Source organism: Hesperophylax consimilis, chromosome 9 (assembly GCF_061612785.1).
Source record: "Hesperophylax consimilis isolate HC1 chromosome 9, BYU_Hcon_1.0, whole genome shotgun sequence".
In the NCBI taxonomy this organism is placed as follows: domain Eukaryota; kingdom Metazoa; phylum Arthropoda; class Insecta; order Trichoptera; family Limnephilidae; genus Hesperophylax; species Hesperophylax consimilis.
Window position 1 is genome coordinate 16,516,464 of NC_142844.1, and position 144,179 is coordinate 16,660,642.

At 33.7% G+C, this 144,179-nt stretch overlaps 2 protein-coding genes and 1 long non-coding RNA gene across 7 annotated transcripts in view; 2 read left to right on the forward strand and 1 right to left on the reverse strand.

The window, feature by feature from the left end:
- Positions 1–1,116: 1,116 nt before the first annotated feature.
- Positions 1,117–8,653, forward strand: LOC149420989 (uncharacterized). Of its 4 annotated transcripts, XM_089635664.1 has the most exons (8): positions 1,117–1,400; positions 1,911–2,083; positions 3,309–4,217; positions 4,346–4,499; positions 6,175–6,442; positions 7,950–8,073; positions 8,192–8,352; positions 8,438–8,653. In XM_089635664.1, exons 3-8 carry the CDS (start codon positions 3,317–3,319, stop codon positions 8,651–8,653), a joined length of 1,824 nt encoding a protein of 607 aa, XP_089491790.1. In that variant the 5' UTR covers positions 1,117–1,400; positions 1,911–2,083; positions 3,309–3,316. The 4 variants fall into 4 exon arrangements, 3 of the variants coding, with proteins under 3 accessions (XP_089491790.1, XP_089491791.1, XP_089491788.1); XR_016302629.1 differs by lacking the exon at positions 6,175–6,442 and having other exon boundaries at positions 4,346–4,423; positions 8,438–8,560; XM_089635665.1 differs by lacking the exon at positions 1,117–1,400 and having other exon boundaries at positions 1,785–2,083.
- Positions 8,654–8,725: 72 nt separating this feature from the next.
- LOC149420990 (UDP-glycosyltransferase UGT5-like) lies at positions 8,726–64,241 on the reverse strand. 2 transcript variants are annotated; one of them, XM_089635667.1, is made up of 4 exons: positions 63,327–64,241; positions 24,627–24,849; positions 11,466–11,682; positions 8,726–9,562 (listed from the first exon to the last, which is right to left on the reverse strand). In XM_089635667.1, the coding sequence occupies exons 1-4, from the start codon at positions 64,158–64,160 to the stop codon at positions 9,253–9,255; spliced, it is 1,584 nt and encodes a 527-aa protein (XP_089491793.1). In that variant the 5' UTR covers positions 64,161–64,241; the 3' UTR covers positions 8,726–9,252. The 2 variants fall into 2 exon arrangements, with proteins under 2 accessions (XP_089491793.1, XP_089491792.1); XM_089635666.1 differs by lacking the exon at positions 63,327–64,241 and adding an exon at positions 28,011–29,196 and having other exon boundaries at positions 8,757–9,562.
- A 79,680-nt stretch (positions 64,242–143,921) lies between these two features.
- Positions 143,922–144,179, forward strand: part of LOC149420991 (uncharacterized) — a 3,848-nt gene continuing 3,590 nt past the window's right edge. The window contains exon 1 of the long non-coding RNA XR_016302605.1: positions 143,922–144,179. This exon is cut by the window's right edge and continues 1,711 nt beyond it. This is a non-coding gene — a long non-coding RNA (uncharacterized LOC149420991).

Below are 144,179 nucleotides of genomic sequence, written 5' to 3' on the forward strand. Positions count from 1 at the left end.
CAACCTACCTACGTAAGTTCAAGTTTAAAGTGAATTGACAGTTTTAAGGTTATTCGTTCGGTTTTTTGAACAATGCTAAGAACGTATAAATGTTATTTATTATATCGATAAACTTATTCATGTTATTGATTAGTGTTATCCTGTATTATCTTAATGTTTTGGTGAAATTAAAGATTTTTAAACATATGTAACCATGAGTTCATGAGGCTGAAAAATGTCGGAATTCTTCGTCGTACTGTCGGACAATCATGTTTTGGAAATTTTCTTCAGTGTTTTTGCAAATTTCTTGTCATTTTGGGTTTCTTCTTCTCAGATTAACGAGTTTCATCTTAAGGAAATTCACTGTAAAAGTTTATTTTCTTAGTCAGATGAACCTTGCCCTTGGAAAACATTTCGACATTTTTCTGCTTCCAGGACATTTTTATTTTTATAATAGTTTTTTTGGGCTAGTGAATGAATAGGGTAGACTGAGAACAATTATGTTGTCTATGGTCGCATATTTTTTTAATTGGCTTGAGTTTCCTCTACCTTGTCTACTGCTCTGCTCCGCACGGTAGGTACTGATTGTATATCTGTGGTTAAGTACTGTATAATTCCGTTACATACAAAAAACCCGAAGATATCGATCTAGAGCAGTGATACTCGACCTTTTTCTTCTGCGGGCCACATTCATATGTTTGTAAAGTTACGCGGGCCGCAACACTATACTGGTCAGTGTTACCAATGGTGTGAGCTTGATTCCCCCTTTTATTATTCGAAATCCATGGGGGGGGGGGGTAGCTACGGAATTTCCATTTTCGAAAATTTCCGGCCGCAAAAAATATTATATCAAATAGATATATAAAGATAAGTTCAAGAGGTTTTTGTTATGTTTAGTAGCCTAAATGGCGATACATTCGTTGGCCTTCGTTGGTAGTAACACTGGTAACCATTTAACTTTGGAACTGTCAAAAATTTATGTGTTGCCACGAGCAAAATTATTTGCGCGCATATTTGTGTATCAAATCTTTGTTTTTTAAAGATAGATCTAGCGTGTGCAGTAGCAACACTCTTATACCGTATTATATTATATAGATAGTATATTATACTTATACTATCCTCTTCGGGTTTCAATGTCTGTACGTCAAAGACGCAATTAATCTCAAATTAACGTGATATGGAATGCCAGATTTTGTAAATCATGTTCCTGATATTAAATGTATTGAGGGCCGCACAAAATAGCTCGGCGGGCCGCAGGTTGAGTATGACTGATCTAGAGAGTGGTATATTTATGTGCGAAACTATCGCTGTGCGGTAAACACGTGTTGTGTGACATTTGAAAATGACGATTTGCGCTATAACAGTGTGCAGAAATAATACAAAGGACGATTGAAAATAACTAAAAATGTTACCTATCATAGGTAAGTTACTTTTTCAAAGCCATATAATAACCATTTAGTTAAAGAAACAATTCAGTTTTAATAGTGTAATTTAGTCTTACCGTGGTCTTGACAACGCCATATTTTCATATTTTGACGCATTGTTTACAGGGTTGCCTGTTCTTCAAATTAAAATACCCACATAAGGTAAAAATTGCAAGGCGCAAATGACGCCGTTCTATTTATAAAGAACATTAACTTTAAATTCAGTAAATTTAAATGATTCATCTCTTTAAGAAATATAAGAATCTAGTAAATAAAAAAAATTTCCCATGAGTGCGTTGTTAATTTTAAAATAGGTTTTAATAATTACCCAAAGTACACTATATATAATAATATTGTAAATGTTTGTAAATTCTTCGCGTTGACACTATATTTAAAAAAGTTATGAATTCGAAATTTGTTTATCTATTAAAATTACAAAAAAATGTGACAGGTTTGTTTGGTGAAGTATCAAGTAAACTTTTAATTTTATTCATGCATATTTTACAGAATACCTAATGATCCTATATTAAGAAGTAAGTGGATAGAAATAATAAGAAAAAGCCGCGGAGAGGATGTCTGGCAACCAGCTAAAACATCTGTTATTTGCTCTGTTTCCTTGCCAAAGACCTGTCAACAATCAAAAGCTTCGAAGGTTGAAAAAGGAAGCGATCCCGTGTAAGGTAATTTTTTAAATTAGTAATTTTGTTTTTAGCGGCCCGTACCAAAAGGTGCCAAATATCGTGTTCATGTATTTTTCTTCTATAATTTACGGGCCACCTTCTTTAATTGATGATGATAAAAATTTAAATTTAGACACAGCGATACCTGCCGGCCATTTGGCAGCGTCTAGGAATGTATCTTTCTTATTTTCCGTATTTCTTGTTTATTTGTTAAAAATAATCAAATAAAAATAAATCTCTTTTAACAATGATTTTCTTTTCATTTATATCATTATATTTATGTAGAAAACTATCTTACTTAAATGAATTCAAAATTAAACGAATTATAGGTCCCGCAAAATCGAAACATATTTTTTCCCAACTTTTTTGGGAAATACTAGGGACACGCACACAAGTATTTCAAATCTGGCCTGTTCTTTCTGTCGGAATAACAGTGCGACACTCTATCTAGACATTTATATAATCAAAGCATGATGAACACTGTAATGATGTCCCAATATCACTTATAAGTTTGTTTCAAATGAATTTTAATATGAGCGGCAAAATGCTCCTCAAGCGACTTCTCACGTTTCACGGAAAGGCGAGACTGGGCGAGACCATGGCGCGACTACACTTGGGTTAAGTATATGTCATACAAACCATAAATAAACCACCTACATACCTTGGGGTGGATCATGGACATATTCTAAAGCTTTTTAAGTCCATCGATTGTTCCATGATTGATCCACTTCAACAGTTTTTTAAACTAACCATAGATTCCCATAGAAAAGATCAAGATCAGGAATAGAGGTATATGAATAATATTTTCTGTCATTACATTGAAGTACCTACCCCACAAAAAAACTGTGTGTGCATTATTTCTTAACGTGGCAACATCATATTATTATGTTTTCCAAATTTGAATCGATTGTCCTATTTTGCAATTTGGTATTATTCTTCTGGTTTTATGTAGTAAATTGTTCTTTTATTATTTGTTTCGCTAAATAAACTAAAATAAGTAACTCGCTTTTTCTAAATCTAACTAACCAAAATGACAGCTAAAACTAAGGGAATTTTATTTGACATAAACCAATTTTTACCATTTGATTTAGGTAATAGTAATATAATTTATTTAGACACACGTAATATATAACAGAATGCATTGCAATGGTACTTTCTATCAAAGCTTTATTGGACTGTGAAATAACAATGGTTATTCTAAAAAACAAGTTTATTTTCTGTTTAGATGAGGAAATGAAGAAAAAAATATGTTTTTCCGAGACTCTCTTAGTTAGTTGCATGCTTAATAAAAAAGTTCGACCACCTGTGAACAAAAACATTGAAAGTTCAGCAGAATTTGAACCAGAGGAGATTGATGGAGAATCTTCGGAAGAAGAAGAACAACAAAAAACTGCAACACCCGTTCCCTCTGATGATGATTTCTTTTTTTATTTTTACGATAAAAAACTTCCCGACAAAGATAAGCCGACAGAGTACGACACTCTTATGAATGTCAATGGAATTCCGGCATTAAATCCTAACAGGAAAAAAATAAGATGCACATGTTCAAAAGATAATTGGAAAGCAGTTTGTACTTGTGGTGCTCCGAGTGAGGATGAATTGCTCCCCGTGCCCGAAGTATTGTCCACGAGCAGTGAATCAGAACTATCGGAAGAAGTAGACATATATGATAGAAAAAAAGCAAAACAATGCAGATGTTCATCCACAGGAACAATCATGGATGAATGCAAGTGTGGCACTGAACTAGACAAGTTAAAACGAAAGAGCCTACCTAAAATCAAACGGATTACTATTGATGTTCCTGAAGCCAGTTCAACTAAAGAAGGGTCATTGCAAAAAGGGACATATTCTTTATCAGGGGAAAAAACATATTCTTCAGGAGAAAAAACACTTTCTCTGACCACCCAATCTTCTTTATCCGTTGTTACTTCTTCAGAAATGAGTGAGGAAAACAGTTCACTTGTAAAGACATTATCTTTTACCACTGAATCATCATTGTCTATCTTAACCCCGGATGAGACCAGCGCAGAAACAGAATCACTGGTTAAAATGTCTGAAATTTCCTTCACATTGGATGATTTTGGAGAGTGTCTGAAAACATTGATAACGCCAGAGAATTGCACAACATCTGGAGGTAAATGAATAATCTACTCTTCAACAATTTTTTATGCAATGTAAATATGTTGTCATATTGAATATTAAAGTTTATGTGAAGTTTGGTGGATTGGCAGAGTTCTTTTAAAAAAATAAATCTATTTTTAGGTTTAACAATGTCTGTTGAAACTATTGGAATTAGCCATGATAAGTTCTTGGTACACACAACATCACAATACATTACTGGTGGGTATGATTCAGGAACAGAGTTATTGAGCAAAGTGGATTTAAATCTTCACACAATGGAAGAAAATAAGGCCGAGTAAGACTAGTTCTTACACAATATTTTTTTATTTACATCTATCACAGCAGGCTTGAAAATTGTAATGATAGATTATTTCATTGTACATTATAATTTTCATCGGGGCGATCTGAATATAGGCTTAATAATAATGGTTGGATTATTTATATAGCGCCGTTTTCGTGAGAAAATCACCTCAAGGGGCTTAATATCTATATATCTTATATTTGTATTCTCCACTACATCTTTCATCAAATTAGCCTTGGATCATTTTGTATTCGCATCTACACTTTCAATATCTCATCAATTTCCCCCTGATTATCTTGTATTTGTGTTCTCTACTAAACCTTCTATCAATTTCCCTGTGAATTATACGTATTGTATTTTTATATTCTCTATTTTATCTCCCATCAATTTTACCCTAGATTTTCTTGTATTTGTATTCTCTGCTACACTTTTCAATTTGCCCCTAGATCATTTTCATAATTTTTTACCCTGGATTATCCCAAAATATTTCCGAAACCTTCTAAAAGTGGAAAATAGTTGAATTCGTTACGAATAAAAGCAATTAATATAAGCACAAATATAATACAAAAAATTATTTTGGATTATTTTCAAGCTCAAAATTAGAATAATTCCTATGCATGAACTGATTTCCGCCCTACAACCTTCCTTGTAGTGTACTAACGCAAACGCACGCACAAAACAGTACTTAAACTGGAAGCGCTGAAGCTGCTGAGCAAAGGCTACGCAGTGCGCACAGACAGGGGACGTCACCGAGCTTTTTCACTTGAAATCTGTTTTTTTAAGTGTATTTGGATATATCCCAGGAATTATTCTCTACTGCAAATGCGCACCTGTATGTGAATCTCACAGAATTCTGAGAGAGACTTTTAAATCCCATTATGTTTTTCCCTTCACTTAGCTGGAATTTCTTCTATTCTGGGTGCTATTAATTTTATCTCTACTACTTTAAACATACGAAATAATAGATGGTTTGGGCATATAGAGCGAATGAGCGAAGAAAGGAGTGTAAGGAGAATATACGATGCAAATGTGAATGGTAGCAGAAGTCGGGGACGCCCGAGGAAGACATGGCACGACCAAGTGAATCAGATACTTGAGTCGGGCCATGTCAAGAGTCAGAACTATAGAAGAGTATGTATGAGACGATGTATGAATGTGAATGAGGCAGGGATGTGTGCCAAGACCGAGTTGTTTGGCGGTCCGTTCTCTCTGCCTACCCCTGAGGGGAAACGGCGTGATGGTTAGTTAGTTAGTTAGTTAGTTAGTTAGTTAGTTAGTTAGTTAGTTAGTTAGTTAGTTAGTTAGTTAGTTAGTTGCAACGGTTTGCTAGTTTCGGGCGGGAATCGATAGCGTTCAAATTAAGTTCAATGATAATCTTGCATTAATTTTATTATTCTATTTTATAAATTGGTAGGTAAATACCCATAGAGATATTAATTTATTTTGTGCTTACACATCTGATTATGTGCATGACTTGTCGGTGAACATTTTTGTTTGAGAAATTTTATATTTTCTTGCTGTAGCGAGATTTTAGTACACGGTTCCCACTATCGAAGAGGTGCTCGAGCCGCCAGAGACTAGTATAAACTATTTTATACTAAACTCTGATTACACCCATATTTGTATTTTATAAAATCACCAACATAATGAATTGGGTTTAACATTCCAGGTACAAGAAAAGGAAAATAACTCGTGAATTCTTTGAAAATGAATTATTTATGGCAATATGTGAAGGGGGCTATTTCTGTAGCACCACCACCAGAGAAGGCGATTCCAAGAAAAATGAGAGCAAATATATTTCATATGATGATGCATATACCTTCGTCTTGGACGGGTCTAACATAATTCTGCTTCGCTATCTAGCGCTGACACAGTTTGAAGGAAAAATAACGACAACTTATATGGATATGAGTGGAAATATTGGCGAAAGTTCTTATGTAAGTCCGTTGAACCACCCATTTTTATATATGGGGCTGTTTCAATTCAGAGTAACAAGAGATTTAAGAAAGGTTTTTTTTTTTTTTTTTTTACATTAACTCCACACAGGAGGCCCTGAAGAAAATAATTTCCCTCAGGGCCTATGTCATCTTTGGGGATGCTGTGTGGAGGGTCTTTTTGTGGAGAGGAAGGAGTGAACATGGGTCTTGAAGAGTCCCATGTTGTAGGAGGGAGGAAACACAGAGACCGGCAGTTCGTTCCACAGCCGAGCTGTTGAACTTAAGAACGAATCGTAGAAGCGACCCGTTCTCATGTGACAAATGTCAACCGTGTACAAATGTTGGGCGCGCGTTTGGCGTGTATCCCGACTACGCACTAGTTCCTCAGAGCATCTTCCATTGTAAAACCGATAGAACAAGGACAGCATACCTACCTGACGCCTGTGCTCTAAAGATTGCAGTCCGTTTGTTAAGATTGGGGAATCTATCAAACGGACCGCCCGTTTTTGCACAGAGTCGAGGGTTTTTTTCAGGTATTTAGGGGCTCCGGACCAGAGATGGCTGCCAAATTCGACAGTAGGGCGCACTTGCGATTTGTACAGGGTCAGCAGTTGTGTACTAAGTATCTGCGGGCCCTGTACAGTACGCCCAGCTTCTGAGAGGCCAGCTTTACTCTGACTTCGATGGAGCCCCATACCTGAGCTGGTCACTTATAGTTACACAAAGCATATCAATGGAAGGCCTGTTCGGAAGATTGCTTCCGTTGAAGGAGACTAGGTTATCATTTAGATCCCTTTTAGACGTAATCAGACAGGATTGGGTCTTTGAAACATTAAATTCGACGAGATTATTTTTACCCCAGGAGGAAATACTCTCGAGATAACCGTCCATTCTCTGCTTCAAAGCCTTCCGAGCCGTTGGAGTTTGTGTGCCCTTTGGGGGCTTGTCAAACAAAAAGCTATCATGAACTGTACTGTCATCCGCGTTAACAGTTATCAGGTTAACAGTTGTCTAGTGATTAGGAGGTAAAGGGAACTAAAAATTGGCTACAGTTTGCAAAATATGTACGTCTCAAAAATGGAAAATACATATTTCTTAAATGAATAACTACTACACTATTACTCATTGAGGATAGAAATATTCTTGGTCATGATTTGGCCATCTAAAATAAATATGGACAATCTTAGATATGGTCAGGGCCGGCCTATGCAATTGGAACATCCCCCTCTGGGCGCCGAATTGTCAAGGCGCCAAAGCGCTGATAATACCCAACACCTAACAGTCCTAACACATAGCCCTTGAGATTATTTTTTACAAAAACGGCGCTACACAAAAATACAAATCATCTGAATATTATTGATTACAGTGGTTACCTACCTAGGCGTCTGCTGGTTTTGACAATGGACTTTAAAATGTAACTCGGTGCCAAGCGCTGTTTGGCTCATGGCCGGTCCTGGATATGGATTTGACTTGTGTTGTCATATGGTAAAACCTAGTTTATTTTCAGGTTTCCAAAATTGTTCCCAATGCGATGGTGAATAATCAAGAGATGCCCGTCTTACAAGTAGGCCGAGTTAACCTTAGTGGCTTAGGGTATGAAACATCAGAGTGTTATGTATTCACTTTACTAGGTAAGCGTTATTGCCCTCCACCAGATCCTTGCATTAATACATATGTACATCACGGTAATTTAATATTGTAATGGTTTTATACAACTAACTTTGGTAGTTACTTGATTTCTCAATGAAGGTTACCTAGTTCAACACCAGTGGAGTGATAGCAACATTGTGGTGCACATAAATCCCTTATTACCAGTCGATCCAGTTACGAATCAGATTTGCAGACAAATTCCACTGAGAAACAATTGGAAGGATGATATGCAGATACTCTCCAACTATTTTGATTTCAAAGTAAGAACAGATTTTCACAAACGCGATTTTGATCTAATCATAAAGTTTTTTTAAAGAAAAACCTAAAAATTATTTTTTTTTGCAGGACAGACGTTTGATGGAGAATGAATCATACCTTGCGGGAAAGGTTCAATTGCAGTCAATTTTGACAGATTATTTTCAGACTATCCTTCTGATGAAGCCGAGAGACGTGGTGCCTTTTACGATAAGCTTTTTTGCCAGTTTTGATAAAAGCATCACGCTCCCTCACAATAGTTACTTCGATAAAAATTGCCAGCGAGTGCGGTATTCATCTCTTTGAGTTATGTAAACAAATCATTTAAATAACCCAACTAAAAATGGATAAAGTGAAGAAAACGAAAAGGTTGTACAATTATCTTATTTATTGAATTTATTTATTTAATACCTATCTAAACAGTTTTATATTATTTTAATATCTGTGCAAGTATCAATTAGCACGCTAATTAATAAAATTTATTTGGTAATTCAACTCTTCGAATCTCCAGGCTCCTGCATAATAACACATCTATGTATATATTTAAATTATAATATATTATAAGCCACCGCAACCACTAAAAGTGAACATGAATTGCAAAATTGAGCTATTAGGGTGATAACAATTTTAATAAAATATAATAACATCATCCAATAAAACATTTCATAATGAATTGTTGATTATTTAAAAGGAAAGTTACCGATGATGCGGTAGTCTGGTATTTTCCATAATTTTTGAAACTGCAAAGTCCAAATTTATGTATTCTTTATAAATGAATGAAACCTATTAATAGATAAAATATTAATGTTTATTATGAAAAGAGTGAAGGAATGTCCAAGTTGCACAATATATTGCTTCTTCACAACAATAATAATTATCCTCCACTGAAAAATCAGTTTTTTCTTTTAGCTTTGCTTGTATTTATTATTGTTTTTACTATGCAAGTCTGTCGTCTTTGGAACACTTTTCCCGAAGCATAGCCTCAGAGCAGATCTCACCAGCAACAGGATGGAACCGAACAATACAATTAGTATGACGAGGAAGAAGGCCATGACGTCGAGGTTAAGAGCCTGGTAGGTGTACAGGTCGAGAGCTGGGGAGCGGAGGTGTCTCCCCTTGTACTTGGCCACGTACTCCACTGTCTCGGTGGCCAACTGGAGCGGTGGTGTACGATCATGCCATTGCATTGATAGAATCTTGGCTGATTGACGCATTCTGCAACATAATAATAACATTTTTTTATTGCACACCTTAAAAAGGCAACAGAAATAGATAGCTTGACTACTAAATATGTAGTGAGCAGAGATGTGCTTTATTTCAAATAAATCCATTTCAAATGGAAATGCAAAATGGGTATTTTTCATTTTGCATTTTAAATGCTTTTCTAAAAACCATTTTGCATTTTGCATTTTAAATGCTTTTCTCAATGCATTTTCCATTTTAAATGCTTTTTTGCAACATTCTTCCTACTTTCTCCACTCATCTTTTTTTCATAAGCCCCAAATATCAGTCGGTCCTCAACCTCGCTATGAGAGATAATTTACATTTGTCAAGTTGCTCCCTGGTAGGAGCCCTGGCAATTGAGTGATACCATTACAAAAAATACTGATTCAAATACTGAACATGGCCATGACGCTGTAATATTAAATGTTAGATAGCAGTTTCTATGTTTTTACGTTTGCAACATTACTCCCGCGCAAATTTTTTGTGATTTCATAATCTGTAGTCGTGGTGTTTTTGGATTTACCATCATGTGTTTACTTACATATGTTTGTTCTACATTGATGTCCATTATTAAATGACAGAATTGTTTAAAAATTCTATAATTATTTTAATTGTTTGACCTGAGAAACTATTTTGCATTTTCAATGCATTTTGAAAATAGGTATTTTACATTTTGGATTTGAAATGCTTTTCTAAAAACCATTTTGCATTTTGCATTTTCAAATGGAAAAGTTTTGACCCATTTCCATTTTGCATTTCAAATGGTTTTGGGTACCCATTTTGCACATCTCTGGTAGTGAGTGATCATATTAATTGTGCAGAGTTTATTTTGTGAGTCATAGATTATTCGTGATGCACATTTGTTGTTGTTATATGATATCAAACTTAAAGCCCTACAGTAGCAATCGGCACAGGGAGCCCGCTCACAGGGTAAAAAAGATTATCTCTTTATTTATCCACAGTTGACACAAGACGAGGGAGAAATGTTCCCTGGCACAGTATACAAATGATACAATACGAAATAATTTGATATCAAACATCAAGAAAATTTGAAAACAAAATAATTACCATCAATTAAATATAAATGGTTTGTTATTTTTTTTACATTAACACCACACAGGAGGTCATAAGGAAAATAATTTCGTTTAGGGCCCATTCGTCTTGTGGGATGCTGTGTGAGGGTCTTTTTAAGGAAAGGAAGGAGAGGAATTTCTGGGAAGGAAAAGGGTGGGTAGGAATCTGGGGGTCAGTATGTCCAGGAGTGACGGACGTATGAATTGACCCCTCCAACTGTTGTCTAAGGCGATGGGATGAGAGAGTCCGGCTGGAGATGTCAAAAGGCCTCTCTTGATCCGGCCTGCCTTGCAGTTGGTGGGCAGACGCAGCCACCGCCAAGATCTAGACAAAACTCACCCCTTTGAACTTGGGCACCCCTGCTAAGTCACCAAACGTAGCGAACCATTCGGGGTGACCTATGACAGAGGTGTTGGTTATCCAATAAATGTTTCCCGGGGAGGCGGTACCCATACACGCCTCCCAAATTGAAAGCAGTATTCGAACGCAGTTGCATCCTAACTATGCTCATTATTTGCAACCATTGGGTTAACCAAAACCGCCCTTTTTTCATTTTGGTTTGTTCTTTTCATTGTTGTTTATTTCAAGGAATTTCCACAGCTAGTTCTTGCATGTCATGATATTTACTTAAATTGTCATCCAAGGATAATTAATTTTGGAGGAATCATGATGGATGGGTATTGATTACAAAATATTTGAATTTTTGTAAGATACCTACCTAGAATTAGGTACTTCCTACAAATTATGCATTTATACGTGTTTTAAATCCTATTTGACTTCAAAAGGCTATCAGTCAGTTAAAAAAATATATTAAACTTACTCTGGAGTAAGAACTTGGGTCAGCGCTTCATAGACAGTCTCCTTAGTGACAGCTCCATAGAGCACTCTCTTGCCCAGTCCAGCCTCCACCGCTGCTGCGGAGTTGGTCCCCTGGTCTGCAAACACCGGGATGAAGAGCATGGGGACTCCGCAGTGGATGGCCTCAGTGGTTCCCAGCAATCCCCCGTGGGATATGAAGGCAACGGTCTTTGGGTGATCTGTAATTAAATTATAATACATGGTCAAAAATATATTAAAGAGGAAATCTTTGTTGTTTGGAAAAAAAACCTTATTTTTCAAACCTTAGCCTTAAACAAGCTTTTATTTTTATGATGGTACCAATAATATTATTTAGAGGGTGTAAGTGTGATTTTAAAACCATAAAAAAATATCGTTGACCTAGCGCACACATGTATTAAGTGCAATTTGAAAATTTAATTTATAGAATACTCCAGGTTAATTATGAAATTAATATGAATATATCCTTTTTATACATTCTAAATGAAAAAAGTAATGTAAATTATCCATAAAACATCTGTTTTCAAAGCGAGTAATCTTGATAAATGCTTTACAAAGCATGTAATTGTTTTTACTTAAAACTGGACTTAACAAGATGTTTGATAATGTTTGTAAGGATGGGTTGTTTCGGAGAATTTGAACAATTCATAAAATTTCAACGTTCATTTCTGGGTACTGTGAAAAGTCTTATTCAAGTTCTGTTATTATATCATCATAGGCTAGTTGCATGCCAGAACTGAAATAATAACAGAACTTGAAAAAATCTTTCACATAACTGGAAAATTAACTTTGAAATTTGAAGAATTGTTCAAATTCTCCGAAACAACCCGTCCTAAGAGTCACAGACATATGAATATATAGACTAGAAATTAAAGGTGAGGGGTAAAATCAACTGTTGAAGAACGAAGGGGGTAAAGCTGACTGTGATTCGTCAATAAATCAATCTGACAGTATATAGGCATCTCGCATTATAATATCACCATTTAGTTCTAAAAAGTAAAATCTGCTTTTGAATGAATAGACATTTTTACATGGGAGCGCAAATTACTCGCCACGTTATGAACAAATTTGCGAAGTCCAAATTCGGCAAAAAAAAATTCTTCTATTTTCAGAGTCGAATATTTTGTTTACGTATTTAGTTAAGACACTTTTATAAGTGTTCATAATTTACTTCCCAGTAACAACGATGCGCACACTTGGGAATCGCTACATTCGACCAATGTTGGAGGGTTGTCACAACCGCTATGTTCCTATTAATAATAAAATATTGAAATCTTTAAGAAAGAAAAGTAAAACAACTAAAATGAAATTATATACACACAGTTTTTACCAGCGATTCCTAGGAGTATTTGGAGTAAAAATTTGGACATCATTTTGCCTTCCGATGACACTTTTTCAATTAAAAACAAAAAACATGATTTTCTATCACACATCGCCACTCGGTATAACCTAGCGCATTACGTGATATGCACTCCTTCTCGTTCCAGCAGTACTGTACATACGAAACAAGCGCGTACCCATAGACATATGAATATTAGTAGACCTGCCCTAAGTGATTAAAAGCGTATTATCCCCACTCCCCATACCGGTTCCATTGGAGCCGGCTGTGCTCGCGTATGGCCTCAAGTGAAAGTTGAAAACGTGACGTCATCATTCTTGTGCGAACTATGGTCGAGGCGTCATCGGTTCATTTTACGAAATAACACGGCAAAATGTTGACTTGTACTATGAAAACTTGTAAAAATAGATGTGAAAAAGAGAATAAACCCAATTGTCGTATTACATTCCATATATAAGCATTATTTTACTTTATTTTAAGCATATTCACATCGTATAATATGAATCAGTTGTTACTATCACATCGAGAAACGTCTGGACGCGAAACACAAAGCTGGTTGGTTGCTGGGAAGTAAATTATGAACATTTATAAAAGTGTCTTAACTAAATACTTAAACGAAATATTCGACTCTGAAAATAGAACCGAATTTTTTTGCCGAATTTGGACTTCGCAAATTTGTTCATAACGTGGCGAGTAATTTGCGCTCCCATGTAAAAATGTCTATTCATTCAAAAGCAGATTTTACTTTTAAGAAGTAAATGGTGATATTATAATGCGAGATGCCTATTTACTGTCAGATTGATTTATTGACGAATCACAGTCAGCTTCACTCCCTTCGTTCTTCAACAGTTGATTTTACCCCTCGCCATTATCTTCTTGTCTATTAATTCCTATGTCTGTGCGCGTACATAACACGTGGTACCTAAAGCGCAAAAGGCGAAGGCACATCCCTGATTCTTATGCACACGGCTTTGTATTTTGCGTCCAGATGTATCTCGATGTGATAGTATATGTTTCTACAACTGATCCATATTATACGATGTGAATAAGCTTAAAATAATGCTTACATATGGAATGTAATACGACAATTGGGTTTATTCTCTTTTTCACATCTATTTTTACAAGTTTTCATAGCGCAAGCCAACATTTTGCCGTGTTATTTCGTAAAATGCCTCGACCATAGCTCGACGCTAGTTCGAACAAGAATGAATACGTCACATTCTCAAGATTCACGGGAAGCCATACGCGAGCCCAGCCGGCTCCAATGGAACCGGTATGGGGAGTGGGGAATAATACGCTTTTAATCACTTAGGGCAGGTCTACTAATATTCATACATGTCTATGGTAAGAGTCTAATAATGATACAATTTTTTATGTGGTTGGGGATCATGAGATATTTATTAATATATTTTTAAAGATAAAATTGTAAAATCTAAACCCGTCATCCCACGGTTGGTACGCACTCAACATAAACCGAACCCTGCAAGATCCTGCGCACAAAATTAAGTTATATAGAAAGGTAACGGTTTGCAGCGTAGTTCAGTGTGGAACTTTACTGCGCAGGGTCTTGCAGCATTCGGTTTATGTCAATTGCTTACCGACCCATGGGACGACTGACTAAGTAATACGGCTAATAAAAAAATCTTTTCCAATGTATTTAATAAATTTTTTCTTTACGTTTTGAATATTTTATTGTAATTGTGGGAATGGAAAAAAGCATTGGCTGAGTGAGAAAGCGCATGAATCCCCGTCACAGTGGACAAGATATAAAGGCTCCTGTTCGTTTAATCCCTTTAGAAGGCTTCCCTTTTTAAGAGACTGCTAAAAAGTGTACAATAAAAGTGTTTTACATAGTGCTTACCTTTTCAAGTAGCGATGTGTGCGTAAATATTATCGTTTAGCCGGAATTTGCAATTGTCATACTATTTTAAACCGATAAAATTTGTAAGTGAAGCTAACACGAACAAAGACTCTCAATGCAGCCGGAGATTGAATACATGGGTCCTCAAGTCTCAAGCAGTGTAATTAGTTCGGGACTTATGGGACCTCTTCAGCGAGCTGTCTTTGAAGGATATCTGCATATGAAATAGAAGAGCCATATTTTGTTTAAAATTTGTTTTTATTTCAGATGACATATAAAAAGATAATATAGACTTTGTTGGTTGGATATTTTTTTTTGTTTTGTTATATTCAAACCCTCTTGGTCTGAGATAGAGGTATGAAATCGTTGGACCACGAGACATAGTATGAGGTGTCACGGTGTATTATTGCAAAATAATTTGTTTGTTTACTTTGGTTTTTTTTTTTTAAATCTTAATATCAGAGTATTACTCGTATTATTATTTATTTATTTATTCAAAGTGATCGTACACGAAGTTTGTGAAAAGAAGAGATTTTATTTTTTACTTTCTTGGTTAGGCTCTAATTGTATTCAGGTATTTTACGCATACTAGAAGAGGCAAGAAGAACCATTAAGAAGTCGCCTAGAAGAGATAGGAATAGACTAGAAGGGTCGGTAAAAAGTAAGAATATACAATAAGAGCCAGGAAGAGACAATAAGCGGCGATAAGAGGGAAGGAGAAGAGGGAAGGAGAAGAAGAAAATCTAAGAAGAGACTAAAGGGGCCAAGAAGGGACTAGAGGGGCCAAGAAGAGACTAGAAAAGACAAAAAAAAGACAAGACAAACCTAAAAAGATCGATAAGACGCAATAACTGGCATGAACAACTAAAAAGAGACGATAAAGGCCGTGAGAAGTAAGAAGAAGACAAGACTAGCCAAGAAGGGGCGAGGAGATTCAATAAGAGATGTGAAGAGCTAAGAAGTGACTAAAAAAGTTCAGAAGAGACGAGAAGCGGCGGTAAGAAAATTGAAGAAGAGACAAGACTAACCAAGTAGGGGCGAGAAGATGCAAGAGGAGGCAAGAAGAAGCAAAGAGAGTCAAGAGGAGCCAATAAGGAGCTAGAGGATGCAAAAAGAGGCAAGAAAAGACTAGAAGGTGCGGTAAGACGTAAAAATATGCAAGAAGAGACGAGAAGATACAAAAATATTCAAGAAGAGGTAAAAGGAGCCAATACAAACTAGAAGAAACAAGAAGAGACAACAAGATACAAAAAGAGACAACAAGATACAAGAAGAGACAAAAAGAGACAAGAGGAGACAAGAAGAGACAAGATGAACCAGGAAGATCCAAAAAGAGGCCAGGAAATGTAAGAAGAAGTCATAAAGAAGAAACAACGCTCAATCAATTCCTTTATTCCTGCCCATTCTAAATTCCAATATTGGCTTATTGGGTTGCTTGTATACCGGTCGATTAAACTCCAACCTGCTTCCAATCCTCAGAGCACGTGTTCCAAGTCCTAACAAATCAGTGCCCCCTGGTGTACCGGTCGCACCGGAATAGTAGTGCTCCTGGCTGGGGAGGTACAATCGTATCATATCGTATCGAAATTGTAAGAATGGGAAAAATATGAAAAATGTCATAAAAAGTTAGTGCAGAGACGCTGTAGGAGTTACTCTGCTCGGGGGACCGTGTGTAACCAAAGTATCGTTCGGTTTTGATGGCCGAGTAATCAAATATAAAATGGTTCAGGAAGTGATTAATTTATCAAGGAATGTTTGTATCTTTGTGTAGGTAGAATCTCTACAAAGAAGCATTCGATATTAGCAGAGATGTGCAAAATGGGTACCCAAAACCATTTGAAATGCAAAATGGAAATGGGTCAAAACTTTTCCATTTGAAAATGCAAAATGCAAAATGGTTTTTAGAAAAGCATTTAAAATGCAAAATGCAAAATACCTATTTTCAAAATGCATTGAAAATGCAAAATGGTTTCTCAGGTCAAACAATTAAAATAATTATAGAATTTTTAAACAGTTTTGTCATTTAATAATGGACATCAATGTAGAACAAACATATTACATGATGGTAAATCAAAAAATGCCACGACTATAGATTATGAACCACAAAAATTTGCGCGGGACAAATGTTGCCAACGTAAAAACATAGAAACTGCTATCTAACATTTAATATTATAGCATCATGGCCCCATGTTCAGTATTTGAATCAGTATTTTTTGTAATGGTATCACTCGATTGCCAGGGCTTCTACCAGGGAGCAACTTGAAAAATGTAAATTATCTCTCATAGTGAGGTTGAGGACCGACCAAAGATATTAGAAGAACGAGATATGCTATGTTGGCCGCCGGACCGTAGGCGGAGTACTACCTAATTAGGGTACTTTGAACGGTATCGGGACGTGTACGCATAGAAATCTGTTCTATGTATTAGTGCGGATACCTTAGCGCAAGCGAAGGTGTGCAGTAGTATTGGTGAACAAAACCGGCGACACTCGTCAAAACAATTCCACTCAGTACGAACTGCGCATAGCACATCTCGTTCTTCTAATATCTTTGGGACCGACTGATATTTGGGGCTTATGAAAAAAAGATGAGTGGAGATAGTAGGAAGAATGTTGCAAAAAAGCATTTAAAATGGAAAATGCATTGAGAAAAGCATTTAAAATGCAAAATGCAAAATGGTTTTTAGAAAAGCATTTAAAATGCAAAATGGAAAATACCCATTTTGCATTTCCATTTGAAATGGATTTATTTGAAATAAAGCACATCTCTGGATATTAGTCGAATTACCTTGTTTTGCAGGGTTTGATGTTTATTTTCGCCGCGTTATCCCCAAAATTTAAAATGCAGCGTGCGAAAAAATAATGGGATTTTTTTTATTGTATGTAGATAATTAAACACTCTTACCAAGCATTGGAAAGAGTGCTCTTCGGATTGTTAACTGGCTTATATACCTGAGTTGAAATAATAATGCTTTTTAAGAGGAAGCTATAAGCCAAACATATGTATATTCTTGGTAAGCCTTATATCGTGACGAATATATGTAGATAATAATCGCTCGGCAAACGGAGTTAAGAAACCCTCGATTTAAAGCGCAAAAGTGGTTTTTATTTATTTTGTAAACAATTTTATAAGAGCACAAAAAAGTTAATCAAGGGAAACTGTCACAGATAATCTTAGCCATAATATTGTATTTTTTAAGTTGTTTTTTATGTGTTCATACATTTCTATTGAATAAAAACATTTTTAGTAGTTTACATTTATATTTTATATTGAATAAATGCATTTTTTATTTGAATTATACTCGAAAACGATATGAAAAGCATCAATTTATCTAAAGCATATTTTTTGGTTTTCATAATGGAAACCAATTCGTTACAAAGATTAATGGAAAATCACTATTTAGCATTAAGTTTCGCCTTAACGCTCTTCATAATTTGTGAGCTGACTGCTAAAAACATCGTGCAAAAAATTAATGTACTGTTATACTTTTGCGGTTTCTAACGGGTAGTTGGTTAGTGATTACTGTTTAATAATACATACTTGAGTTTAATGCATGATATCTTGCGATAATAAGTAGGTACTTAATTATGTTAGATACGCTCACGAAAATATAAAATTATTCTCATATTAATAATGAATGATTTTAAATTTTCCACTTGTTTGCCTATTTTAAGGTTTTTATTAATCATAAATAAATATATTAAATTAGAATTCCATCACGAATAACGGTTACAAAATTGGAAAATTATTCTGGGCTTTATTTCATTTTACTGCGAATAGATTAACATCGAATTGGTAGCTTTGTTAGATAAGTCGTAAAAACAGATTTGAATTATTCATTATTAATTTTTATTTAGTTATGGAGGCGAATTAATATTTGGCTCTTAAAAAATGATGTGCAAAAATTGCGCTTCGAAGTATATGTACCAAACGAGCGAAAGAAAATATTCATAAGAAGCACTAAACTTGCATTTTTTTATTTGTTCTTTTTTCTTCATTTTTGTGTTAGTATCTTTGTATTAAAAAGTTGGACTTTGTCAGAAGAATAATCTTTTTAGGCTAGCATTACACTTGTAAGTTTTTTCGTAAATTTACGACTTCTAGCCAATGGGCATCTTGCATTTTGAAAATCCAATGCGCCCATTGGCTAAAAGTCGTAAATTTACGAAAAAACTTACAAGTGTAATGCTAGCCTAAGAAATTAAAAACACCAAGAAAATTTATTTAAAAACTAAGAAAAGTCAAACACGCCATAAAAAAGTATGTCAACATGAAACCCCCTACGGACCACTAAATTTGGTTAGTTCAACCCAAGGTTCGTAGAAAACGTATTTAAAAAGGTTAGCTCATTCAGGGAGTAAATCGGTGATTGGCTACAAAGTCGTGACGTAGCTAGAAGCCCATTTTCCACAGGGAGATTCGAATTTACTGCAATACAAGTAGCGTCAAGTGACTCGTAATGCATTTGCAATGATTTATTTACAATGAGTTTGAAATATTATACGAAAAATAACACCAATAATAGCATATATAATGAATACTAATATAATGGTGAATTGATCAAAAGAATAGAAATTATCAACAAAACCGTGATTTGAATCACACATCACAAATCAAAACTGCAATTTTTCCGGGAAACTGACGAGCATGGCGCATGCGTAAGTCTGGCAAAATTTCATGTTTCAGGTCTTTCGTACTAAAGACGGTTTTATGAGTAATAATCCGAAATAGAAATAGTACAGTCATTATAGAATGTGTAACAAAAACACGGTCGGGAAGTGTTTTTTTTATTAGTAAGGCTGTAAATCTTCATACTATAAACAATCAAAGAAATGTTTTCTTGTGTTCTGTTGTTCTTAATTTTAGTGCGAATTAGTTAGACTAATGTTAGACTTATAGTAATAAGTCGTGCTGTGCTTCCTCCTTGAACCAGCGTTTAGGAAAGTAGTTTCCAGTAGTACCCATCAGAGGAAATATATATATCAAGCGTAAAAAATGTTTCTTTACTACTATCAAGGTGCTATTGTTGCACGGTAATTCTCTTTGATGAAATCTAAACTAGTTCTACAGTCTAGAGCGGGCTACAATCACCAAACATACTAATTTGAGATTGACTGCACGTGGTTTTTTGTCTCCGTAAAATATTTCTGCGTAAAATCTTGTCCAATGAACTCAAATTTCCTTTGAATTTAGGCGTCATTTTCAAAACAGGAACTGCTTGTGTGAAGAATAATTCAGACAAGCGATAAAGTGGGTAATAATTTTACATTTGAACAGAAAATTATTTTGACTGTCCTTTTCAAAATTGGATTTATAATATCCCGTGATTTTCACGGGTTGGCGCAACTGTAATAATATAATTGGCCGACACGGCCGTGAGAATCTAAGGAAAAGCTTGTTTTATGATTTGAATGCAAAATGCATTTCTTACGTGCGTAGGCTTGTTATAAAGATAAATGTAATTATACATTAGATCAGGTTGGATTCCACTAGGTATCTAATTATTCAACCTGTGATCGTGAATATAGCATTTTCTGGCCTTGATTATTTATACGTATTCAACATAGTTCCTGCAAGCCCATTTTCTTATTTAGAATTCAACATAGAATTGACATTGCCAATAATTAATAACTTTAATACAAAGATCTTAATATTATTGGTATATGGTAAACAAATTATAAAATATTATCAAAACAATGCTTTTATTTTACTGAATTCAATAATTGGTTTCAGAAATTCATAAAATTATTTTTTTTATTTCATTTTGACAGAACGACGCCTGGCCCGAGTAAAGTTTTGGCGCCCCTTGTCAAAACCAGTAAACCACAAAGATAGATTATTACTGTAATCAATAATTTTCTGATGATAGGTACTTTTGTGTAGCACAGTTCTTATAAAAATAATCTCAAGGGCGATGTGTTAGACTGTTAGGTGTAAGGTATTACCAGCGCCTTGGCATTTCGGCGCCCGGAGCGGACTGCTCCAATTGTGCCTGCATAGGGCCGGCCCTGGTCTTACACAACGAAAGCGAATTTTCATTTTACAAATGCAGTCAGTTTCCGTTTATAGTAATTAAGGTGAGTAAAAAGTTTTTTTTGTTTAAAAATAAATCGTATTAAGCATGGCCAGGCCAGCGATCTCGAATATTTACCACAAAAATTAGAAACCTATATTTATAAAAATTACTTTCAGAATTTTGAAAGATGTTGTAACGTGAAGTTCGTACGTTTCTTTGGCTTCCGACTTCTGACTTAGCGGCTTAGAATTTTTTTTAAATTTGATATTTGGCTGTTTTTTTCGCATCCATAAAAATAACGCCCGGTTAGATTTCGGTAATTTTCAATAAATCACTATGGTTGCAAAATACGATTAAAAAAAATCGAAATGTCTTATCTCTTTTGCCTGAATCAAAAAAACTGATGCAAGAAGTTACCGATTCTACAATCTACATGTTGTGTACAACATGTAGATTGTGTGGAGCTTGTCAAAAAAATTTCATCTCCAGAGAAGAGTGAAGTAAAAAAAGTGTTAAGTATGTCCAATGATAATTTCATGTGAAATTTGTCACATTCACTGAAGACATCCTACACTTATTACATTATGGTCACATCTATATGTACACAATGTAGGTACATATTGTATAATGTTCTGAGATGAAAAAGAAAAAAAATGGCAAGGTTTTAATCTGGGAAGTATTTTACTTGTAGTTTTGTAGGACGTAAAAAACGTTTATCTTTATTTAATTCTTTAGATTTAGAATTTCTTTTAGATTTTTAATTTTTATTTTTTATTTTCTTTATTTATTTTCATTTCTTTACATATATTATACATAATAATAGACAGTAAATAATAACATAATATATATTATCAAAATTGTACACACAAGAAATGAAAACCCACTAAGGCACTGCCTGAGTGTGGGTAATATAAAACCATTACTATATTTCAAGTACCTACCTAAGTATAATATATATAAGTAGAAAAAGTTTTTTTTTTTGTTTATAGTTATTATAAAAGTAAAGAGAAACCATTATGTACAATAGTTTATAAAGTTTCAGCAAGTGAGTTGTAGAAAGGATCAATAAATTTATATAAAAAGCGTTTCAATATCTGCGTCATTCAGCCATAATTTTACCTCCTTAACATATTCTATTGTTTTATTTATCATTTGAGTTTGTAGTGGTAGAAGGTTGAATGTGCGAGGACCGATGAAACTGCTATGTGTCTGCATTAATTTAGTATTTGTTTGGGGGGTGTAAAATATATTATTTGTTCTTTTGCTCATTCTGTTTTCATTTATTTTGAAATTATTTTTGTTTTTAAATAAATATTTCATTGTTTGTAATATAAATAATTTACGAATGCTAAATAATTTAGATTCTTTGTATAATAGGTTGGTCGAGAATGTTTTGTTTTTGTTATATATGACTTTAATTACGTGTTTTTGAATTATTTGTAGGGGCTTAATAAAGGTATCAGGTGCACCACCCCATCCTATTATGCCATAAGTGATTGCAGATTGCACCAGGGAGAAGTAGATCATTTTCAATTTTTCAGTGTTTAAAATTTCCTTGAGTCTATAAAATATGTAGGTAAGATATCTTAGTTTAGAAGTGGTTTGATTAATATGTGATTTCCAATTTAGATTAATATCTATTGTTACTCCTAAATATTTTATATTTTTGACATTAGCGAGTTCGTTGCATAGGAAGCACATTTCTTGATTGCAAGTTGTATTATGGATTCTAATTTTAAGGTTGTCTTTGGTTTGTTATTTATGTTTTTGTAAAAAGGTAAGTGGTAAGTAAAATGTTTTGCTGTAGTTTAAGACAAGTTTGTTGTATTTTAACCATTTTGAAACAAGTGAAATACATTCAGTTGCTTTCGAAAAAGTTTCTGTCCAATTATTACCATCCACTATTATTGCCGTGTCATCGGCGTAAGAAACAATTTTACCAGGGATGACAAAATTACATAAATCATTTATATAAATTAAGAATAAAATCGGGCCAAGCACAGTTCCCTGCGGAACTCCGTTTTTTATCTGTGTCTCTGAACTATAATTATTCCCAATTTTTGTTTTTTAGATTACTATTTTGTTTATTTTAGATTACTTGTGCTTCTCGCAGACCTAACAATTTGATTTATATGTAGGAACTATCACTTCAAACGCGCAAACGGGAACTAGAATAATATTATGTCGTAGTAAAATGGTAATCATTCGAGTTAAAGAATTAAATTTAACTATCATAATCTATCTTCTATACAAATAAAAATATATTAATGTTCGTTTATTCAAAATCCTTCATTGATTGCTTTAAAATTTTGACACAACGTTGCATTCGAATACGCGTGTGTTTTTTAAATAAATATATACATTTACATAGATGTCACCTGTGACAGGAAAAAACATGCTTTTTGAAAAAACAGCGCCCTCTGTTGGACATAAAACCAAGACGCACTATTGTTTCTCTATTTGCACAGACAGAAGAGGCACAGCAACGCGCGGCGGGGTACAGCTGGTTTAAAATGAAATCAAAGTTGTCTGAGATGAGTAAGTACACATAGCTTACAAAGTAATTACCCCAAATAATGTAAAAATAAAACATTTTATACGTTAGGAATGTTATTAACCTTTCCATTGATAATACAGTATATTAATTTCGTGAAAAATAACTAGGACAACTAAACACACCAGTTTTGTTTGATTAAACATTATTAGATAAGATATTATCATGTTGTGGATGTTAGAATTTATTGGATTAAATACATTAGCTTATTTAATATGCACATGCGCTTATGGATCCTTATTTCAGTACCCAATAGTACTTTAAGCTTTAACACATTACGCTATATTGTGCGCGCATAATTTGGGCTTGACATATACGTATTATATCTATGTTGGGGTGATACATTAAGCTAATAATCTTCCTCATGAGAGGGGGTCATATCAATTGGGGAACTGCCACCGAATATCATTTCTTTGTATAGGATCTGTCACTTTGACAGATGACAGCCGCGTAATTACGGCGCTCCGTAAATTGTTCTAACCCCCTCTCCTGCTATAGGCATAATTCTTAAATATAGCCTGGCTAGCATATCACGGCGCATATATTCGCCACGCCCACACTTATAATACATCATCTTTTTAGGTGTGACAGGTCCGTATGGGATTGTATGGCGAGCAATATGGAGTTATATAAAGAGGCTTTGAACCTATAACGTAATCTGTCACCCCCGTAAATCCCAACACTTGTAGGTACTTTATAATATCACTAGTTTATTTCGGCGTGAACTCCATTTAGTCTAACGGCGTACGACGCCAATAATAATGCACATAGGTGTTGCTTTTTTAGATATCCAACTATCGGAGGTCGCCCAATGAAACAGAATTATAGTGACGCGTTACAATAAAGCTCTATTCTGCTCACAACGGAGCTATTTATAGATAAGCTTTACTAAAGATGGTAACTTGGAAACAAATAATTTTTTGGTCTTTTCGGTTCATAATATTATATTTAATGTAGAAATTTAAATTTATATTTTATTATTACGTGATTACTTCAATTCAACTACCCATAGCTAATTAAACTTTGGCATCCCCGTATTGTGTTGGGAGGCTGAACAAAGTGTGAAGGGAAGGTGTCAGGAAAGTTAAAATAATTTTATATAAAACACTAGTACCTGACCGGCAGTCAAAAGGCTGCGGGTTCAATTCCCGTCAGCAGCATGTATTTTGTTCGGAAGTTTTTGTCAATTTATCTGTGTGTTACATGCTAATAATAATTATTGCTTAAAAATAATCTGTAATCATTAATTGTTTTTATTTTTATTAAAGTCTAAACGCAACATGCTTTATGTGAGTTATGCATCTTTGTGAGTACCTACTGAAATGAAGTCAAATAAGTTTGATGCGCTATACTAGATGATGTTCAAAATGCTTACGCAGTAGTTCCAGCTGAGGAAGCCACTTCTTAAGGAAAACGTTCTTGGGCAGGTTCGGGATGGGTTCCCCCTCCCACTTCCAGATGACTTCGTAATCGATTTTGGAGAAGGCGTCCACGAAGGCATCCCTCTTGTGCAAGGGCATGGTGGAGGTTCTCAACATGGAGCCCATGCTAAACACGACCACCCCGTTCTTGGATGCGTTCATGAACTGTTGTAATTCCTGAAAAAAACAGTATATTTTAATTATTTTGAATGTGTCTGACACGTTACCTTTGACAATTAGAAACTGAGAAAACAATCTTTATGCGTTATGTCTTGAGACTTAACGTTGTACCAAAAATAAGGCAGGCACCTACATGTATTTGGGTACATGTATCTTTACTTTAAAGTGGAGAATTGTTAATTGAGGAGAGTTTTGCTGTCTAGAATTTCTAGATCAAGCTAATATTTTCGGAAAACAAATTAATTACCGTAATGAGATTTAAAATATCCGCTTATCTGCCAAAATGTTTTATTCATATTTTGCAGGATATATTATACATTTATAAAATGTTTTGACTATCCAACTACAAGGAATTCCCGTTTTAGGACAGTCAAATTTTGATGAATTAGCATAGGTACCCTTTTTGTACCAAAATAAAAAAAATGAAGAGAAAGAATAAAAAAAAAAAATAGACTAAGCATAGGTTTAGCAAACTTAATACAATAATAATAATACCCATTTGATCTCTGGTGATTTGACTTGTTGTTCTTGTATTGTTTTGTATTTATTATGCTTATATAATACACTTGCATAATGTGGATTTACTAGATGTTCATTTGTGCAAAAGTGTTTGGAAGGGTGTAGTTTTTCCTTTGAGGAAGATTTAACCCGGACATAAAGTCGGAAAAGAAAAATAAAGGTACTTATACTTAATAATAAAGAATTAGATGCATTGATTAAAGGATTAGCAAAAACCATGTACACATAAAGGTAGGTAACTGGTGTTTGCATTGTACATTATAGTCTTACATACATAATTTGGAAAAAAATGAAGATAATTTTTTTACACTTAAAAATATGTGAAACCATATATCATTTGGTTTAATTTTTTTAGTAAAAATGTATGTTCGTTCATAAATACTGTTATGAGATAATAACAGTTGTACGTCAAAATTTATTTAAATTTTTTTTATCCTCCGTTGAAATACCCATTTCTTTGTAATTGATTCAAAGTATGACAAACTTCAGACATATGCCTTGATAACCTGTTGTATGGGTCACATAGTTTAATAAATTAAATTAACCCAAGCAAATATTCTCAACCAACGACACAACATCATCACCGATGTAATATGTGTAATGCAATGCAATGAATATAGAAAATTATTAACGCATTTATCACAGGTACAAGGAAATGGACATTATTAATTCAAGCCACGCAGCTCGTGTAACAGATAAACGACGCGACGAGTCATAATATCTTCAAGTTTCATGAATTAAAAAAAATCACCTCTCAAGAATTTCACACGTTTCAATGGGAAAAGGTATACGAATTGGCGATGTGTTAGCAATGAGGCGAAAATAAACGAGGCAAGGAAATACTTAGCCATTCTTCTTACTAAACACGGTCAAACTATTTAAAGCTAAGTTCTATATTATATTAGATAGTTCTGTATAGTGGTCTCCCACCGCGGCACCTCACCGCGCGGCACAGGGCAATATCTGGGATATAATTTGTAAGAGTGTAATTGTATCAAATAATTAAGTCTATTGTGTAATGCGATTCGTTGGATCAACGCATTGGGCTAATGTGCCAGCCCAACGTGTACAGGATCACTTGGGGATGCCAACATTGGCCGGCCAACCTAATTATTGTCGGTTTTCTGATTTTTGCGTATTAATATTTTTTGTTTACGAATTACGACGTTTAATATTTTTTGTTTATTTAGATAAAGTTTTTAACAGTAGGTACTACCGACTTCAGTTGTGAAATCTATTTTCGTGTTAAACGTTCTGTATAAATAAGTGCCGTGGCTGCAATACTTTCCACATCCTTCTTCAATCTAGATCAAATGGCCAACAGGGTATTTTTGTTGTTTTTTTATAATCGAAAAAAATGAGGAAAACATTACGATAGTGAAGGTATTTAGTTTTTTTGTTATTAATAATAAAAAAAAATAAATGTTAATATTTAAAATGTGCCATTTTCGATTTGCCGCCTAAGTGACACGATCGTTTTGATTCGTGAATTGGCTAAGAGCATTAGCACCAACGTTGGCCCAATGCGTTGGGCCAGCGTGTACTAGAGGCGTTAGAAATTAACACGAGTTAGAGATTAAGCAACACGAGGGAGATTAGAATAGGTAAACATCGCGCCTCTTGGCCAACGTAGGCCAGTGAAGTTTACAATCGAGACTTTATTTTATGGGTCAGTTGTGTCACTAAACTGAAATAATGACAGAACTTGAGTAGAACCTTCACAGAACTTGAAAATATATTTTTAAATTTGATGAATTGTTCAAATTTTGTGAAACAACCCATCCCTACGCAAAAGTATGCAGTTCTGTTTACGTTCTAGCGATTATTTAGAAACCATATTCGATAATAACAGTTTCAAATACACACATCGCTAATACAGGCTACTGAGTTATTATTAGACTTTTTACTGCTCTGTTTTGTTTCGTGCCTGGAATGAATTGAGCTCATTTACCGGAGTGTCTGATAAAAATATATCATGTGAACGTGATCGTTTAAATAATTTTTGATTGATAAAATAGTATTTTCGTTATCAAAATAATTGACATTTATCTAATATAATTTTAAATCAATCCCAGAGACAGTAATAAACATAACATAATTATAACCTTGTAATCATAGACTAAATTATACGTAACGTATCTTTGTTAATATCTCATAAATCATCGAGGAAGAATTATTGTACAGGAGAATAATAATATTTTATCGTAGGGAGAGCAGACAGTGAAGATTAATTAAAATTATTCATTACAAGCTGTTGAAAGATTCTTTTAAAATTTAAACGATCTCATTTACATGACAATTAAGATTACAATTGCATTGTTTTGAAAATGTAAAAACTCATTCCTAGGATGTTTATTGGTTTAAAATCCATGAAACATATGTACCTATTTCTATTTATTTACACTTGGAAGAAGAGATGGTATCCGCTTGCATTACTAAGTACACAGTAAATAAAGATACGTTATTGCAAGCCTCTCGGATTGTGAATTTGCAATATTATGATGGTATATTTGCACTGTAGTTATTTAAATAGGAAATAGTTCATCGATACTATATATTATATATATGTAAATCTATAATGTATATAATAGTAATTTATTAAGCAATTATGAGATTTTAAAATAATATGTTAAAATTACCAAATCTAACGGCTTCAAATCTTTCCTAACGTGCATCCCGCTGGCCTCCACAATGCTCGGCAACAGGGGTTTGGCTCCGTGGAGAGTGAAGTGTGTGTTAGACAGCAGAGCGCTGGATGTTCGCCCAATATCAAATAACGGAGGAACAGTCCGATTTAGGTTCCTCTGAAGAATTTCCCTTTCTGGATTAAACACCAGTTGATTGAATAAAACCGTATAAAAATATTCGAAAAATTGGTTTTCCACTCGTTCCAGGAAGGTCATATGGGGTCCAAATGAAAGTAAAATTTGTGGCACGTAAGCCGAGAAACTTGGCTGGGCGAAGTAAGATAGAGTCCAGGGCATGAAGGGATGAGATTGCAACCCAATGATCGGCGCATCAATAAAATGGGCAATGCCCAAAGCACACTCACTGTTAAAGAATTCCACGAGGATGACATCAAATTTTTCTTTGTTATTGAGTATATCGTGCACCTCGGGTAACTTTGTCAACTGGTCGCACATTTTCTTCGCTATTTCTATAATTACGAACGTTTCTCTCATGTGCACGAATTTTTCAAGAAAGGGATAATCAGTCTCGAAAATTTTAAAATCTAACGTTTCTCGAGTTAGGTTCGTGAATACTCCCATGTTAATTTGCGTCCATCCTTTGATTGGCGTCGGGGGTTGGAAATGTGATATAATTGTAAGTTCGTGACCCCTCGCGGCGAGTTCTTTCAGGAGAGGATTAAATACATCGTGGTGGCTTCTTCCTGGGTGGGGGAAAAGTCCTAGAATTTTCAACCCGTCTACCCGCAACAAAATAAATCCGAGGAGAAATAAAATCTTCATCATTTTGAGCACTTCACTGACCACTTAACTTCCGCGTTGAAATATACCAAATTATAGAATGGAATTTTCACGATAACATTCACTGAAGCTTCATGCTTCTATTTCAGGCGACACGGGTCTTCCGAATGAAGAATGATTCCGTCGCGAGGTTAAAGCGACGCGACACTGGCTGTGACTTACTGATAAACAGTCATCGAGTTTATTGAGATTTGCGTATCACCGATGTTCAGAGCGTTATCTGTCGCGGATATGTCGGATCGTCAGGGCTAATTTCATGCGAAGAAGCCGTGACAAGTGGCAATCGTCCACTGCCCGATGCTCAGTTATCAGAGCAGTGGGGAACTCGACTACAAAAAAATTGCTTAGAATTAACTAGTATTATTATTGGTTTCTGGTACCACGGCGGAACGTGTCTGTATTCTTTCGGTGTCATCGGTTCTTAATTGTAGATAATGTCAACTAAAAACATGTTGACGGTTTCAAACCGCGACATTGATTAAATAATAATTAGATTATTTTGTTTGTGATTTATTTTTTTGTTGTTCTTTCTTCAAATTAAATAGGCATACAACTTAAGAAAAGATTTATGTGACTTTTTAAGTTCATCGTAAATCTTTCAGTTGTTGTAAAAGCCTTAGTTAATAGTTAGAAATATAAAAAAAAAAATAGATGATCTCCAGATGTGTGATCTTTAAGTATTTTAAAGAAATATAGATGTCGCTAATTAACATAAGATCTTTCGACTCCTAGGCCCCAAATAGACCAATTAAATTTATTACCCAAACGAGAAAGAATTTCGTGTTCCAACTTTCTTACAAAGCTTACTAAAATTTGACTTGCCCAAAATCCGTTTCTTTCGGTTTATATCTTCAGTGATTGTAATACTTACTAATGAAACTTACATTATTTTGATAGACACCTTAGCTAGGTTTCATGTTTGGTCGGTTATATTGTGAGTAAGTAGAAAACATTATGGAACATCTAGTATTATTTGAAACGATTAGATTTCGAATATCTGGAAAATTAATCGCAATTTAGGAAACGTCGTTGAGACATATCTTAAGATATCAGGCAAATAATGCCCCTTGACGGACCTGCAGTCGAGTTGCATTGTTTGGATTTAGCGCTTTAGTCTTATGTCGGACTTGGTATGTTGTTTGTGCGACAGTAATAGATTCACCTCTTTAAATACCCCGCATTAGATTCATACAGTAAGTTGTTTTCCGTTGCTGATTTTAATCTATTTGAAAACGATAACTGTACAAAAAAATAAAAATAAAGATCGGCAGAGAATTTTGGATTTTTTTACAAACCTCTTACTTTTGCTACTATTTTGTCAGAAAAATATTTGCTTTTTTTGTCCACCAAGGAATTGGCACAACGTTTATCGTCTCAGTTAAAAACCGTTTCTTTATAAATTAAAATACGGTAAAAGAAGTAACAGTCTGAAATTCACGAGTTTCGCTTTCAGAAAAAAATCACTTGTACTTTTTACAACACTCAATGTACCCAATTGATATAACTTTTACTGTCTCGATAGGAGAGTAAATATTTGTTTATCGAAAATATAACTTTCTTAAACATTTCATTCTGCATTCGAATATATTTATTAGTTACTAAGATACACGCATGACATATTCAGGTGTTTATTACTTTCTGACTACACTGTATTTTTAAACAGAATCGATTCGATTGAAGTGAGTTATTACGTATGCGCATCGTGTTACATCAATTTATTTAGAATCACTGACCCTTGTACCTTGGTTTTAAATTCGTTCGGAAAGGTGTCGTATTGAATTCGGCTGATATTTTTTATCACTCCTTTGTTTTCAAAGTTTTGTTTGTATTATGAAATCTGTTTAAATATTACCATATATTTAAAAAAACATTATAGATATATCTATTGTCAGCCTTACTAAAAAAACGAGGTGTAAGGTAAGAACAGTGAAAACTAGACCATGGCAGTTGTTTTTTAAAACGGTACTAAATCAGGCTCGTAGCTTGAAGAAAACATTTCTTGGAGGTGTGATCGACGAAATTAAGCATTACTTAAACTTTATGGTAGGCACTATAATGTACTGGAAAATGAATGTAAATTACCTTCATATCTTAATACTATAAAATGATGCAATAACATAAAAAATGACATCAAAATATCCGGATTTTTTGAAGAAACTTGTTCCCAAATGAACATTTCGATTTCGAGTAATGTTCAGCATTTATTTTGTATAATATCTATTAAAAACTTGGTGTTTGCTTTGCACGGCGTAAACATTTTAATATATTCTATAACACCGTGTTAAACTGCATTAAGCCGATAAAAACCAAATTATGATAAACTCAGATTCAATTTTTACATACATATATATATATATTTTTTAAATACATACATTTCTTTTGGAACAAATATAATATGTGATTTACCCGCCTCGGAACAGACTTTGTCTAGTGAGGCGGGTAAAATAAAAGAAAACAATGTAAACAACCATGAAATTAAATAAACGCCCGGGTTGCCGGCACTGAAACTGAACTGAAAAAATTTAGTGTTGAGTGCATCATACAAGATGCATTACAAATGTCCCATACAAAAAAATCAAAATATCCCCCCACCTCACAAAATGCATTTTTTCTCACCACCAGGATAGGAGGGGGGAGGGGTGAATTGGAGAAGGTGGGGAGGGGGATTGAGGGATAGTTGGATAGAGGGTATGGTCAGATAGATCAATATTATGGATATCGATGATTTTTTATGATTTAAAAATAACTTGTGTTTTAGATGGTTCAAGCTGGTCGCTTGGAAACATGCGAATTTCATGTGTACAATTTTTTTTTTGGGTAACGGTAATTTAAGTATAGCGGTTGTGAGAATGGCAATTATATATACTACCCACAAATAAATTTGTTTGCCGTCGGTTAGATCCTAGTGTAGGTAGTAGATACCTCTCCAAAAGTAAAAAATCCTAGATCCTAGTAGTCACAATTAGATTGCAGATTAAAATGGTATGAAATACAAATTTGGAGCTTAAGACTAGGTACTTGTATTATATTTTTTTGAAACTGGATCATTCAATGAAATAAGAAATTTGTTAATTGAATTAGGTTCATTGCTGTCAACGATACCCGAAAATTTACTGAAGTTTTACAAAATAATATACATTATACTCGATAAGGAAAGGTTATGTTAGCATTAAACATAATACAACCTCGATAAAGAGAGGTTATGTCATCATTAAACATAATACAATCTCGATAAAGAGAGGTTATGTCATCATTAAACATAATACAATCTCGATAAAGAGAGGTTATGTCATCATTAAACATAATACAATCTCGATAAAGAGAGGTTATGTCATCATTAAACATAATACAATCTCGATAAAGAGAGGTTATGTCATCATTAAACATAATACAACCTCGATAAAGAGAGGTTATGTCATCATTAAACATAATACAATCTCGATAAGGAAAGTGACTGAAACTGGAGGTATAATCGTATTGGTTTTTAAACGTGTCAATTACGATTGTGTCGAAGTTAATAATAATAATATTACAATACAAAAATAATCTTGAAATGCCTGAGGTGATGTCATGCGGAAATGTTATTGTTTTTTAATGGAGTTTTATGCATTTCGAGAATAACGTAACGTTATGTTAGCAAATGTTTATCACCAGTTGTATTTGAAAAAGTTAAGTTTGTTGTTTAAAATCAAATTATGTCTGAAAAACTCGCACAAAGTGATATATTTCAATTTTTGTTTCAAAACTGAAAAAAGATGACTCAAATAATGTTAGTGGTAATATGACAGTTGTGACATGTGCGGTATTAAAAAAAACACAAAATATTCAGGACCATAATTATAAATCCTAACTTTTTGAAATTGGCTTGTTCAAACGTAAGTACCTAAGTATCTGTAAAACGATGTCTGTGGTAAAACCTATGTTTGTGAGTTTTATTGAAAAAAAATGATTAAGCACCCTAATTATAAATCCTGGGTACGCCACTGAACTACACAATCAATATAAATTGAAATTTATCTAGGTTATCGGGGGCGCCGCAGTAAATGATGCGATTGCATAAAATCGACGAATTCAACATGTTTGTTTGTTTCTCCTCTGGCCGCCTGCACGAAGGACCGTTTAAATCTGTGTTAGGAGTAGTGATGTATAAATTCCCGGGAATTTATTTCTGGGGAATTTTGGGAATTTTGATTTTAACAACATAATACCTCAAAAAGAATAATATTTATTAAATAAAAAATAAAATATATCCACATATGGTACATATAGAGCAGGATAGATCCATAAAAACTATTCCCATATATAAAGGAATAGGATCCAAGAGAAAAATAACAAAAAAACACCGATCAAAATTATTTTAAAGTGAGTAGTATCTCTATATAATTGTATACTGTACAGTATTAGTAGCCTATATACACTTTATGCTAGTAAACGGTACATATAAAAAATCAATCGTAAAACTGTAAAAATGACACAACTTCACAGATCGTTACTGTTCATCTGATGATTCCGATTGGACACTGACACTATCAACTTCGCTTCCACTTTCACATTTTTTTTTTATTTTTTTATTTTTATTATTTTAATATAGATCATAGTTACATTAATACATACATTTTTTTGCAAATATAATATTTAGGTACATAATTGGTCATGTATACCTTATCAGAAAAGAGGAGCTCTTGTGCCTGATAAGGGAGCCACGATTCTTACTTCAGTGATTCAATGTTATGTGTAAAATATAAATATAATATATCCATATATTTTTTTAATATAAGTTTTTTTTGAAAAAAAGTTTGATTTTATTGATTTGTTCTTGTTGGTTCGTAATACAGCGCAATTCGGAAGGGAGATTATTGTAGTTTTTTATGGCTTGGTAAATATAATGGTTTTGCATTTGAGTTGTTTTAAAGATTGGCGTAATAAATTGATTTCCATTTCTCATCAGTTTGTAAAATTCTTGATATTCTGTGTTATTTTTTTCTTTACACATTTTTATAATTGAAGTTTGCTTAAATATATCATCAATATTTGGTACTGGAAACATTTTAAAAAGCAATTTTGTTGGGAAAGTAGAGTTTTTTTTAAGTATTACCTTTATAATAATTTTTTGCGAGACTTTTACTGAGTTTAGGTTGTTTTTATAAGATCCTCCCCAACCTATGATTCCGTAAATAAGCAGGGAGTGGACAAGAGCATAATATACATTTTTTAGTATTTTCACATTTAAAATATTTCTTAACCTAACAAATATATATATACATTTCCTTATTCTCTTTACTAACTCCGTAATATGGCTTTTCCATTTCAAATTTTCATCGATGATCACACCAAGATATTTAATTTCAGAAGAAGAGTTGATTACAGTACAAATAGGATTAAGTAGTTTACAGTTGACATTGTCACAATTTTCATCATGGATTATGATATTTACTTTGTGTTTAGGTATTTTTTGTAGTGAAAATAATACATATGTTGTTTTTTTGGCATTAAGTGTGAGTAGGTTATTATCAAACCATGATTTTAAGATATTAATACATTCATTTGCAAGTTTGTTAACTAGTTCCCATGTTTGACCTTTTATTAATAAAACAGTATCATCAGCATAAGAGATTAATTCACCTTTGATTTTCTGTTGGAAAATGTCATTTACATACATTAGAAATAGTAATGGTCCGAGGACCGTGCCTTGAGGAATGCCAAATGTACTTGTTAGTGGTGTACTAAAGGTTTGGTTTAATTTTACAATTTGAGGTCTCTCTGTTAAGTAGCTTTCTATCCATTTAAGAGCTAAGTGGTCAATGCCATTTTCTTTTAATTTTAATATAAGTCTTTCATGGGAAATGCTGTCAAATGCTTTCTTTAAGTCAATAAAAATTCCTATACATTTATTTGATTTGTCCAGGGCACTCTGAATACTAGATGAAATTTTTGCAATGGCATCTTGGGTACTTTTTCCCTCTGTGAAACCGAATTGATTTTCATTTATAATCGAGTTTTTTTTTAAGAATGCAGTTAGTCTTTTTTTAACAATTTTTTCAAAAATTTTCGATATATTAGATAAGAGTGAAATGGGTCTATAATTAGAAATGTCCTCCGGGCTACCGGACTTAAATATTGGAGAGATTATGGTTTTTTTATACGTGCTCGGGAAAACTCCTGTCTTAAAGCTATTGTTTATAATATGAGAGATTGGTGTAGAAATATAATTTTTAATGATTTTTAGTGTTTTACAGCGAGACCGTCAAATCCCGGAGCAGAACCACCTCGCATTTTTGATATAATTTGTACAATTTCAGACGGATTGGTTGGTTCGAAGAGTTCGAGTTTAGTTTCTATATTTGGAATATTTTCAATATACATCTTATTTATTTTTTTCACGGTAATTTTTTCTGCTAGACTCTTTCCGATATTTGCAAAGAATTCGTTAAAAGCGTTTGCTCCTTTTTTAGGTTCTTCAATACAGTTAATTATGTTATTGTTTTGTATAACACTCTTAATAGTATTACTTTTGGTATTTTGTTTATTTTCCACGATTTCATTGATTATATTCCAAACTTTCTTACTGTCATTTTCAGAATCATCAAGTTTATTTTTATAGTAATTTTCTTTCGTGTTTTTTATGAGCGTGGTTATTTTATTTTTGTATTCTCTAAAATGAACATTTAATTTAATGTCTAGTGGTTTTTTTTTTGTTTCTTTATAAAGCCATTCTTTGTGTCTTATGGACACAACAAGCCCATGTGTTATCCACGGTTTGATTTTACGAAATTTTGCTGTATTTCCTTTTGGAATAATTTTTTTTGAATCATTTATAAAGTTCGTTAATCTATTTTCAAATATTTTACAGCACTCGTTGACGTTATCACTTCGGAGAATATCTAACCATAATTCAGATGACAATTTATTTTTCAAAGATTCGATATTAACAACAGATATTTCTTTTTTATTATTAGCAGTTTGTCCGCAATGTTGGTTTATCGCCTGAGGTATTATTGAATTGTAATGTAGCGAAGTCATGTAATGGTCGGTAATTGAGGTTTTTATAATTCCCGAGTTTAAATTATTTATATCTTTGATATTTGTGAAAATGTGATCAATGCATGATGGACGTTGCCCATTGACGTTTCTGGTGTAAAAGTTTATACACGACACATAATTCAATTCCGCCATCATATTTAAGTAATTATCTTTATCGTTCGATGTATAATCGTGCGATATATTTAAATTAATGTCACCTACAACTATAGTATTCGCGTTTCTGTAGTTTAATAACACATGTCTTAATTCTTCTATAAACAAACAGACAGTAGACGAGTGTGTTCTGTATAGAGAGATAATATCAATTTTTTTGTTATAACACTTCATTTGTACATGTAAGCAGTTTGTTCCATTCACATTAATTTCTTCCTCGCACAATATGTCACAATTATGTTGTACGAACATAACGATTCCACTGTTTTTGTTAATTCGGTTTGTAGTAGATACACAGGTATATCCCGGTATATAGTACGCCACTTCGCCACTTGAATGTGTTTCCGTTAACACAATGCAAGCGGGCTTCCTGAGATCATTATTTACTGTTGTCAAAAATTCATCCATGTTTCGTTCCAAACTTCTTATATTCATGTGTAGAATTAAAGGACTGAGATTGAGGTCGTTTTGGTGGGTACGATATTCTTGATAGCTGTTATATGTTTTTTCGTCAATATTATTTTTTTCGTCTAGTACGTTATATAAAAAATCTGTCATTTTTATTCGAAATCTATTCTGTCTCTTGCTACTTTGAGCATTTTATTTTTGTATTGACATAAGTTGCTGAAAGCTGTGTGGTCTGTTTTATTTTTCTCGCCATATTTCTTATTTTGCGATGTGCAATTTGCACAAACCGGTGTTTTTTCTCTTTCAGGGCATTTAGCAAAAGTATGATCACCCGTGCAATGCGGGCACACCGATGGATTCATTCGATTTAGGCATCTGGAGGCTGTGTGCATGAATTTGCAACAGTGGTAGCACTGGGTTAAAGGATCACAATCCACTATGTTAGCCCTTTGGTACTGGATATTTATCTTTTCTAATGATAGCAAATTTTTTCGTGTTGTACCGCTGGTTTCCACGATATAGTTCGAGAATTTGTTTTGTTCTTCATCTTCTTGATCCCGAGTACCACGTTGGTATTTCTTAGAATGTTTGTATTTTATTTCAGTAATCAAATTTATTTTATTTTCTTCGTTTTTCGCTACAATGTCTTGAATCCCTTCGTTTTGTGTGAGTATCCCATTTACTATTTCCTCTTCCGTCAAGTTCGATTTGAGTCCTTTCAAAATTAATTTGGGTTTTTTCTTTTTTATTTCATTTATTTCCAGGTTATAGTTGAGTTTTTTAATTTCCTCCGTAAGAGTGTTGGTATATTCTTTTTTTGGGCAGGATATGATTACTTGCTCTTTATTTGTTTTTCTTAGTCCATTTATTCCAATTTTAAGTTGGTCTAGTTTGATGTTTTTCTGTATCTTATCACATATTTCTGCAGCTTTTGTTGTTTTTTTAGTTGATGATATTATTATAGAGAACCTCTCTTCTTTTGAAATTTCTTTTTTATTTGCTGCTAGAACTTGCGCGTAAGATGGAATTTTATTGTTTTTTTCTACGACTTCTTCTATTTTCTTCGTGAGTTCTTCGTAATTTTCAATAATTTTTTTTTGTAGTTTGATTATTTCATTTTGGTGTTTAATTTTTTCAGTTTTCCAAAGCTCTTCTAATATATAAACATTTTGTTCTAGGTTCGTTTTTGCTTTCGAATCTTTCACTGTTGTAATTTTTTGTATTTCAGTTTTTATATTATCAATGGCCGTGTCCATAATGTGTTAGCTCGCTGCGCTCGGCGCAAATCGCTCGGCGAAATCGCTCGGTGCTCGGCAGCGCTTGCAATTTTTGCGACAATACTTTACTTCGCTGCGCGCGACCGTTCACGTTGATTATAGAACTGATACATATTCTTCTTCTTCTTCTTCATCCGACCCGGATGAAGTTGTTGCCGACTCAGGATTATCTACGTTTTCTTCATCCTCAGCACAGTCAATTGGATGTTTGCGTTTGCGAGTACCTGATAGGTTTGAAACGTTATTATGCGAAGTAATCTGCTCATCCGTGGAAGAAAGGGTTTTCTTGGGAGCAACTTGAGAGCCTCTTTCAGAGGAAAGAAGTGAAGTGTGTTCCAATTGTGTGCCACAAATGTTATTTTCCCTGCTCTTTGAGTTGTTAGACGATTCCTCTGTGTTGTATGAATGCGACTAAACGTGCTAAAAGATCTCTCAGTGGCTGCTGAAGTAATGGGAGCAGTCAATATTCTTATGGCAACCTGTGACAAATCAGAAAATCCGCACATCCCCTTCCACCAGGTCACTGGCGTGATTTTATCGACACACTTCCATAGGAATGCCTTGCTCCGTGATTCTTCTTTAGCCCTATAATTGGCTAAATCAACAGTCTCCATATGACTTGCTACTTGGTCAATGAATTCAAGTGCTTCAAGTTGCTGTGCGTGGCTTAGCAGATGTCCTTGGGAACCTGGATCTAGTAGGGCAGCAGCCAGATGTATCGGAGCAATAGCAAATTCTTTGCGCTGCGCCGCCTTTTCCAGTATTTGCTTCTCTTCGGCATGTGACAGTAGAGACGCTGGAAGAGTTTTACTTAGACTGCTCTCAATATCCTCAAAAGCATACAATGCTTTGTGTGTTAGTGGATCGTCTCCTTCTAGCTGTGTAATCTAGGAAACAATCGGTCGCAAAACATAGGCTAATGATGTCACTCTTGTCCAGTAAACATCATCGTCCAACAGGCTGTTCTTCATATCACGAGGTAAAGATGAGGCAGCTTCGTTTATTGCAAATGTTTGCAGGCTTATTTTACATGCTAACACTCAATAAAGCATCCAAGAGAAGTGTAGAAACCATTTTATTAAAAATAAAATAAATTCCCCGTTTTCGGGAATTTATTTCAGGTCGGGGAATATTCCCGGGTCTACATCACTAGTTAGGAGTCTAGAAATTTATTTCAAAATAATGTATTCTCTTCACATTTCGATAGTGTTTTTATAAAATTTAAATATGTATATATGCATAAGCATACCTATATGCTTTTCGACATTGTTCCTTCACCTTGAACAAAGTGTATTTTTTTTGCTTAAATATGTTTCCATTTTAATTTGGACTTTTTTAATCTCCAAAAGAAAAAAAAATGTCAAGAGAAAAAAATTATTATTTTTAACCTCTTCTGATAATGAAATCAGCAGATTTGAATAAAATCAACACCAATACATTAGCCGGGACGAGTCAGTGGTACTGGAAATCGGAAAACACTCTCGTCCGTCGCCCAGTGGTAAAGCGCTCATACACCATACATGGAGAATTTCTCCCAAACCACTGTAGTACGAGTGCATTTTTTTTGTATATATATATCGCTCAAAGAGTCACCCCAAACCAGCCTCTCCATATCTGGCATGCCACGCAGCTGGTGGGCAGTCGCATTCTGAAAGCACCTCAGCTGATGAACCCGGGCGGTGGCACCCCTGCTCAATCACCAAATGTAGCGAACTACTTGGGGTGACCTATGGAAGAGGTCTTGGTTATCCAATAAATGGTTCCCGGGGCGGTGGTACCCAAACTCGCCTCCCAAATTGCAAACAAAAACTAAAATATTAAGTATTTTATTTTATTTATCCTATGTTCAATGTTATATCATGTAATTAATTTACATATATATGCTTTTACATGACAGACAGAATATTGCACTCACCGCTGTGTTCTAGTGTTGGGTAGGACACGATACCTGAATGAGTTTTTATTCCCCCCCTCAAATCCCTCCTTCCCCCGCACCTCTTCCACCTCATTTCCCTCGCCCCCCCCTATCCCCAATATTCTCAACTCTCCATCAACGCCCTCCCCTTTATGAGCAGTTGGCACTCTTGCGTGGTGTTCAGATAATAATAAAATAAAAATTTCCCCGTTCTCCTCCCAATTTCTAGATGTATCTTCCAGAATGCGACTATTACATATTGCTCAGTAAAATTTAACCTTCAAGCCAGTTCCCACAGATCGTATTTTCAAGTTTAGTGTAGTTTCCCACATTTGCAGATTCGACCCTACAATAAAACAATTCATTGGCCTGGTATTTTTATAAAGATATTGTCTTGTTTGTGTATCATTTATGATTTAAGAATTAGTGACATTTTACTGCAGCGGGGGGATATATTCATTCGTCTGTCACTCCTGGACACACTGATCCCTAGATTCCTACCTACCCCTTACACTCTTTTTCTTCCCAGTTGGGACTCTTGTGCGGTTAAATCAAATGAGGAAGATCCTTGCTTTTCAGACCTGATATCCGAATACGGCTAAAGCCATTTCAAGCAACGTTTTGATTTTGAATAATAGTGATAAACGTACTATTTTTAAGCCAATGTGTTGCACCATTATAATTTATAAATATAAGTTAATAGACTAGCTCCTCAAGTAGACCCGAGAATATTTCTCTAATAATTGTATAATTAAATTATTTAATGTATAATGTTATGTAACACAATACTAATTGATATATTTTCTTTATAATTTCAATAAAAAAAGTATTTGATACCGAACCATAAGAAGTAGAGGCATCTTAAAGAGGCCTCATTTCAGCCTTAACCACTGGAGTGATCGGTGACTTATTTACACATATTATATTATTTAATTAATACCATTTCTCAAAATATAAATACCAAAACATATGCAACTACGTACTTCGGTTTAAAGCCAATGGAGATTCTAGATTTCGAGAGCCTCCTAGATTTCGCCGCTTATTTTATATTTTTAGAATATACAAATATGGCACAACAAGACGTTTTTGCAAAATGGTAAAATATGCCAAAAAATCAATCCAGTAATTTTAAATAGGCAGAATCAAATGCTAATAAAGAATTGAGGTGTGCTAAAGCAAAAAAAAAATTACCGCAAAGTTTTTCTCCGTCCAACAGACAAAGGGCAGCTTTATTTTTATAAAGTTGCGATATTCATTTCATTAGGACTTGAAAAAATATTGCGGAAAATCGAGGAAACCTTTATTCATTTGCTTGCTTTACCTAACATCGTAAATTAAAATTCCGCATTGTTCAATGAACAAAAAAAACATAATTAGTAATTCCTTAAAACTGTGCTACTCAAACTCCACGAACCCCCACGGCTCCAACACAGGAATGAGAATTATAAGAATAGAGGAAACTAGACCTTTATTTCTTTCAGTTTAAGTTTTAGCAGAGGAAAATAAGATCCTCTGCAAATATATTGTGAATTAATAAATTTATATGTCAAAAAGAAGAAGTGTTTTCCTGCATTCCATCTGACGGCGTGTTCTCGTACCACGATAGCAGAAACACTAGATTTGAATATAAACCGTGGGATTTTATTCTTTCGAACATCGTATAGACCAGTGTATCCCAATGTGGGGCGTACGCCCCACCGGTGGGGCATAACGCCTCAGAGGTGGGGCACCACACTTCAAAGATGAGACACGTAGGCCTTCCACATATAAAGGGGAATACTCATCAGTCATATAAAAAAATTTTAGCATCATAAGCGATTTACTCATTAAAAAACGAAATCGATTGGATATAACTAATAGAGGGGACCTAAGACTGAAATTAAATAAGTTAGATCCGGACTAACAAGCGTAACTGAATTTAATAATGAATTAGGCGTCAAGATATGTGTGTGCTTGTACTAAATTTTAATTGTAACTTGTGTTTTATTATAATAATAATATCTTTATTTAGGAAAGTTTACACATTACAACTATACATACATATTAAGGTTTACATTAATTTGTAACTTTTATATTTAAGGTTATAAATTTAACAAAAATTAAGAACTATTTATACAAACATAATATTTTGAAGGTAAATAGAAAATAAAAGCACAGTTGTGGTTTCTCAAATACCGTCTCACTAGGCTAGCCTGTGTTGAGGCAGAATTATTTGTGTTAGTTCCTAATACCATTGAACATACCTATACTTGTATTAAGAAGTATTCGCTCAATAATGTGGTGGTAATGTGGTGACTTCAATAACTGCAAATTTGGGTGAATGCACCGGTAAAGGCCCTATTCTTATTTTTAATCCAAATTTTTACATTATCTATTGTTATTGTTTTAATTTTTATTTTATTCTACTTAATTACATTTTCAATTTGTGTTTTGTAATAATTTCAGTTAGAATAGGTTAGTATATAGGCGATACTGGTAGTATCTTCCAGAGTGGAAGATACTACCAGTATCGCCCTGGTGTAAGACCACCATTCAGAATTGAAACGTTGCTCCAAATGGCTTTAGCCGTGTTTAGTGACTAGATCTGAATAGCCAGGTACTTTCCCACCTTCCTCTTTCCCTTCCCCACTTACCTTCAGCCTCACAACATCCCCCAATTGGGGATGCCATAGTCTCACTGGCTCCAGACGGGAGCAGTTGGGACTCTTGTGAGGTATTCGCTATAAAAAAAAAAAAAAGTATTATGTATTAGAATAGGTTTTATTTAATTTCATTAGGGGTTCATATGTTTACAAACATATTACAATATGATTTGAAAATTTACCTGCTGTTTGATTAAAAAGATGCCGGTGACTTTTGAAAAGACTACGGTGGGGCATGGCACAAAGAAGGCTGGGAAACACTGGTATATACCATATTTCTCCATTCACCATGACAGTAAGGGATATACAATGATTTCAGTGAGACTATATGAGTTGTTCCCAAAAGCGAACATATGAACCTGAAGGGTTAAGTAAATCTGTGTACTTTAAACATAAACGAATTTCAAAAGAAAAGGTGTGGAGTGGGCATGTTCTTAGCGTCGGTACTACAAATTATTTGCTGAAAGTTATCCCATTTTTGATAAGAGTATGGAAGCGTGTTAATATTGACTTTAGATTGATTTAGATTAAAATAATCAATCAATATCGGATTTTTATGATAAAAACTTGGCAGGCACTTAAACGACAAACAAAACACTCAAATAAAATGAGCACAAACATGAAATATTATTTAAAATAATTAGGTAGACTTAAAACAATTTAAAAAAAAAATACCAAAATATTTCCGCACGAATTGAAAATTCGACTGAAAAAGAGTCGAAGAATTTTTTCAGTTTACTACATAATAAAATTTTTATACAGCGTTAGTAAAACGTACAAGCTATGTAAATTTTTATTACTTGTACAATGTTTTTTTGCTTATTTTGTAACACATAAGATTATGTAAATATTTAAATAAAATATAAGTGTCACATTCTGTCGGCTCATCTCTTCTGTGAGTATAGGTATTAGATATAATGGGAAGGTTGCGAACATTGGACCAGCGCAACGAATGGACCACTTCATTATTTCAGAAACTAACCGTTTATAAAATCCAAGGTCAGGCCATAAAGCAAGTAATAACCCATCACGAAATGCTTCTCTACTCTCCGTATCTTCGCGAGTTCCCGATAAAAAAATTATGCTTTGGACCTTTACACGTAAATGTAATATTAAAATATAATATAACATTTGTTTGCATTTTTTGTGAGAATAGTGTACTTATCACTGTTGTCATTTATTTTTATTGTTGCTGGGGGTTATCCTAAGGAGATAGACATATACCATAGCGGACTTTTCTGTTGGCCTTTAGATATACAATTTGGTTATTTGCATTATTTTGATGTACTATATAAATCTTTCAAATCCGTTGCGTAATTTGGAAGAATTAAGCGCACAAACAGACGGTCGCGGATTTTCGACTTTGTTTTATACTATTGAGAGATGTGTTCGAAAAGTCGCTTAGAAAGAACACCCAGTTGCGAGGATTGGACCTGAACACCACTAGACCGGTCCAATCCAATCCAATCCAAACATTTTCATTACTTTAGGTTTTTTAGGACAGAAAAAAGAGGGCCTAATGTGTGAAATGAAACCATCACGGCCCTCGCTTTGCCTCCTAATCAAGTAGGTCTGAACCAGAGGTTCCCAAACTTTTTTGTGTCGTAGACCCCTTGCCATGTTTTTCTGTTTTTGGTAGACCCCCTACTTACCTGATATTGATTTTTTGTAAATTTCTAATTGTAGTGAAGTTTAGTGTTAAAAACTTAAAGTAAAAACACATGTTCAGTTTTATACATTTATTAATTGAATTTAAATTAAAACTACTCAAAATAAAATTTTGTATTTGTTATATAAAATAAACGTAACATAAAATAAACTAAGCAATAAATAAATGTTTTTAGTGGAAAGGATGAACCTTATGCTTTAATAATAAATTATCAACATTTGGCGTCAATTTTGTAAGGTTTAATCTTAAGTCTCCTCGGCTAATGATGTCCAGTCTGTTTCTTTTTTTCGTTAGGAGATTGGTAACAGCGCTGAACCTCCTTTCCACTAGGTATGACGATGGAAAGGAAATTAAAAATTACCTCGCTATATTCCATAATACGGGATAAGTAACGGGTATGTTTTTTTGCAGCCAGAAGTGCTGATATCCGTGCTTAAACCGAACCTTGAGTTCTTCGTTTGTACTTATTTCAGTCAGTTCCTCTTGTTTTATGACATTCGTTTCTTCTATGTCACCATATGGGTTAATTATCCACGGTGGTATTACCATAGTCAAAACATCCTCAAACCTTGTTTCAAAATCTGAATAGAGGGCATTTAAATGTTGAACGTGGGTTGAAACGTCGTCTTCCTGGCAGTTTGTCTGTGACAAATTGGGGAACTGGGAAAATTCGCCCCGTCCAATATTTTGCTTCATTAGTTTAACTCTGGCAAGAAACGCTGATAAGATGGACTTTGTTTTAATCAAATTTAGACTGTCGCCTTGTAACTTCAAATTAACCATACTAAATTTTGTAAACAAATCCGTTAAATAGGAGATGTCTGTTTTCCACTTCATTAAATTGTCTTTTAAAATTTTATCTTTAGTATCCAGAAATTCTAAAATAGTCTCAAAAAGTGCAAAAAATCTTGTCAAACATAAGTGTTCGACAGCCAGCGTACTTCAGTGTGAAGGAGTAATTGATGAAAGTGTTCGTCATTTTCTTCACACAACTGCGCAAATAACCGCGTATTCAACGCGTTGCTTCGGATTCGGTTTACTGCACCAATGACTAATTGAAGAGATTCATGTAATCTAACACTCAAATTTTTAGCACCTAAATGTTGTCGATGGATGACACAATGTAATGCTAACACCCCTGGCACATTTTGTTTTAAATAGCTTATAAATCCACGTTAACGTCCAACCGTGGCAGGTGCTCCATCTGTAGCTACTGACATTATATTATTTGATAAAGGGATTGCTTTTTCAATGAAGTAATCCTTCAAAACATGAAATATTGATTCACCTTTAGTGTCGGTTAAGTGTAAGTAAATAGGTACTAACAGTGTATGTTGAGATCCACTATCGTGGACCCCCATTTTCATTTCATGGACCCCCATTTTTTTTTTCGCTGACGTAGACCCCTTGCAGGTTGTCATAGACCCCTGGGGGTCGATATAGACCACTTTGGGAATCACTGGTCTAAACGAAGCAAGTAGGAGATATGGAGTAGGTACCGATAGCGACACTAAAATGAAGATTCTAAGGCGGAACACAAAAACCAAAAGAGAAACAGAATTTTTTGTATTTCTTGGGCATTAACTATGTAACAATTTCTAGACATTTTTTATTATTTTCCAATTTATATTTGTTACTTAAATTTTGTTTACTTTGCTACCGGTTTCGACACAACCGTGTCATTAACTAGCAATCTTCAAACTAACTTAAAAATATATTATGTACAGGAAGATTAGATTTTATTAGTGGGTGGGGTGATTTGGGGGGTTGGGGAAGGGGCGAGAATGGTGGGAGGAGTCAACAAAACAGGGAAAAATTTTCAATAAAGGGGACTTCAGGATACTATCATTTTTAAACAAAATTAATTTTTTAATTATTTTTTTTTGTTAATTTCTAAGGTTTCTAAAGCGCACATATTTTACTTAGACTAAGGAGCTAAACATGTTCAAAGTTAATAGGTAGTCCTATCATCGCAAGCTTCCCCTATATATATATACCTACTCGTATAAAGAAATAGTAATTTAAAGTCATCAATAACAAATTTATGTGTTTTTATTGTAAATTATGACGAGCCACAAAGTTAATGCTTTTTACAAATACGTATTAATTTAAGCTTCAATATATTTAATAGGTCGCATTATCAGGCAAGGTTCAAATTGTGTAAATATGTATGCAGTTTTTATCACTGTTAGTTTTTATTATGTATTGTTAGGGTCTTGGAAAAATAATATAATACTTCCACCAAGGTTATGGTCTTTATCTTTGACTAAGAACTTCAATCATCATGTTATGTCAAATTTAGCTGGCCATGCATACCGCATTAAAATTTATTTTGAAATCATTTAGAGCCTTAATAAAAACATCCTACATAAAATACATTATTCGATTAATTCCTTACAACACTGCCATCTAGCGGAATTGGTTTGAAGTAGGACAATAGAAGACTGCCATTGAGCCAAATATGATTCAATATTATTTCGGCAGTCCGAGAACATTCGCGAGACGAAAAGTTGAATAAAAATGACTATTGAGCGCGAATTTGAAAAATTATAAACATATCCATCTAGTGTACCTATTTAGGTAGACTATGTGCGATAGGTACCTACATAATATTAATTATATTATGTAGGTACCTACTGAAATAAGAATTATGCATTTTTTTATTTTAGAATGTCACTTTTTAGAATGTTGCGGACTCTCTTGTCGCCCGAAATTTTTATATTTAAATTTCTAAAACATAGTAACCAAGTAGGCACAAGTAGGTAGGTATACAAAAACATCAGGAAACAATTATTATTTCTTTCGGTAAGTCATTCACCAACACCATCATGTTCTTTTGTCATGCTTTGCTGTACATTCTGTACAGTGTACAAGATCATCTGATATGCCGTGAACTATTCCGAATAGGGTTATACGTACTGTAACTTTACCGCAGTTCTTGGGATCAAATTAACAATTGCATTCAAGGAGTAAGAGAAATGGATCCGCGGATCTAAATTAAAATTAAAAAGTATTTTAAATGCGAAAATTATTACAAGAGTTGAGTCAGGTTGAGCGTTTTTTTTAATTCTGTTCAAATTGAAATTCGGTAAAAGTGTTCCAATATATTAGCAGTATTGATTTTGAAAATCCAAGATATTCATAAATATATTAAATGCATATTCACATTCAATGATGGGGAGATTTATATTTTTGTCACATTGTGTTATTCGTTACCAAAACGTGCTCCGAATATTAATATGTTATCATTAACATATATTGCACATTTAAATAATCCAAATGCATGCAATTATATTGGACTGTATAAATATTGAGAATTTTAGGCTAACGTCTAACAAGATGTGTCCATAATTTAAAAACATTGGTTTATCTTCATAAATTCGAATAACTCCAAAATTATCTTGTTCTATATTCTATATTCCTCCGTATATATAGATACTCGTACACGAGTTAATACTTCATTATTTTCCCAAAATGTTAACTGTATTAAAATGTAGTACAAAAGATAATTTTTTGGCTAAGTCAAGACAAAAAGGTGAAACGTCTCGGTTTTAATGGAAAGAATGATTGCCGTTATTTTTGTTCAGGCTAATCGTTTCTTTGGTCTGAGTAAGTCATAGTACCTATAATTTAATACACGAACGCTTGACATTTAATTTTTTAGATATATTCACTAAAGTACCAAGCGATATCTCATTGGAAAAATCACTGTGTGCCTAATTAGCCAATTATTCGTTTTCACTTATATACACTGTGAAACAGGTTAGCGGTGTACTTAAATAAGGTTATTATAAAAACCCTAAAACACTCTCGTTATTATGGATGTATCAAATATCATAACATTAAATAAATAAATTCACAGGCGCATAAACAAAAACCTTGATGTCTAGTATTTCAGATGTTGAAACTAATAATTATTAGAGCGGAAATTATTTACTTTTTTCTATGGGTGACTCTATTATCGTATAAAATAAAATGTTTTTTTAATAAATTGGGAAGACGTGTGATTGACCCGGGACGTAGTATTCTGGTATTGAGGTATAATTTCAAAATGCGGCCCCACAATAAAATGGAAGACGTGTAATTGACCCGGGACGTAGTATTCTGGTACCGAGGTATAATTTTAAAATGTGGCTCCACAATAAAATGGAAGACGTGTAATTGACCCGGGACGTAGTATTCTGGTATCGAGGTTTAATTTCAAAATGCGGCCCCACAATAAAATCGAAGACGTGTGATTGACCCGGGACGTAGTATTCTGGTACCGAGGTATAATTTTAAAATGTGGCTCCACAATAAAATGGAAGACGTGTAATTGACCCGGGACGTAGTATTCTGGTATCGAGGTTTAATTTCAAAATGCGGCTCCACAATAAAATGGAAGACGTGTGATTGACCCGGGACGTAGTATTCTGGTATCGAGGTATAATTTCAAAATGCGGCCCACAATAAAATGGAAGACGTGTGATTGACTCGGGGCGTACTATTCTGGTATCGACATTGATGTGGTGTATTTAGTCGATGGGTATCTAGATATAATTAATAGTAAAATTGAAGACGTGTGATTCACCCGGACGCATAATCTGTTATCGAGGTATAATTTCAAAACGCTTCCCCACAATAAAATGATTTGCATTAAAAATGTGTTTACTTGTACACCAAATAAACCAAACTACATAAAATGAATTGACATATTATTATTATGGGGTATATCTTGTTATAATTATATATTTTATCTGTAATATCTGTTAATTTTATAAACATACTGTTAAAATAAAAATATAATGAGGAAATCTATAATTATTTTCTCAGTTAAGTTAATTGAACACTTATAAACCAACCATATTGCAACTGTTAATTTCCCAAATTAAAATTCACTGCAAATTTGCGCGTGTTCACTTATTTAAAAAAATCGTACTCGAGTCTGAAAATGAAACGTTTTACGCTACAGTCCCATTTTAAACTTTATACTTTTAAATAAGATAAGTATTGAAGGTTTAATTTTTCATATTAATAAATTGCAGCAGTCCACTTATTGCCGGTTGCTTATGATCCCAGTTATGGCGTCTATTATAACCCTCCTACTCGGGGCCCAGGTAGTTACGTATGCAAACATTGAAAGGCCTAAAATAGATTATTTTTCAATTTCTTTCCCTGCACGGCCTCCGCAGCAACTTGTCCACTTTGTAATAAGGATTTAAATTTCATATATCAGGGTTGCCATTGTTGCCAGTTGTTTCAGTTGTGATGTACCCGGACGAGAATAGTATGTAAGCTAGGAAACAACAATCGTGGTCATAAAGTTAAAAATGTATATTTCTTTGAAGTAAACGGTTATACTTTTTGGACCGTTGTAGTTCCAGACTCGTCATATATCGTCAGCACTCTGTAAAGATATCAGATGTATGTAACGTTCATAAACGCACAAAACAACTACCGAATAAAGTACGAACGTTTATTTGCGATATGTTTATCCAAGACACTATCTAGGTTACAAACCAATTTAATTAAAAACTTTGTTTTTCATTTAAAATGGTAGATTCTAAAAATATGGGATAAATTAGTTGCAAGCTGATATTGTTAATTCTGAATTTGAAATATGATCTCGACACAGACATACTAATATTCATATGTCTATGGATCTCGACAAATATGACAAGACAAGGCAAAAAGGTAAAACAAGAGATCCTGGGTTCAATTCCTAGTAGTGACCGTTATCTTTTTTTATTTTTGTGTGTATTGTTCTGTTTCACGTTTCGTTTAGATTTATTAGTATCATCTTCTCAATGGTTTATTTTCTAGCTTGTGAAATGAATGCGACAAAGATTTCAAACAAACAAATAATTATTAACAAGTTGTTTGTCGCTTTCCGCCTTATTACAGCTCCAATAAAAAACCTAAGCTACATACATAATGATATACAATGTTTTAACTTTACGTAAGTTTTTACTGTCATTAAAAACATTACTTCGTAATAATATAATAATATTTACATCATTGTACAAGTATAATGACATTTTACTTATCTACCTTCGGATATAAACGATTACAGTTCGGATCACTTGTCAACAACAATGGCCAACAATTGGGAAAAAAAATACAAGACTTCCTGCCCTCTTTTTCGCAATCCAGCAATTTGGCAAGATTTTATATTACCGAAGGTGATTAAGATTTGAAAATTATTATTTTGAATTTAGAAAATTATTAATAATAAGACCAGGTACCCAAATACGAATTATAATTATGTTTTAAAAGTTTATAATAACATGGATATTATCATTGCTATCAACCATGTGAAATAATTGTAGTGCATAATATCTAATAATGCATAGAATGCTTTATAATGGCATTTCATTAGATACTAAGTATTTCAACAACATATTATTACTTTAACAGACTTAACATTATAAACAACTTGACAACATCTGATAACTAAACACTGTATTTGAGTAATTTGTTTTCTGTCATCATAAATGATAACAAGTAATTAGGATACGTTCCGTTCTTCACTTTAGACACTGCATTTTATTTTCAATTTTTTAGAACTGTACAAGTCATATGTTTTGACTCTTAGTAGGCCTCTCTGTCTATCTACCATTTATATTTTTATTCGTAGAATTTCGAATTTGCAAGTAGGTCCAATTATTTATAAAAACTGTACATTGTACATTGAACATAAATATTGTAATAGATGTTGAACTAATAAGCAAACCCATTAATTACCATTGTCAATTCTATGGTATATGAAAAAAAATTGATGGAATTATTTAGGTGGTCAAAGGGTTGGGAGTTTTTTTAGTGTGCAATATAAGAAAGAATGATAATTATTTGGTTAGTGCACGGTTTGTAACGGCGTCTAACAGTCCGAAATCTGCACTAATATTACTCACGAGTCGTACGACCATTCATTCGCTTACGCTGGAAGCTGAGAGCCCCATCGGAGGAGCCTTGGAGTTTTGAGTTCAATTGAGCCGTTGGTTCTTTGAGTCGACTCTTTGAGCCGTACGAAAATGTTGAGCGGGTACCGTGGCTTCCTTAAATATAAAATGAGTAATGACCCGTCGCTAATAAGTATAATATATTTTTAATAAACCTCTGCAAAAGTTGGTGCGTTTTAAGCTACTTAATGTAGACTTTTAATGAATCAATTATTATCTTTTACTGAATTAATTTCTATAGACAAGATCTCGAGACCCTAAGTAATGTCATGTTTTGCAACTATTCAAGCAAGGCAGGTGATAAACAGGTAAACCACGAGCCTTGTAACAATATTATATATTTTCAATAAAACTTGGAGCTACTTTTGAGTGCTGACATAAAAGTGGGTTACTTTTAAAGTAAGTCAGGATTTAGCAAGTCATGCTCTAATAATCTTGTGATTTTCTCCGATAAGTAACGTGATATTATACAAAATTACATCATTCATTCATGGTTTAAAGAAACCAATTCAGCATGAACACGTCAATATTATCCATATGTACATTCATAGTGTCATGTGTTCATTATAATATCAGAGAACACATTTTTACATAATTATTATTAATAATTTGCTTTAAAGAAAAAAGAAATGTGATAGTACGTAATTAATTAATACAAACTCATCATTTGATGCGATACCAACTAATCAGATATCAAAGTTGTCACCAAGTAAAGCCCGTAGTACCCGTTGGGCCAACGCATTTGGCCAAACGTGTACAGGACCACTTGGTTGGCAGACAAACTTTGGCCGGCCAACCCGATTATTGTTGGTTTTTCGTGCATACATCAAACGGCAGCCAAAATCATTCATATTTAGCACCGCTATCATAACAATCGGTTTTACTTTTAAAATAATTTATTATTTTTTATTATATGAACGAGATAAAAGTGAAAATACAGTTTTCAAATCCTCGTAAATTCCCCTAACAAAAGGAATGTGTTTTTCAAATAAATATATATTTTTTAAATTTTTATTGTACAACACAACATTCATTCCATTTACAGTACAATTTTACATAATATCAGCATTTAGGTAAGTGACTCTTCAATAATTGTTTTAGGTCATTTAGAGAACAGTTACTTACTTCCAAATTCTTTGCTAGTTAGTTCAACAGCACCACTCCCCTAACTTTGCCAGGACGTCGGTTTAGCCTTTTGGTACTCTGAATAAGTCATAGTATCGACTTCGGCTGTAGTGGTCTGGTACATATAAATCATAGCATCCCAAGAGGAATGGGCTATCAATAAAATTGTTCCAAATTTTGAAAGACATAATGGCTAGACTTGCTTACCGCCTAGTTTCCAGACTCACAGAATTAGTTTCCTCAAGTAAGTCGATATGGTGCATGAACCTAAGATAGGTTCCATGCGTCCGCATATAGACATACCTGAGGAATTTCTTCTGGATTTGCTCTATCATGTCAATTTACTTCTGGTGGTACGGTGCCCAAACATCGCTGGCATACTCCAGCTTGCTTTTCAGTATGCCATCGAACAATGCTAACATAGCATCTTGGTTATTGAACTGCTTGCATGTCCTAATGACAAACCCAAGAAGTTTGTAGCAAGACTGAGTGAGCTGCGATATATGGTCAAAGTATTTCAGTTCGGGATTAAAGACGACACCGAGATCCTTTACGGAATTAACACGTGATAGTGTTTCGACCTTTATCTTATAATCGTAAAGTATAGTATTTAGAGAACGAGTGTAAGACATAGTGACACATTTTTTTGTATTGAAATCTAATTTGTTTATCAACGACCATTTAGATAGTGCATCCAGATCAACTTGCATTTTAAGACAATCTTGTTGGGAGCTTATTTCCATCAGTATTTTAAGGTCATCTGCAAACAGTAGACATTTACTATTCTTAACATAGTTTTGGATGTCATTTATTAGTATTAGAAACAACAGCGGTCCGAGGTTAGACTCTTGAGGAATTCCAGATTTTGCTGAGAATTTTTTCGAATTATGTCCATTTACCGAAACAAATTGGTTTCTGGATTTTAAATATGATGAGAAAAAGTTTAGTGTTGGTAGGTCGAAGCCTAGTTTAAACATTTTCCTCAGTAGGATATCGTGGTTAACACGGTCAAATGCTTTGGCAAAGTCGGTGTAAACTACATCTGTTTGGTGCCTTGAGTCTAAACCGGTGGCTACCAATCTTGAGAAAGTAAGCAGATTTGTGACTGTTGATTTCTTTCGAAGGAAACCCTGATGATTTTCTCCAATGAATGGCATCTGGAGACTTAGTTTGTCACAAATCATTTTTTAAAATAGTTTTGGTAGCACTGATAATACGGCTACCGGTCTGTAGTTTTTGACGTCTGTCTTGTCACCAACCTTGAAAATAGGACTGACTCGGGTCAGTTTCCATATCTGAGGGAAGTAGAAGTCAAAATACTGGTATTAAATATATGACTTCACTCATCATTGGCGCTATGCTAATGACAGTACTGGAAGGGATTCCATCCGGCCCTGTAGCCTTGTCAGTCTTCAGTTTACGGATATAAGCTTCTACCTTTGTCGGGTTCGTTAATCTTAGGGAAATGTTACCTACGTTCTTGTACTAAGATTAAGGGTTTCACTATTATACACATATTGGAAGTAGTCTGCAAATTTCTGACAGATAGATTCTGAGCCCGTTATAAATTTGTCTCCACTATTCAGGCCGTTGTGTGACCTGGAGTTAGCTTTCTGTGATTTTATAAAATCCTAGAAGCATTTGACACTATCTTTAATCCCGTCCTGAATTCTGTTTAAATATTATCGTTTAGTTATGACAATATCTTTTTTGAGCTCGGATCGCATCGCAGAAAACAATAAGTAGTCTGATTGCTTTTTGTGCACTCTATGCTTTCTGCGATGCGCTTCCTTGATTTTATTTTGTCAATAATTGATTTTGTGAACCATACCGGGTAGGTTGCACTCACAGTTATTGACTTCTTATTGGTACACATTAATCAAAAACACTTGTTAAAACATTATATAAATACTCTACCGCAACATCAACAGAATGTATACTTTTAAGAAATTTCCAGTCCATGTGACATAATGTTTTGACATATATTAGCATGTTTAAAGTTATATTGCGAGTAGCAGTTGATAGTGTGTGCAGACGAGGCGGGGCGGGTGCGGGCGCGGTGTGGCCGTTGCTATGTAATGGCGCGGCTTGCGTTAGACGCGCCGTGACGCCCAGTGTTGGATGATGATGGTCTTCATTGGCTAGCGGCTCTTCGCTTCTAGTCACTTCGCACACGGACAGGTTACTTAGGACGAGGTCCAGGATATATTCATAACTGTTTAACACTTTACTGTGCTGAGTTAATCCATTTGCAGTAAAAATACGTAACACATATGAGTATGGTAAGGTTAGATTTAACTACCTTTACCCATAGATGCTCGCCGTCTGTTTCTAGTTCCTTTGAGCGCATCGATGCAAGTGGTTTGCGGACAGCGAGAAGTACCCCTCCCCCTCGCTGCCCGTCTCGATCCCGCCGATGTACTGTATACTGATCGGTAAACAGTTCCTTATCAAAAACAGAGTTTAGGCCATGAACATTTTGATATTTTAATTCTAGTATCGCCATTAAGTCGGCACGCTTTTTCCTAGGAATTCATATTTTGAAATTGAAATTCCTGCCGGCCAATTTTCTGCGTTTAAGAATGTTTCTTCTTTTTCTTGAGGAACGCCAATTTTAAAGGAAATGTTTAAAGGAAAAAGATCCCTTTCGCATTCAATTTGACAATGTCAAAATCTATGTTTGCTTCTATAGACCTAAGGAAAGTATTTATATGCGCGATTTCGGTGTTCGGGATAAAACGCCAAGCGTGAATGTAGAATTTATAGAAAATATCGAGTTCTCTCAATTTTTCAACGATTTGAGTAAAAATGTGGTTAGCATTTTTGACAACATTTATCACGTATGATATTAAAATTTTATTTAAAAAAAAAAGTAATGTTTATTTTAAATGCATACACCGGAAAGATAATTTTATCTAGTTTCTAAAACAGTTTTTACTATAATCGTACTTTTATAATGTTGTAATCAATTAGGAATTTAATCTAATTAGTGCCATGGCTGATTGCTACCTTGAAAATAAAATACTTGGAAGGTCTTACGATTCGACACCGTTAGGGAAAAAAAACTCCCAACCAAGAAAAACAGATTTTATTTTACATTGAGTCGTGTTTAGTTTCCGTCTCATCATTCAGCCAACATTTCGCACCACGTGGTGATAGGTAGTAAGTATTAAAAAATGTTATACTGAAAAAATGTGATGAAATAAATCGCTTTTTTCCGTAAACTTAAACGGTTAAATAGGCGTTCGATTTTTTCCACGACGATTCTTTTTTCCTTGTTACAGAACCAGTTTTAGATACTCATCGATAATAACTCACCTATTAAGTAATTATTTATTTCTGTGAATACGATGTTTTTCCGGGTAAGATAGAAACGAGTGATTTTCAATAACAAATTACTCGTTTAAAATAATACATGGTAAATTTGCGGCACGTTCCAGAGTGGAAGATACTCTCAGTATCGCCCTGGTGCAGGACCACCATTCAGAATTGAACAGTTGATTGAAATGGCTTTGGCCGTGTTTGGTGACCAGATATGCAAACCAGGTATTTCCCCACCTTCTCCATCTCCTTCCCCTCACTAATACCTTCAGCTTTACAACATACCCCAATTGGGGATGCCGTAGTTTCACTGGTTCCCGTTGGTTGGAAGCAGTTGGGACTCTTGTACGGTTTTACATAAAAAAAACTCTCGGAGCCTTTGACGCTATTCGTGATTTTAATTATGTGTACCGTGTACCTAAATAATTACACACCCAATAAAATCAGTATCACTGATGCATAGTCGCGAATGATAATATTAATCTCATCTGAGGTTAGTCATTACTGAAACAGTACGTAGTTTAATGATGCTATTATTTGATAGCATCGACAACAACCAAAGCAATAAATGCTCACTTCATTAATTGCAGAAGTATTCAATTTTAATAAGTTTGCTCTGTTTTTCTTCGGTAATTTCATGCGTAATTTATTTTTCTCGCGTGTTATGCATCGCTTAATTTTAATTAGTGGCAGACAAGCAGTCAAGAATGACGAAAAACGTAAGAATTTTATTAACAGAATTTTATACGTACACTTTGACATGTCATAATATAAATATCAAAAAATCTACGTTTTAAGATCCAACCACAAAGACGAACTCCAGTGAATAAGATTATGACTTCAAAAATATTCGTATAGATCAGGAGTTGGGAACCTTCATACCGGGGACCACGAGGCCTTTTGGTGACCACAGGCACGCGAGATTTTTCGGTGCGCCAGCTGACCACAAAAAAAGCATAAAAAAATTTCTTTCAGAACGAGAGAACGATATTCTTTCACGGCGTTTTACATACATTATTGTTACTAAACCCAGGTACTTACGTATGCACCAACGTTACTAGAAAGCAGTTTAGACACAAATAAATAGGTCCCCAACATCCCTTTTAATTTAAATTTTTTGAAGTGAAACTTCTTTACGCGCGTTATGCAATTTCGAGGACCGGAGTAAAACCAACTCATGACCGTCATGAAAAACCGTGATCATTTCGCTATAGGAGCCTAGCCAATATTATATACCTACTTTAGGTCACTCTCCAAACTCAGCTTCGCGGTCTAGAGGCAGAGCGCCCGATTGTCGTCGTGAAGAACCGAGGTTCGATCCCCGCTTTAACTAATTTTTTTTTCTTTTTGTGATTTTTTTTAATAATATTTTTTTTAAAGTGATAAAATGCTCTCGTGCTGCGACTTTTAGATATTTTGACTATATGATATTTTGGTCGAATACGTAATAACCGCGGTCTAGAGGCAGAGCGTTCGACACTCGCTATGCAGGACCCGGGTTCGAATCCCATATTTTTATAACTTTTAATTTTTTTTATCATATGCTACTTATAAATATGTCAATAGACAGAAAAAAAGAGAGAATGAAACGAAAAGAGAGAGAGAAGAATAATAAAAGTTTCACTTCCGTCGTGCGTAGGCTTGCCACACACTGTATTTTTTTTATTATTGTTTACTACTAAGAAATTATAAGTGTAATACTAATTAAACTGGGACTCGCTTACAGATAAGGGCGTAGTGTGTTCAATTCCTCGGCTGGCTAAGTCCCCCATCACAACAAAAGCAACATTTTCCGCTTACTTTGGTGGTAATAGGAGATTTTTAAATATTGCCAGGTTATTCGTAACCCGGGAACGTCTTTAAAAAAAAAATTTGCAAATGCATTTAAGAAGGAAACCATTATCGTGTTTAAAATGCAGTGTTAAAATTCCATTTGCAGACTCTGTGCTGCAAATATCTGAGAAAGCCATTTTCGTATTTTGGGTGTGATTTTAATTTGAGGACTTGTATCATTGTATTCACTCTTAACCTTTTGTACTCCGTTGTCGCCGCCACGGTGATGTAGAAAACATTCTAACAACTACGATGACGCCGCAGCAACAGCATAAACAATAGGTATACATTTTATTGTTTAAGAAATAAAGGGGTCCTGTTACATGTGCGATACGTGGTAATTTTTGCTATGTTTTACATTCATAACAATAACATATGGAAGAGAATTTATAATTTAGTGGTAGTGAAGACGAGTTTGTTTTTGAAGTGCAAAGTGACTTTTCCGATGAATTTTTACCATCGGTTATATTAAATCCATGGGTGGGGCTGATCGCGATAACCAGTATGCATTGTCGTATTGCTTCCTAAGAAAATGGTGGCGTAAAATCTTTTTTTTTGTGGAATGGAGATATGTTCCATTAACTCATACATTCTATATAAATTTACAAAAGAATAATAACGAAAAACCATTGAGCCTTTTGAAATTTATCAAAATTTTAGTAAATCAATTAGTGGGTGAGTACAAAAAGCCTCAAAGTATGCCATCTACTTCCACTCCATCAAAGACCAAGCTTTGAGAAAAGGTCCCAAGAGGGACTTTGTGGTCTTCTCGAAAAGGGCAGAAAAAGGTGGCAGACGGCAAACCAGTGAGTACTGTGACATGTGTTCTGACAAGCCACTTATGCATTTGGGCGACTACTTTCTAAAATACCACACGTTAAAAATCATAAAGATTAATGTAAGTTTTTCTGTTATTAACAATCTCATATAAAAATAAATATATATTTCTAAACATAACTACATCTTTTTATTTACTGCCTTACCAAAAATATATATATTTCCAATTTTTCAAAATTACCAAACTGATTTTTCTGTTTCAGGTTTTCGTTTAGAAATCGCTAATATTGTCTTCAATAATTAAATATTACAATTTGAGGTTTTACTCAATAAAAAATATATATTCATCCTAGATTTGCAGATAAAGTAAAAAAATGTCGCACATTAAAAATATAAAAATAAGAAAGGTTTATCTAAAAAGACGCTGTCTAGATTGCTTTTAGTTCGAGTTGAATCTTGCGATCATACATAAAGATAGTTGCCAATAAAAAATGTGTGGTGAAAAAAAAGAAGACAATGTTGGTAGTTCTTATTCGAAGTATGATACAGTTAAGTCGAAGCTTAATGCTAAATCACTACTTTGATTAATCTTTATAACGAATTGGTGTACATTATGAATACCTGAGATAAATTGAAGGTTTTCCTATCATTTCGCTTGAGTAGAATACAAATAAAAAAAATAATCACTCAATAAAGAATATAAATATAAACTACTAAAAATTTTTTTTCAATACAAATGTATGAACACGTAAAGGAAACAACTTAAAAAAATACAGTATTAGTGTTGCGCGCGATTAGTGTCAAAACAAGCAAGGCGAGAAGGGGAGGAGTAACAAGGGAAAGGGAGTAAAAATAATAACATGACATTTATACAGCGCACTTTTGAGTTATTTCACTTCAAGTGGAACGGGGACGCGTGGGTAAGGACACGTAGGGATTATCACTCTTTCTTTGAATGGTATAGCAACACATGCAGGGCAGGCGCTAGTATTTCATAAAAAAATACAATCGATATCACAAAACATTCAGACTGAAATCCAACATATACTTAGGCACAAAAATGTGGTTATTACCCGTATGAAAATTAATTTCTTAAAAAAATAATGTAAAATTGCGAATTTGTTCAGACCAAGCCTCTTGTATGTAAACTATATGCAGCTGCAAAAGGACAGTATGTTTAAAACGAATTTAACCCGTTGAATAACGATAATTTAATTGTTTTGCCTTTAATAATGAGCGGCCCTGGAATTCTTCAAAAAGCCACCGCGTTTCCGGATACTAGTTATTATTAAAATAAAAATTTATTTTTTAATTTTGGACAAGAATAAAGTTTTGACAACCCTGCAGCACTAAGCGGGAACCACTACAACAAATGAAAATGCAGCTCACTCAGTATAAACAAAACATGCACAGAACCAGTGTCGTGAGTAAATGTCAAGTGTTTGCACAGGACGGTTTCGAATGGCAATAGTTATTGAGATACCACGGAGAAATTAGTTATTATTATTATTTAGAGAATTGAAACAATCTACTGTTACACTTGATACTTAGTATTTTTATACAATAAATTTGTAAAATGATCTATTTTATTACCATCTATAGACCAGTCTAACTATTATAATTATAACAGATTGCATTCACCGGTTCGTTGACCACTAATACAAAGCTATAATATGTACAATGCATTTGATAGGAACGTGAGGCTAGAATGTACATATATTATTATTTATTTATATTTTGTACTAGCAGATAATATACAGTACCATATTTATCTAGTAGGTCACTTAAAATTAACACTGTTTATTTTTTATTACGTACAGGACATAATTCGAAAATCGGAAATAATTGGAAAATCGGATATAATTGGAAAAATGGACATAATTGGAAAATTGGACAAAATCGGACTTTCCGGTATTTATTTTAATAATATGTAACTAACTATCTAACTAACTATCTAACTAACTAACCATCACGCCGTTTCCCCGCAGGGGTAGGCAGAGAGGACGGACCGCCAAACAACTCGGTCTTGGCACACATTCCTTGCCTTATTCACATTCATACATCGTCTCATACATACTCTTCTATTGTTCTGACTCTTGACATGGCCCGACTCAAGTATCTGATTCACTTGGTCGTGCCATGTCTTCCTCGGGCGTCCCCGACTTCTGCTACCATTCACATTTGCATCGTATATTCTCCTTACATTCCTTTCTTCGCTCATTCGCTCTACATGCCCAAACCATCTAAGCGTCCCTTTCTTGATCTTACTCACTACGCTTACATCAGCCTTGCACTCTTTGCGGATATCCACATTCCTCACACGATCATACATGGTTTTACCACACATACGCCTCAGGGATCTCATTTCAACAGCATTCAATCTACTTTCATCCTTTCTTTGCCAGTTCCATGCCTCACTTCCATACATCAGGGTAGGTACCAGCACTCCAGTGTGGACTGCTAACTTCGCTTCTTTGGACAATTTTTTGTTAGCGCCAACTGCGTTCAGTCCTCCATTAATGGAGTTACCTGCATTTACTCTTCTTTCAATGTCTCTGTCAGCCTTCCCATCTCTCGTAAACATGCTTCCTAAATACACAAATTCATCCACCTGCTCCAAGTATTCCTCATTCACAGCTATATTGCACACTGTTTTCGTACTTTCTCTTTCAAACACCATTACTTTAGACTTACTTACATTCATCATTAACTCATTCTTCACGCATACTTCGTTCATCCTAGACACGAGAGACTGCAGATCATCCATACTATTAGCAATCAGCACCGCATCATCAGCATACAACAGGCAACATACTTTCAGATTACTCAAATTCGCGCCCAATCCCACCTCTTTCAATTCTTGCATACAATTATCCATGTATAGATTGAATAACCACGGTGACATTACGCAGCCTTGTTTAACACCTTTTATGATATCAAACCACCCCGTAAAACCACCGTTCACCCTAACACATGCAACGCTTCCCTCATATAGAGACGCAATTGCCTGAGTCAGATTCGCATTCACTCCATACTTGGACAACACCTTCCATAGCTTTTTCCTGTCGACTGGGTCGTATGCTTTTTGTAGATCTACAAAGGCACAGAAAAGTTTCTGGTTTTTTGCCAGAAACTTCTCGGTGAGCATACGCAATGAGAAGATCTGGTCCATGCACTCCCTTTCACTCATAAAGGCACCTTGCACATCCCATATTTTATCCTTTGTTTCCTTTCTTACCCTTTCAATCAAAATTCTACCATACAGCTTGCCAACTGAACTTAGCTGTTCTTTGATAAGCGTGTTTACGAAAGGAAAAACAAATTTTATGCTGCACGGTACTACACTGCAAGGTTTTGATCAGAATTCATCTTCCTAAATGTGATTCGTCCCTCGGTATAAGACAGATTTCGAATAATGTAAAACCAATAAGAAAAGTGTGATTAGGATGTACTATAGGCAGAGATGTGCTTTATTTCAAATAAATCCATTTCAAATGGAAATGCAAAATGGGTATTTTCCATTTTGCATTTTAAATGCTTTTCTAAAAACCATTTTGCATTTTGCATTTTAAATGCTTTTCTCAATGCATTTTCCATTTTAAATGCTTTTTTGCAACATTCTTCCTACTATCTCCACTCATTTTTTTTTCATAAGCCCCAAATATCAGTCGGTCCCTTACCTCGCTATGAGAGATAATTTACATTTGTCAAGTTGCTCCCTGGTAGGAGCCCTGGCAATTGAGTGATACCATTACAAAAAAACATGATTCAAATACTGAACATGGGGCCATGGCATTATAATATTAAATGTTAGATAGCAGTTTCTATGTTTTAACGTTGGCAACATTGGTCCCGCGCAAATTTTTTGTGGTTTCATAATCTGTAGTCGTGGTGTTTTTGGATTCATCATCATGTAATATGTTTGTTCTATTCTATTATTAAATAACAAAATTGTTTAAAAATTCAATAATTATTTTAATTTTTTGACCTGAGAAACCATTTTGCATTTTCAATGCATTTTGAAAATAGGTATTTTGCATTTTGCATTTGAAATGCTTTTCTAAAAACCATTTTGCATTTTGCATTTTCAAATGGAAAAGTTTTGACCCATTTCCATTTTGCATTTCAAATGGTTTTGGGTACCCATTTTGCACATCTCTGACTATAGGCAATACAATAATTATAGTCTCAGTATATTTGAATAAAGGGTGTGAGACACAGACATAGGAATTAATAGACGAGAAGATAATGGCGAGGGGTAAAATCAACTGTTGAAGAACGAAGGGAGTGAAGCTGACTGTGATTCGTCAATAAATCAATCTGACAGTAAATAGGCATCTCGCATTATAATATCACCATTTACTTCTTAAAAGTAAAATCTGCTTTTGAATGAATAGACATTTTTACATGGGAGCGCAAATTACTCGCCACGTTATGAACAAATTTGCGAAGTCCAAATTCGGCAAAAAAAATCGGTTCTATTTTCAGAGTCGAATATTTCGTTTAAGTATTTAGTTAAGACACTTTTATAAATGTTCATAATTTACTTCCCAGCAACCAACCAGCTTTGTGTTTCGCGTCCAGACGTTTCTCGATGTGATAGTAACACCTGATTCATATTATACGATGTGAATATGCTTAAAATAAATTAAAATAATGCTTATATATGGAATGTAATACGACAATTGGGTTTATTCTCTTTTTCACATCTATTTTTACAAGTTTTCATAGTACAAGTCAACATTTTGCCGTGTTATTTCGTAAAATGAACCGATGATGCCTCGACCATAATTCGCACAAGAATGATGACGTCACGTTTTCAAATTTCACTTGAGGCCATACGCCAGCACAGCCGGCTCCAATGGAACCGGTATGGGGAGTGGGGATAATACGCTTTTAATCACTTAGGGCAGGTCTACTAATATTCATATAATATTCATATGTCTATGGGTGTGAGAGCTTAAAAAAATGTTATTGTTATTATGATTATAAGATTATTGAAACTTGTATACAGATTTTTTCTTCATATTTAGGTATGTATTCTTTATTAGGTAGTCTTATTTTTATGACAATTTTGTACATTATTGTATTCTTTCTTAATGTAAGCTGGTGCTTGAATATATGGATTTTAAGTACATAAAATACGTGAAAGATTCTCTCAGGTGAAACACTACCATTCAGAAATGATATATTGTTTGAGATTACTTTAGCTGAATTTGATGACTAGACCTATTATTACTTTACAAAAATCCTAACCTTATTTTCCCCCTTCTTCTTTTCGTCTCCGATTTTTTTCGCCCTCAACAATTATTGCATGAAAATGTGGACGGAAGTCTAACATAATAAATGTTTGTAAAAATATAGTTACCAGATCTAAAGGCAGTAAAGTGTGTCGAATGTGCATCCCCCCGGCTTCCACGATCCCCGGCAACAGCGACCTGGGCCCGTGCAGAGTGAAGTGGGTGTTGGACAACAGGGCGCTGGTTCGTTGAGCGATTTCATTCAGCGGCGGAACGGTTCGATTCAAGTTTCTCTGGACTATTTCCCTCTCCGGAATAAACGTACTGTGTTTGAATACAACTCGGTATAAATGAGAGAAGAATGCATTCTCAACTCTCTCTCTGAAGTCCATGTGAGGTCCAGACGATAAAAATATGCACGGCATGTAGGCTGAGAGCTCTGGTTGTCCGTAGTATTCTAGAGTCCACGGCATCGGGGGGTGGGACTGCATCCCGATCACCGGTGCATCTATGAAATGCGTTATGCCATAGGCGCACTCGCTATTGAACAGTTCCACCAAAATAACATCAAACTTCTCTGCCTTATTGACGATATCGTGCACTTGTGGTAGATTGGTTAACACCTCACACATCTTCTTCGCCAAATCGCTAAGTACGAAGGACTCAAAAAAGTGTCTGTATCTATCCATTCCAGCAAAATTGACTTCAAACCAGTTTAAATCGTAAGATTCTCGATGTAAGTCAGTGAAAACCCCCATGCTTATTTGTTTCCAATTGGCTAGTTGCTTCGGAGGGTCGAAATGGGAAATTATTGTTAATTGGTGTCCCCTTTCGGCGAGTTCCAAGAGTAAAGGATTAAATACATCCTGGTGGCTTCTGCCGGGATGCGGAAAAAGGCCTAGAACCTTCAAGCAATCAGCGCCAAACATAACACTCCCGAGAAGCAATAATACTTTGAACATTTTCGATAGTAATGAAAATAGATAATTGTTTAGACTGTGATCACCGGCGAAGCTGTCGACGCAAGACACAACCTATCGGAGTGCCGCCGGCGCGTTATAAGACCGTGTCTCAGGTCGTCTGATCGCACCGGTGGATCTCGATTTCAAGGAGGTAGGTAAATCATACAATCGCTTTATTCGCTAACGGTGTTTTTTCGCAAGTGCTTGCAGTGAGTACAGAACAAGTATCGAATTGTTCTGCTTTGGCGGACTTTGCCAGAGTCGTGGTCCACTTTAACGGGATGATGAGTCTCGCGATCGGGATATGGCTCACCACCGACGTTACGCAAATACTGTCGAGGAAAATGTAATTGGCAACGCTCATTAAGAGTATAGAAATATTTTTAACCGTTTGTGAACATTCACAGTAATGTAGGCCATATAATCAACACTTAGAGATACTCATTTAATAATAACTGCAAATTAATACGTTTTAGTCATTATAAAAGCTATAATAGAACAATTATAAAGATTAATTGATATCATAAAACACACATCAATTTACGTTATTTTTATGAAACTGTATTTACTAAAAAAAATTTGTTCTTAAAAAAAAATCATTTAGATACTTTATTTTCCTAAAACGTTTTTTTAAATCTGATACATGCAAAATTATTAATCTAATACATGCAAAATTATTTGACCTTACTAAGAATTTTCAAATACCGTAGTAATAACGATAATATTTTTATGAGTTTATGTTAAGTGGTTATTTAAATAAAAATGTATTTATCCATGGTCATCGCGCTTAAGTATTAGGATACGTGGACATATATGATAGGTTTGAAGATATGCCATCATATTATCGCGTAAAAGATTAAATTGTAATATTTAATCATTGAAGAAACATCTTTCAATCAAAATTGAATGATAATAATAATTTATACAATCACGTACAGAGATCGTGGGCAAAAAATATGCGCTATGAAAATGAAGATAAATTTGGTAGTTCTTAGTCGAAGTAACTAACTAAATAACCATCACACCGTTTCCCGCAGGGGTAGGCAGAGAGGACGGACCGCCAAACCAATCGGTCTTGGCACACACTCCTTGCCACATTCATACATACTCTTCTATTATTCTGACTCTTGACATAGCCCGACTCAAATATCTGATTCACTTGGTCGTGCCATGTCTTCCTCGGGCGTCCCCGACTTCTGCTACCATTTACATTAGTCAAAGTATGATACAGTTATATCACCGAGGGGTTAGGGTCCGATTGGCTCAGTGGTAGAGCAAAGCCCCTGCAAGGTTCTGGGTTCAATTTTTTTATATCGTGATGTGAGAACACTGTTCTAGTAGATACTAGAACAGTGCGAACAGTTAAGAGATCCCATTTTTTGGCTCAAGTCCCAAATTGATTGCATTATTCGTACCTATGAAATAGGAACATATTGTTTTCTTATTAAGGCTTATTCAACTCAACCAAAACATCAAATAATTAAATAATTGTAATATGTTTAAAAATGAATTAGTCAGTAATCATCATTTTATAATGATTAACTTCATAACCGTGGCTTTGTTACCCACCTAAAAAGTAAATCCTACACTGTAAAAAGCGGTTCAGTCAGAACCGCGTAGCTAATACTGCGCAGAAAAAAGATATTCGGTCGATTTCAGAGATGATTAGGAACTCAAATAACCAAATTCTTCTTCCATTAAAATTTGCAATTTATATTCGACTGGTTTTGTTTCTTAACAATCACATTTTTTATGTAATCAATAGATGCCTACTTAAAAACCTGGACTTTGCAAAAACATGTTTTGCTTTTGATAGCTATGGGTCGGTGGCTGTGTTGACCGGTCGATGACAAATGCGTCGGGTTCCCACCCAGGCGTCGTTCTTTCAATTCGTCTGCCAGCTAAGTCCGCCAATAAACTTTGATTACATCATGTTAAATGTGTCCGGTTCTTCCAGGTGATTCTCCCCCTACAGAAATAACTTATTCTGGTCTTATGTTTGCATATCCTACTGGTGTATAAATACTCTTGTAACAACTTAAGCCTGCCAGAAAATGCTCGCGAATTAATAGATATGAAGAATTTATTCTCAGTACATCAAGGCAATCAAGTCTACAATAACAATAATCGACTGTTTGATTAAGTGTTCTCCAGTGATCTCTCAATTCATGTTGTTAAATCAGTTGATGAGCTCCTCCCCCTAGACTGCCACCACCCGCTGTAAGCATAACCATTATGACAAGTAACTCATCAGACGACAAAACTATTCTGCCTAACCTCACTTATAATTTTTCTAAAGCTGACTATCCTAATATGAAACAATATCTTGCTAATGAAGACTGGTCATTTCTTCGCCTCAACAATAACAATAATATTAATCACAATTTGGAATTTACACAATTATTAATAGGGGCATTGAAATATATGTACCACTTTCATACTTCAAAGAAGCAAAGTTCCCGAAATGGTTCAATGGAGAGTTAATTAACATAGTAATATCTAAAAAAATGCCTACAAAAACTATAAGGTATGGAAATCCCTAAACGACTATAAAATATTTCACAACTATAGATATCAATGTAAAAAAATATCTAAAAAATCGTTTTTTAAATAAATAAATGGGATCGAAAATTCTATAGCTTCCAACATACAGTACTTTTTCAATCATGTTAACTCTCTAAGAAAAAACAAACAAAGCTTACCCATCTCAATGCATTTCAAAGAAGAGAGTAGTACTGATATGAAACTAAAGGTTGACTATTTTGCTGATCACTTCAAAAGTGTTTATGACGAAGATATCCCAGACAATTACATCCCACCTTCATCCATTAACGAGAGCATACATATCCCTCCCATACATATATCAATATAAACGATGTTAAAACTAAGATTAAATCCCTAGACAAAAACAAGAAGGCCGGACCCGATAATGTGCATCCCAGTGTCCTTATAAATTGTATTGCTTCACTGGCTGAGCCGATTTGCTTATTGTTTAATCGATCACTTGATATAGGTTGCTTCATGAACATTTGGAAATGTTTTTATCTGACACCTATATTCAAAAAGGTTAATGCATGTGACATAACTAACTATAGACCAATATGTAACCTATCCGTAGTACCGAATTTTTTTGAAAAACTATTAATAGATAAAATTTCCCCTTGTATTAACCACCTCATTGTTCCGAATCAATATGGATTTTTGTAAATTTTGTCATATCAACTTTGACAAATCTCTCATTATATGAAAACTATAAATCTAACGCATTAGCTAATAGAACTCAAGTCGATTCCATATATACGGACTTTATTAAGGCATTTGACAAAGTTTGCAATAAAATTCTCCTCGTTAAACTATGTAAGGTATCGATGGAAAACTTTTAGACTGGTTTGCAAGCTATCTGACTGATGGAGTTCTACTAGTAAAAATGAATTCCTTCCTTTCCAACCAATTCATAGCTAAAAGTGGTGTCCACAGGGGTCTAAATTAGGCCCAATATTGTTTTTACTGTTTTTAAGATATAAATGTATTACTTTTTGCAAACGATTTAAAAATATTTTAAAAAGTAAAAACCGTTGAAGATTGAATCCGTCTACAAAAGAACTTAAACAGGATAATGAATTGGTGCGCTCTTAATAAACTTTATCTAAATATAAACGAGTTTCATTCAATAAGATTTTACAAAATAAGTCAACCAATTATATATTCATATGAACTTAATAACTCAACCCTTACCCCTGTCGAATAAATTAATGACCTGGGCATCATTTTCCATTTAAAAAATTACATCTCTTATAAACGCAATTAACAATAAGGGAATGAAAATGCTTGGGTTCATTCTTCGAAACTTCAGAGGCTTCAGAAATATTTCAACCTTGAAAATTTTGTATACATCTTTAGTTCGAAGTTAAGTCGAACATAACTCCTCGATCTGGTCCCCCTATTATAAAATACATTCAGATTCAATAGAAAAAAATCAAAACAAATTTCTCAGACACATTAATTTTTAACTCTGTATTCCCATTGAAGGTATAAACTATAATTACTTAATGATAAAATTAAATTTATTAAAACTCTCAGATCGAAGAATTATATCTGACTTAATATTTATGTTCAAAATTGTAAATGGTAGTGTAGACAGCCTTGATTTAATTAACGTCATTGAATTTCATGTACCCATTAGAGCTACTCGTTCTAAAACCCTGTTTAATTTTAACAATTCCAAGACTGAGCATTTCAAACACTCGCGTGTACCTAGATTACATAGAGTTAGTTATAGGTACGCAGATGTAACGGATCTGTTTAACTGCACAGAAGCTAGGTACAAAAAGGCTTTACTATCATATCTTCTAAATCATTACTAATACAATGTAAGTCTACTCATACCTGTTGATAATATTTTATATGTACTTGTATTTACTTCTAGTATTAATTTTATACTTTCTGTCGTCATTTTATGATCAAATGCTACACTTAATTGTTATATTGTGACATGATTTATGGTATATTTATACCGTTGATATTCAATAAATAAAAAATTATCTTTGATATTTGTTCGGTCATTCTTTCCATTGTTTACATTGGAAGATTCTTTCCATATCATCTCCGACACCTCTGCAATAGATCACCCCAAGTGGTTCTCTACGTTTGGTGATTTAACAGGGGTGCCCGGTTCAACTGCTATCTCGACCCAGCGCGGCGCCTTGAGCCACAGTGAGAGGGATATATTCATATGTCCATTGTTCCTGGACTTACTGATCCCTAAATTTCTACCCAACCCTCGTACCGGTTTATTTATGATAATTTGGTAATATACTAATTATTATGTTAAAACTAACGTTATTTATGTTAAATATTGTTTATTTTATATTGATGATGTAGAATATCGTGAAAGACCACCATTTGGAATCGAAATGGTTGAAATGGCTTTAGCCTTATTTGGTGAACGTGTATAAATAGCCAGGTACTTCACCCCTTTCCTCGTCCTAATTCCTTCCCCAATCCATACCAAAACAGTCCAACATCTTTTCATCACAGTTTTATGTAAGAATGCAATTTATTTATAATACAACTTAATTATAGCGAAATAAGCCAAATTTTAACATGGGTGAAGACAAAAGTGTTTAAACAGGAAAATAATTCACCTTTGGGGATGCTGTGTGGTGGGCTTTTTTAAGAAGATGATGCTCCTACAACATGGGTCGTAAAGATTCCCATGTTGTAAGGGGGAGGAACACGAAACTGTTGAACCCAAGAACGAGTCGTAGAAACGAGCCGCTCTCATGAGATAAATAATATCAACCAAGTATAATACTATGTTAAGCGCGCGTTTGTTGAGTTTCCCGAATATGCATCGGCGCCGAAGGAAAAAAACTCTAGATCCTATAAGAATTTTCTATTGACATACCGGTAGAACAAGCACAACATTCTCACCTGACGTGAGTTTTAAAGATTTCAATCCAGGTTAAGACAGGAGAATCTATCAAACGGACCGCCCGTTTTTGCACTGAGTCTTTCTTAGTTTTGAATTGAGAAAGTTAATTTTTTAAAAGAGTTTCGCGCCATGTCTTCCTCGGGTGTCCTCGATATCTTCTACCATTCACTACTGTACGACTTTATTTCGACTCGTATATGCTATTATAAGTGCGAAGAAATTATCACAGACTTACAAAACAAAAAAAATGTATATATATTTACATACTACTTAATAAACTATAATAGTGAAAAGTGAAGGAGATCATTCCCATCGGACTTCGAGCTACTTCAACGTTATTCTAGACTAGACGTTCACATCTTTTTTCAAAACCATGTTTTGATGTGTCAACTCCACGCCACTGGCAAAAATTTCACTCCACACCACTGGCCAATTACAAGCAGATTCCAGCCAGAATCGGTTGACATTTCTGACCCCGAAATGCTCAGATACCGCGCCGCCAACATACTACGGCCAGATTATCAATTTCGTAATTTCAACTATGAAGTTTTTTCAAAGACAAATTAATCATTTATATTTCCTTTATATCTTGTACATCTCCTCAGCAGCCTAGCGAGCGCTGGATGCGGGAGGCAGTACATAATCCACTATCATCAACATCAGAATCATCATCGTAAAATCGGTATTCTCGTCGGTTGAAGACATGGTTTGGGACTGGTGCCTAAATATAAAGTATTGTGTGTATTAACGATTAGAACAGCCTGTATTAGCGAACTTAATATGTTTTCTACGAACCTTGCTCTCAACCTATCGCTTTGCACTGCAGTGGGAGTGATGGATTCATTTGTCTGTCACTCCTAGACATAATGACTTCATACCTTTTTTCTTCCCAGAACATTCCTTTTTTACTTTCCTTACACACTTTCCTTGACCTTGCACACAGCATCCCTAAAGATGACATAGGTCATGGGGGAAATTATTTTCTTCTGGGACTCCCACGTGCAGTTAACGTAAAATAAACGTTTTGAGAATCTATTTTCTTTCGAATTATTTCGGTTACACATTCAAACAATATGAGTTGTAATAATTGTTACTAGGACTATAATTGATAATACAGACACAGGTTAAATGGGCAATGTCGTATATTGCAATGGAATAAACGAACATATGTACCTAATTATCGGAACACGTTCTTAGAAACTGTGCACTTCTTAGTCGTTCCCTGGAGACAATAGTGCTTTGAATAATTGGCAGCATGTCATACAGAATAAATTTTATTCCAGTAACCTCGATGTATTTACTATGAAACTGTGATCATTATCTTCATGTTCAACAGAACTTAACAAGGATACCTGTCGCCACAAAGCAAAAGCCGCAATATTGTGTCTAAATACTTTAATGGTACAACATGTATTACGTACTGTATGAGTAATGTACTGGGTAGATTTTACATGCACATAATATATACTACATATGTTATGTTCAATACAGGAATATAATATAATGTATTTAAACCATTTATTTTACACTAAGAATATTTAAAATAAGTCTATAATAATTTTTTCAATAAACTTGAATAATAGTTTCAAATAGTCACCACCAAATCGAAAAAAATATTCTCTTGTATTCCGCTCGGTAGATACTTATTACCTATAATCCTATGGATAATCTTAATAATAACGGGAACTACAGTGAAAAATATTACGGCTCTAAAAATATTTATTGCATCGATCAATAAATGCTGTTTCTGAATATATAAGTTTAATGATATATTATTAAATGTAGAATTAGATTAATAAAAGTAGAATCAGAATTTATAAATCGTAATTTAAAAACGAATAAAACATTAACACATTAAAACACACCATTTGGTTGGTAACCAGTATCACAACAAAAAAAAACACATCTGCCCTGATGATGGACACTGCAATGCTGTCCGAAACGTTGGCTAAAGAAGGAGTTAGCGCAACACGGCATAACACCCCAAAAACAAATAACAAAAATACTTTTGGCCGCGAAAATCTTAAATCATATTAGTATCACAACCAGTTTACGTGAGTAATATATCTTTGGTCTACAAATGGGTGGTTTCGTTGTTGTTGTTTTATGGTGCTGCCACACGCAAAGCTCACATCAACAGATAATATAAAGCACAATAGCGCTCGCCATACAATCCCATACAGACCCGACACACGTAAAAAGATAACGCGCTATAAGTGTGGTTCTGAACTTCGCTAACCGAATTTATTTTACGTAACCGCTCCCGACGCGATATTTGAAAAGTTATGCGTCCCCCTCTCCGCCGTAAAAAGGAGAGGGGGTCATTTTAATTACGGAGCTACCAACTAAGTTCCGTGTTCCCTTTGACAGCCATGACATAAGCAGCCTAATAATGCATTTCTTATTTATTATGTTAGCTCATATCGTCATGTGTGCTAGTAAATTTAGAAACATAAAAAAAACTTTATTTGGCAAACATACTTAACATATATTTAAAATATAAATATAATCAATATTTGAATTTGAAGTAAACAAATTTTCGCCCTTTCAAAATTAATCATATTTTTAATCTCAGTATGTTTATATGGTAATATCATTAGGTTTTTTGATAAAAGTTGGACGGCTTGGACGAAAGTTGAGCTTATTTTACAATAATTTATTATATGTCGCTTTCGTCGATCGGCGTGCGAACTGCGAATTTCCTGATTCGACGGAGAGGTTATGTCAGGTTATGTGAAAATGCGCTATTTACGCGCAGATTGTTTAAAATCTAAAAAGTTTATAAATAGCATTTATAATTATATAGTTGGCGGCATCATCATCTGAGGATGAGCTGTCCAACAGATCCAGCAATAGGCGACAAGTATCATCCATTTCGAAAACGTGCTCAAGCTGTCAGTAAGTAAAGTTGTCACTTTGACAGATGAAATTATGTTCCTCGGCCGCTCTCGAATTCAACTGACCCCCTCTCCTACCATAGGAAGAAATATTTGATAGCGTCGTGTGTCGGTAGAAAAGATGATGCCCTCTACATTAACTTTTGATGTGAGCTTTGCGTGTGGCAGCAGCTTCAGTGTTGATGGAATTGAAGCATTATTTGGGTGCCTATAATTATTTACATTTCATAAAATTAATGATAGTGATTCGCATTGATGTACAATTGACCGGTGATAGGTGTATTATTTATAAATGATATATTGAGGTTTCTATCAAAATCAAAACACAGCATTATTTACACGGTAATCTGCTTATAAATTATCATTGCTGATTATAATGATTAGAACGTAATAGGTACCACAGAGGAAACATTCTACAAAAAATTATGTGATTTAAAAAAAAATATGTAGTTGAACCAACCACACCAAAGTGTAAAAAAACTTTAAATGCAATATAAATTAAATTTATACCAATCACTAGAAAATTTATACTTGCCTCAAAATGATCCACGTAAAAAAATCAGTTCACCGAAGTGATAAAGAAGCATTTTTTTAATGATTGGTATGATGCCGTCATACCAATTCTTTCGCAATAATTCATGGACATATTTGTTCATTTCGGTTCAATTCAATAACATTAGTGATGAGATGCTTACATTTTACCCAGTGTTTTTCAAGGTTACAAGCGGGCAATCTCAGGAATAAAAAACGTCTCGACTCCCATACTAAATACAGTTCCGGTTGAAAAAAAAAGCGTACATGACTTATTTCGAGCTTCACGAAATTAATTAATTTGAAATAACAGAAAGAAATTAATTAATTTGAAATATAATAAAGAAAATTATATCCATTTTTTGTTTGACTATTTTAATTGGCTACTGTTTTGATGTGATTGAAGAATATTTTCTTACATAAGAATGATTTTAAAAAAATCTTTCTAGAAATTTCAAATTATGTTCTGTGATTTGGACCTCTTTTAAAAGGGAAGTCTTAAGACGGGTTGTTTCAGGGAATTTTAACAATTCATCAAATATCACAGTTAAATTTCAAGGACTGTAGAAATTCTATTATTATTTCAGTTATTTGAAGCCACAGGCCCATGTTGATATAAAACAGATCTTCAATAGTACTTTCACAGAACTTCGAATTTAAATTTGAAATTTGGTGAATTGTTCAAATTTTCTTAAACAAGTTGCCCTTAATAATGTAGGTATACTTTTGAATATATTTTAATCATCCCTTTTTAATAATATTATTTTAATGTATTTTATGACTAACTTATTTATGTGGTTGAAATGATTCCAAGTTGTACATTAATCATCTTGTACCTATACGAGCAGGTAGAGATTGATTATAAAAAAATGAAATAAATGCATATTTCTTAAAATTTTATTTAATCACAATTTTAAAAGTTTTCGCTAAAAAAATAAAAAAAATAATTTCTCTGAAGTAAGATGCGTACGTAATACTTTACTTTTATTTATTAGCTAAAATTAGAGCAACACCAGATCACAGTCGCTTCGAACAAAAAAATGTTTCTTTATCAATAAAGCAATCACGAATATTATATTAACAATATAATACTATAATGAGTGTACATTTTAAATCAAAGAACAAAAAGCGAACAGTGGGAGCTTTGACGAATTGTAAATATTATTCACCGTACGCGCTTTTTACTTAAAATATTTCAAAATTAATATGCATACAATCATTATTTCCACTTTGCTCCAAAGTGCAAGAAAATACTTTTGAAAATACTGTGGTTAGAGATAGACACAAATCGGAATTCAAAAGTAAATAAATCTTAATTATTAAACGAAATCTAAATAGAAAACCAGATTTTTGTCTTTTCTTTCATCTTTCCTTTTAATTTTCATTTTTCCATCCTTTATTCAATTTCACTCCATGTCACAATTTGCCTGTGGTAGTGTGACATAGTAAACTAACTGGTGTTTGGTTTCGAAAAGTTCCTCTAGTGTAAATAATGAACCTTTTAGAAATAGATTGCCCAATAAAAATATTTAATTAACTTCACTGGAAGGTGTTCACTCAAATTATGAAAATAAAAAAAATATTTAAAAAATATGACTACGATCAAAGATCATTATTTCTGCGCGATTAAATTCAACGTTCCTTTTGATGGTGATTAATCATCTAGTCAATCAATCAACGATAATTTTATCGGTCTAACAGGTTTGTGATAAAATTTTCAAATGTCACTACAAAGCCAAACACTAACTTATTCTGTAAGTACCTACCTACTTCATATTACTTTTAGATACAAGCAATAATTAGGTTAATCATCATTGTTACTGTCTTACGAAATATTATTTATCATACATATATATTTACAATGTATATAATAATCTCAACAGGCCTTGCTAGATGTATTTCTTGTAGAGATGGCTCCAACGAAATCGAAGCCAGAGTAAGGTTAGCCTCTCAGAAGCTGGGAGAAGATCATATCAGAAGGTATTTTTTTTTCATTATATATGTAAATCAAATGTTCACTCTTCCCATTGTTGGAGATATCATATCTTAGGCAGACGACACTGTAGTTATCGCAAAAGGCAAATCATGGGAGGAAAAAATCAAGATAGCCAATATCAATACAGTGGTGCCTCACACAACGAGCTTAATTCGTTCCAGGAGCAAGTTCGTTATGCGAAAAGTTCGTTATGTGAAACGCGTTTTCCCATAACAATACATGTTTAAAAAAATAATTCGTTCTGTAGCATAAAATATGGTAAGATGACATAAAAAAAAGAAAGAAGAGAGAAAGAAAAAAGGCATTCTTTTCCAGAAAAGACCCGTTTCATCGGCATTGAACACTTGTTGTGGGCAGTATCCTTCATCCATAATAAATTTTTGAAAATTAATAGAGAACTTTTCTGCTTCTTTTTTATCAGCACTGCCAGCCTCACCATGCATATTAACGCTGTGGATTCCATACCTTTTCTTAAATCTAAAAAACCACCCCCTGCTGGCTTTGAAATCTTCTTTATTATCTTGATTGCTGCTACTTCCAGAGATGTTTTTCTTTAGATCTTCATAAATTATCTTGGCCTTGTAACAGATAATATCTTGGGTTGTTACGTCACCTTTCACCTGCCTGCCCTTAATCCAAATCGCTAATAGCCTCTCCATTTCCTCGTGGATTGAAGATCTATGTTTTTCATTAAATAGTTTTGATACTCCTTTGGCTACTTTGGCTGATTTTATTGCATCCTTGTTTGTCAAAATGGTGAAAATGGTGGTCTTGTTGAGGCCAAACTCTTTGACGAGGTCACACTGTTTTACCCCACATTCACTCCTTCTAATTATTTCCTGTTTCATTTCAAGAGAAATCACCTTCCTGCTTTTTTTAGAACCCATCATATAAAAAAAATGTTGAGTTTATCTTAAAAGGACGACTGCCGTGATACGTGTGCGATTTAATTCGTAATGAAGAACGATTGCTGCGATACGTGCGTAAGTTAAGCGTACTACGCAGTGACTAACGAGTCTAACGACTGCCTGCGCGGGAGGATGCAATTAATCGGCAGTGATCGTAGAAGATCGGGCGACTTCGTTGTGTGAAGCGAAGTTCGTTGTGTGAAGCGAAGTTCGTTGTATGAATCGTGAAATGAACGAAAAGGAAGTTCGTTGTGTGCAGCATTCGCTGTGCGAGGCGTTCGTTGTGTGAGGCACCACTGTATAAACATACTCAAAACATGGTTCGACCTAAATTGTCTCTCACTAAATACTTAGAAAACATATTTCATCCCATTTTCTTTGAAAGAAAAAAATTCGAAAACAATATTACCATTAAAATCCATTTATCACAGTGTGAAAATAAAAAAGAATCCGACAATGCAAATTGTTTACCAATAATGCCATGCAAAAATAGTATAAAGTATCTGGGTATCATAGTAAATAGACACTTAAAATGGAACGAACTAGTTCAAAATACGGCAACCAGAGTAAGAAAACTTATTTACTTATTCATTAGATTGAGAAACATCCTATTATATTATATGATTAAAACTATTTATTTCTCTCTTGCCCAATCTATTCTACAATACAGTATAATTGGGTGGGGGGAACTTTCAAAACTAACCTCTTACCTGTAGAGAAGGCACAGAGGTTGATTCTAAAAGTCATCCTACGAAAACCATCTATATTTCCAACAACACAGTTATTTAACTCTTTTAGGGTTCTCAGTCTAAATAATATATTCAAAAGGAATACTACAATAACATTTCCAAAAATAAGTAACCGATCAAGAACACGTGGCAACTTAGAAATCCCTTAATTTAAAATGAGTGCTTCTCAACACCACTATACTTATCAAGGTATAGATTTTTTTAATGCACTCCCATATAAAATGAAATCTGAAAAAAAAAATATAATGCCTTTAAATCACAAATAAAGCAACTAATTAATCAACCCAATAATAATGATAAGTTTTAAATTCATAGAACGAATTTTTACATATCTTTTGATTACATGATTACATTTAGTAATAATTGATAAAATGCAAATTTTAATACTACATACTTAGTATATAATTAATCATTTAATTTCATCATTAATTAACAACAAAAAAATTTATGAATATATTTGTCTTTTTTTAACATATCCTCTTGAAATATTATATCAGCACTCGAACCACCAATAGCTTATTGTCGCAATTTATTATTTACCTTCTCTTGCAATATTATCAGCTCTGTTTTATTCCATCTGTATAAAATAACTCCATGTACTTACTACCTACTTATTAATCGAAATGTACTAATATTATTTTTATTTTACTACATCATCTTCTTAAATTTATTTACATTAACTGTGTATCTAATTTAGGAACTGCTATATTAGTCTATTTTCATTATTTATAATTTTGTTATCATGTTGTATAAATTTTGTTTATTTATTACTTTAAAAATAAAAACTTTCTTTCTTTTCTTTGCCTTATGTATACTGTAATGGCACTACTCCACAAACCATATACGAGAAACATTTTTCTCTATTGAATTAGGTAGTTACGTTATAAAGAAAACATTTTATTGTAATTAGTTTTTAGAACCAAATGTTTTTCTTTTGTAAATCTGTAATATGTATGAATTTCAAATAATAAAAAAAACGTACTTTAGTAATACAAAACTGGTAACCCTGTACACATCAAAAAATAAATGGTTGAAATTGGCAGCCACCTCTAGTCCAGAGTTTCAAAATACATGAAAAAACCCTCGATTCTGTTCAAAAACGTGCGGCTGTTTGATACATAGGTATGATAGATTCTCCTATCTTAACAAACGAATTGCAATTTTTAGAGAGTTGGTTCTACAGATATTTTAATGAAAGATGCTCCGATGAACTAGCGTCATTGCTTTCTTCGGTATCGATGCACAGTCAGGAAACAAGCCACACGCGTGCCCAGAATTTGTTCAAATTTTACATTTGTCACATGAAAATGGTCGTTTCTACCACTCGTTCTTCAGTCTAGAGCTTTAGTCTTGAGTTCAGCTGTGGAACATTTAGCTGGCATCTGTGTTTCCTCACTCCTACAACACCGCAAGCGGTTTGCTACGTTTGGTTATTTAGCAGGGGTGATCGGGTACGTCGGGTGAGGTGTGTCCAGGATGTGTCTGCCCATCAGCTGCAGGGCGTGCCAGATCAAGAGAGGCTGGTTTGAGGAGACCCTATGACCTCTTCAACTGGTCTCTCCACCTTTTACCTTGCATCGCAGTGTAAGGGATGTCTTCGTATGTCCGTCACTTATGGACACACTGATCCCTAGATTCCTACCCAACCCTCATACCTTTTGCCTTCTTAGAACTCCCTCTCCTAAAAAAGACCCTCCACATAGCATTCCAAAGGTGACATAGGCCCTGAGGGGAATTATTTTCCTCATGGCATCCTGTGTGGGGTTAATGTTAAAATAATGAATTCATTGGGTATACTTTTTGTTAATTGGAAACCCTTTATATATTGGAAAAATACCGATAAATCATTAGAATCGTCTGAAAAAATGAGTTTTGCTTTGTCTGAGAAGTGGTGAAACAAATAAATTTAAAGTACGAGGAAAATCAGAATATAAACAAACATTTTTAACCAAACTTATTTCATTACCGATGTGATTGTGCGTGTTTTCTTGTTTGCCAACAATGGCTTTCTGTTCATTTAAACTTCGATTTCTCCTGGGCTGGGTTAAGCCCAAGCAGTTTTCATGCAACAAGCTCGGGGGGTGAGGTACTAGTAGGTGGAATCACGTAAATTTATTTGGTTTAGCAAAGCCATGACGCCCGGGGACATAAAGGCTAAGGGATGGACTTCAAATAAGGGAGTAAGCCCCCGAAGTAATGCCGGGGAAGGCAAGAACGTGGGGTGTAGTTTTTCCTTCCGTATTATGGGAATCCGTATCGATCTCTGCTCACGCTAGAATCTCGGGAACGGAATATGTGTTCAAACAAGAACTTGCTCTTTCGTGAAAATGTTGCTTTATTTTACTAACAATTTTATACAATGAAATAAAAGTATAACTTTGTAATGTATCCACAGATTTATTGATATGTTTGTCGCTACCGGTTTCGCTTATATGAACTTATTGTAAGCGAATGCATGATCTATGCGTGTGTAATGCATTAACTACTGATGCAAATACGTATTTTAATGATTTTATCCATATAAATAAAAATATAAGTAAATATTGAAGACAATATTAGTGATTTCTAAACGAAAATCTGAAACAGAAAAATCAGAAAAGGAAACGGTCACATCTGGGACTCGAACCCAGGACCCTTGTCTTTCCGGGACAGTGCTCTACCGACTGAGCAAATGGGACCCTATTCCCCTCGGTCACTTTTAACTGTATCAAACTTCGAATAAGAACCACCAACATTGTCTTCATTTTTTCACCGCACATTTTTATTGGCAACTATCTTTATGTATGATCGCAAGATTCAACCCGAACTAAATGCAATCCAGACAGCGTCTTTTTAGATAAACTTATCTTATTTTTTTATTTTTAATGTGCGACATCTGTTGACTTTTCTGCAAGTCTAGAATGAATATTTTTATTTTTCGGAATAACTTTTTGAGTAAAACCTCAAATTTTTAATATTTAAATATTGAAGACAATATTAGTGATTTCTAAACGAAAATCTGAAACAGAAAAATCAGAAAAGGAAACGGTCACATCTGGGACTCGAACCCAGGACCCTTGTCTTTCCGGGACAGTGCTCTACCGACTGAGCAAATGGGACCCTATTCCCCTCGGTCACTTTTAACTGTATCAAACTTCGAATAAGAACCACCAACATTGTCTTCATTTTTTCACCGCACATTTTTATTGGCAACTATCTTTATGTATGATCGCAAGATTCAACCCGAACTAAATGCAATCCAGACAGCGTCTTTTTAGATAAACTTATCTTATTTTTTATTTTTAATGTGCGACATCTGTTGACTTTTCTGCAAGTCTAGAATGAATATTTTTATTTTTCGGAATAACTTTTTGAGTAAAACCTCAAATTTTTAATATTTAAATATTGAAGACAATATTAGTGATTTCTAAACGAAAATCTGAAACAGAAAAATCAGAAAAGGAAACGGTCACATCTGGGACTCGAACCCAGGAGTAATTCGAGTAAGTAGGAGTAATTCGAGTCCCAGATGTGACCGTTTCCTTTTCTGATTTTTCTGTTTCAGATTTTCGTTTAGAAATCACTAATATTGTCTTCAATATTTAAATATTAAAAATTTGAGGTTTTACTCAAAAAGTTATTCCGAAAAATAAAAAAAATATAAGTGTTTGTTTGTTCAAAATCTCAAATCAACAAAGTTGTATTTGGATAAGTGAGTGTTTTTATATAGCTATACTATAAAGATGTCACCTGTGACAGGTAACAACGTGCATTTTTCGAAAAACAAGCCATCTGTTTGACCAACATGCTTTTAAAAAAAAAAAACAGCGCAATCTGTTGGACGTAAAGGCAAAAAGCGATATTGTTTATCTATCTGCACAGACAGCCTGATCGAAAGTAACGCGTGGCGAGGTACAGCTAGTTTTAAATATAATATTAACCTGCAATTCATATTGCACATATTACTCGTATTATTGCTGTAATAAATAATACGAGTAGGCATGTATCCAAAATAAATTAAGTAAATACTGCTTTTCCGCTAAATAAAGAATCTTGACGAAATAATTACTCAACTTAGTGAATTTTGATATAATAAGCAATTCCAGTACATTTTTCAATTTTTTAAAATCATTAATTATTTTCTAACTTAAATATCAATACATAAATTTATCGCTATGGTTATTTTTCATAATTTAAATAAGAGGGTTTAATTTTTCGGGTCTCCCGAGATCGCACTAAATCTATGAAGTGACTTGTCATCTCGTGACTAATGGCGTTGTACTGAACCAACGTGCAAAAACAAATCCATACCCGTACCTGATAAGCAATTTGAATTAAAGCATTTAAAACCTGCATCACAGCATTTTCTCCTGTTCTAATGTAAATGTGGACCAGGGTTGCCAGTGCAAATGTTCTAAAATACCCACAAGCAATGAATATAAGTTAAAATTCCCCACAAGTTCCTTTACCTCCGAAATTCTATTAAAATAAGAATTTTTTATTAATTTTCTTTTTCGTTCAGGTTTTAATATTAGTTTTTTTTTTTTTTAATTTGCTTTGAAAAAAAACGAAAGATAATACGCTCTCACAAAATATCGTTATTATTATTTTCTAATATGGTTGGATTATAAAAATATCAAGAAATGCCCAGAATCCCCGCATTTTACCCACAAAAAGGTTCTCCCGCAAAAAAACAAATTGTTGAAAAATCTCAGATATTCCCCGCAAGAAATCTCCACGAATTAGCATTTGTGATGTGGATATTATTGACCATAGATATATTACCCAAGTAGACTGGTTGTGATGAATCAGTAGATTCAGTGGTGCCAACCAATCGTCGTGTTTTAATGCTATCTTATTTAATACATACATATATATATTTTTTTTTTTTTTTAAATGAAGATTTTTAAATTCAAATGTATAATAAAACTTATATATTAAGAATCAGCGTTTGTTGATCTATGTGGATATTTTTTTAAGCCGTATAATTTTTCAGTAGAGTTCCTTATTGTTTGATAATTATAATTGTGATGGGATATTCAATTTACCGGTTAATGACAATATTTTAGAAAATTGAAGTGAAACGAACCAATTTTCAAATTTTGTTGTGTGAACAATTATTATATTATGTTTTTCATCTCTTTCGCTATTCTCGTTTGAAGACTAAAACCGTTTAAAAAAAATCATTTACAAAGAATGTACTCAACAAAGCTTCAATTTAATAATTTTCTTACGAAACTTTTTGTGAATTTGCCAATATTTCAAATATGCGGGGTTTGACGAACTCATCATAACATCGTTCTCATCGTTCATAACAAGATTTATCATTCTAATTACGAAGCGTGACAGAAAAAAAAGAAGCTCCATGCCAACAGAAAACAAAATTTTTCAGCGCGTTTCTATGAAGTACAAAATACACTTAGACAGTATAAGGCCTGAAAGGGTATTTGGTCCTTGCTACATTCCTCGCACACTGTAAATCTCACTGCGGTAATCTAGTCCTGAGGGAACTTGGGAACATCATTAGTTTAGGATTAAAAGTTTCTGCTCGGACACGCTACTTATTCTGTGCGTGGGGTAAGATGGTGGCCACTGGCGCCAATCTCCCAGCCCCTCTAGCCCCGCCAACCCGTATTGCCCCGTCGGACCTATCACCCCGGCTGCCCGAATAGCCCAACTAGCCGCTCTAGCCCCAACATCCCAACAGCCAACACAACACAAAATCAACCCTGGAGCCACTCTGCTAATCGCGTAGCGAATTTACAAACCAACAATTTCTAGGAAAAAAAATAATGTTTGGATACCTCTTTACCATTTTTCTCCGTTGCAGAGGTGCATCGATATAAGTTGGCTGTGGGCACTGAATAATTAATAAATACTAGGTATATTTACACACACATCTTCCATGTAAATTTTCATGGAAACTGATGTAATCACTGACTCTTTTCAGAATGTTTATATATTTAATTCATATGTTTATACTAGACTTTATCCAAATAAATATATATTCCATTGGTCACGATGAAACAGGTACACGCCCGGCACAGTGATTTAATGTATTAATTCTCTGTAAATGTCTTAATTAAATATCATTTATTTTATAAATTAATCCGAAATGAAATGTTTGTACTAACATTAACCTACCACCCCGCATAACGGAATAAATAAATAATACTTGTTTTTATTATTCCTTAATTAAGACATACTTTGTAATCACTATTTAGTTTTCTTTTTACCGAGAAACTCCAATTTTCGGAATTAGAAAATACACTTCTCAGAAGCAATCGAATTACTTTTCAAAAACTACTGGTGTTTTTCGAGATTTTTTGTTACAGCACTCAAAATGGTTCGTAAGTCAACGTTCAAGTTCCACCATTTTGTGTTCAGAAGTCAGGATGGCATGTGTGAGAAGTTTGCGGGGATTAAGGGGTGAACAGCTGAAGGAATGGGAACTTTCTTGATGGATTAAAATAAAACAGAGGAGGAGAGATTGACTAGAGATAGAGACCGTTTTTATCCACTTATAAACGTATAATTATAACTTTTTGCTGTGCTTAAAATGTACGTTAACGTATGTAAAAATTTACGAAATCGGCGAAAGTGGCCAAATAAAGAATTAATGAACAAACACTTTTTTTAACATAGGTACTAAATTTATTATTTGATTGACAAAGAAGTTGTTGAAAGTGTTCACTTCTCGACCACATTACGTACAATCGTGAATTAAAAAGAAATAGTTTTAAAAAACGGAAAAAAGTTTTTTTAATTTTTCGTAGTGGGATATATCGAAGTGGATAGTCATTTTATAGATTTCGAAGTAGTTGTTAAAACCACGATTTTGGTGGATTAACTTTTGGAATGGAGGCAAAGTGGCAATATTCATCTTATTTGGTGCGTGTCTGTCCCTAAGGATGGGAAATATATCCTTAAGAACGAAGAAATTGGTGCTAAAACGAACCTATTTATGAAAAAAATACTAGTTTTATATCGCGGCTTTGCCCGAGTTTTTAGAAGAGTTAGGTAGTTTTTTTTAAACATTAATTTCACACAGGAGGCATGTCATCTCTGGGGATGTTGCGTGGAGAGACTTTTTGAGGAGAGAAAGGAGTGAACATGGATCTTGCAGAGATCCATATTGTCGGAGGGAGGAAACACATAGGCCGGCAAATCGTTCCAAAGCCGAGCTGTCGAACTCAAGAACGAGTCGTAGAAGCGACCCGTTGTCATCTGACAAATGTCAATCATGTTTGGCGTGTTTCCCGATTATGAACCAGTGCTGAAGGGATCAATGATGCCAGTTCCTTATAGCTTTTCTATTATAATACCGGTAAGACAAGGACAGCATACCTACCTGATACCTATGCTCCAAATATTGCAATCTGCTGTTATGTTAGGGGTATCCACCAAACGGACAGCCCGTTTCTGGACAGAGCTAAGTGTTTTTTCAGGTATTTTGGGGCCCCAGATCAGAGGTGGCTGCCAAATTTAACAGTGGGGCGCACTTGTAATTTATGAAAGGTCAGTAGTTATGTACTTTTAAAGTATCTGCAGGCTCCATACAGTACATCCAGCTTCTGAGTCGCTACCTTGACTCTGGCTTCGATGAAACCTCCGTGCCTGAGCTGGTTACTTAGAAATGCGCCAAGCATATCAATGGAAGGCATGTTGGGAAGATTGTTTCCGTTGAAGGAGACTAGATTGTCATTTGGATCCCTTTCAGATGTAATCAGACATGATAGGGTTTTCAGAACAGGTACCTACCGTTTAAAACTTTTTCTTTTGGAACACATTTTCTGTTTTATTGTAAAATTGAAAAAAAAGTACTTAGAAATTTGGTAGAAAATTATATTGAAATAGCCTATTAAATCTTAAATGACGTAGAAAATTCAGTAATTTTACAGTTGCGTCATAGTCGTATTAAACATTGTAACACACCTGTTGATAGAACAGGAGGAACAAAAAATAAAATTTCACGCGATCAACACAACACACGCGGCAAGCTTACTCAATGCTATTTTTCACAAAGTTTCAGCCATAAATACGACGAAAAAAGTTTCGTATTTTACTAGAAATTTCAACTTGTAATTCCCAGGGGATTCAAGCATTACATTTTCATATACACCGACACATCAGCCCCAATAAATAGAAAAATGAGGCAGAAGTCTGAAACAAAGGGTAACAGTGGGAAAAGCATCTGTTTTTCGTGGGAAAATGCTTTGATATGCATGCGAGTTTATAATGGCAGCTGATTTCCTACCATTATGAGTTTTTCATTGCTTTACTAGCAGATTTATGAACCGCCCTCGCGAATTCGCCAACGTGAAATATGACAAGAATGTGCTGTAGCTTTGAATAAACCGGGCCATACTCTCTGCGGCAACATACGAAAGAAGGATGAAAAAAACGGATTTCTCCGAAGCTTTGTGTGAAATAACTGGAAATCGGAAGCACATTATAATCGTGTTAATCTTGGCAATTTGTTGTACTTGGACAAAGAAAAAGATAGGTGAATGTTAGAACAGGCAATATTTATATAATTGCTTTTAAAATTCAAAAGACATAAAACGTTACGCAAGAAAAATATTTAACACACTTATAATATGACTATATACGAACCGTTCAAACGTATCAAAAATAAGCCAGTTAGCAATATTGCTTCTGATAAATTCAAAGCATTTACTTTTTTATTGTTTTGATTAAAAGATTGTTCAATTTAAAAGCATACACTAACTGTGTTAGATACCTACGTAGGTGAAACTTCCTATTACGGGTCTTGAGTGCGACCTGAATTAATTTCTATCAACTCTGTATGTATCTCTAGATATAACATTGTGTCCACGCTGACAAAAATCCTTTTAAACGCACAACATTTTTGAATATCTCGTTGTACATAAGTGCAGTAATGTGAATTTTTTCCCGGTAATTCCGGTCATTGCTATACTAAATACAAATATTTTAAAGTGGAATAAAATACACTTTTAGCTATTCTGTAAAGTTGTCAATATTGTGAATGATGTCCTATCCCTCTAAGTTAAATTTATTTTAAGCAGAATGGGGTATTTTCACAAACTATGATTTACCGCTAAAATGTGTGCACGATTTAAAGTTTGTTTATCTGATTCTGATCATTGTACTGCAAATGTGTAATTAAAATACTCTCATTTCTAATTATTTATTTAAAAAACGATCTAAAACCGCACATTCTGAAATGGTTCCAAATGGCTACAATGTCATTGTGACGTAGAAAACGTCATTGACTGATAAGACGGCTGGCACCGACGTGTTTCCCGGCGTGACGTCAACCGCCATGTTCACGAATAAAAACAAACAATATGTCGTTTTGGCGGAAAATCGAAAATGGTACATTTTAAATCGTCGTAGAAAATTTATTCGTCAACGTACAAAAAAAAACCGTATCAGTACCTACTTACTTCTTCGTTTTTTCAGCTCTTATCAAAAATTTGTTTTGATGATATCTATAAGAATCTTGATCATCGAGCTCATCAGCATGAACTCATTTCTCCAATAGATAAGTGATGGTGCAAGGTGCGTCATATCTCCGTCGTCTATTTCCCATAACCATTTGTCTGAGACCTCCCTGTGATCTTCAAGGTAACTTATATTCCAGAGCACTCCACGTGCGAAGGAACAAGTAGGGAAAAATGATAATGGTTTTTCCAATATGGCAATAGTCACATTTTTGCAAATATAAAAAAGGAGATATTTCGTCGGCTTATGCGGGGCCAGGGCGGAACAATCGTTGGGCCGCCGAGGAGAGGTCCCTAGATGAGGTATTGCAGAAAGCAGTACCTATAGTATAACCGTATTGAAAGGCAAACTATATTCTTTTTGGATATATTGGAAGCAGTGTGAAAGTGGCTCCCAGCTTTTTATTATGTTCAACAGTTCATTATTATGTTATGTTTATTTTATAAAACACTCACTACGGCGAAATTGATTGTTGTAACATTTTAGAATATAACTAAACAATTTAATAAATGCTCGAAAGATTTATTTAATTAAGACACAATGATTTACAAATCACCGAATACTTTATGACAATATTTATCCATGAATTACAATGGTTAATTAAAAAATCTAATAATTGGATGACTTTGGAGCATAACTAATAATGAAATTATCATATGAAACGACAGCACAGGGAATAAACACTTAGATTCAATATATTATAATAATATGTTAACTAATCCTTTCCCCTGCAAAACCATTTACTGATCTGTACTTTTTGTTAGTTTTTACTATGACTATAAGAAAGATTCATTTTTCGGAAACCGGTTCAATTATTTTAACACTGGTTTGTTTACTCCTTATGTTGTGTTAGTTATTCAATTTTCAATGAAGATATATTCAAAAATTTCATTTTCACGCACGCGCATATTTAGTTGAAAAATGATGTATTTCTCCTAATAACTCAAGAAAAACCAAGGTTAGAAGAGAATATTAAATATGTCGTTCGATAAATCCAGCAACTTCGATGAATCATGTTTATTCACAGTAGACGTTGTCAACCCGTCCAGTTTATCAAGAAATTCTTACAATGGATTGAGGTATTCAATAGTGAACAATACCTCATATTTAAAAAATATCCATTGTCCACTTGGACCCAAGGCTGGTCGATCAATGGCCGCGCCAGCCCTTTTTGCGGCCTATTTGGAGCTTGACAGTTTATACAATTTTCTTACATGAAATTACACTTTTCTTCGAACTAGCCATATGTAATATAATTCTTACATATAGTCTAAGATGAACCTACGGGATACTTTTGCGCAAATATATAGAAAATATACAACTAAACAGAGGATTAAAAAATATTTGTCTATTTGTAAACGGAACTTGATTTAATTCGGATGAGATGAGATAAAATCAATTATATGAAAATAAAATACTTTGTACGATATATACAACTCGTAATCAATAATAATCGACATGTATCAAATCCAAAAGTTTCTTCGTCAGGATAATGAAACTTAACCTATTTATATATGAAAATTAACTTATTAATTTATGAAAATTAAGTTATTAATCTATGAAAATAACTAATTTATATTTGAAAAGTAACTTATCGATTTATAAACATTAACTTATTAATCTACTAAAATAAACTTATTAGTTTATGAAAATTAAGTTATTCATTTGTTAATTTTCATTATCCTGACGAATAAGCTATTGGCTTTGAAACATGTAGATTATTATTTATTTCAACAGGTGTTTGCACCAGATGCCGCAAATTAATTAACTATTGACTACTGAAAAGAAATAAAAATTATTTCGCCATTTCTTGAACAAAAGATTTGACATTTCGCCATTTCTTGAACACAAGATCAGAAAAGCCGAGGCCAGCCTTCAAATTTCCATTGCATTTTCCTATAAATAATAATATATTCTCAGGAAAAGGGCGGGCCTATCCATCCAAAGTAATAATCAAACACTATTCACATTGATCCATCTTCTTTAGGATCTATATTTTTCTCATAATTTTATGCAAAATTCTCAGGTTTATATTTATAAAATATCTATAAATATTGCATCTCCACACTAGAGTAAAATTTTCCCAGTGAGTAACAGGCACCTACATACTTTTTATAATTGAAAGATAAAAACAAACCTATTGTAAGGCAACAGCTTTTTAGCACAGTAATAATGTATTATCGATGGAAAATAGTCACACAGTACTATAATAATGTATTATCGATTGAAAGTAGTCACACAGTACTATAATAATGTATTATCGATTGAAAGTAGTCACACAGTACTATAATAATGTATTATCGATTGAAAATAGTCACACAGTACTATAATAATTCGCGTTTAACGATCAATATTCTGTTAAGAAATTTACCTTTAGGATATTGATTGGTTAAATAGGTTTAATAATAAACTATTATGATGTATTGTTTCTGTTGTTGAGTCTTATTAGTAGAACTTTTTTCTGTGCTAACAAACATAACAGTAATATATGTATTTGTTAAACATAAAATAGATATAATCATATTAACATTATTTCTAAAAGTAGGATTTTATTTTTCTAATCTAAATCTTTATTTGTCTTCTCGGGTTCCTTAATGTTTTAGTTTGAGGTATTCTAATACGTTTACGATACATTCTCGATGGAATTTATATTTTTTCACTTTTCAGTTGTTTTTCATTTCTTCAAAAAGGAAACTTAATAAAGAAAGATCACTAGATGAAAATATTATGTTTCAATTCAGGCTTTAACCGTTTTTACTCTTTAAAAGGGATTCTGCGCGGTCTTTTCTATACAAATTTAAATTTGGTTTTGTGGATACAGCACTTTTTTTAAACAATTATTTTTTTAAACAAAAGGCTTAGCAAATATCTAATACAGATATTAACACTGCACATATTTAAAAAATTGGCACAACTGTAAAATTCAATTTTATAATGTTTCAATATATTTTTTTAATCTATTAAGTATATAAATGTGGTTAAATATATAAAATCAAAAATGATTAAAAATAATTTGATTGATTTAAATTTAAATTACAAACAACCGATTTACGTAGGAACACTAATTTGTCATATGTAAATTAAAATTTCTATCCAAAAAACGCCTTTTTACGACAATTTTTATTTTTTATTTTTTTGAATCGTAGGTAGATTAATAAAAACAATTTACTCACAAAAATGCCAAAGTTGTCTCTAAAATTAAGCAAAATTGTTTTATTTAATGGCCAATATGGCTCTTACTTGTAATAGATATATGTTATATTTTATGATTATAAAAATAATTACGTAGTTTCTTTGGGTATTTTGGCCTTAAATCCAAATTAAAATTGTGTATGAAAATGACTGCGCAACTGTATAACTTAGTTTCTTAATTTTATTTTGTATTTTTCCTACTTGATGTATGAAAACATCTTGCATGCGTCTAAATGAAGATTCATAAACCTCTCTATTTTTCAACACATGGAAAGAAAACCAGCTTTAAACCATTCTTCAGATTTTTCAGGAATGGGCTGGAGGTTTGAAACAGGTAGTTTGGGAATTGATTGTTAAGATATTTGTAAAGCCATTTCAAGCAACGTTTCAATCCTTAATCGCCGTCTTCCTACAGGGTGATACTGAGAGTATCTACTACTAGTAATCTTGCTTCCTTTGGAAGCCTTTTCCCGGTTCTACCTTTCGTTCTACTTTTGTGGACGTTTCTTATACTTTTTTTAAACGCTCATATTTTCGTACTTGCGTTGTGGGTTCCACGTGTATGCAGTCTCGGGGACGTATAAATTAAAAATGTATTAATAAAGTATTAATATAGAGGGTGTATGTTATGAATAATTTAAAGGTAAACATACATATAAAATCGGAAATCAATGACAACTTCATCGGTGAAATATGTATTTTTACTCAATGTAACGTCGAAAAGCATATGTAAGCTTTTGAAAATATCGCAAAATAATCAAATACAATTTGCTTGCGCACGCTGGGATTTAAATCCGTGACCTCCGGTTTCGTAGCTAACGATCACTACCACTCAACCGGAAACCGTAAAATTATTACTAAAGCCATGCAATGGGCGCTTTTACAATTTTTAAAGCAACGGCATGCGGCGTTTAATTTCTTAAACAAGTGTGAGGGAGATATTAAATGATAACGATGATGAAACGTACATCGTTTTGTCTCGTCGTTTGTCTCACTATTAAGTAATTAAATTAAAAGTGTTTTTGTATGTAAGAAAGCGATGCTGCATTATTGTGATGAAGAATGAACCTTATTTGCTTTGGGTGTACCGTTGACGTGTTGGAGCCGTAAGAATTTTAAAAGCGCTTAAACCTTAATTTTTCTAGGATGAAAAGCCTTTTTAATTTTTCTAAAAAGCAGCAATTTTTCAAAATTATAGAGCATATTTTATTATTGATCACAACAGCAAAATCATTTGACATGTTTTGATGTATGCATTTTTTTGGAGTTAATAGTGACAGATCGTGGAATATCGTGGTGTATGTACCCAGTAAACATGTCTTTTTAAAAATAAAATATGGATATGAACCGTTTATTTGACAAATAAAGCAGGATAAAAATAAAAATAAAAATCTGAGTGGAAGTCGGTATTAAAAGGGGGAGAAAATTCCCCCGTTTGGATAAAAAACTATCCAGAGTTTCCCCAGAATGTCACTGAAACTGGAAAATATTGCCTCTAATGAGTGTAATGTAGGTTTTTTTCTGCCAAAAAAATCTTCTAGATATATATTTATATATAAACATTGGTTTTTCCATATATTTACCAACACAAGTCTTTTTTCCCTAGGTCTATCAATACAATTCAGCGATTCATTATAATTCTTTCCGTGGTTTGAATATAATTTTCGTAAGTTACAAAAAAATCGAATATCACTTTCACAACAAGAAATATTCCTTTTTGATGTACTTGCAATCCTAGAAAATTCTAGAAAAGCGGCAAACAAAATAAAAATACCTACAATTGTTATTAAATCATTTTAATAATATCTTAAAAAACGAAAAATCTGTTGATTTTTACGTTCCGTACAAAATTGACAGTTTTCTCCATTTTAAAAATTTGATCCATTTTCATGTTTTTAAATTAAAATCGTTTTCATAGAAAAAAATATTTTATCTCATTTTTATTATTATATAATATCGGTTATTACTGCAGCAGTTGTAATTTCGTGAACGGAATAATGTTGAAATAGCGCCACTCGTGAGCGGAGTGATATGAAAATGGCTGCAATAAGTTTTAACGACAATTCACAGATGGCAGTGAGTGCTAGAAAAAGACGACAAAACTTAAGCATTTTCACAAAGAATTTACACTAAATATCTAAGGGAGCAATCGTTTCAATTATATTATATAATTTATAATATAAGCAGAAAGTGATTGATAATATTTTTTAATGTAGTATTTTTGGTAATAAAATAATAAATTGTTCATCAAACTAATACGTTATTATCATTAATTTCAATGTTTGATTGAAAATAAGTTTTTGGGCCCATGACTTTCAGTCAACACAATGATGATCAAAGACGGTTGGTGAAGTTTTTGGGCCCACGACCTTCAGGCAACACAATGATGATCAAAGACGGTTGGTGAAGTTTTTGGGCCCATGACCTTCAGGCAACACAATGATGATCAAAGACGGTTGGTGAAGTTTTTGGGCCCATGACCTTCAGGCAACACAATGATGATCAAAGACGGTTGGTGAAGTTTTTGGGCCCATGACCTTCAGGCAACACAATGATGATCAAAAACGGTTGGCGAATTTTTCGATGTTGAATATGAAAAATTTCTTGAAAGTTTCAAAAGTTTGTGGCAGCTAACTGAAAACGAGTGTAAACATATTGGAAATGGAATATATTTACAATTAAGTGATAAATTTATTTAAAGAAAAATCATTTCTTAATTTTTAGCAAATCAACAATGAAATTCTAAGAATATTTAACACTAACTATATTATTGTGTTCTTTATCTGGATTTGAATCATTTATTTACCTGTTAATTGCTCCTTAATTTTAATCATTTTCCTTGAAAACTACCTGCTTAAATATAATAAACATTTTCTTTTGAAATCTGTTATTTATGTTGAACATTTCATTCTTTCAGTTTTCACTTTCAATTAGTTTCAAGCGTCTTATAATTATTTATACGAAGGGAATAAAACGTAGAAATATTTTTCTCCCAGGCTGTTGAATATATTAAATTAATCAAAACTTGAAATGAACATTTTAAGCTCTGAATAAAAAAGTGTGTATCCATTAATTAGCGCAGCCGTTCGCATTTCAATCTCTATGCAAATAAATTAGCACAAAGCTCGCCAGCACTTTGTTTTAATTACCTTGAAAAGAGAGCAAGGGATATTTCGAAGAAACCACAATTAGGAGACTAATTTTTCCCGGGCCACTAAAACAGAATGACTGAAAGTTTTCTTCATACGCCCGCCGCGCCACGGGGAAACTTATGAAAGCAATTAGGCGAAAAGACAGCTCACTGAAACTGATAATTTTCTCAAATTTACTTTTCCATCCCGTCTCCCGCTTTCCGCTCGGCGATTATTCTCCCTTAGGGATTTGCCTGGGAGCTTGTATTAGTGTTAATAGCCTGTGTAATGATATGCCATCTAACTGAGCGATCGTCGAGGATTATGATAATATTCCTCTGTATTATTTCCACTGAAAGTCCGCGCCATTTGTACTCGCCGGAAATAAATAGGCTACATTTAAAATGGCGGAATGAAAGCTGCGCCCGAAGGATTGCACTGCGCCCGCCGTAATGGCGGAAAAATACTCAACCGTGTAATGTCATCTATTACAGTCATATGACATGTCATGGAATGGCGAATGGCGAATGGGGCCGCTACAATAATCACCCAACCAGTCGGCTGTAGGCAGCGGGCAATAGCCCCAGAAGCCTAATTGAGCGCCGAGAAATGTGTACAGATGAAAACAACTATTATGTACGTTGCTTAGCGACAAGAAATGAGTGTATTACTTATCTGAGAGTATTACTTATCATGTTCATATTTCTGGAATGAGCACAATGAGCAGCCGGTAAATAACATTATAAAATAGTACAAAAATAAACTGATCACAGACATGTCTTATGAAATATATATTTATTATCTTTTAATACTACCTGTCTTCGAAAAAACTCTTATTTCCAAGAAGATATTAAGACTAATATTAAGCTGATTATATATAATATATAAAGATATAACTATTTACTAAAATCGTATTTATCCAGATACGAAGTATTAATAAGTACGTAATGCTTAAAATATGACATATTTACAACGCAGGCGTACCGGTAGGTTTTGCAATGGAGGTACTGTGTGGTGATCCAACCAGTTAGGAAACGCGTAGAGTAGCTACTCGTGCTACTCGAGAAATCACTTCGCCACCTCTTGTACTAAAGACATGTGATTATAGAATGGACCGACCGTTAGTGTTGTTAAAATTCTATTTAAAAATCTAAATACTTCATAAACAACTTTTCATCTGACTTGCGGAAATACGGTAAAGCTGTACAGTGTACAGTTTAATGATATTTTGTGCTCCTTTAAGTCTGAATGCCGAAGGAGAAAAAGTTTTTATTTTTTATGTGAATTTATCTAGAAAAATAGAATTACAGACAATTTTTTTTTCTTATATTTAAGCAAAGCACTCAGACGGATGAATAATACTTTTAAGTGGGATGTCAAAAAAGTTCCCCGAATGAGTAATTTTCTTTAAAAAATCTTAAGATTTAATTCTAGACTGCTTACCCACTATAGGAAAAAAAGAAACAGTGATCAAAACAACATATTACAAACTACAAAATTTGTAAAATAACACCGTAACTGTTGATAACCCAATAGTAGAAAAAACATATCAAATAGTCATTCAAGTAAGGATGTCTATGACATATACGGATACTTTCCAGGGTGTAGGTACTATTGGGTAACTGTGCTGCTTTATATTAAATTTGTCCTCTTGTAATATTTTAACACGCTTATAGAAAAAAACTTCACCTTGTTTATAATTCGTACACAAAACCACATACAATATGATCTTAGAAAGGGGTATATTATGTCACATTATTTTTAACTTTTGTAAAGAAAAATAAAAAAATAATGTTTAACTTTAACTTGTCTATTTATTTCTTGCTAACTAAATAATATGACAAACTTCTGGTTTAAAGTTATTCTATACCTACAACTTATTAGAGTATTATTCTTCAAACGTATTTCTAGAACCGGTAATTTTTTGTGCTTGCTACCTGTATTTTATCGCTGTAGTACTAGATCCGGGTACATACTCCACTCCGATATGCTTAGAAATTAAATTTAGCGAGGGCCTAAGAACCGCCAATGCTCGATTTATTCTGCAGTTACTATTGATGTTTGCAGATGGTATTGATTGTGGGTATAATGACTTGCCAACACTTACCTAGTGATTGCGATCATCCTGAAAGTTATATAAAATCTATATAAATGTCTTACGGGTTTATAGTAATTTAAAAATATTTGAAATAAAAGTTGATAACAGCAGTTGATGACGTTGGCTTTTTTGTTGTTGATGGTAGTGAATAGTATGATTTTGCCTTAAATGGCTATAAGCAATGATATTGGGTGACTTGATTTGAATAGCCAGGTTTTCCCAACTGATCCCTCTTTACATTATCTCGCACTCCCTCTTTCGGAATTTATAATTTCACTCCTTGGACGAATTTTACTGGAATGAATGAACCGCTCCATAATTATTTTACTGGAATTAATAGACCGATCTATAACTATTTTACTGGAATTATTGAATCGCTCCATAAATATTTTATTGGGATTAATAAACCGATCGATAACTATTTTACTGGAATGAATGAACCGCTCTATAACTATTTTACTGGAATTAATAAACCGATCTATAACTATTTTACTAGAATTAATGAATCGCTCTATACCTATTTTACTGGAATGAATGAATCGCTCCATAACTATTTTACTTTAATGAATGAACCGCTCCATAACTATTTGACTGGAATGAATGAATCGCACAAAAAGCAAAGCACACTGAACTATTGAGCTTTCAAGTTCCATTTTATTTTTTTATAAGTCAATATTCCAAATACCATAAGTTAGCATTTGTTTGAAATATTTCTAAAAAGAAAATAAAACGATTTCGATAAGAGAGTATTGACACTCGTAGAACCATAGGTGACATTATAACACTTTGTTACTCTAGACCAATGCATTGATCGTCCTTTTAAATTTATTAGTTTTTCGCCAAACAAAAGCAATTAATTGAATAATAAAAAATTACAACTCACACTTCATGAGGGCGTGGTTATTGCGTAATATTTTAAACGAACCGTTCAGACCAAATTGTTATTTTTTCACCGTGATAAACAGATTTTTCAGATTGGTTTTATCCAGTGATTTTTTTTTTGGTATTTTCCCTCGCTCATTACCCAAACGTAATTCAGGCGCCTTTTAATTTTCGCGTAAAGAAATATTCTGAAAAACAACACATGAATTTGTTAAACGCGTGACTTTGCAATTCATTTTGTTTTCGTTGAAGTTAATCCGATGATGGTAGTCAAATAATTTCCGAAAATTCTGATTGTAGGTTTTTAAAAACAAATTCAATACCTTTTTAAATAAAAAAAATCAAATAAATATCTATGTATTTCTGCAAAGAATGCATTTTATGTTTGAATACCGCTCAATAATACAAACTATTCCCAACCGTCTGGAGCCGCTGAGACTATGGAATCCCCGATTGGAATATGTTGTCAGGCTGAAGGTACTGAGGGGGGGAAGGATATGGGAAGTGAAGGTGGGGGAGTATCTGGCTATTCAGATCTGGTCACCAAACACAATACAGTTCAAGCAACATTTCAATTCTGAATGCTGGTCTTATTCCAGGGCGATAGCTGGATTCCACTATGGAACGCGCCGCAAGTATACTATTTATTATTTAAAATGATTAAATTTATGAAATAACACGTATATAGCAGACAAAATTTTCTTAAACTCGACGGGATTTGAACCCGTGACCTTCGATTTGCTATTCGAGAGCCTTATCCCTCGACCACGGAGGCCATCTCCCAAATTAATACCAAAACAAGAGGTTTTAAATAAGGATTTTTACTCTAATTTTAGTAGGTATTTGATGTTCAATCTCATTAGTTCGCTCGCTAGCTATGTAGTAAAAGAGCTATAAGTGATGATGTTAGCTTTCTTAGTACTTAAATACATATGGCAATATAGTAGGATATGTAACGTTTTAATAAAATATGAAATCATTATATCTGTTTCTTGGTTTATGGCACAGATTTCCCGATAAATGCGAAATTAAAAAAAAAAGTTATATATATTTCATTTCTACTTCATTTTTTCTGATTGCACGGCATAAAACAAAATATAAATTAACGCATTTAACATTTTTTAAATATTTCCAAAAAATAAAACTCACTGCTCTCAACAAGAACCAGTGTCCACTCTCTTATATTAACTAGTCCGCATTTTAATCTCTGGGCAACCATTAGCCACCTGGCGGTATATTAACAGGGTGGCCCACGAGACCTAAATTAATGACGGGTGTGAAGGGGGTGGTGACAGGCCGATGGGGAGGGACACCCTGGTGGTTGTGGTCCGATTTACTCCAAACACTTGATAAAACCTTTCAGTGTGGGTCTATTATTAGTTGGAGTAGTTACTTATTAAAACGACGTGGATTTACGTATTAAGAATGGTTCATTTTTGCACTTTTTATTAAATTTAGACATGTGACATACATGATTAAATTATAATGTTTTTTTTTTTAAATTTATTTTTATTATTTATTTATTTATTTAAAGAGATAACACAGATACAGACAGTAATAAAAATATAATTTTGTAAAACAATAACTTGAGAATTCGCCTGCATCCTAACTATTTCTCACAGATTGACTGGTAGATAATAATTTTTAATACTTTTTAACATGTAAATAAGGAAAAAGTATAAAAGAAAATTATCGATAATGCTCAGTGTTAAATAAAAAAGTACAAATATTTAAATATTTTTAAATTTAAATTTAAATATTATTTTTATACAAGTTTAGAGATAAATCATAAAAAAGTACTTAAAGAGTATAGCGAATGAAGTAAGTACACATTTTCTTAAGAAGTACACATGTTCTTAAGAATATTCTTTCAAAGAATTTCTGATGCTATTTATTGTTGATGTATTTACTTTACGAAACGTAGAATAAACTGCATCGGGACGACTTCATTGATTAATGTTAATTTATTCACTGAATAGTCTGAATTCTTGAGAAATCAGTGTAAATTTTGAAATTGCAAATAAATTATTTACTGTAAAAATATTAAATAGTATATGTAAGTACTTTATCGCTTGTTTGAATTTTTCACACAATCAGTTCTAATTTTTAAGGTAACACTTAAATTAGCCAATACGAGTTCCAGAGTTTGTTTAACCAGTGTTATAGAAGATAGAGACACAACCAAAATCAGATCTATTACCCCTTATTTTATATTTATTTATTCAAAAAAACAGTTTTTAACATAAAAAACGTATCTGCACATCTCACTAGGGCATTCCTGTATCAAGATGTGCAGCTTTACAATTATATCATTTAAAACAATACATATATGTAAACTTGATATAATAATAACACTAAATTTAAACCTAAAAAAGAAAAGTTTATGACACGGTCGTTTCGTGACCGGTAGAAAAAAATAAACAAAATTTTAGTAAAAAGTGTACGAAAAATAAAAACTAAAATGTCAACAAAAGAAGCATTGGCAAGTAAGTTGACAACAATAATATTCTTCTGTTAACTAAAGTACAAGGTACCTGTGCTGGCTTATCAGACACAAGCTTACGGTAACCATACTAACAATTACAATATATGATAAGTAAGTATATTTACATATATATTAAAAATAAGTGAGAAAAGTTTTTTTTAAAGTTATTATTTTAATGGACATCCACCACGAATTGTCAGTATCAAAAACTACCCTGTTAATTTATCAGATGATAGGTAGGTGACTTCATATTTTTAGAACGTTATTTTGAGCACGAAAAGTATACGTATTGGTTAGAACATTTCAATAAATTAATCTTCCGAGTCCTAGAAAAGGGTATCTTTAAAGGCACCAAAAAATTGAACGTAAACACGATTATCCCTTAAATGTGTTTGTCTTGAATTTATTTGTGTGTGTACTTAAGCGCACCCCAAAAAGAGTTTCGGGCACGCTTCGATAAGGGTTAAAAGTTCACAGATGGTGTTGTGAAGTTTTTTTTTTGATTTATCTAAAAAACATAAACGGCGTGGTAGAAAATATAAAAAAAAAACACCATAAATGTTTGCGTTTCATCTGCTGATGTTTAAGAGGTGGAGGGGTAATGAGTATTATTATTATATAAGATAGAATAAGACAATGCGTTATTTTTCTATATAATAAATTTTTGTAATCTAAAAAAATATAACATGTTTTGGCTTAAGACTTATAGTAGATACTTTGTTGCTTCTTTGGCGATCATTTTAGAATTTACTTTAAAGTAAAATGGTAAAAAAAATCTTTCTACGTAACAAAAATCAAAACATGGCTAAAGAAGGAGTAAGCGCAACACGGCATAACACCCCAAAAACAAATAACAACAATACATGATAATGTTTTATTTTTAAAAATAATTACTCTCATAATCAAATCATGTCAAATCCCAGTGCCCGACATAGTTACCACGGCAACCAAAGGTGTTTCTTAACTTATTGAGAAATCAGTGTTTTCCAAATTAAAAAAAGAAGATATTTACAGAAAAGTTTTGTTAGTGGCGCTTTTTGGGGAGGGTATTGAAAAAATAAAAATCATACATTAAAATAAACAATTGTCATCTGTATAAGTAAACATGAACGAGTTGTGTGACGTCTCTTTTTTCAGAATGTTTTTTAAAATATTTTGGTTTGATGAACTAATTTTCTTATTATTTTAATATTTCTGAGTATCGATTTTCCAATCCAAGCCGGTTGCAATCGCCGCCGAAAGTACATAAATTGGTCGACATTTTTATTCTTGAGACTCGTCAAAGGTCGACGAGACGTCAAAAGTCATCCACTCATACAACGAGTGTTCGAATGAAATGACTTCGTCGAGAATCGAGGCCCAGTGATTTCAGGTAGGAGTGAAATTATTTGTACTTTTTTATGTGTTCATTTAAGTAATTAATACAGCGTTTAATGCTGAAAAATGGAATTGCCTTTTTAAGCCGTCCAAATCAGTTATAATGTTCCATTGATTCCAGGCAAATAAATAGTATACGACAGTTTGTATGATCGAGATTATTATTGCAAAGGTGTTGGAATAATTCCACCCACCAATTTCTTTCACAACTCAAACTTTCACTTAAGGCCAGTTGTTTCACAGAATTTGAATAATACATCAAATTTCAAAGTAAGTTCGCGTGAAAGTTCTATTTAAGTTTTGTTGTTTTATCGTTATGGGTCAGTCGCTTCACAGAACTGAAATAATATCAAAACTAGAATTGAACATACACAGAGCTTGACGATTGACTATTAAATTTGATCAATTGTTCAAATTATGAAAAACAATTCATTCTTACTCTGTGTTGCCTATCAATGAAGTTTGAAATAAGGGGATATTCATAGAAAACGTCTGTATCTTTATTAAAAAATTGCCTTATAACTAGAAGACCCATAACTTTTGTACTTCTTCCCACATTAATATTTTCGAAAATCTAACTAATTTGGATACAATTGGCAAACGGGACAGTTACCGAAAAAGCCCGTTCAAAACGTGAAGTATGGTCAGGTTAACCACAAGACAAGTTTGAGTTCTTGAACTGTTGACATAATAGAATATTAAGGTGGGTACCATTCGGAGTGAAATGGCGAAAGGTAATAAAGTAATCCTCCATATTTTTGGCTGATGAAATTTCGTTGCAGAATAATACACTTCCCGGAGTAACTAACATATCCAAAGTCGTGAAGTGTAATGGAAATAGATTAAAATTCTCCTTTTAATCAGTTCAAAGCCGGCCGGCATAGTCCAGTGGTAACGCATTGGACTGCCATTCCGAAGGTCGCGGGTTCGAACCCGGCGTGCGCAAATAAATTTTATTTGATTAATTTGTGTTATTTCACAATTAATTAATTAAAATAATATATAGTATATTTGCGGCACGTTCCAGAGTGGAAGATACTACCAGTATCGCCCTGGTGTAAGACCACCATTCAGAATTGAAACGTTGCTCCAAATGGCTTTAGCCGTGTTTAGTGACTAGGTCTGAATAGCCAGGTACTTCCCCACCTTCCTCTTTCCCTTCCCCACTTACCTTCAGCCTCACAACATCCCCCAATTGGGGATGCCATAGTCTCACTGGCTCCAGACGGGAGCAGTTGGGACTCTTGTGAGGTATTCACTATAAAAAAAAAATAAAAAAAAGCCAATACATACTTTCCAATGTTAAAAAAAAATTGTTATGCCTTCATAAATTGTATCCTTATATTCAAGGTTTTTATTGAAAAAAAAATCTAAATTTCAGTAGTAAAACTTCCCAATGTAAAACAATCTTGTTTCTGATTACATTGTACGTGAATATTTTATTTATTTATTTTTTAGCATTTATATATTTTTTATATGAATGATAAAAAATAATATTTTATATATTATTTACATATTTTTATTGTTTCAATTTTTATTATTTATTTTATTTTATTTATTATTACACCTATACTTAAAACATTAACTCTTTTTTATCACGTTAAGGTTATATGTAACTACTACATTTATTTTATCTATTTATGAGATAATATTCCATTCTGCCTATTCATAGAAAGAAACAGTTAGTGTTCAATAATGTATAGCAAATACATAACAAAGCTAACGATGATACGCGCAATGGAAAGACCACATAATTGGTGATGTGATTGAAATAACGTTTGGACGGAATTTAAGATAATACCTAAAGATTGACCTTAAATCATTACTATGAAAAGCATGATATCTGTAATACGTATTTCAAGAGCATAATAAAATTACCAAGCCAAACAAAATGAACACGGAAAAATCCTCTCTTAGCAATACAAATAGTGACTGAGTACAAAATTTAATACAAATAATTTCTTATATTATAATATTTAAATGCAACTTTAGCGTTTTTCGAGAGATTTTTGCATTATTTCAAATGAGCCATGTTTAATTAAATATTTTCACATTTTTCGCCTAATTATTTTCGTTTTTTTTTTAAATATTAGCATGCTCCCTCTAACAAATGTATTTACAAATCTCCCTTTCAAACCATCTTTGATAGCTTACTAAGGGGCCTTCAAAAATAAAAATGATTATCGTTTATAACAGTACCTAGTAGCCCAGTAAATTTTAATCTTCTAATCGTTTTTTTTTTAAATTTACGGCTCGAATCAATAAAGGATTCAAAACTTTCCTTTTAAAAAATCATAATAAATCAATTAAACATTGGAATCCCTAATCCAATATTTGCCTGAAATATTTGCGTTCCAACTGCCTTTTGGGGGAGTCCGTTATCTTTTTTATAAACTTGCGGAATACATAAACAATAATATTAGGGCTCCTCGAGGAATAAATAAATCTAGATTTGGTACGTTAGGGGTTTCCCCGGGCGCACTTCATTTTGAAAATACGCCCAGTCATAAACCAGCAACACAGAACAGTGAAGTTCGCTCCATTTGGCTGGGCGAAGAATTATACCGATTCCGCGAGCACACGTGGTTCACGTTATTCACGTTATTTAACAACATGAAATGTGACAGTTCGTTGAGAACTGGGTTCGATTATTTACTAACAAACCATCAAACAATTTCTTCATGTGGTAGGTATACAATTATTGTTCATCAGTTTCATTATTTAGTTATAATTCATCAGTTTCATTGTTTAATTATAATTCATCAGTTTCATTGTTTAGTTATAATTCATTACTTTCAGTGGTTAATTATAATTCATCGGTTTCATTGTTTAGTTATAATTCATCAGTTTCATCACTTAATTAAACAAGAAAAATAAACTAATTTTTAAATGTTGTTTAGTTTCGTTTCCATACGTTGAAGAATAACGTTGTCATTGGAAATTCGCTGATTATGGACTTTTTTTACTCGTGTGTTCATTTTGAAAGTTCAAATTTTATATATTTATTTGGATGGCTTTGTTAAATGGTTAAAATACATCCTACGTCATAATTATGTTAGTTGATACTTTAATATAGTATAGTGTGTTAATATAGTATGTTTCGTATATTTATTAGCATTATATTCTTCTTCAATTATATATTACATTCATGGGAACTTAAAAAAATTTCAAGAAAAAGTTGTCCTAAAATTATAATTTTAATGATAAAATAATGTTTATAAGACAAAGTTTTATGCATAGCACAAACGATAAAAAATATTATATGCAATAATTAGTCGAACAAAATATTTAAATTTGTATTGATTTTAATCTGTTAAAGTAGTTATGTTTGACAGTAGCTTGATCATGTTCATCCGCTTATACAATATATAATTTACAACCGTATGAAATTTGAGTGGAATTGGCGTGAGTTTTATAATAATTTATAGAATGAAATTAAGATTGGTGTTACTTTTTAAGTCCAAGTATGGTAGCAGATTCCCGAGTTTAGTGGTTGGCTCTCAGAGATGATATTGCAATCTCCAAATGGGATTGTGAAGAAGACATCTTGTCACCGCTACAGGGTAGTGTACGGTGTTGTCAAGGAACCTCTATCGTCGTTTCGCAAAATTATTATCCATTAACTGATTGTTTTCCGTGACAATGGAATAGACGGAGGAAGGCATTACTTAGCGGGATTAGACCACCTCAAGCGACCAAACTTATATAATATCCTCATCAAATTAAAAACGGATACATTGAAAATACTGAAAGCTTGACTGCTGGAAAAGAAAGAAATTGATCACAAGTGACGCATAGAGACGAGAAAGCTCTTAAAACGAGTGCTTTTGTTTATAAATAAAACGAATGTTTCTTTATTTTGTTTTGTTTTTTGAAAAAAAACCTTTCGATATTTAGAGGGAGGAGGCTGGTTTTATTTTTTGATCGTCCGAGGAATGTATATTTTGTCAAAAAAACAGTTAATTGTTATTTCACTAAGTAATTTCATAAGTGGTAATTTCTTACTGATAATTGTAATAATGAGATTAGAGTTGTGTTATTATTTACATTCACTTTAGACGTACTGACTTCTGAAGTCATATAAAATTATTGCTTTTATTATAATAGTTTTATTTTTGTATTCCCCACTGTTGTTTTCAGAAAATAATCACATCACGTTTCATTGCGGTTTGCGAATGGCAGAGATTATAAGAAAAAAAAAGATGATTGTTATAATTAAAAGACAACATAACTGCGTATTAATTATTTTTAAAACTTTTAAATACAAAATAACATAGTGTAATTATAGTATTATTAGAATAAAAATAATTTTGGATCGGGTAAGGCAATTAGGTTGAGTTAATGTGGCTTAAAATATTATAAAGTATATTTGCGGCACGTTCCAGAGTGGAAGATACTCTCAGTATCACCCTGGTGTAAGACCACCATTTAGAATTAAAACGTTGCTTGAAATGGCTTTTTCCTTGTTTGGTGACTTTTTTTTTGTTCTTTAATATGTTATAGACATGAAAAAATCACAGTATATTTTTAAATGCAACTAAAGTATTTATTGAGAGATTTTTACCCTATTTCAAACGAGTCGTGTTTTTTAAATATTTTCACAAGTTTTGCTTAGTTATTAAATTTGGTTCAGAAATAATTTTAATAATTTATAATCCTTTATACGAAATGTACCTTTGCTTGGTTTGAATTATTGACAGATATGAATCTTTTAAAAATCGACATTATGTATTATAAACACGAAAAAAATAAAATGATTTGACCAAAGATTTTAAATGATTTCTACTTCATCACGAGTATTGTTAATGCGGAGTTGGGAGACGGTTTTCTCGCAAGATTGAAAAAAAACGCCAAATTTATATTATTTAAGCCGAATGTAAGATATATTATGGAATAGAGTTTTTACTCACGTAAATCTTACCAAATAGTTTTCTTTAAAAAATTTGCAACAATATAATATCTACATTAAGTTATGTAGGTACATACATATTTTTGGTAAATTGTTAGTAAGTTAGTTTCCATTTCTTCGTTTACTAATTATTTAACCATTAAACGTATCATTTAAAGGTCCGTGGCTCAGGATGGAAAATACGTCACGAGCTTATAAAGTAGCGTAGGCGTTCCAGGTAAAAAAAAAGAAAATTTCATGAAAGTAGAAATCACCGTTTGTGTATTTTGACTGCTTAAGAAAAGAAATTTCATTTTACATACCGCAGAGATCCGTTGAAAATTCTTCGTCTTTCCAATAAACGACGTGGGTACAAAACGGAAATCTAAGTTACAATGGAACCCTGAGTAGCAGGACTGTTTCACAAAGAAAGTCAAGAGCCACCACCGTATATGTTATCATATTATTGTCCTTCCTCTCTCCTGCCTACCGACTTAAAATATGGGAATATCATAGTCCTATGGGGCTGGGCGAAGAGTGCGGTTGTCAAATAAACAAATCAATATTGATTTATTTTATAAATGGCTATATGTATCTGCAATTTTTTTTGTGAGTATCGCACAAGTCACAACTACTCCCAACCGTCCAAAACCAGTGAGACTATGGCATCGCCAATTGGAGAATGTTGTGAGGCTGAAGGTAGTGGGAAGGATCTATACATGGTTATTCAGATATGGTCACCAAAACACGGCTAATGCCGTTTCAAGCAATGGTTGTTGCTGAATAGTGCTTTTTCACCAGGGCGATACTGGAAATATTCACCACTCCGGAATGGGTAGAAAATATACTGTATTGTATTATTTATATGAATAAATTGTGAAATAACTCCAACTAGTTAAATTAAATTAGACAAAAACTAGACAAAAACTAGACAAAAACAATAAATAAATTAAATTTACTTTGCGTACGCCGGATCGTTTCCTGGGATAGTAATCACTCAACCACGGAGGCCGTCAATGATCAAACAACCATGAACTACGAAATAGGTAGATTACACAGGCAAAGCACAATAACTTATAGTGCAGTGAATGGAGATTATATTATTACAAATTATTATACATTTTTATATACGTGTTCACATGGTAGCTACCAGCTAATTATTATTCTTAAAATACTAATTTCTGTTGTTCCTCTGTCTACAACTCAGCAGTGAATGGTTGAAAAAGTCGGGGAAACTCGAGGAAGATTAAACGAATTTTTTCTGCCCTGGAATAAGATACGTAGTCGAATAAATGTTGATATAATGAAGGTCTTTAACAGTAACAACGTGGTAAACAGTAGTGAATCGTAGAAAAAGTCTGGGACTTATTTCAGTCTACACTAACCACAGACATAGGAATTAATAGACGAGAAATTAAGGATGAGGGGTAAAATCAACTGTTGAAGAACGAAGGGGGTAAAGCTGACTGTGATTCGTCAATAAATCAATCTGACAGTCAATAGGCATCTCGCATTATAATATCACCATTTAGTTCTTAAAAGTAAAATCTGCTTTTAAATGAATAGACATTTTTACATGGGAGCGCAAATTACTCACGTTATGAACAAATTTGCGAAGTCCAAATTTGGCAAAAAATTTCTTATATTTTCAGAGTCGAATATTTAGTTTAAGTATTTAGTTAAGACACTTTTATAAATGTTCATAATTTACTTCCCAGCAACCAACCAGCTTTGTGTTTCGCGTCCAGACGTTTCTCGATGTGATAGTATATGTTTCTACAACTGATCCATATTATACGATGTGAATATGCTTAAAATAAAGTAAAATAATGCTTTTATATGGAATGTAATACGAAAATTGGGTTTATTCTCTTTTTCACATCTATTTTTACAAGTTTTCATAGCACAAGTCAACATTTTGCCGTGTTATTTCGTAAAATGAACCGATGATGCCTCGACCATAGTTCGCACAAGAATGATGACGTCACGTTTTCAAATTTCACTTGAGGCCATACGCGAGCACAGCCGGCTCCAATGGAACCGGTATGGGGAGTGGGGATAATACGCTTTTAATCACTTAGGGCAGGTCTACTAATATTCATATGTCTATGACACTAACATTAGAAACGGAGCCAAATGAAAGTCGATATATGTAGTATTTTAACAGAAACAATGTGGTATGTAGTGGTGAATGTTAGAAAAAGATGAGGTCGTGTGCCCGAGGAGACTTACGCATTGTCTCTGCACTGGAATGTGATACGGAGTCGAATCACAGTCGATGTAATGTGACAATTTTAATTGGAATGTAATTTTAACATCATCATACTACATTAAGTGAGCGGTAGAAGTCGAGGACGATCGAGAAAGAAATGACATAGAATATTTATGCGTGGTTAAATAAGGCGTGTATGATGAATGAAGGGTGTGAGGACGCCAAGGAAAAAACGATACGATCAGGCGAATCAACTACATATGTGTGGTGAAATTTATATATTTATTTAGAATTTACGGCCATATACAGAAATAATTTTATTTTTTTGACACATACATTTTTTACACGTACAGTATTAAATTTTGATGAGTGAAAAATTAAAGAATTATATTAAAACACAACAAATAATATAACAGTAAAGGAAGAAGCAACAACATAAACCTGTTATGTATTGACCTCATTAAAATAAGTGGCGTTAAAATGTGTTATTAGTGCAGCTTTATACTTCACAAGGGGCATATTGAGAGCATCTGCGATTTTAGCATAAAAGTTCCCAAGTGTGTACAATCTATTTATAACTGTTATATCTCGACACTGTGGTGTGATTGTCACAATAATACATACTAGAGGACCTTGATCTAATGGTAAGTACATGAAATTGAATTAACATTAATATATATGGGCCATCCAACTGATAATTTATAATTTTGTATATAAATATAAGATCAAATTTTTTTCTTCTATCACTTAACTTAAGCAATTTCAATGAATGTAATAAAAAAATCATAATCTATTGTTTCTAAAGGAATTCCAAGCCTAAAATTAATATACCTCAAAAATATGCGTGATGGTCTGGCTTGTAAGCCACAGAGACCATCAGGGAATAATTAATTCCCTATGAAAAAATGGGTTGATTACAAAATTCACTCTGCAGGAAACGTAACAAATTATCATTCAGTCACCAAATACAAAAAAAAAGAGAACTCATCGAATATATCACTCGCATTGAGATTGGCAGCGATTTCTTAATCTCGAAATTCGGCAGTGGACGGCAATCAGCACAATAACACTTGCATTTGCACCATGAAATAATGATCTGTCACGACAAGCTCTAAAGAGAGTAGAATTTAGAATAAAATTGAATTAACACATTGTAATTCTAAAAGTACTGTCACTTTTTTGTAACAAAAATATATAAATCTTTTAGTCTTAAATCGACCAAACAGTAATTGTTGTGCCCTCTTTTGTCAAACAATATAATTCAGATGAATCCAGCTGCTTAATGCACAGATGACTGTATTGCATTATCACTTACCTGCAGAGCAAAATCTATACAAAACTGACCAGAGATGTCTATCCTGTCCACTATTTTTAATTTTTAATTTTGTTAAATAATTTTTATCGAAGGAAGCAAACACTTTGTGGCTTGACATTATTACACAAATGAAAAAATATCTTTGTTTTAAACCACTTTATTAATAAAGTGGTTTAAAACAAAGATATTTTTTCATTTGTGTAAATAATTTTTAGTATTTTTCTACACTCTTTCTTAAATGAATTCAGTAAGGAAATAATAATTAATGATAGAACGTCCAGCGTCCTGCCAGCAGGACTTTACGTACTACCGGTAGGACGTAAGTTTTTTGTTTATATGCGGCTTTGTAGGCCTGCTAGCAGGATGCCGTTAACTGCATTGCATAGTGCGTCTCTTTCTGATTCAGCGAGTTTTTGAATCGTATTTCTGCGATCAGTCTGGCCAAAATGGCGGCGAGTATAAGACGTGGGGTCCGCGTTCGCGTCAAAGCCACGTATTTCGACGAAAATGATGGCCTAAACACATGGAGTCGCAAACATTTTGGTGATAATTACGACATTAGTTATTGTTGGGGCACTGTAAAAAAGTTAGAAAACAATTATGCAAGGGTATATTGGGAAATTGACAAAAAAATATCAACCGTGCCCGTTGGAGTTCTAATTGCTGAAACCGAAAATGACAATTTAGTGGAAGCAAATACAAATGAAGAACATTGTAAGTACAAACTTTCTTATTTTATTCATAGGCTTACGTTTATAGTAAGCCTAGTATATTCCCATAGAAAAAATAGTACTTGGAGGTTGCTTGTTCGTTTCCATTATTTACGTGATTGACAATTTTTTTTTGACAGGCACAACATAAATTAACTTTGCTAAGTTTGACTTGTATGGGTATGTATGCGTATGTATTTGCGTGTCTGTGTGTGTGGGCGCGTGCTTGCCTGTGTGTCTGTGCCTGGGTGTGTGTGTATTAAAAATATTTTTATTATTTTTTAACTGATAAACTTTATTAATGTTTATAAGACAAGGTTTTTATGCATATCACAAAGGATTACAAATTATTATAAGCAATAATTATTAGCCAGAAACACCCATACAAATTGAAAAAATCTTCCGAGAAGATATAATAACTGCCGACGACGAAAAATAATAATATTTGACAATTCTAAGTATTCACCAATAAAATGTAGACATAATTTGTCGCGACGCTATCTAGTGGGGAATTTAGCAAGTAAAATTGCCTTCCCTACTATAATAAAGTATGTTGTTCTTAGGTGAAATAATAAAATAAGCAATAGTTGTTGAACGAAATATTTCTAATACATATTGAATAATTTGACGGGACAGGAGATAGGCCGGCGTAGCTCAATGGATCGATCACCTGACCGGAAATCAGGAGGGTGTGAGTACCGTCGCGACGCGTCGGCGGTTATTATTTCTTCTCGGAAGATTTTTTCAATTTGTATGGGTGTTTCTGGCTAATAATTATTGCTTATATTTATTTGGAAAATAATTTTAAGTTTAAATATATTGAGTACCTACACCCCTTTGCGTCTGTTGATCACTAATAATGGATTTTTTTTCAGCATCGTCTGAATCGGGTTCTTCTTCTTCGAGCGAAGATGACGAGACAAGTATTTCAGTACATCCGAATTCAAGTACAAGCAACGTAAATTCTGCTCGAAATACAACAGTTGCAAAGGGTGTTACCTGGACTTTTCATGAAGCAATACGTGTCGATCAACGACAACAAGGCTATTTCAAAGCTACCTTGCTAGTACCATTGGGGCCCGCACGAAGTATCAAGGATGCATTTTTCATGATATTTCCGAGAGAGAAGCTTAGTTACATAGTCCATTGCACCAACTATTCGTTTCCAGCAAGACAAAAACTGTTGAACGAGAAGGAATTATTAACTGTTTTTGGCATATTATATGCTATGACTCTTCAAGAACTTCCAGATCGACGATCCTATTGGAATACCACCTCTGATGGAATATATCCCCCTGCAAATTTTGGACAAAGATTTGGTATGAGCCGCCAAAGATTTGAGATCATTCTCATGGCATTGCGCTTCACACAATCCTCAGACCTTGATTTTTCTGATAAATGGCGTAACACTAGAACATTAGTAACGATGGTGAATGATAAACTAAAAGATACCATCCATCCTGGGTCAAAAATAACTGTAGATGAATCCATGTTCGCCTGGTATGGAAGGGGTGCGTACTTCAAAAACGGAATGCCAGCAGTTATGAAGATTAAAAGAAAACCAAAAGGAGTCGGTTGTGAAGTAAAAACAGCGTGTGATAGTGACACAAACATTATGATCAGAATGGAAATTAATGAGGGCAAAGAAGCAATGAGTACGAAGAAATGGCAAAGAGAATTTGGCGCAGGAACTGCAACTACTTTGAGATTGACAGAGCCATGGTATGGTTCTGGCAGAGTTATAGTTGGTGACTCTTGGTTTGCTTCAGTCAAAACAGCTGTGGAGTTATTCAAAGTTGGATTGTATTTTATTGGACTGGTAAAGACAGCACATAGTTTCTATCCTGTGTCTGAGATGGCAGCTCAGTGTCCTACGCATAAGGGGGCATCTGTTGTGAGTACAGCAGAAAAAGACTCTGTGCAGCTCACTGCCTGTGCCTGGAGAGACAAAAAGATTCATACATTTGTAGCCACTTGCGAAACGACACTGCCTGGCCTGCCATCACGCAAAAGAAGGTGGGACGATGAAGGAAATTTATTTTACCGAGAAGTCGATCGGCCTAAATTAGTCCAGCAATATTTTGACGGGGCTGCGGCTATCGATATTCACAATCACATTAGGCAGGATGGATTGGCATTGGAGAAAGCTTGGGGCACACAAAAATGGGAACATAGAATATATGCCTCAGTTCTGGGCATTATAGAAACGAATGCGTATTTGGTTTTTAATAATTTCTTTCGCTCCGAACATGATCAGGTGTCTCACAGGTGGTTTACTACCAACCTGGTATTAGCTCTAACTATTAATGACGATGATAACCTACAAGAGAATGAGCCGCCACCACACGAGAACATCGCTCACAGCGGAGAACACATTCTTGAGGCCCTGTCAAAATCAGATGACAGAAAGAGAGTTCAACGCAAATGTATAGTTTGCTCCAGAGTCAACAAAAAACAGCAGAAGGCGAGCTTTTTTTGCAAGACATGTGGTCCGCGATGTGTTTTATGCTCTCCACAGACAGGAAGAAACTGCTTCACCTACCATATCGCGAATGGAATTCCAGCATAATCCTTTTTTTAATTTTCTCAAAGTAAATACAATTTTCACTTACGTTTTTTTTTCTTCATTTTCTTGTTTATTTTCTACCCTGTTATATTAATAAGCGCCCATGTCTTATTTTATTATACCTTTTTTTAATTTTCTCAAAATAAATACAATTTTCACTTTCGTTTTTTTTTTCATTTTCTTGTTTATTTTCTACCCTGTTATGTTAATAAGCGCCCATATCTAATTTTATTAAATAAAATACAGAAAGTTTGTCACCTCTGCCTATTTTTAACATGCATAAAAGTCGAGTACTGCTAGAAGGACAGCCTCTTATATTCATACAAAAACCGCAAAAAATTGCGTACTGCTGGCAGGACGCACACTCGTCGAATTGTCCTTCCGGAAGCTCCTTCCGGCAGGACAAGGGTTTGGACGTTCTATCATTTAAGCATGTGATGAAAGCATAAAGTAGAATATATGACGTGGAGGTGAACGGTATAAGAAGTCGAAGACATCCAAGGAAGACAAGGCACGATCAAGTAGAACAAATATGTACAAGAAGAAATTTATTCAATTATGAACAATAATTTTATTTCCACCTTAAAACTACACTCAATTTTCAGGTACACCAGAATTCACAACCTCAAACTTTCCAAATCATTCATAACCCCGAGCAATGCCAGATACATGTCAGCTGGTATAATATAATATAAATATGCTAGTGACATAAATGTTTAATTAACCCGCTGACAAACTGCTGTCGCAGATTAGCGGGTTTTATAACAAGAATAAAAAAAAAGATTTCTTCCGTACGTACGCGAAAACTGTATATAGAGTGCGCAGTGAACGGGTACGCAGTATATGATACTCACGCACATGACGCGCCAATCGATCGTGGATTGTGGTCATGTTGTGATGGTGGATGGTGTTTATGTTTGGTTGGACGGCTGATTCGGATATGGATGTATCGGAGTGCAAACAGGTCGGGGCAGCGGCCAGGGGCCAGGGGCCAGGGGCCAGGGGCCAGGGGCTTATCTCGCTGGAACACTCCGAGGCTGGCGGCCAGAGGCAGGGACAGCGCAACGAGGCACATCACTTTCAAAATATTTATTTTCGTTAATTTAATAAGTCAAAAGGAACATTATAAATAGTATATCATTTGCTTTATATAATTAATACGGTATTCTCACTGTTTTCTTATTCTCGAAATAAATTACGATATTGATGGTATTTTCATTTTATTTTAATCTTTTCGAATAAATTCTTGATAACGATTTAAAATGTGCCATTAAACGACCTTTTGTTTTATTCGTGGATTCATCAGCGTTACGCCGTGCAAGGCTGGTGATGCAGTCTTACCAGACATTCGCTTGTTCAATGTTCTAAAGCCAGTTGGAACCGCTACGTAATGTGCGATTCAAGATAGTTTCAGAAAAAAAAATAAAGAAAGACAAATGTTCCCGGGTTACGAATAACCTGACCATATTTGAAAATCTCCTTTTACCACCACAGTAAGTGGAAAATGTTGCTTCTGTTTTGATGGAGCAGTTAGCCAGTCGAGGAATTTAGCACACGATGCCTGGGTGGGACCCAAACGCGATTTTAACTCAGCCACCGACCGGTCATGAATTCACAACTGTAATTTTATCTGTAAGCGAGTTATAACCGGAGTTACTGTTATGGAACTTTCGAGATGTAAAAAGGAATACTTTACCAGCGGAACATTCGAATTCTTACGAGGTGAGAAGGCTGAAGCCCTTTCTGAGTCGTCGCAGTCTTAGCGCCGGCGGCGATTATTCATACAATTGCAGTGATCCGATATATATGTTTTGGTCCTGGCTTAGTCATTGGCGAGTAGCAGAACGAAGCTAGAGAGAATTGATAGCGTTACGAAACACTCAACATTTAACCCTTTCGTCCCGGAAAGAAAAAAATCACATTGGATCCGAAGCGGGGTCACTCAGTCCCCCAATTTGTTTTGCTTATTAAAAGGTGTTAATGACATAATTCGATGAAATTTGTTTTGGTTATAATTAGAGGGAAGTATATATTACATATTTCAGTAGTCATTATCAAAATCGTTTCATAAATAAAGTCATAATTAATGTTCTAATGAATTTAGACCATAACGCATATGTTTTCAAAGAAAACGGAGAAGGCGGGTACGTAGCAAGCATCGCGCCTCGTTTCCGAATCTCGACTGCCGATTGGCGATTAAGCGTCGACGTGGGTGGCTAGTTTCTTGCATAGGGTGGTCTGTAAATGATGGATATGTATTTTTTACTTTTATAGTTTATGAAAACTACTACGTACTACTAAACTAGGTACGGATGTTAAATATTTTGAAACAAATGTTGTATGTTGATATTTAATGTAGGTATTAAATTATTTTATTTCTACAATTATTCTTATTATTATTATGTATCTTTTCTCGGGAGATTTTTCAATGTGGATGAGTGTTTCAAGCTAATAATTATTGCTTATAAATAAATGTTACCCTTTGTGCTATGAAAAAAAATTCTTGTCTTAAACATTAGTTTACAAAAAAAAAAATAATTAATATCTTATTTCTGATTGTTTTTATTATAATTTCATTTAGAGTATCATCTAGCATCGTGCCGCAGTTAACCTGTAATCATAAATGATGCGTTTGCTTGAATAGGTATATATTGAGTTTATAGTTTTTCACTGATCCATTTATGTAGGTATGTTTTACATTTTTAACGGTGAATGGTTTTGTTTTGTAATGTTTTATCAAATAAAATTGTAAAAAATAAGGTATTTTTAATAACTTCAAATTGTTAAAAATAAGGTATTTTTAAAGTATTGAAATCCAATCTTGAAATAAATATTTTTTTATTGTAGCCTGAGAATTCCCCGTTTTTGATAAACAATATTTATGAGAGATCTGGAAACGGTATTTATAAACTCGTAATAGGATACATATGAGAAACCGGAGAATTTCTCTCTTTTTCTTAGTAATGACGGCCCCCATGGTCAAATGGTTGAGATTCTGGGTCGCGGGTTCAAAATCCCAGCAAGCGCAAATTAATTCAATAATTATGTGATATTTCATAAATAATTCATAAAATATAATGCATTTAATATAATATATTTTCCGCACGGCCAAGGATGGGAAATGCGTTCAGTATTGCCCTGAACAAAAACCACCATTTAGAATAGAAACGTCATCATACTAGGAGGCTATCTCTTTTATGGTGACCATTTATAGGGATTGATTAAATAAACTGAAAATTGCAAAATTATAATAGAAAATAGAAAAAGACATTCGTAATATAAAACATAATTTTAATATAATTTTAAAATATCTTACACACATAATATCGTAGTAAAATGAAGAAATTTACAAAAAGACAAAAAACACACCTCAAAATATTATATTTTTACAAAAATACACCTCAACATTTTGGAAACACATAAGGTAGGTACCTACTTTATAATAAATGAGTTTTATGAAACAAACATTAGATATTAGCAAAAATTATTACACATATAGTATAATGAACATACCTATTACTGGTAAACAAGACATGTCGATCATCCAGTTGATTAGTCAGACATCTCTAAATACAAAGTTTTGAGATAATGAGGAAAGCAATGTTCGAATGCTCGCCATAAACCAAATATTATTTACATGTGTCTGTATTTTATAAATTAAATATGCTATAAAAAAATAACACCGGGAAGTATAACGGTTCGGTACATTAGTACGACATTTTTAAATTTTCTACAAATAACCCAGAAAACATATATTTTGTTTGTTTTTTCATTTTACATATAACTGTATACTCAACTCAAATTCCGATTCTTCGGAGATGTCTGACTAATCAACTGGACGATCGTTATATTTACATATTATACACAAATCGCGTGATGAAAATCACAACTTGAAATGTAAGATATTTACTCTTTATCGTATTATTACAAAGAATTTTTTTTCTTGAGCAAGTGGAATGTAACATATACACACGGCACGAGTTCCCAAAATTGAAGATGAAATAAACGAAAATTATAACCTAGCTAGAAGACAATAACTTTTTAAATAAAAATTCACAATTTAGAAAAACACACACAACACGATGAAAGTTAAACCCAAACAACATGGAATAAAATCAGCATTATTAAATAGCGAATAATTCTGTCAGCTATTAATTTTGGTACATACATATCCCAAACTTTAATTTATTGGTAAATCGAATAAATATACTCCAGAATAAATTGTATGAAAAAATGAAATGCAAAGTGATTACCAAGAAATAATCTAATCTAAAATTGGGATCATATTTATAAAAGAAGACAAAACAAAAACAAGCTGACGTTAACAACACAATTTTTGCGTAATTTGATGGAAAAACATAAAATATAATGTTATAAGAAGGTACAGTAACTATTGGATATTATGTCCGGTTTTTGACAACATTTCACTTGTAAGATATTATAGCGTAATGACTCCTGGATATATACTTATTGCACAAGACTGCAAAAGTGAACTAGATGTTCTGGAAAACATTGTAAAATTGATATCAAGTTATCAATAAACAATCGCATAAATTAACAATTTCCAAATGACCACTATGCTTTGAGCAATTGAAACCTTTATACATAAATTTAAATGGAAAATGAGAAAAGTGCACCACGTCTAAAACAGTAGAGGGACTTCTTATAAAAAAGTGATAAACAGAGAAATGATTAAAAGCACAAAAGATATGGTCGAAAAATGTTTGTTTTCTTATAGAAAAATATGTTGTTCATTTACCAAATGTTAGTAAGTGACTACATGCACTATCATGAATGCTTTAATTATTTAAAATACACGTAATTTATTATTAAAAACTATAATATTAATATGAAATAAACAAAACGGATTTTTATGCAAAATATTTTCCAACGTGATCATTTTAAAAATGAAACAATTCGACTGAGAATACACCAAGATAACACAAACAACCAGTACACTAATTGAGTTTGTGTAATCAAATGAACGTGAACAAATTCTAAAATACTAGACAAACCTAAAATTGCAGATCATGGCACCATTAGTATAGTGATGACTTGAAAAGAAACAGCAAAAATACTAGAAAAAGTGAATAATAGAAGAAATTTCTAAAGGTCGGATATGCTTATTACAAAAATGACAGATTGTTTGTTAATTTTAAAGTTCTATGAAATTTCTATTCAAGTTCTGTTATGATATCAGTATAGGCCAGGTACTTCACAGAACTGAAATAATATCGGAACTTGAATAGAACTTTCGCAGAACCTGAAAATTAACATCAAAATTTGATGAATTGTTTAAAATCTGTCAAAAGATCCGTCCTAAGCAACTTTTATTATTTTAACAACATTCATTATTGGCATTGTCCTTGATAGTTTTACAGTTAGTACAAAAATTTTCTTGGACCCTGTGCAGAACACAAATAGATTTCCTGCAAGTATAACAACACAGCTTAGTTTTTCTATCAATGTTGCGCGGGCAAAGATAACACCGTCTTCGTATTGCCTTGGTAGGTAAAACTTGTACTTCATTTAATACAATATCGTCGCTTGTGCTCGGCATAACTTTTTCAAATAATTCGAAGCCGTATTGCTGCGCTTTGTGAAATTTTACACCGCTTTCTTTTCTACTTTTAATGTTGTTTTTCACTAAGTCCATGGCCAACTCCCTGATAAAGATTTTTCGTCTGCTTCGGTCATTTGAATGCCATTCTGGATATTTAGTGATCCAAATAACATAAGCATTCAAGGCAGCCATATCTAAAATCTCCATGAAAATACGAAATGGCCACCTTCTTGTCGACCTAACGCAGGAATATTCCCTTGTCATTTTGTCCCCGGTGTCTACAGCCCCCTTTGTTGAGTTGTAATGTAATATTATATCTGGCTTTTTTGACTCTGACGCTGATGAAATTTTGTCGTCGTGGAATTCGGTTGAAAGAAGAGCCACTGCACTCTTCTTTTTCGGCACATAAGAAACAATTGTAAGTGCATCGGTAAAACCAAAAAGGCTTGTATGTAATTCCCTTTGCGGAGAAGGTAAAAATTCTTTTGGAATTTCTCTTTTATTCGACCTCAATGTACCAGTCAGCGTCAAATTATTATCCAATAATTTATTGGCAAGAGGTATTGACGTGAAAAAGTTGTCTGTCGTAACACCTCTTCCAGAACCGTAATATGGTGCTACTAAGTCAGTTACGACTCGTAACCCCTGATTTACTTCTCGGGCATTGCCAATTTTGCCCGTGTATACTTGAGTATTTAAAATATAGGCTGTTTTGGCATCAGCTGCCACCCATATTTTAATTCCGTATCGTCCAGGTTTGCTTTTCATGTATACACGGAAAGGACATGATCCCCGGTACGTCGCCAAACGTTCGTCTACGGTGATGTGGGAATCCGGGGAGTAATTTCTAGTGCAAGCTGCGTTAAAATTTTCATAAATTGATTTTATCGCCTCCAGTTTTGTCCCACTTTGTGCGATTCTTTCGTGCCTAGTCACTCTATCATCAAATCGTAGAGTACTAAATAAGAATGCAAATCTATCTCTAGACATAGCTGCTGTATAAAAAAATTGCCTAAATAGATCATTCGTTGTCCACAACTCTTTCAACTGCATCTTTCTGCAACGGTTTCTCCCAGCAGCAAGCAATATGCCGATAAAAGATTTAATTTCATCCGTAGAAATTGATGCATCATCGGCTGTGCCCTTGTTTTCCCTCACACAAAAACGTTGGGTTTCAGTAACTATTTCTTTGAGAATATCGTCAGTAATAAACAATGAAAATGCGTCTCCAATAGATGAAATATTTTTGCTTTCATTTGTCAGGCCAGGACGAGAGTAAACAATATTGTGTTGCCTACTACGGGATTGTGTCGGAGGAACGGAACTCCACTTAAATCCAGATTTGGAAGTAAAAGATTTTTCTTCCGTTTCATCAGTAATCTTTTCGGCATCTTCGTCAGAGGTGTCGGATTCACTTTCAGAAGAACTTTCAAAAGAAACATGATCTTCAATGTCCGATGTGTTTTGAATGTTTTCAAATTCAAAATCACTGTTTGACTCATCACTACCAGAGTCTTTCTCTAATAACGCTCGCACCTGCTCAGCGTTTAAAAATTTTTTGGGCATTTTTTTAGAATTGTGTAAATTTAAAAAGTAAGTAGGTAAACTTGATATCGTAACTGAATCTGCAATCAGAGCCTGCAATCTGTAATCAGAAAAAAGTAATTATGTAGCATCAACCCACTTACTTTTCAATAATAACTAACTAAATATCTAATCATCACGTCGTTTCCCGCAGGGGTACCTAGGCAGAGAGGACAGACCGCCAAAAACTCGGTCTTGGTACACACTCTTATCCTCATTCACATTCATATATCGTCTCATATATATATATATATATGAGACGATATATGAATATATATATACAGTCAAACTTGGTTATAGCGAGCACAAAAAACTAAATTTTCTCCTTAGAGCGATTACTCGTTTTATCCAAAATAGGTTTTCTAAAAGTCGTAAGTACCTACCTACCTGCCCCTACTATTAATATATGTGTAGTGTATTAGAAAACAACACTTTTATTCATAAAATTTATAATCAATGATTGTTTTTAATTTTTCGTTTTCCCGCTCCACAATTCCTTTCTCAAAACAATCAACACATTATAACTACCTTCACCTGGTTCGAGGCTTCCAAGAAAAATAACATTAAATTGCCAGTCGTAATATAATCAATAGCATGGGCATATTGTAATTTTACTCATTGCACTTACATCAGCCTTGCATTCTTTGCAGATTTCCACATTTCTCATACGATCAAATATGGTTTTACCACACATACTCCTCAGGGATCTCATATCAACAGCATTCAGTCTACTTTCATCATCATCATCTGCCAGTTCCATGCCTCACTGCCATACATCAGGGTAGGTACAAGCATTCCACTGTGGACTACTAGCTTCGCTTCTTTAGACAGCTTTTTGTTGGCGCCAACGGAATTCAGTCCTCCATTAATGGAGTTACCTGCATTTACCCATCTTTCAATATCTCTATCAGCCTTCCCATCTGAGATTGATATTCTCAAAATATCTCAAATCGAAAATTTATGCATCCAAAAAATAACCATGGGTGCCTTCCGTTGATTATGTGTTTACATTTTTATGTTTTTAATGATCTATCAAATAACGAAGATAAAATAAAATAAATAACAAAAACATCTTGAAATTATTATTTCACATAAAGAAAAGAATTAAATGATACCTTTTTGTTAATTATAATTAATGTAAGACTAAATTTAACGCTTCTTGAGGTGAATTTTCACAAAAACGGCGCTATTTAAATCATATGGTCATATTCTAATGCGTGAAAAACTAGTAGGTACTATTAGTACTACTAGTAGTACGATTATTCTATAAATTGTATGGTTTGAGCAATGGAATACATAATGTTTACATGAAAATAAATTTAGAATTAATATAATAATTTTTATCATAAAATAAAAGAATATGGGAACCAAATGAACATTTTGAGTAAAAGCGCAAAAACAAGCTGCAATAATATGCAGTTATAATAATAATACACCGAGAAATTTTGACACTGATACCATCAATAAAAGCAAACTATTAAAATGCAATATTTTAATATTGTGGAGAATAAATAATGTTTATGAATGTAAGTAAGTCCAAAGTCATGGTATTTGAAAGAGAGAGTATGAAAACAGTGTGCAATATAGTTGTGAATGATGAATACTTGGAGCAAGTGGATGAGTTTGTGTATTTGGGAAGTATGTTTACGAGAGATGGGAAGGCTGATAGGGATATTGAAAGAAGGGTGAATGCAGGTAACTCCATAAATGGTGGGTTAAATGCCGTAGGCGCCAACAAAAAGCTGTCCAAAGAAGCAAAGCTGGCAGTCCACAATGGAGTGCTGGTACCTACCCTGATGTATGGCAGTGAAGCATGGAACTGGCAGAGGAAGGATGAAAGTAGGCTGAATGCTGTAGAGATGAGATCCCTGAGGCGTACGTGTGGTAAAACCATGTATGATCGTGTGAGTAATGTGGATATCCGCAAAGAATGCAAGGCTGATGTGAGCGTAATGAGTAAAATTAAGAAAGGGACCCTCAGATGGTTTGGGCATGTAGAGCGAATGAATGAAGAAAGGAGCGTAAGGAGAATATATGACGCAAGTGTGAATGGTGTAAGAAGTAGGGGACGCCCGAGGAAGACATGGCACGATCAAGTGAATCAGATACTTGAGTCGGGTCATGTCAAGAGTCAGAAAAATAGAAGAGTATGTATGAGACGATGTATGAATGTGAATGAGGCAAAGAGTGTGTGCCAAGACCGAGTTGTTTGGCGGTCCGTCCTCTCTGCCTACCCCTGCGGGGAAACGGCGTGATGGTTAGTTAGTTAGTTAACACCCCTGAAACATATACTTTTATACGCCATTGCATAAGATAAATGTACTTACCAATCTGAAGACGCCCGTAGCACTGTGAAACTGGTCCGTTCCCAAAGAGAATTATTTAACACCAAAACACAAGTTAGCAATAACCGAAAACACTATTTATTCGCTGCAGTCTTCAATCATACTGTACTTTAAACTTTTGAGCAAGTTCTATCTTCCAAATTCCAACAAATTTAAAAAAATAATTGTCTCTTTCTGGTCTATTTGTATTTCATACGACAAACAGAGACGGATGCAATTTTAATTGTGTTCCTAAAATGTGTTGCTCATAGAATGTATAAGGACACCTGCGCCGGATGTTACCCAGACGAAATGGTCTGGGACCGCCAAGTGAATATCTTAGTATTTCAAAAGGACATATGAGAAGCGCTGTGTCACCGATTCGGATTAAGTCCTTTTCATTAATAACTAAGAAATTACTTACTATCCCTTAAAAATTGTCCAGTTACCGCCTCTCCCATTTCAATTCCGGTCAATCATTAGGTAAAGCAAAATGGTAAAGTGATAATAAGAATACTAGCGTGACTCAATTATAACGGTGTAGCCCTTTTTATTACAATGCAAAATTTATCTTTCGGCTACCGGCTTCGGCAGGATCTTCGTCCAGTTCGTGGAAACGTTTATAAAGTCCCGCCCCGTAAAAAATATTCTATCAGATTTAGATGTAATTTATTTAATATCTTAAAAAGTAGTAATGCGATATAAATTTTTTAAATGCAGATCGATAGCTGAATAGTTTTTCTAAGATTACCTAAATTATTTGTTATATGGTGTAAAAAACCATCTAGATACAGCTTAAAACTCTAGTTAGTGTAGAATTATAACCCCGGTCCGGGGTGGAAGTGTTAACATCAATATTATAGTATGATGAGAAATATCATTTAAAATTAAATAATTATATTTTTAGTGAACGTACCTATACTGATGGATGTCCAGTCAGAGGCTGAGTGGGTAAATGGGTCGGTTTCCCACTCAGGGGCTGTGAGTACAATTCCTCCGATGGCCAGCCCTCCATCGTTGCACAAGCAGCATGTTCCATTTATAGCAATGGTAGAACGAATTTGATGATGACACATACTTTTTTTTTGGTTCAAATATTAAAGTATTATTATGGAAAGAAAATGAAACTGAAAACATAAGTAATACAATACATTTCATAAGCCTAGAGCATAAGCCTAGTATTGCAGTTGAGAGAAAAAATGTTATATCTTAAAAATATATATTATTGATTTTAATAATGGTTAATATTAATAATTAATGATGGATTAATTTTATTTTTAATGATTAGACGTAATTGAACATGTACATCCAATTGAGAAACTGCTTGATTGTAGAGCGGGAAAATACCAAAGAACAATATAAAAACAAAAATAAATGTAGGTAATACCTTAAAAAATGGTGGATATATCATTTGAATAAAACAAATACTAAAAAATATTGATACTATAACCTTGCTAATCTTGATTATCTCTAACTTCTTTCCAGTCTCATTACCTTCAGTCTAACTAACTAATCCATATCGGGGATACCATAGTCCCATCGGATTGGAACAGTTTTGACTTGTGCTGTATCACAAAATAAATGTTTTTTTTTGTCAATACATATTGCTTTCTACTGCCGTGGATTATTTTTCACATTATAAACATAACAATGAACATCATAACACCCTGACAACACCCTGCTCCAATCGATGTTTATATATATAATGTTTTTTGGTACCCCGGAATCGAACTCGCAACCAGAAATGCGCTGGAATACCACTACATCATGAACGCCATATCTTATTCGACGAATTTAAACTAAAATTACCTAATATGGTATACATTGTTTCGGTAATATCAAAGTCCATTAACAAAAAAAATCTGGAAAACAATCTGACGTTAGATGAAGAACGTACGGCTAAATAAACTTGGAAAGAAAGGAATTGAAATGGTTTAGTGATAGTTCGACTTCATTGCTTCGACCGACTGCCTCGAAAGTAAAATAAACTTCGATCGAATCCCACCTATGATAGAATAGGTACAGGGGTACCTATTCTATCATAGCACCTATGATAGAATACACGAAAAACACAAAGATATTCAAAAGCTTTGTTTTATTCATAATAACAATACCACATTCAGTATTTAGAGTATAAGGAATAAAGAATTATCGGTACTACTTACTTCCGACCCCAAGATGACACATTAGCTTTATCACAATATTTAAGTTATTTTCACATTTGCCCGCGGAAAAAAAAGGTTTGGTATTGCGAAAACTTAAGGAGAAATAACAGGAATAAGCTAGGTAACATCGATTGCCATCTTGGGTACGAAGGTAAACAACGCTTTATCTGCCATTAGAATTAGCGTTTACAATGAAAAGCATTCATGCTTCACGTGCTATGTTTCATTAATTGGTCGCCGGTCGCGGGTCGCGGGCCGCGCAATAAGCCCACATGAATCAGACCTCTATTTGAGCAGCAAAATGGCCACCGCATAGTTCGCATTCAAACACACATTATCCTAGAATTTTAACCAATAACGAATCAGCCTAATGCCAGAATTATTACTTACCTTTCCTCGCTTTTCAGATGAGAACTTGGCTGTGATTATTGAAAAAAACAGCGGATATAATTCCGTAAAAAATTGTAGTTATCATTACCATTAGATCATTCCACGGGGTTCCCACGATGCACGAACAGACGTAATCGAGTATTTTTTCATATAGTTTTGTTATTGCTCAATGCTCATAGCAGTAGTAATTCATAACGATTCATTATCTTTTAATATGTCCTTTATAATGTTATAATGTGACGACTTGGTGAGTTCTTAGCTACTTTCGGTGTTTCGGTTTTGATAATATTATGACCTTTTGTGTTTCCTAGAACACCGGTATTTTCCTTCTTCCTCTCTCTACAAGCAAGCACACAAACATCATTTCAAGAAATTGTGTTTTCTTACATAGAGTTTAAATAATAAAATAATATTAAACAATACGATAACTAAAAAAAGTTATTTTTTATCACGTTTGTTTCCATTTCAACTTTTATTAAATTTGAAATTGGTTAAAATATCTTTAATTGCATACACAGTACACATATCGAACCCAATTAAATGATGAGGTTCGACAAAGCATTGATAAATAATAGGTATTATACACATTGCTTTCATACTGCTAATGAATTGTTAACTCCGGGAGGTTTCTAAAGCATTTTCCATGAACTTTAATACATCAGGACAAAACCCAACATTAATATGGATATGACAGATCCGATAGCGAAAAGTTGTAACAGACGATATTTTTCTACAATGACTGCTCGTGAAAACCCCGGAACATTCTTAGAGATTTCAGTTGAGTAAAGTTTACAATATGTGGACGTCATGGGATTAAAGAAATACCAATAGGAATAAATAAGTTTATTAAAAATATTAGTGCGTCATTGTAGTTAAGAAATATCCACAAGTAGATGCTTGGTTGGTAAACAAACTACCAACTGCATATGTAAATATTTTATAAAATCAATATATATTCAATAACCTTCATGCCGACTTTATGAAGTCATGATATTCCATCAAACAAAATCTTTTATCACCTGGGAAATCCTACACATGTTCTTTAACAACAACGTTTAGGTTTAAAACAAATAATAATGCGGAACAGAGTTAAAGACTCCCAACCGTCTGAAGCCAGTGAGACTGTGACCACCCCAATAGGGGTACGTTATGAGGCTGGAGGTAGTGGGGGAAGGAAACTAATCGGATGGAGAAGGGTGAGGGAGTACGTAGCTATTCAGATCTGGTCACTAAACACGGCTAAAGCAATTTCAACGTTTCAATTATGAATAGTGGTCTTACATCATGATGAAATCTTCCATTACGGAACGTGCTGCAAGAATACTATGTATTATTTTTAATTAATAAATTATGACATAATACAAACACATACGATAAAATCTTCTTGCGCACGCCGGGATTTGAACCTGATCACCTTAGGATTGGTCGTGTTACATGCTAAACGTGTTTCTTTACCGTCATCGTTTAGATTAATCCGTTTGTAAGAAAATGTTTTCATCAAACAACCTGCCTAAGCCTGGCGTGTACAATACACTGCTCTAAAGATTTTAGAAAAAAAATGTGTCCTAACTAAACTTTGGCATAATCAGATTAACTTACAGATATTTTTATTTTATGACGTATAATATTATTTCATATTAACAAAATCTCAATAATACTGAAATGATTGTTACTGCTCTTCGCAGTACTCCCACGACAAACAATACTTACTTGAAATGCTAACACTTCATAACGGAAACGAATGCGAAGATTACATTTTAACGCATTGAAATGGAGCACTTTGCATTTCATAAAAACTTCATTTGGCATTTGGTGTTTGCCCTTTAGCAAGAGTCAGAAAGAACGGACCTGCGCCTTGTGTTTAAGCAACCAATTTGTAAAATCGTCACACAATCCCGAAACGGTTTGGCAGAGTAATAGACGAGGAATATCGGAACGTTTACGACTGAAATATTCGGCTCTTTGCATATTGGAAAACGCTCAAAGGAAATATATTTCATGGCTTTATGAAATAAGTTCCAATATTATTTGCACAAACCGTTATTATTTAATAAGTACCGATGATTAGCGAAATCTGTCTAAGAATAATCAATCAAATAATTATTACACAATATCGATTCCTTGTCGCCTTTATTTGGGCACGTAGAGCAAATGAGCGAAGAAAGAGAAAGTGTAAAGAGAATATATGACGCAAATGTGAAAGGTCCGAGGAAGACATGGCACATGAGTCAGATACTTTTGTCAGGCCATGTCAAGAGGCAAGGGGTGTATGCCAAGACCGAGATTTTTTGTCGGTCCGTCTTTTCTGCCTACCTCTGCGGGGAAATGGTTAACAATAGTTTACCATGGTTAATGGGAAATGGTTAACAATGGTTAGTTAGTTAGATTCCTTGTCATTTAAATAACATAGAAGTAGGTTTGGTTTAGCAAAAATAACGTCCTGGTAAATGCTGCTAATCCCTCCTCACAACCGCAGTATTCCTGGCTACTTTTCCTTCTCTTTGTACTACTTACCCCCAACAACCGCAGTATTATCGGCCACTATTCTTGTACTATCACTACAACTAAGACACTATTTCTTTAGTTAAGTTGGAAATATACTCTTGTTCCGACGAAAGAAGGGTTCTTTCAAAACCTGTCGACTTAATTAAAATTAAAATTAATCAGTAAAACAAAGTTTCGTTTTTTTGCTGTATATGTACTTATGGCAAACCACATTGTAGCTTCTTTTCTTGAATATGCGAGGAAATAAATATTATATCATAGTCGAATATACATATATATACCTATAGATACAATTTTTTAATTTTTTCCGAATTTATGTCCGGGTTAAATCTTCCCCACAGGAAAACTAAACCCTTCAACACACTTTTCCACAAATGATCATTTAGTCAATCCATATTATGTAAGTGCATTATATAAGCAAAATAAATACAAAACAATACAAGAACAACACGTCAACTCACCAGAGATCAAATGGGAAAATAATTCACCGCCTCCAGATATTTTCATATCAGAGAATTCGGCTCGGTAGAACTCCTAACTGGACCTATAAATCTTACTGATCATTAAAAATATTTAAAAAATCTTTCGTAATCCTACATGTATTGAAAATTTTGAATGAGAGAGTTAGGTATATATATAGTATATAGCCAGTAGTCGAAATAACACGTGGTAATATTTTTATAGTCTCGAATGCCAAATTATTTTAATCTCATTTCCTAAATCAGTTTATTTTTTTCAGAAACAGATTTTTGAATATAACAGGAATTTGGAATAGCGACATCAATTTTAAAAATTTTGTCATGTAAAACTATATCGGGTCTATTATGACTAATCGTTCGGTCTGCTGGTATAGTTTTATCACAATATATTTTATAAAATTCATTTTATATATATATTAAATAAATATATTATTATATTTATTTTTTCGTTATATACATATATTATTTTTTTTTCACATTAACTCCACATAGGAAGCCCTGTAGAAAATAATTTCCCTCAAGGTCTCTGTCATATCCGGGGATGCTCTGTGGAAGGTCTTTTAAAGTAGAAGAAGGAGTGAACACGGGTCTTGAACAGACCCATGTTATAGGAGGGAGGAAACACATAGGCCGACAAATCGTTCCGCAGCCAATATCAACAACTTTCAATGAAAATATAAGAAATAAAGACACAGAAATTAAATAGGTAACAGTCGCAATTGGAATTTAATTCCCTATAAACATCGCCAAACGCTTAAAAATACAAAACTTTTTACGCTCAACAGTAAACGAGAGTAAATATGTAAAAAATATACAGTGAAAATATGTATTTTAGGAACCGGAACATTAACTTAAAACAGTGTTTAATTAAAAATCTTGTTTTTATTTAAACTAGTTCCAGCGAGAGACCGTACGTGACGTTATCGTTCTAGTACCTTCAGTGATTTTGGTTTCCAAACAAACCGTGGAAGAAGGAAGAGGTCGAACACCGATGACATCCATACGAGCTATCGCTAGGACTAGCTTATTTAACTAATAACTTAAAACAACTAAATACTCTCACCTGCTTTAAGGCTGATTGAATTAAATCACAATGCGTAGCTACAGTAAGTACGAGTACCTACGTTGTTAAATTTTAAAGATAGTACTGGCACGTTTAATACTTCTGCACTACACGTCAGATTAAACTAATCTCTAGGGGAAAAAAATTGTACGTGTTGCCGATGATAACAATCTATTATTGATCGTCTTCTTAAGGAAGGATGACGACATGGGGTAATCCCGAGCAGTTGTTGAATAATGGCACTGCAATCCATCCGGCTGAAAGATCATCATAGTGAAGTTGAATTGATTTTGTTTAAAACTTTGACGTGGAAAAGTAAAATTAATTTATATAGTTTAATAAACTATGTAAATTAATTTACATAGTTTATTTTGAGCACTTTCCAGAGTGATACGAGCGAAATGGCAAGTGATACAGTGATACAATAAGCGAGTGATAGAGGGAAAAACTGAGATATCTCAGTTTCACCCTGGTGAAAGACCTGCGATCGGAATTGATATAGCTTTAGCTGAGTGTGATGATCTTATCTGAAAAACCATCTATTTCAACATCTTCCACTTTCAAATTACCTTCCCCTCTCCAATACCTTTATCCTCATACCAACTAAGATAGTCTCACCGGCTCCAGACGATTGGGAGCAGTTGGGACTCTTGCCTTTTCACAAGTGAAATTCACTTATGGATTGTATAAAAAAAACGCATATAACTCAAAGGCTTATCAACATTTTGAGTAGAGAAACACCACGATAATCATTCACTTTAAATATGAATTTTCCTGAAGTACATTACAAGAAACAGATGATCAATGTGTAGCGCGTACTAAGAAGTGTCTTCTGGGGATAGATGTATTATATTTAGATGAGACATGAAGCAAAAAAATAGGTTCCACTTTTTTACCTACAATAGACTTCGCTTTAATTATCGAATCCGGTCTACGCGCACCGCTTATCGCGTTCTAATAGTAGAACATGTTTCAACGATATATTAGTACGTAATGGCGCCTTTAATTGTTTATACTTATGCCTCTGGGTGATAATCTTCTTCTTCTTCGATGGCGCTACAGCCCATATCGAGCTTTGGCCTCCTGCAACAGTCGCCTCCAACTCCTCCTGTCCTCAGCGGCTGACTTCCAGTTTGTCACCTGGAGAAACTGTGCTGCATCCCCTCTTACCTCATCTTCCCACCTCAGTCTGGGTCTTCCCACTTTTCTCTTTCCACCTGGGTGACCAGTCAGAATTCTTTTTGGGACGCGTGTATCCGGCATTCTCTGTACATGCCCGGCCCATCTCAGCCTGAGGAGTCTCATGTGTGCAGAGATGCTAGGGGCCTTATATATATCGTACAATTCTATATTGTGCCGGATACGCCACTGTTCGCCCTCTTTCACGGGTCCACATATTCTTCTCAGCACCTTTCTTTCAAAAGTATCCAGCATTTCAGCCATCTTTACCGTCAGTGTCAGCGCCTCACATCCATATGCCAATACAGTTCTTACAATGGTCTTATATATGGTTATTTTGGTTTTTCTGTGGACACTACGTGACTTAAACACTGGCAGCAAAGAGAAGTATGTTTTGTTGGCTGCTGTGATTCTCCTTCTGCTTATCGCGTTCTAATAGTAGAACATGTTTCAACGATATATTAGTACGTAATGGCGCCTTTAATTGTTTATACTTATGCCTCTGGGTGATAATATTATATATAAAATAAATACGGCGCATTACACAAGAGTATTCGACTAAAACGTAATGTTTTCTTCCAATCATTATGTCAAAATACACTATTTAATAAATCTATATACCTATATAGCAAAGATGGATAACAAAATTGAAAAATAAACAATCACTTTAGAGGAAGCTACAAGCCAAAAATGTGTATATTACTGGTATACCTTATTTCGTAGGTAATAGGCATTAAAATCACTTGACAAACGGAGTCTGGAAACATTTCACGCACAAAACAGGTTTTTATTTATTTTGTAAATAATTTTATAAGAAAGGAAAAAAGTTAATCAAGTGAATTTATCACAGATAATCATAGCTATAATACTATATTTTTTAAAAGTTGTTTCTTTTATGCGTTCATACATTTCTATTGAAATTAATTTTTTTTTAGTAGTTTACATATATATTTTTTATACAGTAATTTATTTATTTTATTTGTATTCTACTCAAGCGAAGCAATAGAATAACCTTCAATTTATCTAAATCATATTTTTTGGTATAAATAATGCACACAAATTATTTATAAAGAATAATCAAAATAGTGATTTGGCAAAAAGCTTCGCCTTAACTTGTTTTTTATATTTATATACGCGTTGAGTAAAGATATATAGTTTTTAAAATGACGCCATCGAAATAAAGTTCGTGACTATTTTATAATACTTACCTGTATTTATTACTATTCAATAAACCAGCTGCTAATGATGTTCCGGCTAACACTCACGTAGATAGGTATGGTAATTAATATAAAACTCCAGTAATTACATCAATTCATTATTAACATTGCGTGAGAATGTGCACCCGGTAGTTAGTCAGTTTAAAAAAAATCAATAAATCTGATTTGATACATTTTATTTTACTTCCACAAGCTATTTTATAAAATTTTTGAAAACGACGAATATAAGTCTTTAACCATCAGTTGGTGGGTAAATATATGTTTTTGAACCATAACTTTTAAATTGATTCATTTGTTATAATTCATCACTGTCAAAGATTAAAACATTTTTTTGCTTCATTTTTAGTTGGTAAATTTGGCAGGTATTTTATACGCCATATTAGGCTAGATTTTCTTGTCTTCAGTGAATAACTTTGCTATTGTATCACATTGAGGCCCTTTAGTAAGCGTTCAAAGATGGTTCGAAAGGGAGATATGTAAATATGAATGTTAGAGGGAGCGCACTAAAGTTAAAAAACGATGGTGATTTAGTTGCATTTAAAGATACACTCTATTTTTACATACCGATAAAATATTAAAAAAACAGAATAAAACGTGTTTTTAATGATTTTCAGACCTAACTTTGCGATTTTTTTTCTATCGAGGGAATTTCATATAATTACCGTTTCGGCTTTACAGACATTATCTTTAAAAATGACAATTTTTTTTTTGAAACTTAAAATCTTCAAGTGTCAAAGAGAAATATGTTATAAATCCGTAAAAATTCGGAATGCGGGGGCTTAGTGTACCAATTAAAAATATTTATTATGTAATTAGATTCGTCAGATCCATAGCATCGCATAAAATCTTCTGGCCGAACATCGTCCATTTCATAAAACAGATACAAACATGTTGAGACGATGAAAAACCGGTTTTAATTTCAAGTTCATCTACCTTGATAAGATGAAAACGAAGAATTCATTAATGTACTCGTACAAAGCATAAAATTCCTACAAAATAATCTCACTGCAATTTTTTTCTCTCACCATAGATACAATACCATGGTGAACAGAGAAACACTTGATAGTAGTTTAAAGAATGAATTTACAAAAAAGTTGATTAGTCAAGCGATGTTTTTGACGAAAGATACAGGGTGATGATTTTTTGCGAATATGCTCCTAATGTTCATACAAAGTGGATGTATGCGTGCAATGTGTTTTTAGGTACTTTGTGTTTTATGTCCGTTTGTGAGACAGCTATCGTTACTGTTGGAATCTGACCACAAAGTCACAAACGTCATCTAGTTTAATGGCTTTTCTGCGATAGGAGCACTAACATTAAGCATTAACCATAAGTACCTACTGACAAATCTCTGAGAAATAGTTGGGATGCAGGCGAATTCATGAGAAAATGTTTTTTATTTTATTTTTTCATGTTAATTACTGTATGTATCTGTGATTTCTCCTTAAAAGAAAAAATGAACACGAAAAGAAACTTTCCAAGCCTGCCACTTTTTCTACTAACACAACCTTTTGTTGTCCAGTTTCAAACAATTTTTCAAATATCTTCAGATCGATTCTCACCGACCGAAGCTGACTTGTCTTTAAAAGATGTTCCATTTCATCTGTGGGCGACCTCAGGTTCTATCCACTCATCAAAAACGCCACTTAACAATGAAAAATTCAAGGATCTTCGTTAGTCGTCAACATGCCCGTCGTAGTCTCATTCGAGTGTGGAGAATATACACGGAGAAAAAATATAAACATTTAATATTTTAATTTATGCAGATTTCCTTAAATTATTCGTAATCCGGTTAAAAACGGGATTTCAGCCCCTTAACGAATGATTTGATAGATTTCTTAGTAAACTTTTAATAAAATACGAATGTATTTTCAGTCGGAACACATGTTCATAAATTATTTTCGCAAATCATGTTTTCGCATTTCGTCATTGTATATTATCAAGACAAATGCAGGTGCATGAACATTAGTTCCGATATATTACGAACTTAATAAAAGTTTATCAATTTATTTATAAAAGTAATCATTATAAGAAATTTGAAGAGTTTTTTAAATAAATTACGAATACCTACTCAATTTTCTCAGTGTAATAGTAATGTCGGGTATCAGCATCTTATTTCTAATTCCTTAATTCCTTCCAAGCATCAATCTAAGATGGCACTTAAAGTGAAAAACAGTTGCGCCAGTGCATTAAATAACTTGACTTTAAATACATAACTTACATTGATTTAGATTTTGCAATTATCGGATGCTTAAGTGCAGCTTTGGGTAGCATATTTAATGCAATATTACTGGACAGTTTCTCTAGTAAATAGAGTCTTTCCCCTTTAATTGTATTTGGTGTACGGGAGGTAACCCAGACTTTGTAGAATTGTATTTGGTGTACGGGAGGTAACCCAGACTTTGTAGAATTGTATTTGGTGTACGGGATGTAACCCAGACTTTGTAGAATTGTATTTGGTGTACGGGAGGTAACCCAGACTTTGTAGATTTTTGAATATTTTATATACCTTTGAGAGTTGCTGTAACCAGTTTTTGGGTTTTTTGTCTCCTTGTATTACCTGTCTACTAAACCAACATGAGCGTTCTGAAGATTATAAAAATGTCTCTCATAGTGTAAATAATAATAGAAAAATCTTATTGGTTTCCTAAACTGCCCATACTAAACCTACATGTATTTTCATCATTATTGCCTACGTGATATAGGATAATTTATGGTGAGTTATGTCAATCTCGTAGACGAAAGTATTCTATGCATATAATTGTGTTTTCTATAATTATAAGGCATTTACCATTGTTATTAACAATAATACTAATTATTATTGGAAGCGTGACTCTTATGCCCGTGGGGAAAATGCACTCTGAGAGCTCATTTAAAACAGACACAGGGTCCAAACAAAAACATATATTTATATGTAGAATTCGAGTTATGATTTGAAGTATTTCATCCAATTAATTAACCATCAATAACTGGAACTTTGGTAAAAGTACCAAAAAATCAATTGTGCTTATAAATTTGATAATTTAAAAAAATCCACACTAAAAATGGAAAACGCTCTTAGTACTGAAGCAAAGATTAATCAGAAATATGTGTCATTATTAGCCAAACAATAATATTCTTTTTACAGATAGTCAAATATTTTTAACAGAAAGCAACATTTTCAGCATGAGAAGTATGAGCGCTAACAATTAAATTCTCAATTTTCGAAAAGAATGATAAAATGAAAGAATGACTATTATTTTTTTTTCAATGTGAAAAAAAACAATGTTGAATATCAGACAAAGCCGAGTAGGTAGTATATAAAAATTATATAATAAAAAGTAATATTTTGCAGAAGTATGTCTGTCTGCATGAATGTTTTCCGAAATCGGTAAAAAATATTTCAATGTTAATATGTTCGACTTTTTTGTTGTTACAATGGTACTTTAATGAACAGAATCACGCTGTATGAATCTACCAGACGGAGATAGGTATATAGAAATATCAACCGGATGATTTCGTTCAGCGTCAGTAGTTTGCTCAAACGGGTATCTTCTCGTTGTGTTGAAGAGGATTGGCTAAATCAAGTGTTTGAAAGATGAATTTAGTACTTTTGCTATCTGTGACAGTAGGATTGTTTTCGTGTCAATGTTTGTGTTATACTGTGCGGATGACAGCGCTGCGTCCTAGAGGATTCCGCGCTTGCCTTGTAGCCGAAAAAGGGATAGAATCATTTTCTTTTTACGCCTATACTTCTCCCGGGAAGAATCGGAGGAGAATTGAAGGGAATGCGACCAGCCCCGTGGATGGACTATTGTGCTACACAAAAAATGACATCACTCTAAAAATTAATGACGAAATAGTGTTCTGGTACAGAGTAGTTCAAAATGGTGAGCAGTATCAAACTGATAGTGAGACGAAAAAATTACAAGGTAATAAGTTCCATTAATTTTCTAGAGTTATTAAAGTTATACTGTCAGGCTTAGCGTAATGCTAATATATTTAACAAATTATGAAAGTAATCTGAATTTGACTTATTTTTGTTTTCCATATAAAGGTATCGCATCTGATGACGATTCTGTTAACGAATAATAAGGTCACGAACTCATATCTCGACGAAAACAAAAACGATTACAATGCGGCTAATGCATTGTTTCTTAAAAGGTTTTGTTAGGTTTACTAGCTTTGACTACTCTCTTTTTTACTTTCCATATTTTTTTGTCTTACGTTAGAATCTTTTTTGACTTGTTTACAGATAATCAGAAGACGAGTTTAATCTTAATAATCATCATGATGTTTGTTTACAACTGTTTCCCTGATCTCTTTATCACGGAGTCAATATAGATAAATAATAAAAAACAATGTTTATTAGCGTTTTTTGTAAATATTATTAATATACTGCCCTGAAAACTTTTAGTTTAAGGTTTCCTCGCATGTAGAATAATATTTCAATTTTTTTTCCAGCTTCTGATTTCGTGGATGAATCTGGCTTATACAGATCGACATTAACAACAACTTCTGTACCAAGTCCTCCGCAAAAACTCACGACAGAATCATCTCATCCCCTTCAAAGTCAAGATAATGAGAAAATAACACAACAAGAACATTTTGATAACCAAGAACTTGAATTCATATTCTTCCAACCAGTTACACCAAGGCGTGTATTAAAAAATCCATCTACCCCTCAACAACCAGCAGCTGAACTTAGCACTAGTGATCTGCAAGCAGCATCTGAGATCTTCGATAACCCCCCATTGATACCTAATCACAATAACTTTAAAAATCCCGGCTACGATCAAACACATATCAAATTGGAACCTCAAGAACACAGTGAAGCCGATTATGCAGCAAGTGTTCACATCGAGAATACGGAAATAACTGGAAACACTGATGATCAGTTAATTATTTCTCCTCCAGAAACGGTCATTGCTCTACAAAAAAAAGACGATAAAATTCTCGCAGAAGGAAATGATGGTTTTGATTATGTAGCAAAGGGAGACTCAATAAATATCAACATAATAATTAATCGTGAAGCATCGCCTTGCAATACATTTGGTGTGCCTAAAACAGATTCCAAGTCAAGAATACCGGGTTCAGAGGAAGATGTCACTTCTTCTCACAAAAATAAAACGAAGTCGTGCGAAATGTTACTTTTGCGTGAAAAGAAATTGAGCGAAGCAATTAGAGGCAGCTATCAAGAATGTGTTCTGAAGTTCAATACTGTAGAAAATGATCTAATTGATTCCAAAAAAGAGGCAAAGGTACTCAGTGCTTTGTTAAAAGAAACACTACAAATGATAAATTATTTGAAAGTTAATTCGACAAACAAGTTAATTTTAAAGAGTTCGATTGTGCTCACAGATTATAAACAAACACTTGGTGACGTTATCGACCTTCTTTTAGATGTGAAACCAGAACAATATAATATCGTGAAAAGTGAACTTGAAGGCGATACAATTGTCAAATTCGAAGTAAGTGCCTACAACGAAAAACTACTATTATTTTTGAATGGTCGCATCAAACTGCCGGGTACAAACTTCAAGCTTATTGATCACGATGCACATGTTCAGCACCAAAAGCAAGTTGAAAACAAGCAAGTTGAAAAATGATGGGAATTAAATGTAAATAAAGGTTTTTTTTAGAAAAAAAAAATTGTATAGTTCTTAAAAATATATTTATTTGTAGTTGCCAACTAAATTATTTATGGTAGTAACTACGACAATGTAACGATTATATGATCTATTTTCTGTAAACTTCTAGAATGTATACCATCTTTCCGTTAAATATATCGCGTTCATTTAGCGAACGAACTTTGAATTTTATGATGAGCGATCCGACGTAAATTGATACCACAATCATACATAATATGTTTTCAAAGATAATGAAAATAATAGAGGATTTTTAATGTCTTTGAATAAAATGTACTTATTTAAACACGAAAAAAAATTATTTAAACTACTGGAAATACAGTATTTTTTAAAGCAAATAGTGTCCAAAACCACCATTACATACAAGTTAAACATGTTAATTTAAATTTACAAACTCAATATTTGCGCGAGAAAAGGGCGGTCAATGAGTGGTGTTAACTTTCTAATTATACAGGACTGAAAATTAAATCTAGTGGATTCAAATAACTGGATTTTTGTATTATGTATTATGTATTTTGGATTATGTATCAATATTCATATTATATTTTGGAATATAATGAGAATATACCTAATAAATTATTATATTTCTATCCAGCTGGCAGGATATTCCAATTTAAATATAACAGCCAAATATTATTAATTGATGATTTAAAATTTAAAAAAAAAGGTAAATGATTGATTTATTTGAATGTTACATTACACGACGAAAAGTCCCCATTTTGCCTTTTATAAATTTACCTACCTAGACAATGTTCATCCTTTTGATAAGTGAACGCTGAAAGACCTGATTATACATAATATTTGAAATCCAAATTACAAACAATTTTTTATGTTGTAGGGTTTATTTTTTTTTTGGTTTTTTCGTGGTTGCGGTAGAATTATTTCCAACGATTTGCAAATTTTAATATTGTTTTAAAATCAAAATTACTTAGGACCTAAATTGTTTAATATCATTCCTAATGCTTGGAAAACGAAAAGTACAAATGTTTTGCGCAAATTGGTCAACGACTGTCTCCTTCATTTTGGGAGGGTAAAAAGTGAAGATATGTTGATCAATAGATAATCTCATTATAAAAAAATATAAAAAATATGTATGTACATTATTGTCAAAATACTGATACATAATTTTTTAAAGTCCATACAATACAAAAACACATATTTATCTCCTCTGAACACAATTGTCAATTCTGTATTAATCTGTACTTTATTTATCAATACTATCGATTATTTTCTAATCATCCAACTATATTATAAACTTATAAACTACCCTACACATTTTTCTACCTTACAACTCCTGTGGTGATCTGTCTTTTTTTACTACTATCTGGCTGTTATTTACTTTACCGGTTTTGTTTTATATTAAGTGCTAAATTATAATATGAACTAAACTTGTCAATTTGACTGGCCTAAAACAGGATCCATTCCTAGTTGGCTAGTCAAAGTTTCCGCATGTTTTATTGTATGATTTTTATGTGAAATAAATTTATTATTATTATTACTAAACAACATCAGTATAGTATTGTCATTATTAGTGTTCTAAATTTTGAGGAGGTATATAGGATTGACGTAATAATTATGGTCACGTTAAAGGTGCTCATTATTTATTTATCAATAATTTGCAAAGCTGCATTTTAATTTAAAGTTTCTTTTATATATAATCCAAATATTATTATTATTATTTAATAATATTATAATTCGATTTACATATTTTGTTCTTATAATATATCTTTTAAGACTGAATGTTTTTTTTGGTTTGTTGGAGGATTGAAACTTCCTATCCAGGTACTGAAGTTGACAACTCTTTATAACTCGTAAAATGCTAATAGGGCGGGACCGACAATTATTTCGTATATCAACTGGTGTAATTCATCCGATTTCAGAGAAATGCGTGTGGGCACGTAATTGCCAGCAAAATAGAATGTATTGTCATCTTATCATACATCACCGAGTTTTAGCTCGATTACATGTCGATAAGTGGGTTAATCTGTTCTTCCAAGATTTGCAAGTGTAATTCAAATAGATATGTTCAATAAAATCAGATTATTTGTTAAAAAGTTCTGCTGTGTAATTATTACTACGCGTGTGGTTATTTTTCCTTCTGAAGGCATTATCAATGCCTTCAAAAGGCGAAAGAGCTATCACACGTAATTATAATAATAATAATTACATAGTAGAAATTAACAGCAAGACTTATTTATAATTAATATATAACTGTTTTTTTTGTCAAAAAATTGAATAATAATATTATTGAATATATGAAAGTGATCATTGTTTACAAGAAACTAAATATGATAATTTATCAGCCTTTATTAATTAAGAGCTACAAATGAATATATATTTTATATATATTCATTTGTAGCTATATTTAATATTATATATAATACCTATATTTAATATATTATGCCTTGGTCCAATCAACGCTACAATATGGTATCATTAGTTGGGGATCTACATACAAAACTATCCTTACTCCAATAGAAGTGGTACAAAGGTTAATAATTAAAATAATATTACGAAAACCTTCCGATTACCCAACGGATCGATTATTCGAAGAATTTCAAGTGCCTTCATTTAAAGATTTTTATACTAAAAATGCATTAATTCAAATCATAAAAGAAAAAGACAAGTATCAATTTCTAACTGAAAGCCGTACTAGACTTAAATATATTTTTCCATGCCCAAAATTAAACACTTCCTTTGCACAAAATTATTACACTTACCGGGCAAGAATTTTTTTTCAATCGACTACCTGAAGAAATTAGAAACATTAATGATAACATCCAAATAATAAACACTGTGAAAAAATATTACAAAGACAAACTTACAAAAAATAAAAATATTTCCAATTGAATTAATCTTAAGAATAACTCACTTCAAATAAGTTTAAAATCATTTAATTTTTAATTACTTACTTATTGTAATAAAACAATGTACACTCCTCTTCCAGCCACAAGCTAATGCTTCTATGGAAGAGGGGTCCTAAAATATTGATTAATTACAAAAAAAAAAAATAATACCATCATATATTATTATTTTTGCCGATATCACCCTAATAATAATAATAATAATTGACTAGATGATCATTTGTGGAAAAGTGAGTGGAAGGGTTAAGTTTTTCCTTTGGGGAAGATTTAACCCGGACAACTAAATCGGAAGTTTAAAATATATATAATTGGATAATTTGTAGAGCGCCGTTTTTGTGAAAAATCACCTCAAGGGCGCTGTACAATTTATTTCCTAGGATCTACATTTGTTATTTAGAAATGATACCAAAACATACTTAACTGGCAAGTCACTTCCAACAAACACACTTATATTAAAAAGTTTATGCTTATAAAAGATAGAACTGCACGCAGAGGACACTATATCAAAAAACACTGGTCGTCGCATGATCTTAAGTCTGCTATAGTTTTTATTTTAATTTAAATGTATTTTAACTGTCTTAAAAGCCTACAAATTGTTAGTTGTTATCATTTTTATTTATTTATTTTTAATTATTATTTTTATTTATTTTATTTTATTTTTAGTATTTTTTACATTTTGTTAATTTAAATTTAAATTGCCGTCAACTGTGAAAGTGAAGGTTTCTGAAATTATGGATACGACTGACCCTGTATGTGAAAAGGGTGTAAAAATATAATGAGGCTAATATATATAATGAGGCTATTCCAAATTGCGAAAATCTTAACTGTTCGAAATTTCTAGCTTATTAATTTTTCATCATGAGCTATGGAGCATTGCAATATCAATTTCACCGACAAGGCAAGACATCATAAAAACTTGATTTGTTCCACATTTTGAAATCCTGTTTTAACCATTGTATCGTTTTACATTGCGTCAATGGATGATGGATGGTGGTAAATGCTTAGATGGACGGCAGGAGTATCATTAAAAGATAAAATGAAAAGCTCACGCATTCGTGGTAGCCTGGGTGTCACTGACATAAACAGTAAGCTAGAGGAACGACAGTTAAGATGGTATGGGCACATAAGACGGAGACCACCAGACCACACAGTGAAGCAGGCAATGTCTATAGAGCTTCAAAGACAGTCATCCAGAGGTAGACCAAAGAACTCCTGGATGACCCAATGCTCCAAAATCCTACAAAGAAACGGCCTAGATGAAAGCGACACTCAGAACCGAAGAAGCTATAACCCGAGAACGAGAAGAGCCGACCCCAACAGCCTACCTAGGCAATGAGTTGGGATAGTGCTAGGAAGAAGAAGAGACCGTTTTACATTGCGTCAGTTTTTAAATTTGTTTGTGCGTTCCATTTCCGTCTCAAAATGGTGGCCGTTTGGTAAAGATTATTTTTCAAATTTGAATTTTTGGTCTGAATTATTGGTTTTTTTTCAAAATATTCTGTTTCCTAATAGGAAGAAAAAATAATTGTCAGTGGGATAGTGACGTTTCTTTGGACAAATTGTATATTTTCTTACTTTGTTTATAATTTTGTAAATGATTTATTATATAAGAGAAAATTAGAAACATACCTTTTTGGACGCGAGGTCTATTTTTTTACCAAATTGCTAGTTATGGATTGTTCAAAAATACATTCGTTGGTTCTACACGTGATCTGCTTCCATTACAAGTTTTTTTTAAAATTGGTTATATCTAATATTAAGGAATCTCACGCAATTGGTTAGCGGTCCATACATCCACGCCTGTTCCGGACGGAATATTTACGACAAACTTCCAGATTTCAGAAAACAGGATATTCAATCAACTGAAAGGCGTCTTCCACTTAAAACTGGTCATACTTTGAAAGAATCCTCTCACCTCTCACTTCCTTTACCTATCCTAAAATAGTTAACTGTTTTTTGTTCTTTACAGAGCCTGTGTCAGGACGTTAATATATGTATTATTTTATGTTAATACAGCAAAGAGTCTCAACCGCTTAGAGCCAGTAAGATGTATCCCCAATTAGGGTACGTTTTAAGGTAGTGGAAAGAGAAAGAAAAGGGTGGGGGAAGTACCTGGCTATTCAAATCTGGTCACCAAATACGGCTAAAGCCATTTAAAGCAACGTTTCAATTTTGAATGGTAGTCTTACAACTGTGCGATACTGAGAGTTTCTTCCATGTTGGAATGTGCCGCAAATTTACCTTTTATTATTTTAAATAATGAAATTCTGAAATAACACAAATAAATCGAATAAAATTTACTTGCGCACGCCGGGAATTGAACCTATGACCTCCGGACTGCTAGTCGAGAGCCTTGCCCCTTTACCATGGAGGTGGCCATAATATATATAGTATGTTGTTATTTTATTGTTTTATTTATAAATCTACACAAACAAATCGAAATATCAAATTCTGTACATTGCACGATTTTTAAACTTACTTTGGGTACAAGTACAAATCAAAAACAGAAAAAAAAGTTTTTAATTAATAGTAGAAAGCATTCAAAGCGTTATATTGCAATGTCAACATTGCCTTACGATTTCATAAGCTGAGAGTTAATTGGTGAAGGTGTTAATTCCTCAGGTACAGCTTGACATGGAAACTTTTGCAGTCGGTGGCGTTGCTAGTTCAGATTTTTTGGTATAAAAATGTGGTTTTTAAAAAATATATATTTTGATTGTCAGTTCCGACTTTCGCCGTCTGAAAATTTTTCTGCGTCAAGCTATAGGTACATACTTATTTTTCTTATATTTTCTTTATTTTTTATAAATTGTTTTTAAAAACCTTTTTCCACGGATAATACGTTATTATCCCTACTCAACCTGCCTCATCCGACTGACTTGTCAGGTTTCTTACTCGTTTAGCAACTTTTATCGATATTTTTATTCTTTTCACCAGATAAAAAAAATCAAACCAATAAAGACAGAAGCTATATAAATACAGTACCTTCGTGTTCATTTTCGCACTAAATCATTTTTTTATTTATTTATTTCATATATATCCCGTTAAACTACAGTTAAGTAGTTTGTCGAACAGGATTTTTATTGCAACTTTTTACAGATTACAACTTAGACCTTAATTTATACAATAACAATAAACTTACACATTAAATCACCTAATACAAATTATTTCTACCTAGTAGCCATGTTTTCAGCAAATATCTGACTCTATTTGGAAATTCGCATTTCTTAATATTACCAGGTAGCATATTATATATTTTAGGCACATTATACTCAAGGGTTCGCTGTCCGTATTTATTATTATGTTTAGGTACAAGCATGCCTTCATTCTTTGTGAACCAAGTATTGTGCCCATGTTCAACTTTCCTCTTATACTCAGAGTCAGATATGTGTATTGTATATATATTATATTTATACATGTATTGCATATTATATTGGTTCCTCACTCATGCATTAATATATTATATTGGTTCCTCAATCAGAGGCTTCCATTCCATATAGGCATTTAAGAACTGCCTACACCTACCCTACCTTACTCACATAAAAATATTATTGCAATCTACATTTTAAAAAATAAGCTCGAAGATGCGCGCTACTGTGAGGTGTTAAATGTAGGAACGATTGCATTCAAGGAACGATTCCTCTGTGTTGGTGCCGAAAAAAGCCGAGCCTTTTGGGTACAAATAATATACCGCCACTGCCCAAGGTTCTTAGAAAATTTATTAGGTTGGATATGATTTGAGATTTTCACGGCCAAAAGTATTGTGGTCATTTATTTTTGGGGTATTATGCCGTGTTGCGCTACCTGCTTTTTTAGCCAACGTTTCGGACAGCATTACAGTGTCCATCATCAGGGCGGGTGTGTAATGATATCATTTCATACATTTTATTTTTTTTATTTTCTACATTTTTATTTGCCGTGAAGTGGTGAATCATTTGCACTTTTTGCAAATTTTACCTCATATGGGTGTTTAAAATGTTACCTGGCTATTATAGACTTCGAGGCCCTGTTTTTTTCTGTAGGGAATAATTTGTTCGTCAAAAAACCTACTACAACTGCATGTTATTATCCTTATTTTCAGCACCATCAGCTCACCAGCAGCCAAATTACGGCCATATACTACACACGTAGCTGCGCCTTAACTTTGGAAATTCCTCCGCATTCGCTTGCGAAATATGGGAAATCGCAAAAAAACCTTATTCCGGAGGAGGCGGCCGTCTATAATGTTGAAGTGTTATTGAGTCCATAGTCAGGCCCAGATATGGGACTTCATCTTTCCATTCAATGACATGTCCTTCCATTTAGATGTTGAAGTTAGGTGTTTTTGTATGTTTCCTCGTTGTGTATTATGGCTTCGCTTTCAGCGTCGTTACGTAAAGTTTTACGTCATCTGCATAAAAATATAGGTTGCATCTCTCGTCTCGGGGGATGTCATGGGAGAAAATGATTAAGAGAATGGGTCCAAGTAGACTTCCCTGTGGCACGCCTTTTGGAATCTGACGTATTGACGATAGCACGTTTCTGATAAAGACTGTAAAGGATTCTTGAGGTATTTCTGATCCAATCTCGTCAGGTAAATGGGCGTTTTAGTGCGGTGCAGCTCGTATCGAATTTCTTATAGAAGTCCAGGACATCGATTCTGGACGAAGTCATTCCACTCATTGTTGGACTGGAATATGGGCGTATGTAAGTATATACCTTCGACTAGACTCAGGAATAAGATATTTAAGCAATGTATGTAATTTTGACAATGATTGCGATTGGCCTGGATTGGAGAATCAATACCTCAGAGCGCTGGCTGCTGCGGTGAGGCGGTACTCGTTGATTTTTCTTTCTATGAATTCTGCTATCTGGTGAGTTGGTGGGTGGTGGAGTGCCTCTTTCTGAAGCCTAACTGATCATCTGGTAAAGTTTTATTGATATTGTGGTGTGGTGGGACAGGCATGTTAAGTATAATCTGTTCAAATTACTTACTCAGAGCAGATAGTAGACTGATGGGTCGGTAGTTTGTCGGTTGCGGTCTATCTTTGTTTGGCTTTGAAAAGGGAAACACAGTCTACATCTTGGGGAAGTGCCCGGGTATGAGACAGGCATTGAACAATTTTGTAGTATATATCATGGCTTTTGAGGTAGATGATTGAGCTGAATGTTGTGTATTTGAGCGCTTTCCGGCGCTTTATTCGTTTTTAATCGCTTGATTATGACAGCAATCTCTGCCTACGATTTGTTCAGTTTCCGGGTCGCATATACCTTCCGTGGCTGCATAGGAGCTCGAATCCGTTGGCGAGCGTGTCTGCGTTTTCTTGTAGAGACAGCACCATTCCTGTGCCGTCTAACTTCACAAATGGGAGAATCGTATGATCTTTGTGTCTCAGCGCGCTTGCCAGTTTCCATATGTAATTGTCTTTTGGCGTGAGCGATGTAACTTTTTTTGTCCGAAGTTCGGGTCTGCAATCTGTGATTGATTTTTGATTTCCCTCTGCATTCAGCTATAGGCAGTCTTAATATATTTGTCACGCGTGCAATGGTACATGCGTCGCAGGCGATTTTTATCCTTGATGAGCGATAAAACGTACTCGGGAAGCTTAATTGTTTATGAGTGTACTTCTTTGAGAGGCATGAATGTGTCTTGAGCATTTTGAATTATTTCCGTAAGAGTGCTTGTGGCCTCGTCCCCAATGTAAGATGTATTCGTTCGTTAATTTCCTTGTCGAATCCTTCCCAGTAAGGATCCTTATAATTGCGCTGTTTTCTGAGGTTTCTTGAAATCGAGCCTCCTATAGTGAAACTCGCGGGAAGGTGGTACGATGGCAGCTCTTCTAGCATGCACAGTGGCCAGATTAATTCCCTTGATTGTCCCATGTTTATTTAAACTTTGAGCCATCAGCTTTAAGCTTTGAGCTTTGAACTGTGAGCTTTAGATTTAAGCTTTTTGTTTTGAGATAGAAACTTTTAGCTCACGAAAGCTCATAAAATACCATTATGGGTTTATTAAAGGGTTTTATGTTGGTACTTCCTTTTATTGAAGTAAAATAATTTTTTGGTTCCATGATCGAGCGGTAGTACTAGCAAGCTGGAGGTTGCAAGTTCAAATCCCGGCGTGCGCAAGTAAACTTTATTTGATGAATTTGTGTTATTCACAATTTAATTTTTCAAAATAGTATAAAGTATACTCGCGGCACGTTCCAGAGTGGAAGATACTCTCAGTATTACCCTGGTG

Excerpts from the sequence above, each read along its gene's own strand:
- LOC149420989 (XM_089635662.1), top strand. The coding sequence starts at position 3,114 with ATGACAGCTAAAACTAAGGGAATTTTATTTGACATAAACCAATTTTTA. Across the intron at positions 3,175-3,308 it reads ATTTTTACCATTTGATTTAG|ATGAGGAAATGAAGAAAAAA; the intron begins GTAATAGTAATA and ends TTTTCTGTTTAG. Across the intron at positions 4,218-4,345 it reads GAATTGCACAACATCTGGAG|GTTTAACAATGTCTGTTGAA; the intron begins GTAAATGAATAA and ends ATCTATTTTTAG.
- LOC149420990 (XM_089635667.1), bottom strand. The coding sequence starts at position 64,160 with ATGTTCAAAGTATTATTGCTTCTCGGGAGTGTTATGTTTGGCGCTGAT. Across the intron at positions 11,683-24,626 it reads TCCTCAGCTGGAACTACTGC|ATCACCCAAAGACCGTTGCC; the intron begins GTAAGCATTTTG and ends ATTTAATTACAG. Across the intron at positions 9,563-11,465 it reads ACCCAAGTTCTTACTCCAGA|AATGCGTCAATCAGCCAAGA; the intron begins GTAAGTTTAATA and ends ATTATGTTGCAG.